The sequence below is a fragment of the Tasmannia lanceolata genome, unplaced genomic scaffold (genome assembly GCF_043159265.1).
Source record: "Tasmannia lanceolata isolate RefF3 unplaced genomic scaffold, GAP_Taslan_0.1 ptg000015l, whole genome shotgun sequence".
Taxonomy (NCBI): Eukaryota; Viridiplantae; Streptophyta; class Magnoliopsida; order Canellales; family Winteraceae; genus Tasmannia; species Tasmannia lanceolata.
The window spans coordinates 29848933-29964733 of NW_027518692.1; the positions used below are offsets into that span (position 1 = coordinate 29848933).

General features: G+C 38.6%; 8 protein-coding genes, 1 long non-coding RNA gene and 1 other non-coding gene across 13 annotated transcripts; 8 read left to right on the forward strand and 2 right to left on the reverse strand.

The window, feature by feature from the left end:
- Positions 1–13881: 13881 nt before the first annotated feature.
- Positions 13882–18999, forward strand: LOC143845985 (uncharacterized). The gene is made up of 3 exons (XR_013234612.1): positions 13882–14508; positions 17233–17480; positions 17817–18999. It is a non-coding gene; the product is annotated as an uncharacterized LOC143845985 (long non-coding RNA).
- Positions 19000–24413: 5414 nt separating this feature from the next.
- On the forward strand, positions 24414–31462 carry LOC143846250 (deSI-like protein At4g17486). The gene is made up of 4 exons (XM_077354681.1): positions 24414–24871; positions 28456–28743; positions 30725–30805; positions 31025–31462. The coding sequence occupies exons 1-4, from the start codon at positions 24715–24717 to the stop codon at positions 31156–31158; spliced, it is 660 nt and encodes a 219-aa protein (XP_077210796.1). The 5' UTR covers positions 24414–24714; the 3' UTR covers positions 31159–31462.
- Positions 29622–87785, forward strand: LOC143846248 (glucan endo-1,3-beta-glucosidase 13-like). Of its 4 annotated transcripts, none has more exons than XM_077354678.1 (5): positions 29622–29640; positions 78750–78873; positions 82583–83854; positions 86670–86700; positions 86971–87785. In XM_077354678.1, exons 2-5 carry the CDS (start codon positions 78807–78809, stop codon positions 87119–87121), a joined length of 1521 nt encoding a protein of 506 aa, XP_077210793.1. In that variant the 5' UTR covers positions 29622–29640; positions 78750–78806; the 3' UTR covers positions 87122–87785. The 4 variants fall into 4 exon arrangements, with proteins under 4 accessions (XP_077210793.1, XP_077210794.1, XP_077210792.1 ...); XM_077354679.1 differs by lacking the exon at positions 29622–29640 and adding an exon at positions 84059–84130 and having other exon boundaries at positions 78644–78873; positions 86971–87076; XM_077354677.1 differs by lacking the exon at positions 29622–29640 and having other exon boundaries at positions 78651–78873.
- LOC143845464 (bifunctional protein FolD 4, chloroplastic-like) lies at positions 34764–40508 on the forward strand. The gene is made up of 5 exons (XM_077353823.1): positions 34764–35167; positions 37641–37966; positions 38541–38777; positions 38953–39120; positions 40165–40508. Exons 1-5 carry the CDS (start codon positions 34999–35001, stop codon positions 40333–40335), a joined length of 1071 nt encoding a protein of 356 aa, XP_077209938.1. The 5' UTR covers positions 34764–34998; the 3' UTR covers positions 40336–40508.
- Positions 48102–55874, forward strand: LOC143847147 (WAT1-related protein At1g68170-like). The gene is made up of 7 exons (XM_077355858.1): positions 48102–48349; positions 48743–48805; positions 49791–49907; positions 49988–50225; positions 50541–50696; positions 52595–52746; positions 55422–55874. The coding sequence occupies exons 1-7, from the start codon at positions 48153–48155 to the stop codon at positions 55531–55533; spliced, it is 1035 nt and encodes a 344-aa protein (XP_077211973.1). The 5' UTR covers positions 48102–48152; the 3' UTR covers positions 55534–55874.
- On the forward strand, positions 57082–62439 carry LOC143846241 (HAD superfamily, subfamily IIIB acid phosphatase). Its single transcript, XM_077354671.1, has 3 exons — positions 57082–57615; positions 59469–59678; positions 62213–62439. The coding sequence occupies exons 1-3, from the start codon at positions 57212–57214 to the stop codon at positions 62388–62390; spliced, it is 792 nt and encodes a 263-aa protein (XP_077210786.1). The 5' UTR covers positions 57082–57211; the 3' UTR covers positions 62391–62439.
- On the reverse strand, positions 65776–67264 carry LOC143845845 (uncharacterized). The gene has a single exon (XM_077354251.1). It carries the CDS (start codon positions 67105–67107, stop codon positions 65911–65913), a length of 1197 nt encoding a protein of 398 aa, XP_077210366.1. The 5' UTR covers positions 67108–67264; the 3' UTR covers positions 65776–65910.
- On the reverse strand, positions 72490–72630 carry LOC143847667 (small nucleolar RNA snoR135). Its single transcript, XR_013235189.1, has one exon. It is a non-coding gene; the product is annotated as a small nucleolar RNA snoR135 (small nucleolar RNA).
- Positions 87786–94416: 6631 nt separating the features above from the next.
- Positions 94417–97766, forward strand: LOC143846251 (profilin). The gene is made up of 3 exons (XM_077354682.1): positions 94417–94653; positions 96156–96293; positions 97355–97766. Exons 1-3 carry the CDS (start codon positions 94531–94533, stop codon positions 97487–97489), a joined length of 396 nt encoding a protein of 131 aa, XP_077210797.1. The 5' UTR covers positions 94417–94530; the 3' UTR covers positions 97490–97766.
- An 8897-nt stretch (positions 97767–106663) lies between these two features.
- Positions 106664–112651, forward strand: LOC143846331 (profilin-1-like). Its single transcript, XM_077354758.1, has 3 exons — positions 106664–106984; positions 111227–111364; positions 112245–112651. The coding sequence occupies exons 1-3, from the start codon at positions 106862–106864 to the stop codon at positions 112377–112379; spliced, it is 396 nt and encodes a 131-aa protein (XP_077210873.1). The 5' UTR covers positions 106664–106861; the 3' UTR covers positions 112380–112651.
- Positions 112652–115801: the final 3150 nt, after the last annotated feature.

Below are 115801 nucleotides of genomic sequence, written 5' to 3' on the forward strand. Positions count from 1 at the left end.
CTGCACTGGTTGTGGCTTCACAACCGATAAACAGGGTGAATTTACCCTTGAAGGGGGTGGATTTATCAGCCCCCAAATTCCTATTCGCTACTTCTTTCTTGGATGGGCCCATATTGACTCTTGGCCTCCAAAATGACAGCCTGTAGAATATACATAAGCAAAAGGGTGGCATAATCAAATAAGGGAGTGTATTTAAGGTTCGGCATTCATCCACATTCGTGACAAGCACTGGATGTAAACATCCATGTATTCATAATACATGAACGTTTATCCATCCATAGAGTTTGTCAAAGCATTAAATTATGAGCGATGGTTTTTTCGCCCACCTGAGTATTATACGCCTCCCTCCTAACGTGAATTGTGGCAGAATTTAAGGCTTTTTGACGTCAAAAATCTTCATTAAAACTTCAAGTGACTAGGGGTGGCAATGGTTCGGTTCGACCCCCAAACCGAACCGAACCAAAAGTTTCGGTTCGGTTCCGCCAATTTTGCCACCCCTTACTCATAATCATTGGAAATATTCGGTTTCGGTTTGGTTTGATCCCCAAACCGTACCGAACCGAAATTTGAGTCGGTTTGGTTTCCGAATTTTCGGTTCGGTAATGATATTCTTTGTCTAAGAAGTAAGATTATATATGTCATTCTTTTAATCAACCAGTAGAAACCCCAAAAGAAAAGTAATGATATTCTTTGTAACTACATGGTTATGATGATAATGATCCACAACATTCAATCAAAAGACATAGGCCATGACTGTCACCTTACCCACAATGTATTATGTACACTTGTTTGAATCTGGAAAGAAGAAAACTTAAAGAACAACTCTATTTCTCTCATCCCCTCTGTTTCTCCAATATTAGCCCCCATTCCTCGCGGCGCAAGTGTACCCCGGCAAATGGGGCAGGTCATGTGTTGATATCTGATCCATCTATCTAAGCAAAACCCATGAAAGAGATGGTTGCATCTAAGCTCTCTAATCTCTTCTCCTTCTTCAATTTTGCACAGACAAATAGCACACTCAACAGATTCCACTGACGTCGGCATCAACTTGTTTTGGCCTGATCTTTGTTCTTCACCATTTCTCGAAAAGAAACGATTATCGGATTGTACTATTGATTGAGGGGATGCAACTAATCTGTAAATGATTACATAGAAAGACATTAAAAGGAAGAAATATAGAAGAGAAAGAGAAAAGAAGAGAGAGATTGGAGTTACTATCTCCATGTTCATTGTAGAAGCCAAAAGAAAGATGGACTTTGAGGAAGGAGTGCACAAGGCTTGAATACATATACTGTCCTAAGGACAGAGATAGAAATAACGTACCCAAAAATAATAAAATCTAATCAGTAGAGAGAGACTTCTCATCATCTTCCAATTGAATAAAATATTTTTTTTATATTAATTTTCACGTGTTCACGGATTTATGTTTCTTAAATCAACAACTGGTCTTTAATGAGAAGAGAAAAATAAATAAGCAGAGAGATTAGAGGTACTCTTCCTCTAATAGTTTAAGTTAATAGAGTGAACTTGCCTTATTTAATTTTCCATTTTTAATTGGCTGCTTAGAGCTTTTTGGGAATTATAATGGCCTTTTACGTCTGGTTAAACAATGTAAAAAATTATGTTATCACTAGCCTCTATATAGATATTATGTTATATTGAGATTTAACTATATGCAAATATGTAAAATCTCCTAAAGAGCATAAAACTTAGGACATGTTTGTTTTGGATTATTGGACTCAAATTTACGGTCAATTTTGAGCCCAATAATCAGTTTTGTCTCACAATTGTACTCAATTGCCCAATAATCAGTTTGGTCTCACAATTGTACTCAATATCCAAACCAAATAATAGGGGCCATAGCTATATAAAAGTAAAGATAAAATATTAACTATTTTATAATTTAAACCCTAGGGTTTTTTTTCAATATTACCTCCAAAAAACCCAATCATTTTTTGTCGGCTGCCAAACAAAAGAAAAGAAAAAGGAAAAGAAACAAAGAAAGGTGACTCTCAGTACTGAGCATGGGACATGTTCATAATCAAATCCATTGAACTAGTGGGTGAACACAAGTCTAGCCCATTGCAGCGGGTCTCAACCGAATAGGATATTATCCTACAACCTTAACTAAAGACGGCATCTTTAAGAGCCCACCAAAGAAACATGAACAGTTTATTATTTTCAGTATTACTCTTATAGACAAGATTCCTTTGTGATCTTGGACAAGGATCACGTAGGTCGCCTTATAGGGATACATCCAAATTAATGGTCTATATTGCACATGTATGCCATATGAAGCCAAAGGTTGATTATTAAGATAATCTCTCAACTTTGGTCCTTTCAGTAGTAAATTAACTCAAAAATTTAAGCTCTCGATTATTGTTGCCTCTATTTTAAATCATAAAAACTTTTCATAATGTAAAGGAATATTGTTCGCGCATAGCGCGTGTCCTTAACTTCCATTTTGTAAATCAACAACTGCTGTATTTTACACTTTTGTTTGGTATGTGCAACCTCGAGTCATTATTTAAAATGAAGTACACTCACAATTATTAGTATTTTATTGTAAAGAACACTTACAATTATCATTATTAGAATATAGATTTTAAGTAAAATTGTTTTTTTTTTTTTAAGGTACGCCATACCAAGTAGATCCAAATCAATTATAACACAACTCTTCCTCCTTGGGGGGATGGGCTTTTCCATGTCATTTTTTGACTTATTGTAGAAATTCCACATGTGTAATTCTATTTTTCCTGGAAAACAAGTGAACACCAGAATTCTATCTTGTCAAGGAAAAAAGAGGCTGTTTTTCAGGAATTTGCTTTCCCGGGAACGCAAGTGAACAGAGCCCAAGGGGCTCTTTATGATTGCAAACTTTTATTAGTCATGTTATTTGATATTTAGGATCATATGGCAGGCATGTGTTGAGAGATTGAGATTCTTTATGTATTGTCATACACCCTAGACTATGTGCCCAAGATAGTTGACGACAGAGGTCATACGAAGATTGTGAAAAGCCAACTGCAGAGTACCCATTACTATCTTGGATTAGTGTGTTAGATTTTACTATCTTGGATAAGTGTGTTTTTTGGTTGCATGGCAATACTCAGTTAAATTGCAAAACAATTGAGTTTTATGTCTCATGACTGGTTGTCCTGACAATATGTGCAATTTTACTATTGAAGAACCCTCATAAGTAGTTTTTTATAGGGCTGCAACTCGGGTCGGGCGGGTCGGGTTTTGGAGAACCCAACCCTACCCGAGAAATATCTCGGGTCGGGTCGGGTCGGGTTTTTTTTCGGAAAACCCACGATTTCCAAAGCCGGCCCTACCCATGATAAATCTCGGGTCGGTTCGGGTTTTTTCACATTGACGCAATTTTTAAGGAAAATTCTTGTTTGGCAAGGCAACTCAACTCATAAAAGCAGAAATTACACTTGAATCAAACAATGATGTAATTACACTCACATTACACTTGAATCAAACAATGTTGTAATTACAATCAAACAATGCTGAATCAAACACTTGAATCAACTCAACTCATAGAAGCAGAAATTACACTCACACGCAATAACAGTGGGTGCGTGGGTTTTCACTTTTAACTTTTAACTAACAATAGAAAAAAATGTACACACTGTAACTTATGTAACTCGGGTCGGGTCGGGTCGGGTCGGGTCGGGCCCCTTCAAACCCGGCTCGACCCGAGATTCATGCGGGCTTTTGAATGCTCAACCTGGCTCGACCTGAAACCCATGAAACCTGAACCCAACTCAGGCTATTTTCGGGTCGGGTCGATGCAGGTCGGGTAAAACCCGGCTTGAGTTGCAGCCCTAGTTTTTTATAAACTGATTTCTCAAAAATACAAAGCCAGCAAGCTTTGACATCGACCCCATGTCAGTTGCTAAGAAGTGGGTCCCCAATTTTAGCCAACTCAACAATAGTTGCTTCGGGTCCGATTCAAATTCACGAGAAGGAGGGAACTTCGGATTTCGAAAAAAGTCTGACTCAAGGAAGAAAAACAACCAAAAGTGGTTAACAAGACTGGGCTTGGAGGTTGGACCAACCTCTTTTCTCAACTTGAGACTAAAGATCCAGACATCAAACCTTGTGTTCCATGAACCAAAAACCATCCAAGAAGACGATGAATCCGCCGCACTGATTGAGGACGACGAAATGGAAAAATGGTGCCACTGCATAGTCGGTTATCTCATGGGTCAAAAACCCTACTTTCTTGCCTTGAGGGAACACTTGCAAAGGAGATGGAAGTTGCATGGTGAGATCCAAATGTTTGCTCTTGCCAATGGTTTTTATCTTTTCAAATTCCTATGAAGAAGACTGCCTCAAGTCCTTGAATCCACCACAAATTCTTTGGACCACTGGGAATCAAAGGTAAACAAAGCAGAGAAAAAGGACAAACAAAAAACAAAGCCGGTGAAAAAGGTAAAGAACGTGGACAATGTGCCAATTTCTAATAATTTCAGTGTACTGGAAACTCTCGAACAAGACACCCCATTGAATGGAGACCACAGTGGCACCCGATCAATTCCCACAAATCACCACGAAGTTATCACAGTTGGTGAAAACAAAGAAATGGAAGAAGTCCCTCAACCAGAAGTGGAAGAAAGAGATCTCGAAAATTCAAAGACACCTGCTCCAGCACAAAGTGAAAAGTGGCCAGAGGTAAGTAGAAAGAACAATCAAAATTTGCGGAAGAGCCAGAGAGCAAAGAACTTCAGTCAGGGGATGATAGACGCTCTTGGTTATTAGGAGTTTTCGAGATTGCTTTGTACTTTCCTTCCCCTATATACTGCTTTTAAGGATAGGTCTTGTCGTTATCTTATGATTTGTATCCCTATTCTTCTGATAGGGTTAGCGTTTGTATTTTGACTGTTTTATCTTTTTCATTCTAATAAACCGGTAGGGGTTCCCGCCAAACCCCAGCTTACCTACAAAAAAAAAAAACCTGATTTCTCACATTACAAGGAGGATTTACACCGTATGTAAGGTTTCTGCACTTTAGTGCATATATAGTGTATAGTAGTCGACTAATTAATTAATATGATTGATTAATTAATTGATGAAATATAAAATTTCTATTTTGTATGGAAGAGATAAGAGAGAAAGAGTTTCCTTTTTAAAGAGTTTGCTTGGAAACAAATTGCAAAAGAGAAAAGTGTTTTTTATTTCAAAATAAAAAGTTACTAAAATTTAGGAGAAAAAAAGCCGAATTCATTTTGGACGTCTCCTCCCATTATGTAAAGGGAAAGAGCAACAGAGAAAGAGTTAGCTGCTTTTTGCACTCTTTCCTCTTCCTCTCCCTCTTCCCTGAAGTCTCTCTCTCTCTCTCTCTCTCTCTCTCTCTCTCTCTCTCTCTCTCTCTCTCTCTCTCTTCCAATTTCCTCTTTGGCTTGGAGCCAAGGTTGAGAAGAAGAGTTCTTCTCCAAGAATCCTTCAGTGTTCATGCGATTGAGCAGAGCACTCCTACTTTCGAGATGTTCGAGTTCGAAAAACATCGAAACCGAACTAGGGAGTGGATAAAGCAAAGATTACTAGTCTAGTAGTCACATCAGTATTGTTTTCTATCTCTTGCACTTTTCAATTCAATCACCATCATCAATCTAGTAATCTAGGGATTCTGAGTTAAACAAGGAGGGAAATTTTTGTTCCATATGTTTCCATGACCTCTTCCGTTGCGCCAGGATCCCTTGTTCAACTAACATTGCTGGCCCTTTTCTGATGGCAAACCTGACCTTCATATGTGCTCCATTGATAAACTTGATCTACTTTAAATACACCTCAGAGAAATGAACTTTTCGCCCCTTTACAGATGGTAAACCTGGCATCCATATGTGCTGTAGAAATAAACCTAACCTTGACTAGATACACCTCTAACCAATGAACTACTCGCCCTTTTCCAGAGGGTAAAAATGATGCCCGTCCATGCCTGGCCTTCACCAAATGCACCTCAATGCAACAAATTTCTTGTCCCTTTTCGGGTGGTAAAATTGATATCCATCCATAGTCATGGTGATAAATTTGACCTTCACTAGATGCACCTCAGAGCAACGAACTGCTCACCCCTTTTCGGATGCTAAGCCTAACCTCCATACATGCTCTGATGATAAACCTTACCTTCACCAGATGCACCTCAGAGCAACTAACTACTCATCCCTTCCAGATGGTAAACCTAACCTCCATCCATGCTCTAGTGATAAACCTGACCTCCATCAGATACACTTCATAGCAACGAACTGCTCACCCCTTTGATGCTAAACCTAACCTCCATACATGCTCTTGTGATAAATCTGACCTTCATAAGAAAACACTTTAGAGCAACTAACTGCTCTTCCCTTTTCGAATGGTAAAGCTAATGTTCATCCATGCTATGATGATAAAACTGGCCTTGACCAGATATAATTCAGAGCAGTGAAATGCTCGCCCCCTGTCAATGATAGAAACTGATCTTCATCGACCCTTATTACATGAAAAGGTAGAAAATGGCTCCCCCATTGCACTGAGAGACAGGGAGTTGCTCCCCCCCATTGCACTGAATGATGGAAAGTCATTGCACCCTTCACACTTAATGATAGAAACTCATTCCACACTTCACTCTGGAGAGCAGAAAGTTATTCCAGTACTGGTACTGAACGATAGAAAGTTTCTCCACCCTCACACTGGATGTTAGAAAATTTATCCCAGCATCGACCTCTCCAGCTGGCGGAAGGAATGTTCTACATACTCCATCCATTCCCCAGCAAACTGATACAACATCTCCTTGGAGTTGTGCGTCCATCACCTTCCTTAAACGGTGAGAGCGAAGCCTCTGAGACCCGTTAATTCTTGATCCTTTAATTTAAAAAAAATTACCGCTGATGAGGGAGTTTTTTCCTGAGGGCTCGGCGAAGAGTTACCTTTGGCGAGAACTTTACATTCCTAGCGCCGATGGAGACTCTGATTGCACCCGGTCGCCAGCAAGAATTCGCCTTCTTATGGGCTTTGGCATTTAATACATTATATCCTTTTCCAAAGAGGGGCATCTGTTAAGACCTCATTTCCTGATCTCATTTTTCCCGTCCCGCAACTGGACGCAGTCGACCTGATGAACCAAACCGTGCTTCACTAACCAGCCAGAAACTTATCCTCTCAAACTTTAGAAGACTATTTGTTCAAAGGAAAGCATTTTCTAGGAAAAGAACAAGACCGAGCCTTGAAGAAAATAAACTTTTTTCCCAAAGCAACCCAACTTTTCAAAAAGGGCCAGAAAACTTCGACCAAAGCTCGAGTCCCATCACCCCATAACGACTCCACATTTCAAGTAGAGGAGCCCAAACTGATCGGACGCCTTGGGGATGAGAGCCGATCGCCCCACCAAGATAGCACTGCCCTGATAGGGGTTCAGATCAAATATCAATGGTATCTGATCAAAACTCCCTACATATACAATAGAGAAAAACTACTCTCTTTCTCTCCCTTTCCTTTCAGAATGACGAAAGAATGATGAAACTATGCTGTTACATTCATTTGGGAATAAGCCGAGGCATAGTAATAAAAAACATGTGATAAATGAAATCCCCTTTAGTGGACACTGGTCATCCAATCAGGCGAGGCCAGTGCCTAGCCCTTTCTAGTCCCACAAGCAAGCCACTTATTCATTGTGGTTGTGTGTACAGAGTCATAACAGAGACTTAGGCCTGTATTTTCCTACATGGCAACTCTAAAAGAGGGAAGAGACATGTCACCTCGTTCGATCAGATGAGAACTCATTCTCCCACAACAGTTTTTGCAAAGATATGGAGAAACGGGTTGGCTTTGTTGAACGGGATCTTTCCGATTCTTTTATCCTTTCTCATTCTCCGCGGGGCAGAAATGGGGGAATTTCTTCTGCAAATCGAACACACCCTTATTTTGCAAGCATCATTGGAAGCCATTAACCACAATGTTTTTGGAACTATTATAACCACAAATTTGCAAAGAACCATATTTAACTTTATAACCACTTTAGTGTAAGACTAATGCAAATAACTTGTAAAGGTATCCAAAGAAACCCTAAGCCTGATCTTATTTGAGTTTGATACCAAGCACAAACCCACTACATAAATCTTACAGATGGATGTAGAACACAGCTAGAAAAAATAATAATATAGAAATTCTAAAACCATGAGATCAAGAACTAAGCACCAATCCCCATCAAACCTTTGTTAAGGTTTTTCTCAAACCCTTCATGGCCGCCCTCTTCACCATAATCATCAACCATGGAAATTAGGGACTGAAAGTTTTTTCATGGAGTACAGTTACAGAGCTTACATCTGGAACATTTCCATCTGTCATAACAAGCACTTCCCAGATCAGAAGCCCCATAACCTATTAAACTCTTGCACACACAAGAACAACCACTGTTGAGAATCCCACTTTGAAGGGCTTTACAACAGAGCTGGTTCGCTATTCTTCCTCGACATGGATCTAGAGGACATGAAGATGTCGACTGAGCGGTAGCTTCTCTATTATGGATTGTAAGAAGCAGGAAAAAGCAAAAGAAACACCATGAAATGTTCATGTCTAACTGTGATGATTTCTCTTACTTAGGCCCCTCTAATTAAAGATGTTGAATGCCTCATTCTAAGAAGTTTCTTGTGTAGCTGTAAATATGTAATCAAATGGGTAGCAGTTAAGCATGAAATAGACATTTTTACAAAAAATTGTAGTGTGACCAACTTCAAACTTATAACCGTCAATTTGCTACAGGCCACAAATTGAACGGCCAGAATCGTCTGATCAGTGAAATTTTCATAACAAATATTTGGTGGGGGCCATCAAATATGGGTCTAGATTAATGAGTATGTTACATCAAATATGTTACATTTGGAAATTTCATTGTCCTCCTCGGGTTAGTATCTTTGGATTGGCTGTTTGTCGCGAGCGGATACAGACTATTAACTTCCTGAGAAACCGTGGTATGTGGCTTATTGACCATTGTCCCCTTTGTCTAGAGGATGGGGAATCTGTGAACCATCTTTTCACGCACTGCTCTTTTACCCGGTTGATATGGAGATGTATTTTCTTGAGGTTTGGGATCAGCTAGGTCTTCCCGAGATCTATGCAGATGTTGTTGCAGCATTGGGGTTTCGTGCCTTGGAAAAAGAAAGGTAAAATCTCCTGGGAAGTTTGCTTGCTAGCAACTTTGTGGGTTATATGGAAGGAGCAAAATTCTAGGGTCTTTGAGGGAAAGGCCAAATCGCTTCATTACCTTTACATGAGAATTATTGCCTTGGTTATATCGTGGACGAGATGTCATCCAATGTTTCAATTTGTCTCGGCTTTTGATCTTTGGGAACTTTGGAGGGAAGTGTATTTAGTAGAGAGAGGTCATCTAACATTGCCCAAAGATGGGAACCTTCTCCTCAAGGGATGTTAAAATTGAACTTCGATGGTGCCTGTTTGGGAATTCGGGCCCGTCCGGGGTGGTTGGCTTATGCCGCAATGAAAGTGGCGAAGTTCAATGGGGCTTTTCCGGTTTGATTGGAGTGTGTGATGCAACGGAGGCGGAAGTTAAGGATGTTTTCTATGGTATCAAAAAGTTTAGTGGAGGATGTGTAGATACTGTATTTGTTGAAGGAGATTCCTTAAATGTGATCTGTGGTTGAAGGGGGGAGTGGCTCCTCCTTGGAGATTCTTGGCATTCTTTGATGAAATTGAATAATTAATCTCGGGATCATCTATTGTGATAAACCATGTTAGGAGGACAACCAACGAGAAGGCGGATTTATTAGCTAGGAGAGGGGTGGGAAGTGATTCTCTACAATGGTTTGATCATCTCCCACCTTGATTCATCTCTGTATTTTATTATTTTTTATTTTCTTTTTGCCTTTTTGTACTCTTGAGATGTCATATTTCGGGCTTCCCTCTTTCTAAGTATAAAGATTACCTCTTCAAAAAAGATAGGATAGTCAAGGATTGACAGCATACAATATTGTCATTTTCTAAGCTATAAGATAATGTAAATATGCGAATTGACTTCCTGATTGTCTCGTGCTATGTCTAAGGGCCTCGGGTGAACAGAGTTGATGGCGGCCCCTTGTCTTTTTTATTTTTTAACCCGGAATTTATCCATGGGCACCTTAAATTTTATTAATAATAGAAGGAATGGCCGGACTTTTCTCTACAGTGAGAGTTGATAGGAAAATTCTGTCATAATGTTGGTGGACTTTTTTTAAATAGTTATTTCTAATAACATTTGGTTGAAATAGTCCAAACACAGGGTCTGTGAATCTTTATTATATTGAGTTCTAGAAAAAAGGACTAGAAGTTGATTTCTCCAAGGCCATGTTTGGGAACCATGAAAACTTTTTTTCAGGCAATATTAGTTTTTACTAGACCTGACAAGAAGTGACCCGGACCCGTGGGTCGACCAGGCCCACCCGTAATATCTGGGTCCGGGTCCCAATAAAGTGACCCCTTTCAATTTGACCCGTGGGTCCACCCGGCACGTCAAAACTGGTCCGGGCAGGGTGGACCCGCGGGTGCCCGCTAAAAAAGCCGAGTAGTTTTTGGGGGAGAGGAATAGAGGATATGTGATGAAAATACCTGAAACATGTGAGGGTATTTTCGTCAAATCATTAAAATCCTACTTCCCCAAGTTGAGTTGTCATTGTCATGGCAGTAACAATCCCTGAGTACCCAAACTACCCTTCTTTTAGTTGATAAGTGATTAAATTCTTTCATGATGAGTCGAGGACAATTTGGTCACTGCAAATTTTCCTCTACTTTTTGTAGAAAAAATGTCAGCGACCTTTGTGAGGGAAGTGATATATTCGCCACATGTCTGACGCTTTAAAAACGCGGTTTTGATGCGGAACTCAGCCGAACAAAATCCTTGTAGACTCGACTCGGACGCGGCTGACGCGGCCATATGAGCTGTAATTTTTTATAAAAAAATTCAAAAAAAAAAAGAGAGAAAAAGACACTTTATGTTTCAGTCTTTCAGACCCTTGCATGTCTAATCTACTTTTTACATTTCCTAAATTTTAAATTACTATATTTTTGACGTAAAGGTAGGAAAATGACACTGCTTTGTATTGGTTAGTGTACCTTAGGTTGTGAACTATCGAATGGAGGGCTTGGATCATCTAGCCAATTAAAAATGTAAGCCTTACATCATGGGGTGATCTAAGCCGTCCATTTGTTGAGCCACAAATTAAATACGTTGTGCCCAAAAATTCATTTCAGTAGGATGATCCAAGCCTTCTATTTGAAGTGGAATGGCATATTATGGAAAGCCAATTAAAGCTGTAAGGGTAACATTATAGGATGATCTAACCCATCCATTTGATGAGCAACATCATAATTACATTGTGCCCCAAATATCATTTTCATTGGATGATCCCAACCCTTTGATCTATTGAGGATTCCATAATATGCAATTTCCACTTCAGATCGTAGGGCTGGGATCATCCTATTGAAATTAATTTTTGGATAGAACCTCTTTATGTTGTGACCTATAATAGGCGGCTTGGATTATCCAGAGGCTTACATAGGATGATCTAAGTTGTCCATTTGATGGGCCCAATATTAAATACTATGGCCCAAAAGTGAAATTTGCACCACCTTTTTTTACTCGGGAAAGTCACCCCAGTGTGTCTATGACTATTCTTTTACCTAGAGGGGCTGTACCAAGTAAGAAAAAGGGCCTAAAGTATCATTTACACACATTTAATGATTTAGGGTTTCATTTTTGTTTGCATGACCTTTCTTCTTCTTCCTTTGCCAACACAAAAGGAAACCTTTCTTCTTCTTCCTTTGACCGCCGAACACTCCAAATACCAGTTTATAATGGCAACAAAAACAGTTGATTTTTCTACCCACCAAAAACCAGTTTATGAAGGCAATGGGAGGCAATGGGAAAAGGGTTTTGAAGGAGAAAGTAACGTAGATCGAGATATTCTGGGATGAACGGAAATGGGATACATTCAACACATATTTATAGGTAAGAAACTATGAATCATAAGATATTTTGTTGAAAAAATCAAGATCTTGTCCTTTTTTTTCTTGTCCTCTTGAAGTCTAAGAGTAGGGAATGTATTCTAGGAAGATCAACCAGTTGTAGGAGTCACGGATCGCCCAGATTTGCCTGCTGGTCGATCCCATTAGGAAAAAAAGTTTGATTCGTGTTTGACTCGGCCCGGACTCCATGAGTTTGGGACTTCAAAATGCGGCCAACACAAATCCGAGTCGACTCGGCCGAGTTCCGAGCCGAGTCAACGAGTTTTTAAACACTGCCCGCTTTATTATAACGAATGTTTGTTTTGTTTTTCAAAAACTTATGTGCCACGTGCCTAAGAGTCTTAGCATACGGCACGTGGCACAGAAGTTTTCGAAAAACAAAACAAACATTCGTTATAATAAAGCGGGTGACCCGCGGGTAGACCCGGTCCGTGCGGGTGGGGTCCGGGGTCACTAATGGTCCGGGTCCACCATTAGTGACCCGTAAATTTTGCGGGTCATTTTTACCCTGCCCATTTGACCCGGCCCGTACGGGTCGGGTCAAACCCTGCCCGGCCCACCCGTTTGCCACGTCTGGCTTTGATTGAGAGATGGTCGTAATTGGCTGAAAATAGGAAAAAATAACTATTTTGACTGACTTTTTCTTCACTTTTTATCCCCCACCTCTCACCCTCTTTTCACCCATGCCCTCTCAATTCTTTGCCTCTGCCAGTCAACTTGGCCCTCTCCTACCACTGGATAAGTTTAACATTTCATGAAAAACTTTTTCATGGCTGCCAAACATGGCCTCAATTTTCAGGCACCTAACAGAGAAGCAAGTTGTGAGAGACAGATCCATGGACTAGAAAAGGTCCAGATTGGGCCTATGAGTAGTGTTGCCGCTGAATGGTTGTCAAACACGCCCTTATTTTGCAAGTAATTAAAATACAAAGGCCTAATTCGAAGCCATTAACCAAAATGTTTAAAGAACTATTATGACCATTATTTGCAAAGAACTAAAGCTATCTTTAGAACCATTTGCATCAAGACTCTATGCAAATAACTTTTAATGGTATAGAAGGAAAGCCTGATGATCTCCTTATTTGAGTTTGATCATTTCATGCGGGAGATATCCATATAGTCTACCAGGCACAAACCCGATACATAAATGAACCCCATGGATTCAGAACACACCCAAATAAGAAAATAAGACAGAAATCATAAAACCATGTGATCAAGAGCTAGAGACCATTCCTCATCAATACCATTGTTAATTAAGGTTTCTCTCACACTTCTTGGCCATCCTCTTCACCATAATCATCAACCATTGAAAGGTCTTGACAGTTTTATCATGCAGTACAGTTACAAAGCTTACATCTGCTACAATTCCATCTGTCAAAACAACCACTTCCCAGACTAGGAGCACCAAAACGTATTAAACGCTTGCATACACAAGAACAGCCATCGTTGAGAATCCCACTTTGAAGGGCTTTACAACAGAGTTGGTTCGCTATTCTTCCTCGACATGGATCTAAAGGACATTGAGATGTAAGCTGTGCAGCAGCTTCTCTAGCTTGGATTGTAAGAAGCAGAAAAAAGCAAAAGAAACACAACGAAATGTTCATGTCTAAGTGTTGATGTCCCTCACTTAGGCCCCTGTAATTAAAGAAGTTGAATGCCCCATTCCAAGAAGCTTCTTGTATAGCTGTATTAATGAAACAGTCATTGACTCATACTAAGTCTAGGTTTGATCGGGTAAGTAGACTTGATGGCCGGTCTATTTTCTATAATGAGAGTTGGTAGGAAACGATGTCATGCGGGGTTGATTTTTCCACCTTTTTTTTTTCTAATAAGTAAAGCGGAATCCTCTAAGCGGTGGTTGTGCACTTCTGTGTGTATCTTTTCTCTTCCCTAATTAATCTCCATAAATATAGCAAAAAATCTATCCCTTATTGGCAGTTAAAAAACTCCATTTTTGATTTCCTACAAAAATTACGATTTAAAACTCCATAAATAAATCGTTTCCGTTTTCTTCTTTGACAGGAGAATTCAGATTATTAGTATTTCTAATTTAGTTCTGCACTTTTTCCCCTCATACTGATTTCTTCATTTTTGTTTGCTTTGAGTTGTTTGCAGATATGGCTGATTCTTATTCAAAAGTTAAAACATTGAGGTTTTCGATGTCATCAAGATATGTTTATCATAATGGACAAGACCCTGCTTCTGACTCTTTATTAACTGTTGTATTTTTTCCTTATAATTTTCTTATTTCTCATTTAAAATAATTTTTTGGGGTGGAATTTTTTTATCCTGAATTTAAGGTCCCTGCTGAAATGGCATAGACAGATAGCATTGGTGTATAAGGCCAAACGCGATCGGAAATGCCTACCACCAGATTCAATGCCAACACGGGAATCAGCAGCAAATCATAGGACCAAGAAAACTGATTCATAGATTGATAGGAGCGACAACAAACCTTGCTCCACCACTATTCAACGAAAGTCTAGAGCCAATAAGACTCCTTGCTAAGTAATAATCCTTGCTATCTCTTCTTCTTCTATTTTTATTTTTACAATTCTTCCATGTGTTATTTAGAGAGAAGTTTATTATTATGGTTGTTTTGCATTTGGGTTCAAATAAGAATAATGCTTCTATTGTAATTAGATAGTAATTAAAACCACCGATATCCTACATCAGTACGTGACATACAATAATTTCTTCATTTTTGCAGGTATTTCATTTTTCAATTTTTGTTTGAGAGAGAACAGTCGTCGCTATCTCTTCTTCATTCCTCTATACGAATTTTTTCATTGTGTTTTATTTTTTAAGAGAGAAAAGGTTATTATTAGAATAATGATATGGAAACTGATTTGGAGACCAAAAGTGAAAAACAAACAGCCTCTTCACACCTTAGCAATAACATTCCTTCTTTTTTGGCTCTGTTTCCTTAAAATGGCACTGTCATGCCATGTGGCATGTGGGGATTTGTTCGGTTCCATTCTCGGTTCCAATCTAGGCCTCTATAGCAGCACTCTTATTGTTATGATTTTTTTTTTAAAATGAAATTATTATGATTGTTTTTAATTTGGGAGTGATTGAATACGATTGATTTGAAAAATAAATTTTGGACTGACAAGATATTGTTTTCTGGAGTGAATGAGAGGTAATTCTTGATCAATTTTGTAAAGGCTAATTCCTATGTCATATAGACATAAACCTGTATTTGGTGTTTGCCATAGAAATGGAGTGACATATTGGTAATAATAATAACTATTTTGTTGAAATGCTTGCCATTTTCCCTCTCTTGCAGACAAAGGTTGGGTATTGGGAGAACCATTGGTGAAAATTAAGTCCTAGGATGAAAAAAAACAATGATTTTTTTTTTTTTTTGCCTTAAGGGGAATCTTTTCTGGCAATGTTGAAAGGGATAGTTCAAAGAGATTTCTATACAAAGATGATTGAAGGCAAGGACGATGAATGATTTCAATGGATTTGGAGAAATGGATCAGCGATATACCAAGTTCAACTTTGTTATGTCATTCAAGATTCTTTTATAAGTATCAAGATTTACCAGACATGATTCGATTTACCTAGAATGGTATTGATGCTATTTGTTGTTACTGTAGATTTAGAACTCAGGCTTCGACAACCATTTTCTTTCTAATTGCTCTTATTTTTACCCATTTTATAATTCTTCTAAATGGATACTTTTAGCACTCTAAGTAGGTATTTATACACTTTTAGCATTCTAAATAGATAATTAAAACTCACCATTGAGTCTACTTATATTTTTTTCCATTAAACCTTTGCCCTCGAGGATGTAGACAATTTTATTTTATTTTAATTTCCAGACAATTATTTTCAGTTCAGAAATTAGCTTCTGATTGGAAATTTGCAGGATTTTAATCTTTAAAGCATATGGTGTTGAATGCCAAATTATGTATTTATTCTATTTTGGGCATGATGCATATATCTCGATAGACACATAGATACATCGAAATATAGATTCACACCCGTTTTATCCATAAGGAAGAGTTGCAGCCTGAGATGGTTGTTGGTTGAATTATCTGAGACCCAACATCAAAAGAGGCAACTTCTCAGACCACAAAGAGGATTTGATGATCAGACTCCATAAACTATTAGGAAACAGGTTGCTTTAATTTTAACTTCAACCCGTCTATCTATTTTCTTTTTTTAATGGTCGAATGCTTCTTCATTTACATGTTTGCTCCTCCCAAGCTCTGAGATTTCGTGGCCTTCTTCAGGTATGTAGTTTTTCTTTGGAATATACATCTTTAGTTCTTTACCAATAAATTACAACCAATGATCATTTTTGCTTCTATCCAAAATTGAAGAGAATTTAGAAAACTGTGAAAAACAAACCTAAAGACTATACTGGAATTGAGAAAGGCTTTGTTGGCTAAAGTGGAGCAAAATGGGGGTGTCTACAGGAACATATGTAAAGTGAGAGAACCCTCCTTGAGCCTCTACTTGGTCATTTGCAAAGGATTGGATATAGGGATTCAATTGTATATCTTCTTCATCAAATTGTAACCCTTTGAGAAGGGATTTTTGGTTTTCTTCTTTTGTATTCGACATTGTAATTAGGCGATTGTTCGGGGAAGCAGAGCCCCCTCTTCGTGGTCAAGGATTGCCACCAAGGTTAAAACGATTGGGTTGTAACTGGGACCGGTCTTTGCCAAAGTTAAGAAGATCAACATCTTGAAACACATGTTGCTTTCTGTTGGCTGAAAACTTCATCGGAGTTGCGCAAAGTCCCACACAATTGTCCCTAGGGTGGCTAGCCACTGCACCCCTAGTGCCAAATTACACCCGCCCAATGATAGTAATCGCATGTCCGTTTGGAAGGTTTTGCCATGCATGACCCAATAAAATTGTTTGCATGTATTTGTGCTAACTAATTTCATCCCATGCGCCACAGAGACAAATAATGGATTAGTTTGTTGCACTTCACACCCAGCTCGTTTGGCCACATGGGTGCTTCCAGAATCGTTCAAGATGACCACAGGACGTCGTTTTATATATCCCTTGATTCGCATAGTTCGATAAGACGTAGGTCCAGCAAGAGCATGGACCGACATTTGTAATTCCTCGTCAGTTGATTCTTTGGTCTCTCCTTCCCCAATTAGCAAAAATGGTTGTTGTTTCTTGCATTGATAACGCATTGTATATCTCATCACATTTGTAACACAACCCTTTGAATCGCTGCTCATCCATTTTTGCTTGTGTCAGATGACGTATCGGTAGTAAGGAAAGGAAGAATTGGGTTTAACACTAGGATTACCTTGAACCGTCGACTTAGCAGCAATCCTTGATCGTCGACCCAAAGCTTCAATGCCCTCTTCTTGCAACTGTGCCAATCCAATGGCTTGGTGATCTTGCTAGGCTCAAACATTCGAACTCCAGCATTAATATCATCTCGGAGGCCACTTATGAAGCAACTTACAAAGAACCCTTAGGATATCCGTTGAGTCTTATTGGTGAGTTCCTCGAACTTATCTTAGTATTTCTTGACAAAGCTGGTTTGTCACTTTGTCGCAATTTGGTTTGCTCTCCTATAGACTCTTCATGTGCCGTTGGCCCAAATCGTACATACAAGGCTTGCAGAAACTACTCCCATCCCGCCATTCCCTTGGTTGTTTCTATCCATCGGAACCATTGTAGGGTTTTATCTTCCAAATGTATAGAAGCCAAAGACACCTCATTTTCTTCCATTTGATTAAAATTGGAAACAATTTTGCACCTGTAGACCCATCATTTAAGATCTTCCTAACGAAAGCGAGGGAATTAAATTTTGGCAAATTTGGTTTGCACAGATCCATGACTTCGTGAGGATGATTCCCGTGATGGCCGAGAAGACTCAACTTGATCACTGCCTTCGGGGGAAGAGAGCTTCGTGACCAACTGCTCCTATTTAAGATTTATGGCTGTCATCAACTGCCTAATCTCGGTTAGAGCCTCGGCTTGCTTATCAGAGCTATCGCGAATTGAAGGTGTTTCATTGACTCCTCCACACGCCTTGCCTCCTCCATGCGCCTTGCTTCTTATGCTTTATTCCCTTCCGACATCTCAACTTGATCCACAATCCGAGATCGCCGCTCTGATACCAAATTGTAATGACGACGAGGAAGAAGAAACAAAGAAACAAGCAAAAACTCCCACGTTCGGCGGAAACCTTCTTTGAATTGCTATTTCAGAAAAATAATACCATGCATTACAAATTGTTCATTGCTTTTTTATTCCCATATCTACCCCCTACTAAATAGCTAGTATTCCTATCTAATAAGCAAATCTCTTCCTAATAAGTCTCCTAATAATCAGCTACTAACATCTTATCTAACTCATGAGGATAACTACAAATAAATCCCAACCAAATAAGTAACAAAATCAAAGAGGAAACCTGGAGAGCACGACTTACTTCGCAAGTATATTACAAAGGCCTCATTGGAAGCCATTAACATGTTGTTTTTGGAACAATTATGACAATTATTTGCAAAGAACCATATTTAACTTCAGAACCAATTTGCATGTAATAAAAAAAAATGCTAATTAACTTTTTTCTGAGCTAATCCAATAAATAAACCCACCTCAACAATGTAGAACACATCTAGAAATTCTAAAACCAGAGATCAAGGACTAAAGAGCAATCCACATGAACACCATTTTTGAGGACTTTCTCACCGTTCTCGCCAAGCTCTAACCCTTAACCTTTGAGAAGCAAGCTCTAGACAGATTTTTTTTTCATGTACAATTATTACAGAGCTCACATCTTGAACACTTCCATCTATCATAACAAGTAGTTCCCAGACTTGGAGCACCATAAAGTATTAAACGCTTGCATACACAAGAACAACCACTGTTAAGAATCCCCCTGTGAAGAGCTCTACAGCAGAGCTGGTTCGGTATTCTTCCTCGACATGGATCTATAGGACATGAAGATTTCAGCTGAGCAATAGCTTCTCTAGAATGGATCGTGAGAAGCAGAAAAAAGCAAAAGAAACCCCATGAAGTGATCATGTCTAACTGGGTCGATTTGTCCCACTTCTGTTTTTTTTTCCCTTATTTAATGGCTTCATTTCTGCCACTTGGGCCCCTGTATTTAAAGATGCTGAATGCCCCATTCTAAGAAGCTTCATGTGTAGATGTAATGAAACATTCATTGACTCATGCTAACTCTAGCCGGTCTTTTCTCTACAGTGAGAGATGGTATGAAAACGCTGTAATACTGGGGTTGATTTTTCCACATAGTTTTTTCTGATAGTAGTCCAACACAGGGTCTGTGAATTTTCTTAGCCCCGTTTGTTTTGGATTTTAGAACCGACTTTGAGTCCAAAACTGATTATTGGACTCCAAATTAAACGTAAATTTGAGTACAATAATCAGTTTTGGACTCACAATCGGTTCTCAAGCTCGAAAGCAAAAGGGCCTAAACCCTAAAGTTATTGTATTTTGTGATTGTAGTAAGTTTTGTTTTATGGACTAGAAGTAGATTTCTATGAATCTTTTGACCCTTAACAACGAAGCAAGCCGTGTGAGAGTGATCCGTGGACTTGAAAAGATTGAAAGCCTATTTTGACTTTGACGTGAGGGGAAAGAAGAATATACGGGTGTGTCTCCCTCTTCTTTCGTTTGTCTTCCTATTTTTGTTTACATTTCGGGAATTTCGGTTTGGGTGCCATTTCGTTTCGGTCCCAACCGAAATCCGAAATTTCGGATCGAGAGTGGATGAACATATTTCCCCTACTAAATGTGTTGTTTGCATATAGAGATATGTTGGAGAATTTATATGGTGGCCGACCATGAAAATCACAATCTGCCCCTTGATTTTTTATGTAAGTAGGAAGTAAAAAAATGGGGTTTGACCGGATCAAAAAGAGATATGTTGGAGAATTTATATGGTGGCCGACCATGAAAATCACAAGGGGCAGAGTCTGCCCCTTGATTTTTTATGTAAGTAGGAAGTAAAAAAATGGGGTTTGACCGGATCAAAAATCGCATGGCCTATTTACGTTGGGTTAAATGAATTTTGGATCTTCCAAAAAAGTGAGCCAAGGCAACATTTTTAAAAAGATAAAATGTTACAAGGTGTCCACCTTCTTTAAAGATCGTTAAAGATCTAAAACATTCATTGTTATGCCCTACTCGTGTTCATAGAGGAGAGAGAGAGTAATGGTTGTGAGAGTAAGTATGGCAGGGTGGAGCCTAACTTGTTCAAAGATCTAAATAATTCAGTGAGAGAGATTGTACATACTAAGGTGAATTTATCAGCCCCCACTGCAAATTTTGACAAAACACCAGTTAATAACTTTTTTTTATGAATTTTGATTACCTAACAAAGTCTCTGATTCCACGATATATATCTCGATATGTGAGTCCTTTGTAAGAGACATATTCTCAGGAGACGTACCACGTTCATGGGATGGGCAACAAGTCCCCTTTTAGAGTCACCACCTAAAAAGGAACAAGTCCTAGACCCTGACATGACTCTGTTTGAGCTGCGTAGAGCTTCTGAGTAAGGGGCTTGGTTATGGAGCCGGAAGGGGTAAGGCATTGAATCCATCCCATCAACGATCGGTCTTTACTAGGAGGAAAAAAATGAGGTTCTGATGACTTTTAAAAGGAAAGAGGATGCTAAAAAGATTATTAGATAGGTTTTATTTTATTTACTATGGTGGAGAAAGAGAAGAAGAAGGTTATTTTGAGGAGGTGGTCTGCCCGGGCCTCATCTTGTAAGGATGGGTCTGGGCGGACCAGGGGCTTTCCCTTTTTGTAACCACAGTCGTGACTCGCCCACTATTCTGAGTCGCTCAGTTCCTGATTCGAGAGCCCTGACCCGTGAAATGGGGTGCTCATTTTCCTTTTTCTTCTTTCTCAACAATACCGAAAAGTTGAAATGACGTTGAATTTCAAAATTAACTTTGATACAAGAAGAAGGCTCTTGATATCACCCGACATTTCTGGATTCCAAGGTTTGGGAACCATTCTTATAGGCTCTGTTCACTTCTTTTCCCCGGAAAGGAAAGGAAAGAATTTCATTTTTCTTTCCATTCCAGGTGACATGGCAGAAGGGAAAGGAATGAAGAGGAAAATGCTTCGTTTTCCATGGAAAGCCTCTTTCCGATATATTTAATCGGAAAGCAAATCTCAAGAAACAGGAAAAAGTCAATTTCCACATCATTTTTAGCCTTTAAATAAGAAATTCCACATCTGATATTAGTTTTCCCAGGAAAAGAAGTGAACACAGAAATTCTGTCTTGTCAAGGTCTTGTCAGGGAAAAAAAAGGCTGTTTTCCAGGGGAAACAGCACCAGCGAAAAGAAGTGAACAGAGCCATAAAGACTCTAATACCCTATCAATGTTGAGAGTGGAGGCTCACATGGAGAACCTAGAGTTCCATGGGAACCTGGTCGGAAGTGATTAAATCTTAAAAGGACGAGGTGCCGTGGTGTATGTTATTTGCAGATGACATGGTATTAATTGACGAAACTAAAGCAGGAGTTAATGCTAAGTTAGAGTTATGGAGAACTACTTTGGAATCCAAAGGTTTTAGACTGAGCAGGACTAAGGCAGAGTATGTGGAGCGCAACTTTAGTAATGTAAGGAGACGGGACGGGGATGTACTAAATGTGACTGCACAAGAGGTACCTAAGAGGGATATCTTTCGCTATCTTGGTTCAATCCTACATAAGGAAGGAGAGATTGATGAGGATGTCAACCACAGAATAAGAGTAGGTTGGTTGAAGTGCAAGCATGCTTCAGGAGTTCTGTACGACCGTAAAATACCCACCAAGTTGAAGGGAAAGTTTTATAAGACAGCTGTGAAGCCAGCCATGCTGTACGACTCATAATCTTGGGCCACCAAGAAGCAGCATGTGCATAAGATGAGTGTAGCGGAGATGCGGATGGTTAGATATGTGCGGCCACACAATGTTAGATAGAATTTAAAATGAAGACATCCGCAAAAAGGTGGGGGTGGCACCAATTGATGAGAAGATGAGAGAACACCGCTTAAGATGGTTTGGGCATATCCAACGCAGGCTTTTTGATGCTCTAGTGAGAAGAAGCGACTCGTGCCAAGTTGATGGAGTAAAAAGAGGTAGGAGCAGACCGAGAACGACTTGAATCGAAACAGTGAGGAGAGACTTGATGGCAAGAAACATAATAGAGAACATAACCTTTGATAGGAGAGAATGGAAGAAAATGATCCATATAGACGAACCCAACTAGTGTCAAGATTATACTTAGTCAAGTAGATCCTTTCACCATCTTCATGTAAATTTTCTAAATGATTCATTAGCCAACCCCAACTAGTTTGGAACAAAGGCTTAAGGCTTACAACAATATACAACTCTCTCTCTCTCTCTCTCTCTCTCTCTCTCTCTCTCTCTCTCCAACATGAATGGTTGGTGGGCCCAGCAATTAATTTATTTTATCCTTAAGCAAGGTAGGCCCCACTCAATTTTTCCAAAATGAATTGTATGGCCCACAACCATAGGATGATCCAAACTGTCCATTTGATGGGCCACATCATAAATAGGTTGTGTCCCCAAAAATTATTTCCATAGGATGATCCTAGCCCTCCAATCTAAAGAGAAACTGCACATTATGGAAACCTCTATAGATCGGAGGGTTGCCATCATCCTATGGAAATGATGTTTTGGGGGCACAACCTATTTACGTTGGGGCCCATCAATGGACCGTTTGGATCATCTTATGGTGTGGACCGTATACTTCATTTTGAAAAATATGGGTGGGACCTAAAATTGGGCCTTAGCGTTACTAGGCCCCCCAATCAACTCTATCGGATGATCCAAACCCTTTGATCTGTAGATAAACTACACCATATAGAAATCTCTATAGAATAAAGAGTTAGGATCACCCGATTGGAGATGATTTTCATGGTACAACTTATTTACATTGGGACCTACCAATTGAATGGTTTATATATTTGAACAAGGTGGACCCACTTTATTTTTAAAAGAAAAATTGCACTTCCGTGCATATTCCAATATAGAGATCATTTCCAGGGAAAGGCCTTTATTATTTGGTCCATCAAAGTATTTTTCAAAATCGACTGTACGACCCACACCATAGGATGATCCAAACCATCCATTGGATGGACCACAATGTAAATAGGTTGTGCCCCAAAAAAGGTTAGGTCGAAGGGCTCAGATCATCATATGGAAATGCTATTTTAGGAGCGCAGCCTAAGATGTAGGCCCATCAAATGGACGGTTTGGATCATCCTATGGTGTGGCGATTTAAATAAATTAATTGTTGGGCCCACCAAGAGTAACGCTGGAGAGAGAGACCGGTTTGTATAGCTTTGTAGCTTCAAAACCGGTTCAGGGGGCCCTTGCGGATAGCATATATTACTGCCCTATGAGCACAACCGGTTCAGGGGACCGATTTTGCTAGAGATTTTATATGGTGTAAGCCCTTATTGTCCCATATTTTTCAAAAAGTACTGTCCCGAACACATCATAGAATGATCCAAACCGCCAATGTGTAGGTTGTTTCCCAAAAATCATTTCCACAGGATGATCCTACCCCTCAAATCTATTGATAATTCCCCCCTCTCACGATTTTTATGATACCATTCCCCAATTTATTACACTTCCCATAAAAGCTCTAACTACTTGCAAGCCATTTAAAGAAGAAAAGAAAAGGTGGGATTGGTTTGCCCGAAAGGGGGGCCAGAAATACAAACAAAATGACTAAATGAGGGTGAAATAAATAGAGGGGTGCAAGTTTGGCCCTGTCAGCCTTGACCCGCCCTGAACCCGAATAGGGTCAGGGCTGGATTTTCTAACCCTGGGGGCGGGTCAGGGTTCATTTTTTTTATTTTTTTTTACCCTGACTCAGGTGGGGCGGGTTTTGGGTTAATGCCTCGAGTATGACCCGGCCCGACCCTGAGTTTTCTATTATAGAATTGAACCATCTGTGCATGTTTCTTTTGCTAATGTTTTCTATTATCTTGGATTGATGTTTCTTTAGATTATTATTATTAATTGTCTATGTTGCCCGCATGTTGTTGAATTCATATTGTCTTATTTTGTTCCATTTTTCTGTTTATTGATCATTTTGTTCCATATGATAAGTGGTTGCTTTATTTTTGGCACTCTTAACAGGTATTTGCACTAGGGTCAATTAGGGCCGGCCCTGCCCAATCAGGGCCAATTAGGGCGGGCCAGGGCCAGCACAATACCCTGTAGGGCGGGTAATGGGTTGAGGTTTTCCGGCCCTGACTCAGGGTGAGGGCGGGTCAGGACGGGTCACGGCTGAGATTATGGGATCTAGGGTTGGGCTAGGGTCATGAAAAACCCGACCCTGTTGCAGCCCTAGACAATATGTTGTAAAATGCTGGGTAAAACCAGTAGAAGTATCATTTTACCATGTACTCTCGATCATCTTTCTCAACAAAAAAAAAACAAACAAACCCTACTGGTCCCACGCAGATATTGACGATCCTCATTTGTAGGCATTTATCTGATGTCTAAAATCCTCCCAATTCCTCCATGAACATGGTAGTGAAGGGTATTCGTACGGGATCTTTAAAAAGTAAATTAAAAATAAATAAATCTTTTTCATGGGTGGCGAACGCTAAAACCGTGTGCTGGTTTCCTACTTTCTGTCATTATATTTTGGCTCTAAAAATCTGAGATCCTGAGAATCCTCCGCTTTTCTTGGATTGATGGCTTGTTAGGGTTTTTGAATGGTGGGTTTTATGGGGAGCATGATATCGAGCCCTTCTTCCCAAGTGAACGATGGTAATTGTACTAGTCAAGTGTTCTTGAACGTGTATGACCTCACACCTCTGAACAATTACATGTACTTTTTTGGATTGGGGATCTTTCATTCGGGAATTGAAGGTGACATCTGTTTTTCTTCTCTTCTATTGTTCTGGATTTTTGTTTTATTAGTTATTCAGTAGTGTGTTCGGATTTGTTGATTTGTGTTAATTGAGTGATGGGTTTTTAGAAATTGTGTTTTTTGAGTGATGGGTTTTCAGAAAATCTTACTATTCTAATCAATTTTGGTTTTAGTGGCATGATCTTGAGGTTGGGGATTTTAGATGATGGGGAATTGGTCTTTTGCGTTTCTGTTTCGTACATTGTTCATCCGTGAATGTTAAAGTGAGTGTTATGTAGTTGAGGCAAAATTTTGTCGACTTATGTTGTTGGATGATGGTACAGTTTTTTGTGATTCAGTGGAATTTCTGTCTTTAATAGTATAATTGAAATGGGTTGTTTGAGATAAGGGTTTTTGGTTTATGTTTATCTTTTCATTTTTCGTCCTCTTTTTTTAAAGCTACTATCATCAATTCGATTATGGTAATTACCTTAATGAGGATTGATCTGATTTTGTTTCATTTTCTCTGGACTAGATATATACTAATGGCTTGGAATTTGTTGATTTATGTGGCTTGAGTGATATCTTTTTGTTATATTTTAGGTCACGTGTGAAATGGGATTGTTTGAGATGAAGAGGGGTATTGGGTTTGTGGTTGTCTGTTTGATTTTGCTATTGGCCTATTCTTAGATTATACCATTTGTTAGAAATGGAGATTAGGGTTAGAGAGAGGAAGAAGAAGAGGAATGGAAAGATGGAGTCTCCACTAGGGAGCTCCTCAGGTAAATGATGTATATATAGGCCCAAACTAGGGCAACGATGTACACTAACTACAATACCCGTAACTACTACAAGTAATGTCTAAACTACCCTAATACATGTTATTCAACACCATTAATCCGGGGATGATGATTAGCACCGTGTAGTTCAGTGATAAAAATTTGGGCGACTTTGTATTTTTTTAATGGAGGGTGATATTGATCTATGAATGTAAGGGTGGGATTTGTTGTTTCTTTTCTTTTTCACACTTTTATAACCATTGGGAAGATGTTTTGTGGTTTACTGTACAATATCGTGTTCAGAAGCTGATGGTAAATTTCACTTTGTATCCTTTATCCTCAAGAATTTTTTGCACAAAGGATTTGCATCTCAGATTACAATTGGTCTTAGAATAAATAGGTGTGTTGCATTTATGATTGTGCTATTGTTAGCCCTTTTTTTGTTGAAAACTGCTTTATTATTGACTCATTATCTGTTCCTAGCAAACTGTTTCTGTCTTTCCGGAAAAAAACTGTTCTATTGACCACAATGTAGAATATGAAAGAAAGAAGAATATTCTTTTGGTGTAACTCGTAAAACTAAAAGTTTGAATCTACAAGACTTAAGATATACAGAGTTCTAACCAATGATTTGTGGACACAGACACGGGTGTCGCGTGTCGACTCTGACACGGAGTGTCGGACATGGCAAACCCCCAAAATTTAGAAACGGGGACACGGCTACAATAGAAAGCGTATATAATCATAGTTTGTCGACATGGTTTTGTGTCGCGAGTTTCGACACGGATATGAGTTGTCTACCATGGCAAGATCTAAAAATCTAGAAATGGTGACACGTACATGCACATAAAATTATTGATTATTACACAAATATGTGTCCACACGCCCACATTAACTCTAACACTTCTAGCAATACATTTAAAAGTGTCCAAAAGAGTGTCGACACATGTGGACACGCGTGTTGTGTCGGACACGGTAGGACACGTGTGTCAGCAATAAATTCAAAGTGTCTGCTAAATCATAGGTTCTACCACATCTTGCATTCCATTAACGTATACAAAGTTCTATCATCATCTATTCCCACCAAGGAAGCAGGCTTCTTCCCTGGAAGCCTTCGATTCCCGCTCTGGCAACCTTGAGCAGGATTTTTCCCTGGGAGCCTTCGATTCCCGCTCTGGCAACCTTAATTCCCACACTCAAATTGAGTGTTCTCGTTACAAGTTACTGTTTGCTTATCGATCTTTTAGAGAAAACTGGATTAGGACTTGCAGAAGCAACAGCATACAACTGATGGTGGGTCCATGCAAATATAAGAGTGTGATTGGGAAAGATATCACATGAATTTATTTCAAATACCTCTTTAATAATCATATTTGCACAATCCTGATTTTTTCCACTGAATAGTTTCTCGTTTTCGGAGCAAAAGAACTTTGATTGGTTACAAAGCTGCTTTTGCTGTTATAATGTCTTTTTTTTTTTTTTTTGAAATGGCTTGCTGTTATAATGTCTATAACTTAGAATCAGGGGAAAACTAAGGATGGCAGTACTTCTCGTGGGCAGCAGGTAAGGGGATGAATGCGAATAATGGACCTGTAGAGGCAGGTCTTAATGGGTGGAGTTAGATGTGACTTTGGGCCACACCACGAGTATGGACGCCTTGAAGAGTTGCAATGATGTCGTCAGATATTGAAAGGAATTTATACTATTTATAAAGCGAAGTCCACCACCACGGGTATGGACCCTGAATGTAATTTCCATCAGAACAAAAAGAAAATTAAAAGGCCAAGATTCTATACATATAAGATGGTTCGTGAACCACCAGTTGGGGCCCGTAATCATTGAAGGCGGAATTTGTACTATTTATAAAGCGAAGCCCCCCACCACGGGTATGGACACTGAATGTAATTTCCATCCGAACGAAAAGAAAATTAAAAGGCCAAGATTCTATACATATAAGATGGTTCGTGAACGTCCAATTGGGGCCCGTAATCATTGAAGGCAACTCGTCAAATGCTTTGGCTTGGGCTCAAAATAAATCATCGGGAAATAAATCATTGGGCCCATGGGAGTTCACAATTGTCATCACAGAGATAAGAGATACATGTGAAAAGATACAACTTGAGTTCTTGCTTCTGAAACGGTTGGCAGATATTTTGGCAAAGGATGTGGAAATCATTGATTGGCTCATAGGCGAAGGGAGGAAATGGGTAGCCTCATGTATACATTATATTTGTAGGGGTTATCGAGTTGTATTACTACTTGTGGGATGCCTTGTCCCTCTCTCATATACTACAATCTCGCTTCATTGAATAAAATTGTTACTTTTCTCCCCCCCCCCACAAAAAAAAAAGATTCTTGTATACATATACGCAAAAATTGCTACTCAGTCTCAGCAGGCAGTTCAAATTAAAGTTTTCATGGGTGCATTACGTGTCCTTGATTGTTTCTCCTTCAAAAAAAAATAAAAATGTAGTGTAATCTGAATAGCACCAAGCTTAAATTTTGCATCCTATGGTTGGAATGATCTTTGACTTTTGAACCTGGCATTGAGCTTCTTATTCACAGGAAGATAACAGTCTAGCACTACTGTAGATATCTTTGCAGTAGTTCTATGTAGTCTTCTAAGGTCTTGCCTGGGTTGTTGAGTGCATGGTCTGGTTTTCATTTGTTGGACTTCCTTAACGCAGTCTCTATTAACTATATACAATTCAAACTTAGTTTTTTTTTTTTTTTGAGTGGCTTCAAGCTGAACTTTTTTTTAACGAGAATGTGAATTTTTTGTGTAATCTGATGGATACATACATTGTTGTCTGACTTTTAAACAGTCCATGGTTCGGAGTATGGATTTGGAGCACATGATTTCCCAACTAGTGGTATTTTTGAGGTGGAACCAAAGAGCTGCCCAGGTTTCATCTACAGATGTTCCATTTCATTGGGCAATATCAGCATCCCTTCCTCTGAATTTCGAGCATTTATGGAAAATATTGCTTCAGAATATCATGGAGACACCTATCACCTTATCTCCAAAAATTGCAACCACTTTACAGATGATGTTTGCTTGAGATTGACTGGGAGACGGATCCCTGGTTGGGTGAATCGTCTTGCAGGATTGGGTATGGGTTCTGCCTTGTGATTTTTGTTACCTTTCAGCATTACCTGTTTTATGTAATGTGTTTGCTATTTCACTATTCAACTTTCAAAACCTCCAGCAGCCAGATAAATGTGGATAAAGGATTTAAATTTTGGTTTCAGTGTCAGTTTTAGCCACCACTGAAATTGAAATATTTCGGTTTTGGTGGAAATTTTGTCCGAATTTATGTAAATTTCGGTGGAAATTTTTAAAATTTTGGTCAAAATCATGTAACTTTCGGCAAAATTTCATCGAAATCCTATAAAAAACTGATTCAATGTACTTTCGGTTTCGGTCCAAACCGAATCCGAAATATTTCGGCCGAAATTTAAAACTATGATGTGGACAAGTGTATTGATGGCAGACCCGGGCACAAAGTATCTGGCAAGGTGGCACTGGGAACTCGACAGCTAATTTGTCCATACAGTTGGATATGATGATGTTGAAATACATAATATTCTGTACGTATTAATTAATAAATGCATATGATAAAGAGAAATAGCTAAAAGAAAGAGAAATATTTTGAAACTACACTAGTTGTTTATACTGCCAGTAGACAAGAACAAGATTCAATGGGAGAACGAGACACAATGAAAGATATACCATTGCCAATTTTCATATAGGAAAACAGAGGATACAAAACTCAGACCAGCTTTACTCAGACCAGCTTTAGGAACGGAAATTTGTGATCCTCTTGGAGGATACTCTTTGAGAGGGAGGCTTTCTGCTGTTTTAGCCAAGCTGTTAGATAAGAATAGAGAATAGTTTAAGCTTTAGCCTGTATTCATTCTTTTTTGCCTATGAGTTCTTATATCTTGTCTCATTTTAGATTCAATTAAGAAATCTTGCCAAAAAAAAAAGACAAAAACAAAAACAAAACAAGAAAGAGGATAGGCTAGTGTATTATTTCCTAATACCCTTGTCATTGTGTCATTGAGTGGCTAACATGTTATTCATTTTCAAGGAATGCGATATATTGTTTGTTATTTCATGCATCAAACTATTTTACTTTCATAACCTCTTTGTTTTAACGTTGTTTTTATTGATGAACTAATTTTTAATCTTTTAAAAGTCCCTTAACCTAACCAGGGTCATTATTTATGAAAAGTTTACGTTTTCACTGTTTTCACCAAAAGCAGTCTTTCTTTTGCAGCTTGTCTACAAAAAAAAGTGCCTTGATTTCCTGGGATGCTTATCGTTTATGAAAAATTCTCTAGGAGCATTTTTTCGATTAATCAGGGATGTAAATTTTTGTTTTGCTCAATGAAATGACTAGATTGCCGTTTTAACTTAATCAGATAATCAATAGACCCATCAAAATCTGGTAGATGCTACCATCCTTTTGGCTATTGGCGTTGGTGGGTGAAGTTATGGCAGGTGCTTAGATTTCAGATAATGTTCTAGGCAATACCTTGTAAAATACAGGAGTGTTTTTTTGGGTGAGGAGGATTGCAAAGAAAATCGAAATACAAAAGGAGGTGATGTCCTATAAAAAGAAAGCAAATACACAATATGGAGGTTTATGTCTTCAAGTTTCTTAGAAAGTTAACCTTGTGTCTCAGAGTTTTTTTTTTTTTGAATGGTATAATATTTCATTCAAAAGCAAAAGGGAAGACCGAGATAGTACAAAGTACAAACATAGAGCAAAAGAAAGGAAAACAAAGATATCAAACAGAAAAGGAAATCAAGGAGGCAGGAAATAAAAAATACTTCAATCCCTGCCTCTACACTCCATCCCTAGCCAGACGATCAGCCATGGCCGATCTTTTGATGTGCATGAAGATGATTGAGGAGCCCACCATTTAGATTTCTACTTTTTTTCTCTTAGAAACTGTCACAAAGCTAGGCAATTCAATTTTATGTTGTCTTTTTAAAATGTTGGTTTTTTTTTTTTTTGCCTTTATAAATCTTGCTTTCATATTCAAATTGAAGTTTGACTGTGTAGCGTCTTATGTTAATTTCAGGTGCCATGTGCAGTTGTCTGCTTCCGGAATCTCTCCAAGTATCCTCAGTTAAACAGATGCCAGAGTACCACTTGTGTTCTGGTATGTGCGTGAATTTTCTATTAGACTTGCATCGACTTTGCGTCGTATGTTTCTATTGAGCAAGATCTCGAAATCTTTCTTCTCTCCACTGGTAGAAAACCACAAAAACTAGTTTTGAACGGAAGGAAGATGATCAAAAGTCAAAACCACCCTTTAATCCATAAATACTTTTTGAGCAAGTGAATGTATTTAGCATAGTTTCTTTGCTACTCTTTCCAGAGGACGGATCGGAGTCTCTTTCAACCACCACACCACGCGAGCCGACAGAAAGCGATGATACAGATCATGACAGGCATCTTCTCTCACCATCTTCAGGTGGGGAGATGGTTTTTATCAAAGAGGTTCAAAGGTGAACTAAGCAGGTCTTCTGAGACAAATAAACAATCATCTTTTTCACAATTTGTGATTTCTTTGTTGTGTTCATTGGAAGGCAGTCCCTTCGTATCTCCAAGCTTCAGACATTTTCTCTGTTGTATTCAATCGCATTTTGGTATTGTATGTTTGCCCTGTAATTCTTTCACAAAACTGTAGATCTTGTTAGCAATTCATCCCTGAGAAGATTTGTGTGGGGATCTTAGTTTGAACTTAAAATATTCATGTGCGATTTTTGTGAAGAACCGTGTTGGAATTTTAATAAGAAATCTCTCTTGCTGTGTCTCTTTTTTTACTACTCTACTGACAAAGAGGAAGATATTGGAAGCCATTTGTTTGGTTGCTTGTAGATGGCCGGGAGAAATGGAGAAAAATATGTCAAAGAGAATTAGACAAGAATGGAAGAGAATGGAAGATGGGGAGAATATTAGGAGGGAGATTTGCAAGTAGTGTTTGGTTGCGCGAGGAAATTAGCAGAAGATGTAGGGTGTCATTATCAAAATATAGGTGGAAGAGAGAGAAAAGTAAGAGAGAGAAAGAGAGAAAAAGAATGAGACAAGAATTTCTCCTAATTCCCCCAACAAATTTTTCCATTTTGGTGAAAAAAGGGGAGCAGATTATGGGGGGGAACATCTCCGCCACGAAGGCACCACCTAGGATAAAAACCAATAATGATGTCTAGAAGTTGTCTAGTTGTCAAAGGTGTAAATGACAACCAAACATGATTTGGGGAGATCTTTGGGAGATCTCATGCATTTGAAACTCCTACAATCCCCCCAAAACAAGCAACCAAACAGAGCAATGAGAAAGAAAATGGAAATATTGCGCCTGACATGGAATTGAATCCCTGTCTTTGCAGACTCTTGAACACTTGCTCTGCATCAAACTTGTGCTGGGGGATTTGTGGCTGTAGACAATAACAGCAAGCAACACGATGTTGTTGCTGTTGAGCAGAGTCGCAAATATTTGTGTTGGAAATTTCTGGGGAAGTGTATATCTTGGGAGATTTTAATTTTAACTTTTTTGGTCACTTTTGGGTTTATATCACGACAAATCTAGAAAAACAGAAAAAAAATACACTTAGATCCCCTGTGGTTTCTGACACATTCAACTTAAATACTTAACCCCTAATGTTTAAAATGTTACAAGTAGACCCCAGTGGTTTCAATTTGTGTAAGGTAGACCCCATAAGTTGACGGTTCACCCACAGATTGAAGGGATAGGATGATCCGATGGAGCTGATTTTTTGGGCACACCCTATCTATGTTAGGACCCATCAAATGAACGCTTTGGATCATCCCACCAATGTAAGCCCACTGTGTTTTTGGTAGTGTTTGGATTCAGGTATGGGCCCAGATTGTTTGGATGATCCAAAGCGTTCATTTGATGGGCCCTGACATAGATAGGGTGTGCCCAAAAAATCAGCTCCATCAGATCACCCTAACTCTTCAATCTGTGGACGAACCGTCAACCGGGAGGCCTACCTTATACAAATTGAAACCACAGGGGGTCTACTTGTAACTTTTTAAACATAAGATTTAGGGGTTAAGTTGAATGTGTCAGAAACCACACGGGGTCTAAGTGTATTTTTCCCTATTTAAAAATAGGGATTTGCTAGAGACCGTTGCGGAAAGGCATTTCGCAGGTGGCTGTTGCATGTGAGAGCAGCCACACAGCTCACTTTTTTAGCATATTTTGTCTTTTTCATTTAATTAATTCATATGAGGTGGCTGCTCTCTGCAATGGTCCCTAGGCTAGCAAATCCCTTAGAAATATATAATTTAAGAAAAATATATAAAATATCATGAAAATGATAGTATAGGATATCTATTAAATTTTCAGGATTATTTTGAGGTTTTCTTGTTTTTATCAAAATATCATGCTAAAATTGTGACATTTTGAAAGAAAAAATAGTCGGAAATATTTGTGACTATAGTTGAGCATAGTTGTCAGCTTTGTTTTGCCTGGTTCCATAGCAGGTGAGAACGTCGAAGAAGAGGTCATTTGTTTTGACTGGTTCCATGGCAATCAAATCTGTTGAATCCGTCATCAGCCCCAACGCGAGATTGATACACTGCTGCTGGGTGTCCCTGGTGATGAAAAGGGGCTCATTTATCATTTCCCGTAAGTTATTAATACTTAAATATTTGATCTATGCTTTGGGAGAACAACTATGCAGAAGAACATTATTACAGTTATTGGTGAATAGGCAACGATCAAAGTCCTACACAAGGGCACACAAGAGCCGTGTGTGAAATCAAGACGGTTGGCCTTGTAGAACATCACGAGGTGACCCGAATGTTATTCGTCCCATTCCGAACAAACATCTCATGCAAAATATAAGGCCTAATCAGCCAAACAGGAGTTTTTTTTCATGATAAATTAGTCTCTCCCAGTAGAAAGAGTGGGTAGGATTGGTCGGAGGAGAGATTTGAGAGGGCACGGATGAACAGAGGGTGAGAAATGGCTAAAAAAAAAAAAGTCATAAACATATTTTGAGTCGAGTTTTCTTTTTCCTGGCTTTAAGGCTTTTCTTACCCTCTCTAGTGTCTATCCCTCTCCCACCCTCCCTCACCGTGGACATCAAAAATTTGTGTCGACACTCACCATTTGGTAAGCTAATATTGTTAGGTACTTAACCAATACGCCAAAAGCTCCAAAGCTGATGGTTAGGCTAGGCACTTTAAACATGCACCATACTAGGCTGGGTCCCACCCAGTCCCATACCTAAGTAGGCCTCGATTCAGAACTATAACTTTCCACCACGCATCCCCATTCGTGGTCCTTACGACCCCACTCGATGATGGCTTTCACTTTGGCTTTTTTTTTTCCCTGGTAGCACCCTTCACTGGTTGCTTCTTCCGTGACTTGAACACGTGACGCGGCTTTGATACCAAAATGGTAGGAACTTGCAAGAATAGCAAAAAGTTTAGTTTTGTTTTGATCCACCAACCAAACGTGGGTTTCATGCGGAAATTCCACAAAAATCCCAAGAACCAAAAAAATTCCGGCAACCAAGGGAAAGGATTATCCTACTTGTTAAAAAACAGAAAAGATTTCTCTAGGAAACAATCTGCGTACTTTTATGATAACTATTTAAACACAGTCTACAATAACATATAATTCAAAAAATGCAAAAAACATTTACAAAACTAGAACACAACTATTCAAGCAATTATTTTGTAGGAAGTGGTGATAATACAGATAACCGCGTAGCACTTGTCAAGGATGGATCCTCAACAATTTTCAAGTAAAAAAAAAAAAAATTCACGGCAGGACTAACAAAATCAAACCGTTTATCTTTTGGAGAAACCTGAAATGATGCTTGATATATATGAAGGCTATTTATCTTACACTGCACATTCCACCCAGGTCAAGTAAGATTTTCTTACTCAACTCAACTCAACTCAACTCAACTAAGCCTTTGCTCGTTAAAGTTCGGATCCAAATCGGATCGTCTGGGCCCATCAACACCCCTAAAAGCAGTCCTCTTCCAAAATATGGGCCATGATTTTTTTGACGTCAAAAAGCGTTAAAGTCTGGGGCAATGATAAATTCGCACCCACTGTAGGATAAATTGGATAATTCGCACCCTGAAAGTGAAAAAATCTGCCACATAATTCACGTTAAGGGGGGCGCGCTAATTTTTGACCAAGTTCTTTAGACAGAGTGAGTGCAAATCAGCGCGCATGGTAAAGAGATTCGCTCATCAATTTTCCTTCCCTAAAAAAGCAACTGGCCTCTCCAAAACCCTAACCCCTCTTCCCTCATAAACCCTGATTCTAAAATATAATCTCCTTCATTCATTCATTCATTAATCCATGGCCTCGACTATCCTCTCCGATTGTTCTTCTTCCTCAGCAGCTCGTATTCTCCCATTCCATATGATACGAAGCACAAATGCCCTTCGTTTTCGCTGCTCCGTTTTTCTCCATCCGAAAACACCAAACCCTCGTCAAATCCATGGAAAATCCTTGGCCTTCACGCCAGGTTTGATCCCAAATCAAAACCCATTTTGCAGCTTAAGTGTTCGATCGTTTTACTTCTGGATAAGTTGAAAAAAATATATATGCATTTGTAGTTTGTATCTATTTGATTTCCTTTAAGTTTCTGCTACCCTTGTCGTTAGCTAAATACCATGATCTTTAGAAATTCCCCAATTTCACAAGACTATCTGATCTTTTGAACACCTTAAAAAAAATTATACTGTCTTGTTGTGGTTTAGTAATCTTAGTAGATAAGGCTCTGTTTGTTTCGGCGTAAAAATGAAATGGACGTAAAATTTGTTTTAAGTTCATTTTTACAGCATAAAACAAATTTTACGTCATCGAAAGAAATGGAGCCTAAGCAAAAATCTTATTCGGTCAACTGATGGAAATACACTACTTGCCTATGATATGGTTAGATGGGACCAAGCCTGATATGGGACAGGTTTAAAGGGCCTTAGCCTAACGTGTTTTAGGAAGTTTTGGCGTATTGGTTAGGTACCTAACATTTGGTTTCATAGCAGCCACTACGTCCCGTGTTTGAGTCACGGACGACCTGTGAAGAGTACTAAGATCTTTTAAACGGTCAACAAGATTTATAGTCTTTTAGAAGATCATTTAAAAGATTTATAGTTTTATTGTGGGTTAGTAATTCTAGTAGATAAGCGAAAATCTTGTTTCGTAAGCTTATGAAATTCGAGTTTCCGATGAAATTGGGGACAAGGTGATGTAAAAGAATGCACTGAGCATGGTTTCGAGGCTGATCGCCTGTTTTTGGTAAATAAGTAACTTTTCTTTAAAGTTTCTCTCGTTGAGAAAATGTTTAGATTAGCATTTATAATAGTGTCTGAAGAGTTTATTATGCTCGATAAATGAAATCAAAAGTTGCAACAACGGAGAAGCTGCTTTCTATCTGCTGATTTTCGTACATTTTTTCTGTTTTTCATAAGTCCTCTCCATAGAATTTTTTTTTGGTTGTTGTTTTGAATGATGATAGATTTATTAAGCAAGGAGACCGAGATGGTCGATACAGAAAGAGAAAAACAACAACATAAAAGAAAAGACACAGAATAAGGAAAACAATAAACTCAGACTCAAGGTGGCAAGAAATAAAAAAACTCAAGCGATTTCCAATACACCCCATCCCTGGCCAAACTATCTGCCATAACATTTGCAGATCTCCTGACATGAAAGTAGCCAATCGAGATGAAGCTCTCCAATCCTAAATCTCATCAAAGAAGCGATTGAATCATCATGGATGATGGTGAGAAACTCTAAGCCACCTGATGACATTCGGAGAATCTCCTTCTACCATTCAGAGAGTCCTCTCCATAATCAAGGAAGTTACTAGCGGTGCGATTGAAATTCGCTTCCCCGAGATGGTAGAGTAAAATCATAGTCTGGTGTTGTAATTTTTCTTGTGTATTAAAAAGAAATGGTGGTTCTCAATCAACCTCATTTTGAACTGTTTTATAAGCTCCTGTTTTTTCAGTCTAAGCTTTTATGTTAGAATTCTTGGGGGTGTTTTTGTATGGAGTGAATAATATACAATCCCTGCACAAGGTAATGTTTTTTTCTAGCCCTGGGCATTATACCCGATATGGTTTCTAATATTACCAAGTGAAGCTTTATCATAACCTGCTGCTAAATTCCATAAACTATCCAGTTAATGCAAATTTTTGGGCATGTACAATAAAAGTTGTCCCTGTTTCAACTTTATACTGACATGTTTTATTAATGCTATTTAATATAATGTTTATTCCAGGGTTGAGAAAAACCAGTTGCATCATAATATATTTGTAACCTTTGGTATCTATATCTTGGTTAAATTTACGTTCCTTATTTTTCCACTCTGAAATTCCATACACGTCTGGGGAAAATTCTGATTATTGCTTGGCCTGACTTTAACTGTTGCTTGGCCTGTGAAGGAATTGGAGTTTCTTTAATATTTTTTAATTCTAACACTAAAGTTTGCTAAACAAGTAATATATGATTGATGCTGCTTCATTAATGGTAATTGGGATGGTATGACATTTACTTGAACTTATGATTTGATACGACATTCTCAGCTCCCCCTCATACAAATTACACTGCAACTTTTTTAATTTTCATTAGTACTATTTTATAAATATAATCATTCTGAAACCATACGCACTATTGACCAACTCATTCTTTTTTATCCTTTGAGAGTTTTATGCCTTTTTTTAAAAAATGGTTTTGCATTCCTCCACAAAATCCATCCCCTTTGCACGTAATCCCAAAGGAGCAGTAGCAATGAGACGATCATTATAGTTTTTATGCTTATACACTTCAATTTTAATTAGTAATTGTAATTACTTTAATGATATCATCATTCTAAAATCATAGACACCATTGACCAACTCATTCTTTTTTATCCATTGATGTTTTATGCTTATATGTGGAGGACTTATTTTATTTCCTTGGCTGAATTATCTCCTGTTTATTTGTTTCTATAGTGGCAATGACTACTGAAACATCTGCGAAGGTGATTGATGGAAAGTCGATTGCCAAGCAAATCAGAGATGAGATCACCAGTGAAATATCGAGGATGAAGGATGAGATTGGCATAGTTCCAGGCCTTGCAGTCATTCTAGTTGGTACCAGGAAGGATTCTCAAACTTATGTACGCAACAAGAAAAAGGCATGTGAAGCTGTGGGAATCACATCTCATGAAGTTAATTTACAGGAAGACTGCACAGAAGAGGAAGTGATTAAATACATTTCAGGCTTCAACAATGATCCTTCTGTCCATGGCATTCTTGTCCAGCTTCCTCTACCTCGGGTATTTTAATCAATTTTCAAATTTCGTTTTCTTGCATAATAATATGGTTATAGGAAGAAATGTTTTGAAAATTTTAATTGGTTAAGTGGATATAATATTTTATTTCTATTTACGAAAATTACTAGTAGGATGGGTAAAACTCAAAACATGATATAATTGTAAAGTTGTGGTCGTAGTATGCAGATAATGATGATGATGATGATAAAATGGTTTGAATATCACGCTGACTTGTTCATAATGATGATGATGATGATGATGATGATGATGATAAATATAAATATAAATATAAATAATAATAAAAACTTGGAGTTGCCATTTTGATCATTTATTCATTTTAATGCCTATAGATATATATATATATATATATATATATATATATATATATATATATATATATGTTGGTTATGATACAATAATAGTATGTTTCTCTTGAATTGGTCAGCAGCTTTACCTCTAGGATAATTATAGTAATGGTAAAATATTAGTTGTTTTTCTTGAATTAAATATGTTTTATGTTGCTCTTGGATTTCGTTTTGTGACATTATTCTCTTGGTCTTCTCTGCTTTTATACCAGCATATGAATGAGCAAAATATATTGAATGCTGTTAACATTGAGAAAGATGTGGATGGGTTCCATCCATTGAATATTGGTCGCCTTGCCATGCAAGGTCGGGAGCCATTATTTGTTCCATGCACCCCAAAAGGATGCATAGAGTTGTTGCATCGATCTGGCATTGACATTAAGGGAAAGAGAGCAGTCGTAATTGGGCGTAGCAATATTGTTGGAATGCCTGCTGCTCTGTTATTGCAGGTAAAATTCCTTCCTTTCATTTATCTATCAACTTTTGTCTATTTTCACGGTTTTAATTTTTTTTTAATGTTTCCTGGCTTCTTCTTCTTCTTCTTCTTCTTTTTTTTGGACTACAGTGGCCTGTGTTTGTTTCATCATTCTTTTATTAGTGTTAAGACATTGATGGTGTTGGCAGAGGCAAAATGCAACCATTACCATTGTACACTCATCCACTAAGAACCCTGAGGAAATCATAAGACAAGCAGATATAGTTATCTCTGCCACTGGGGTTGCGAATTTGGTGAGAGGTAGCTGGATAAAGCCTGGTGCAGTTGTGATAGACGTTGGAATCAATCCAGTGGATGTAAGTAGTTTCTGCTCTTGGACTTTCTGAGTATCTTGTGTTGAGTGTTTGTTCATCGGTAAGCAGGCTTCGTGGCTTTAGTTATTTATGATGAGTGATGGCTAATATCATCAACTTTGGTGGGTTCGTAAAAGCATTAAATGGCTTATCTATGCAATATATGAAACATAACATGTATATGAAAATTTGACCTTAGGTGCATGCATTTCCTCATTGTTGCGCTGATCATTACCGAAATTGGGGGTCATTATCCTTTTTAAAAAAAATGCCATTTCCTCCTAATGGGAGTAAAGAGCAGGTAGGCATTTCTTTATATGTAGAAAGCTTTCCCCATTTCCTAGAATGCAATGTGTACACTTTTATAGCTTCATAAAGAAAATGGATAATGGTGCATTTGTGATGAATGGATGATATTTTAGTTATTTGATGAGAATATTTTTTTTATTGGGTAATTTCAGTGGTACCCTGTTCATTTTTCTTTTTCTGTTTTCCTTTTTATTTTAACAAATTCTGGGCTATTTATTTGCCTCTTTGTTTCCTGATAATTAACTGAGGGGCACACTGACTGAAAAAGAAGAGGGAGGGACTGAAAGTCCCATCTTAACTACAGGAGAAATTAAAACAACCTAAACCTGACATGTGTACTACCTTTCTAAAGATGAAGATGTTCCCAAAAAGAAAATATGGTGAAACTTCATAGGAGTTACTAAGGTTCTTAGCTCTTTAGGGTATTTATAGTTTTGATAAGGTGAAGATATAATTGTCCTTTACAGAGTATTTAAAGTTTCTAAATGATAAAAACCTTGGGTATTTTGTTCCATTTAAAGGATAACATTTCTACTTACCAGAAATCAACCTCTCATAAAGAAATTAATATTTTATTGCTATTTCTGAAAATTAAGATACATATTATGAATTCCGCTCTTCACAGCTTACTATAATACTCTCTAGAAATTGAAGGAGCACTTGCAACTGCAAAAGGCTTGTTCTTTACTTGTATTGAGATTTTCCATGTTCTGAGAAGGACTTGTATATGTGTGACAGGATCCTGAAAGTCCTCGAGGTTACCGGTTGGTTGGTGATGTCTGTTACGAAGAGGTGGCAAAGATAGCTTCAGCTGTTACTCCTGTCCCTGGTGGAGTTGGTCCAATGACCATTGCTATGCTTCTATCAAATACTCTAGAGTCTGCAAAGAGACTGCACAACTTCAAGTGAGGTTTTCAGTTTTGTTAATTTGAGGAACAGCTGAGCTAAATAAATTCAGGTGAGTTTCTGACTTTGTATTTCAGTTACACCCCTTGTTTTTGGGTCTTGTATCTCATTCTTAACTGTAACATTTTGTCATTTGCACAAGAAAAAGGAAAAGAAAAATGGCCTTTAGATGATAAGTTGTACACTTGTCCAGTCTTGTAGGTAATAATCAGTACATAGTGTTAGGAATTCTTCTACACAAGGTATTACTCCAACTATGCTTGGGGAGGACAGTCCTCCAACCCAAAAAACTTTAGATCTTAGGACATGAGATGTTCCCCTTGTATATGGCTATGAATAATCTAAAACCTGTAGAAGCTATAGATTTCGACCGATGAGCCTACTGGGGCAACCATAACTGTCATAAGACATGGGATTCTACAAAATGACAGAAGGGTGTGTGGTTACTATTTTTGTGTGTGGATGTCAATTCCCTACTATATGGAAATGATATTTGTACCCCATTTTGTGTGTTTTAATGAAAAGACGATCAAAAGGGGGTGGTGATATCGGAACAGGGGTGCACTTGTTGATGGATGCAATTGTTTTACTGAAAAGATCTATAGTGCCCTTTGTCAGATGCAAGTGTTGTTGAGCTACCTAAAGTCTCGGTTCTTGCTCTGTATGTTTATTGTGTTTTTTTGTTCTTGTTCGTTGCAATCTGGGTTTGGAATTTACCAACATGATCACATGCTCTCCTCACTTGGGGCCTTCTCAAATCTTTCTCCAACGAGCCCTCTCTACCCTTCTCTTAGCTTGAGTGAACAAATATTCCATGAATTTTTTTCATGATAGCCAAACATGCCCTTAACAGCAAAAAGTATATATTGTTGAATGTTAGGAATGCATGATTGTTCTGATTTTGGGACTATAGATGATCCGCAACAAATCGTAACAAATAAATAGTTACAATAAATCAGATATGGGACTCACTAGCATCACACCCAATTGAGACATTCCTCCGCTATTTGATTTTGTGTTTATAGTTTGCAAATATCTTTTAAGACGAGCATCAAATTTGCTTAGGAAAATGATTATGTATGGCATGGACCTGATGCCATGCGTACGAGGAGTCATTGAATATTGCTGGCCATAACAAGTTCGGTCTATTGCATTGATCTAATCCTCATTCGATTTCTAGACATTTGATCAAGAATGATGAAAAAGACATCCTAATTAAGTTGTTAATTTTTGCATGCCTTAATCTTGCAAGTGAGATCTTTGTTCGATATTAGACATAAACTGATTGCAGGATAATCTAACCTTCAATATTGCCTGTCATCAAGGAAAACTTGTATTGAATTAGTTTTATCTTTTATTTAGGGAAGTGATATTTACGCCCCTTTTGATCACCAGGGACACCCAGTGTCAGTGTATGAATGACAAAAAGGGGCCTAATGTACTTGATGTCACCCATTGCAACTTACACTGTCAATGGGTGTCCCTGGTGATCAAAAGGGGCGCAAATATCATTTCCCTTTATTTATTGACTTCGCTTTCTATCTTGGAATCATTTGTATCTGTTGTTTGTTACTTGTACCAAGAAGTATTAATTTTTCTAATGGAATGATATAGTAAGAGCGGCTTTTCAAGAGCCCAACGATATGGATGCCCCATTGGATCCACATCACCTACTATCAATTGGAACAGCCCTATCTCGTAGAAAATGACCAAAATAAGAAACAAGCCACAAGATGAACACCAAGATTTGGCCTAGACTACATCCACAGGCAAGAAAAACGATATTCCATTATGAGAAAAACAATATACAAGGCTTACAATGGATTAAACCGAAAACCCACAAACCCTTGCCCTTTCCTTGCTTCTCTCACCCAAGACCGTACACCAAGAGTAACCCGAGAGAAAACCCAAGAGAAAACGTAAGAGAAAACCCTGAGAAGAAACCCTGAGAGGAACCCATGAAACCTCCCCCCTCTTTCTCTCTCCCTTCCCTCTTTCTCTTCCTTTCTCTCCTTCTCTCATTGTCACGTCTCTCACATTTCCCGCACACCCAAGAGAAGAACCGACAAGATTTTTTCCAAAACCTAAAATTGGTATTTCCTATTTTGCCTCCCCACCGACTTTGGGAAATAAGGCAACTTTCCCAACAATGTGTTTAGTTTTTTAATGAGTGTGTGGTTGGAGTGAGGTGTACATGTGTGAGTGTGGTAGTGTGTAGTAGTATTGTATATGTGTGCGGTAATAAGAAGGTGATGAGAATGCATATGTAGGAGGAATATTGTAAGAGCTGGGGTATACATGTAATTGGTTGGTAAGTGGTTGGAGGAGATTGGTTAGCATGTAAAGGAAGGTGAGGTAAAGACATGTGCAAGGAGAGATTAGCCCAGTTGCAAGCAGGCAAGTGGCTCAAATGTTGGATGGAGCTATTAGAACCTCTCTTATATAAATAGGGGAGCGGTTCATATGCAAGGGAGTTTCTGGGTATTTCTAGATTTTGTTGATAGGAGATTGAGTCCTTGAAATCTTCTTTGTAGTAAGAGCTTCAATGTCCTTCCTTTTTTATCCTTGTTCATAGATTGCCAATTTTCTTTTGTGATTGCAATCAATAATTTTAATTTTTCAAACCTCTATTCATGAAGTTCTAGTTTCTCGTCAAATTCTTTTCGAGTCAAACTCGTTTCTATTATTAGTATCCTCCGCTATTTGTGTTGACCTATAGATGTAAGTCTTAACAACTGATTATGTACTCAGGTCTGAGGTCTTTTGAACGAGACGTAACTGAGCATACATATCATATGGATATAAAAATTCGCTCCACCTATGCTTGTCTCTCTCTCTCTCTGAGGTTTTAATGGCCTAGACAAAAATTGGACTTGGAGTTAGTGCCTGTCAATATCACTTTGCTATAGCTCTCTAGTCAAATGCGTTGCTAAATTTCCTAATGAAGTTCTTTACATAGAGTTCGATCGTGTTCTCGATCTTGATCTTTACCACGAGCATGGGAACACAAGCGATTGGATCAACCATGGAAAAGCCGGCAACGGATCATTGCATGCAATAAGGAGTGAAGAGATGGGAGAAATGGAAGAAAAAGCTATCACTAGCTTGTTAATCCAATTTCACAAGAAAGTAGATGAGATACGAGAGGAGCTTAGTCTCTCCTCAAAAGAGGATATCTCTTATTTTCAAATTATAAAAAACTAAGCCAAGTGACATGTTATGGAGCTTCATATAGGATTACCAATTACAAAAAATGTCCATCCATAATACCCCTAATGGAATATTGATTTTCTAAGCTACCCCTATTTATACAAAATTACATAAACGGACGTTAAAACTCAAAAAATCACATAACAACCACATCAAATGGGCACTAACTAATGAAGTAAAGGCTCCTAAACTGAAGAGCATGTACAAGCTGACATGTATAAGGGGATGCTCTACATCAGACTCCCCTTAAGAAAAATTCAGCCTCAAGTTTACATTTGCTCCAGTTGAGCATGTCCTCCTGGATCAAATATGAATATGATGCACTCTCATCATGATGAAAAGCCCATAAAAATCAACCCACTGTCTCAAATGTTGCAGATCATACCACTGCAAGAATGTTGGTGTGATGGAATGATAACATATGTCATCTTAAGAACTTGCGAAGGGTAGTAGAAGTGTGGTGATCCGCCCTCTAAATCAGTTGTATGCTCAGCATAAAAGTCATCCTTGGCTGTTGCAGAAACTATAGGCAGCACCATGCCATTAATCTCAACGTCTGCCATAACATCCTCTACGACTGTGGCAAAGGGTGTGTGGTCTGCAACATCATCATCTGTGTGTGTCTCATCTGCATCCATGCTCACTATACTCACTGGTACTGTTATAATCTCTTACTCTACAAGAATTGCTATTGGCTCATGGTCCTCGTTGGCCTCATCTTCAGGAACGTATGGCTCATTATTAGCATCATCGATATCGCCATTGCCAAGCTCATCAACATCAATGTTAGGCTGTAAACTAGTCTCACCAATCTCTTCTAAATAGTCATGTGGACTCTCATTGTCAGCCACAGCCTCTTCATCTCCTTGATCGCTAGCGGAGAAGGAGATGTATGTTTCTGTATCGAGAGTCTCTGCAACTACATGGTAGGGGAATCAAGATTAACCTTCTACTTATGGCGAGTCTCCTATTCTCTGCGGTGTTGAGCCAAGAACTTTTCCCATTGGCCCTCAAGGACTCTTTCCTCCTCACATCATCTCCCATACTTTACTAGGGTATAGATCCCCAATAAGCATTCACAGACCTCCTCTCATTGGAGGAATAGAGGTTTGCTCAAGTGACGACACTCCCTTCCATGAGTATCTCTACATGGACCTTGCACGTATCCTAACAGTCACTTGGGCATGCCGTAACATCTCATGATTGTTAAAACCGTAGTATCTGAAAAACGCATCAAGGGTATCAACCAAAATTATGCACTCGGCTTCAATAGCCTAAAATAGAAGGAACAAATGATGGATCTATCGATGCTATCTGGTGGTAGGATCAAGAGGGGTTAAAATTCAACTCAAAGCACTAATATCCAGCTATTAAGACTGTTGGCCTGGGTGCAACCAACTTCTCAAAGTGGTCAGTACCATGTCAATTGAAACTAACTGCTACTCTTGCTGACACATGCTACTCCCACTAGTCAATTTCTAACAGCCATAAACTAAAATGAATCAAAATTGGCAAACAATATAAAAAAAATGTAACCATAGATGCCAAACTTAATTTCCCATGAAATTTACTTTCTAATGGGATGCACGAGAGTTGCATGCTAATGAATTTTTTGGGTTTTCTCTGGCTGTATAATCAGTCATAATACTGAGCTTCTCAGCAGCCAATAAATTCAACTTTAGCTGGGGAACATTGAAACAGACTGGCTGAATTCAAAACACATTTTCTGAATGCAGGCTAACTGAAGCAATCTTCAATTCTAAAGCAAATCTGATGCAGCCAAGTGTCTCATGTTATAACTGTTGGGGTAATTAGGGTCAAATACACAGTGAATTTTTTTTTATCACATAAATATACTTTAAAATTTTCCCTTTATCCTTCCCAAGACCCTAGTTATTAGACTCCGTTGGTTGTAAAAATGGGGGATCAAGAACTTTTTACCTGATGATCGATGAAGAGAAATGTCTACTTGATCTATCCATTCTTGGTTTCTAATTTCTCCAAAAGAACCCAGAAGTTGAAGTAGTGGCTTCCTTTACAATACACAGACAACAAACTATGTTCAGAAATTTTCTTCTCTAGGATTTAAGCCTAAGGCAAGTTAGTAGCGATGGAATTCTAGACAGCGAGAGAGAGAGAGAGAGAGAGAGAGAGAGAGAGAGAGAGAGGAGAAAAATCATTTTGTTGTATGTATTTCCTCTCTCCCTTTCGGTGTGTGTGTGTGTGTGTGAGAGAGAGAGAAGGAGAGTTGGACGTCCAAGACTACTTGGATATTTTACTCCCCTAAATTTCCCCCTTTTTATTTTATTTTTAATTTGTTAACTCCAACTCAAAAATACCTCATTTATTCTTATGTCTCTTTCTCTCTCTATTTATTCTCAACCAATAGAAATCTAAATTTCCTATTTAACCTAAAATTAATTAATTAATTAACTTACATACACCACTACTATGGTACATGCACTTAAGTGCATTCACCATTACTAGTGTGTATATCCTTCACATTTACACATTAAGTAAATATGTCCATGTATTCATTATATCTAGGATCCGAATTCTCCATGAATTCTTACTGGTAGGTGACTTATGATTGGGATCGTTACAGGGATCCTACATCTCATCCCGCAAGACTCAAGAAGCCCGTTGCGATCAATCTCTATAGTCATGCTACAATCGTAATTAGGGAAGTGGCCCCTTGTCTATAGTCATGCTACAATCGTAATTAGGGAAGTGGCCCCTACCAAGGCGTTGCCTGAAGTCGAGTATCAGATTACCAAAATACTCGTAAATCACATCTCTATGTGTATATCCTTCCTCCATTCTTTATTTACTGGGCTGGGGTTCTACGGGGAGTGGACACTTATCACCTCCTAGGCCCGCCACGTGGTGTATCTTCCAATCATCAGGCTGGACCCACAAATGCATTTGCAAATTCCATTTAAAACATAAATACAAACACAAAATGATATCTATCTATCTATGTATTTATATAGAGATTTTATATGGTGTAAGGGCTTACAACAATACGGTTGGGGGTACCGCCCTTGATTTTTTATCCAACAGCAGCTCACATTTTTAACTTTTTGAGGAGCTGCTGTTGGATCAAATGTCAAGGGTGGTACTTCCACCGTACAAAGGCCTTATTCTTGTAAGCCCTTACACCATATAATTTCTCATTTATATATATATTGGATAACACTTTCATAAACCATTTATCAAATCGCCTGGCCAGGTTTAAGAGGTCTGTCGTGATCGAAACTATAAATGACTTCCCTCTTTTCAAGGTGGTGGATTCCTTGTTGGGTAGCCCCTGTTGATTTTGTGGGTTACCCCATAGTCTACCATGCCTGAATATGATCTCGAATCGAGAACCATTATAAGGCAAACCAAAAACTATAGAATGGGCCCAAAGGGATTGTCTGATTCCAAGGGTCGATTTCACTACAGTATCAAATCATTGGCGACGGTAGTTAGCAGCCGTCATTGTAAAATGCTCAATTCCCCTAAGGTAATTATGATCCCCGGCACTGTGGTCAGTAAACAATAGACCAGGGTACAATATAATCGACACCAAATTACTTTTATTGCTATGGCACGGATCTACCATCACGGATAAATTAATTACTGGAGGTAATATTTGGCTCCAATGTTGAAATGGTTAGTAGCTATGGGTATTTGCGAGCGCAATTCTCTTGTTTTTCTTATGGCGACGATTCTTTAATCGTTGTAATCAATGCTGGAAATTTTTAATGACGGTATTGAGAAACCATCACCATTAATTTTGATTAAAAAATATTATATATTTTTATGATGATACATCGATGGTTACGCTTTAACAGTGTCTACAAAAATTGAGAGATAATATTTTCACACCCCCCCCCCCCGGCACTACGCACACGCTTCCCTTATAACGTGATTTTGGTGATTTGACGCCAAAAAGCGTTAAAGTTGCCCACTTTTCACGTCAAATCACGTTATAAGGGGCGTGCGTGTAATGTAGGGGGAGTGAAAATATCATCGCCCATCACTAGCTTTAGTCAACAATTAACCGTCGCATATTCGTATTCATATTGGCGACAGTAAAATTCGATGTCGCCAATCTTATTTTTCAGCGATAGGTGACGGAAAAAAGCCCTCGTCATAGCCCATTTTCTTGTAGTGATTATGAGTAAATACGTGAAACCAACTAAATCAAATGTAGTTGTTGACGGCACCCTTTGCTTTGATGGGTAACAATTTCTTGTAGTGATTATGAGTAAATACGTGAACCCAACTTAATCAAATGTAGTTGATGACGGGACCCTTTGGTTTGATGAGTAACAAACAGAGGTGGAAATGCGGTTATGCTTTTTAGCCTAAGACAAACAAAAAAGAGGGTGGAAATATCATTTCTCAGCTACCAACAGTTGATAGCGTGCCATTCATTCACTGCCCCTCCACTAAGCACTTCCCAGTTATAGCTCATTAGATGAATTTTCTCCTCATCTTTTTTCTTTACAAGTGATTTATATACTCACTCAAGTGACTTGTTCTTTCTAGCTGTATCTGAGAAACTCAGGGGCTTCTTCTTCTTCTTCCTAAGAGATCACACATCGCGTTACCTTGTTAGAATGGTTGGCTATCTTTGTGGAATTTTACATGGATCCATCCCAGTGGCCGCAATGGTTGCCGTGCAGGCTACCTTTGCTGGAGTTAATATTTTGTATAAACTAGCCGTAAATGACGGTATGAACTTAGAGATCTTGATTGTGTATAGGAATATCTTCGGAGCCGCTTTCTTGATTCCCCTTGCATTCTTTGTAGAAAGGTATTGTTATTTTTGTATGAGAGTTTTAAGCCATAGTTTTGAAATTCCCTGTCATCATTGACTCGGTGACTCGAGTCACCGGGTCGACTCATTTTTACCTTAGCCGCATTCTTGTCCTGATCCGTCCGTGTTTTGACATACAAATTATGACTGCATCAACCAAGTGCTTGACCGCATTGGACCAAGTTGACTAGGATTTACTTTGGCATCATTTTGGCCGTATCCCTATTTTGAAACACAGGTTTTAAGTATTATAATTTACAAGCCTTGAAAGTATTAATCGTGTAATTTGGGGACTATTCTCCCTTCTTTTGGACGATTCCTCTTTTTCACCATACCCACCGTAATAGAGGCCATTTTCTGGGTTTTCATTTCTTATTCTTTTCCTTACAGGAACAGTCGCTCCCCAATGTCATGGACCATATTTTTTCTGGCATTTCTTTGTGGGTTATTCGGGTAAGTACTGATAATAAAAGGTTTGAATGTTCTTAGACCTTTGCATCAAAATTCGGACAAACTAAGTTGTCTATTTTATTTTTGGAAAAATTGGCAACGGAGGACATCAAAATACAAGAATTGCCAACAGGGGACACACTTTTGAGAAATTGTTAGAGAGGGACGAAATGGGGTTATCAAGTCTCTAAGAGGGGGTTATCAACCCTCTAAATATGGTTATCAAACTCTCAAGAGTATATGTACCCCGTTGGCAATTCTCGTATTTTGATGTCCCCAGTGGCAATTTTTCCTTTATTTTTTTCCATTTGGACTTGAGATAAGTAACTTTTGATCAGATAGTTTTCTCATGTGAGGATCACATTATCTAAGGACACAGGGCCCTGCATGAGCAATGTACTTGGTGGGTCTCAATGTGATTACGTCCAATCAAATTAGCCGTTTCTTCAATATCCTAGCTGCAAACTGAAAAATTATTTTCACCCTCGTTCCCCTTTTGTTTCTCATTCACCTAAAAAAATGTCATTTCCAAGAAATGGAAGTGTATCACAAACCATCAATTTTTAGCAGCCTTTGTCTCATTCATTTAATTCATCTGAGTTGGATGTTCTCTCATGCAAAAGTGAGACAAAATGCCTTTCCGTGAAATTCCCTAGCAAATCCCCACATTAAAAATAAAATAACCAAACCAGTAAAAATACTTTAACAGGGTGTGGACCTATCATTTCTTTCATCTTTTTTTTTTTTTTTGGCAAACAAAAAAGTTTCCCATGTTGCAATTAAGGGATTGGATAGCGACCATCCCAGAAGGCATTTTGCTCCTGGGATGTTGCACTTGAGAGCACCCACCTCAGATGAATTAAATGAATGAGACGAAATCTGAGCCCGTATGGCTGCTTTCACTTGCAACAGCCCAAGCGTGAATCGCCTTCTGCAATGGTCCCTAGGAAATCCCTACAATTAATCGTCTTTCTTTTTGCTTTTACAGGGCCGCATTGTCTCAGAATCTATGCATTCGGAGCTTGTCTTTGACGTCGGCTACCTTCGTCAGCGCCATGACCAACCTTACTCCTGCCATAACTTTCATCATGGCTGCATTCTTTGGGTTAGTTTTTGAATTTTTCAAAAGAATGCCACGATTTTGAACTCGAAAGAAGAAAAATATTTTCTAGGGTATGATCTCAGGTTGGAGAAATTCAGCTTTGGTACCTTATCCGGTCAAGCAAAGATACTTGGGACCATAATAGGCATCAGTGGTGCGATGATCCTCACATTCTACAAGGGCGTTGAGATCCACTTGTGGTCAACTTGTATTAACTTGTCGGACAACCAGCACCAGCACCAGGGTGGTCAACAACGCGTCATTGGTTCGTTACTAGCTATTGGTACCTGTCTCTGTAATTCAATTTGGTTGATTCTACAGGTGACATAGCTAATCTCTCTTGTAAAACAACCAATTACTCCCATATAGCTATAGCTGTCAGAGTTGGTGTTATTTATTCATTTATACTTCAGCACTCCCCTGCTATGCATATGGCACATGTTGCCCACTTTTGGGTTGGCTCTTCACTTGGATTTTAATATCAAGAAGTTTTGGATTTTGAACCGCAAACCTACTGGCAATAGGTCTGATATCATGTGAAACAACCAATTATTGCAAAAGCTTAAGTTGTTGAGCCGTTGTTATTTAATCATTTATACTTCAACACTTTTTGATATTTGGTTTTATCATTTGCAGACAAAGCTGAGCGCCAAATACCCCCCTTACTCAAGTACGGCATTAATGTGCTTCATGGGATTTATTCAATCGATGATTTATGCTCTTTTCATGGAGAGGGAATCGACTAAATGGAAGCTGGGTTGGAATATTAGGCTACTCACTTGTGTCTATTCCGTAAGTCCTCTCCTCCCCATTGCTTCATTTTATGTACAGTGCCCGACGTGCACACCATTACACGAAAAAGAATGTACCAAGGCCCATATTATTGACTTGACTGCCCCACCTTCCTGATCCCTTATCTCCAGTGCAACCTCAACCACTACACATGCAACTTGTGTTGGAGAAAATTGGTATAGTGGTTGAGAAGAAGATAGGAAGATGCTTCAAGGCGTGTAAACGCTTTCCTTAAGACAATATTCGCCCCCACAAGTAGTATGCAAAGGGGACCACGAACTCGCCTTCAAGATACAATGAAGCCTGGTTCCAAGCCGATTGCTTGACTATGTTCTGCACTGAACGGAATCTAGCCTGAATCACCCTTGAATTTTGCAAGTATTTGAAACCCAAGTATTATGTTTCTTTAGAAAAACAGAATACTTGAAAAGACTTCTAAAACAGTAAAGACAGACTTTGTAGGGGATTAAAAGATAGTGTAAGAGAGTGAGATTGCTTCTGGAGACGGTTCGGATCGCACCCGCTCATGCACTATCCGTTGGAGCCCGTAGGCCCACTGGGCCAACCGTTGGGCCCGAACTCAGGCCTAACCCGACCAAACCATTCGGTCTATCCACATGACCGATCCAACTAGATCTGGATCCAATGGTTCAGAAAAATGAAAGGCTCCAATTGCTACGATGCAGCGCGTGCAAAGTGCGCCAATAAAGCGTCACTATGTGCCCCATAGCCCATTGCCCACGCTGCGCGCGTATGCGAACGGTGCGCACCATCCCGCGGTTCCACCAATGGCTAAGAACCATTCGGTCTATCCACATGACCAATCTAACTAGATCTGGATCCAATGGCTCAAAAAAAATGAAAGGCTCTAATCGCTATGATTGGCGTGCAAAGTGCGTGAATAAATCGCCACTATGCACCCTATAGCCCATTGCCCAACACACCGTCCCGCGGTTCCACCTATGGCTAAGACCCATTGTGCATCATAACAATGAAGAGAAAAGAGTAAACCTTTATAAGCCCAACTCTTTCTTTCTTCTCATTCGATACGGGACTATCTTTGCTTCACTACTTTTGCACTCTTCTCTCTCTTGCAAAAAGTAACTTTTTCCAAAAGAAAAGTTGTTCCTTTCGAAAACAAGTTATAGAAAACTTTTTCCAAATATCAATTTTGACCGAAAACAATGATTTTGAAAATCAAAATCTAACAACTTGTTCTTCATGTTTTATTCTATCTAGGTGGAGCATGTGAAAGAAAATTCAATATTTGCCAACACCATTCATGTTGTTAATGTGCACCAGGTTACCACAAACTTGACTCCCATATACAATGAAGCCCAATCTTTCGGCAGTTATCTATTGACTTCACGCACTTACGAGAAATAATATAGCTTCTGTCCTGCAAAAATAGAAATTAGAATGACAAAGAAAACTAATGCAAAATGAACAAAGTAAAAAAGCCCCGACAAGTGAGATCCTTCCTTAGTAGAGGCCAATATATTATCCAACATGGATGGTTGTTGGAATGTCTAGGCCGACATTTGTGCCTAACCCCTTCCAGCTCCGTAATCAAGTCACTTATTCAGTCTGGTTGCATAGCGTCAAGCATAGTCATGACCGGGGCTTATGATTTTTATTTCCCTATGCAAAGACACTAAAAAGGAATGTGTCACCTCATTCATATGGGGATCGGTGCACCTATTGCATCTTCCTACGGTTGCACCCGTTCATAGAGGCAGTGTGCCGTTCATAGAGGCAGTGCACACTGTTGGATCAAATATCAAGGGTGGTACTTCGGTGGTACCTCTTACAAGAGCATGCCCGAATCAGAAACCATATAATTTCTCCAGAATTTTGATCATTTAAGCAGCTAGGTTAATTCCTTTTTTTTCTCGTAGGGAGCATTGGCTTCGGGTTTGATGGTGACTGTCATGGCGTGGTGTATACAACTGAGGGGCCCATTGTTCGTCTCCATTTTTAATCCGTTGATGTTGGTGATTGTGACCCTGGTAGGGTCCCTTATCCTCAACGAGGAGCTGCATCTTGGAAGGTCCGTACTTAAAGTCATTTATATTTCCTTTAATTCCCAGAATACCTTACATTATAGGCATATTTAAGAAGGGTGTTATGGTCATTTTACTAAGTTTAATTGTTTTATGAGATTTGCTAGCATCCATCGCAGAAGGCAATTCGCTGATGGGCTGTTGCATGTGAGAGCAGCCACCTCATGAATCCTTCTGGAGGCTATCAAATCCCTTGTTTTATGAAGCCCTATAACATGTCTAGCCCTTTGCCCTCTATTTAGTTAAAATAAAGGAAAGTGATATATTTGCCCCCTTTTTTACTTGGGACAGCCACCTCTAGTGTATTTGTGACTACTCTTTTATACTAGAAGGGCTGTTCCAAGTAGAAAAAATGTTTAATTTACCAGACTTTCTTCCCTCTTAACACAGATTGAACAAGCGCCTAGGTTTTTAGGGGTTAGCGAGGGGGGGGAATAAATTAAGAAAAAAAGTTTGAAATCCTTCCAAATAATTATTATTTTTGAGTTATTGGCCTTAAATACTTTTTTTTTTCCTCTAGGGGATTTGCTAGCGACTTTCACAGAAAGGCAATTCGCTGCTGGCTGTTGCATGTAGAGCAGCCACATATGCTCACTTTTTCACCAAATTTCGTCTTATTCATTTGATTCAACTGATGTGGCTGGTCTCACATATATGCAACGGCTAGCGGCAAAAGTCGCTAGCAAATCCCTTTCTCCATATATTAAATACTTTGCATATGTAGTAGAGTACCTTAATAAATGAAAACACTTCCCAAATGGGATTTCGTCTGGAAACGGAAGAGAAACTGAACCATAATTTCAACATTCCCACAAGGGAATTTGCATTGGGAAATGATATCAAAACTGCAATGTTTTGATAAGATGCGCCAAGCATCTTATCTTCTAGCATTTTTAAGGGTTGTTTTTACTGTTCGCAAAAAGCTCTTATGAGTCCATTAAATACTAAACCACAAGATACTGCACTCATCTTATCAAAACAATGGACTGCTGAAATTAAGGGTGTCAATTTTGGCTTGGGCTCGTAAGCTCGCTCGAGCTTGGCTCGAATCCTTAACGAGCTGAGCCGAGCCGGCTGGCCAGGCTCGTTAAGCTTAACGAGCCAAGCCCGAGCTAGGCTAGGCTAGGCTCAGCTTGGCTCGTTAAGGATTTAATATATTTAAATATATATATTATATATTAATATATACACTAAAATGGTTGTCCAGGTAGTGAAAGGGGGAGGCAAAATATGTCACTTCTTTTTTAGAACCTCATTTGTTACTTGGACCACCCCTGTGGTGTAAAAAGAGTGGTCAAATTACACTAGATAGGGCTGTATATATATATATATAAGCTGAGCTCGGTAAGGCTCTCGAACCTGGCTGAGCCTGACCGAGCCGAGCTCGAGCCTGGTTCGAGCCCGAGCCGAGCTTTTAAGCTTAACGAGCCGAGCCGGCTCGGTTCGGCTCGTTTACCCCTAGCTAAAATCATTTCCCATTTGCATTTCATAGGGATTTGTGCTCTCGTCCTCTTTCACATGTGTCACATTAGGATATTTAGTCATTATTTTACAAACGAAACCCCGTTTTGCTAGCAGCCCTCTTCAATAATAATAATAATAATAAAAAGACTACTTAGGTGTCAATGGACCCAGACAGTGTAATGGATCCTTTCGCTCCGAACCGACAATATTTGGACAGAACAACTGGCCATTGGATTGATATCCTAAGGTTCGAAATTATTTTTTATGGTGAGCAAGATTTAATCACAAAATCCGATGGAACACCCTACATCCTATGGAGTTATGTTGCTGTAGAAAAATATCCTAAATATTTTCATTCATTTATGTCATCGATCTACTAGCTATGTTTTATTACATTTTGAAAGCCTACTCAAAACTAGGGCTGCAACTCGGGTCGGGCGGGTCGGGTTTTGGAGAACCCAACCCTACCCGAGAAATATCTCGGGTCGGGTCGGGTCGAGTTTTTTTCCGGAAAACCCACGATTCCCAAACCCGGCCCTACCCATGATAAATCTCGGGTCGGTTCGGGTCGGGTCGGGTTTTTTCACATTGACGCAATTTTTTAAGGAAAATTCTTGTTTGGCAAGGCAACTCAACTCATAGAAGCAGAAATTACACTCACATTACACTTGAATCAAACAATGATGTAATTACACTCACATTACACTTGAATCAAACAATGCTGTAATCAAACAATGTTGTAATTACAATCAAACAATGCTGAATCAAACACTTGAATCAACTCAACTCATAGAAGCAAAAATTACACTCACATAAAATAACAGTGGGTGCGTGGGTTTTCACATTTAACTTTTAACTAACAATAGAAAAAAATGTACATACTATAACTTATGTAACTCGGGTCGGGTCGGGTCGGGCCCTTCAAACCCGGCTCGACCCAAGATTCATGCGGGCTTTTGAATGCTCAACCCGGCTCGACCCGAAACCCATGAAACCTGAACCCAACCCAGGCTATTTTCGGGTCGGGTCGATGCGGGTCGGGTAAAACCCGGCTCGAGTTGCAGCCCTACTCAAAACTGAGAAACAATATCATTTCTAGGCTCTCTCCAGTACAGATGCCAAAGTACCCTTTAAATTTCACTTGATATAAACAGTCACTCCTGTTTTTTTATATATAGTGACACATTTCCTTTATCAGTGTGTTGGGGGCAGCTGTGATAACCATTGGATTATACATGGTATTGTGGGGCAAAGGCCAGGAGGAAAGGAATAAGGATGCTGACGGTGACCAAGAGTTATGTGACTGCTGATTGAAGTTTTCTTACAAGTTGTCTCTTTAGAAAGGATAACCGCAATCCTTCGTTTCAGTAATGGCAGTTACTATTCAGAGGATGATGTCAATAGCTAATCAGAAAAGTGGTTTATAAAAGTGTAGAGTATCATTGTGAGAACAGGTGTTGGGTCCATCACAATACATACATGCTAATGTCATGTCAGTTAAGGGCATGCACAGTGCTTACGTTTTATTCCAAAATCACCTTTTTGTACTCACACAGATTATATAAAAATTGTATGTTGCATGAGAAGTGCAAATGATAACTTTCATTTTGTTAAACACTTTTAACTAGATGTGTAAACCGTTGATCCATAGATCTATATGAAATAAAGGAATGAAGATGAATAGGTATTGGGTAATTGCTGTCATAATCTTAAACGAACAGGGCCTTAGTAGTGAGCATGAATCACTAAGATTTTTTGTAAGTAATGTTCAGGCAATCGTCAATTATTTTGTTTGGATAAGCTAGTGGGTCACATCCTATATAGGTTTAGGTTTCAGATCATAAGAATGGTAGAAAGTGAGATCCTACATATTAGGTCGGGAAATAGAATCACAATTTTATTTATTTTATTTATTTTTTTTACGGAGAATGAGACGGGACCAGAAAAATGAGTATACGCAAGGGGGTTTTTGTGGTAAACATATTCCATGCCAATAATCAAGTTCATTACCATTCTTTTTCTATCTTGCCCGGTACTCTGGCATTGGCATTCAAGTAGGGCAGAGGAACAAGCCTCCTCCCTCAAGTCGGAGATTGTAGCTCTCAGTATTAGAAAAATGAGCTTGGTCATCCATGTTCCCTATATACCTTCTCATTATTCCAATGATTTCCCGTTGTACCTGTTCTCTGCAACCATCGGTTCAGATCTATCTCCGGCCCTTTCTAATTGGGGCATTGCCCCACAGAGACCAATTACTAACCAGCTGATCCAAAGTTTCTACAAATCTCTAGTAAAAAATTGCCAAAAAACAATTTTTGGAATGAATCAACCGACGTGATTCCATTTCGCCGGAGATTGAGAAGCATTGAAGAACCGAATCTACATGGTTGCAGTGCGTGAGGTCGAAAAAATACACTGGGCCCACTTTAAAGGATAATCCCAACCGTTCATTTGCTGGGCCACGTTGTAAATAGTTTGTACCTCGCAAATCATCCCCACTAGGAATATCCTAACCTTTCGATCTATACTGACTCCACATCATAGAAATCTATAGATCGGAGGGTCAAGATCATCCAACGGAGTTGCTCTACGGGGTACAGCCTACTTACATCATGGCCAAACAAATGAACGCTTGGGATCATCCTTCGATGTGGGCTCCACTGTACTATTGGAAAAATACTGGACTTCACGCTTGGCCACCATGTAAAATCTCATGTCCTTCACGTCATCACGTGTTTCTTAGAAGGGGTCCTATCTCCTGCTCCACCAATTACTTCGGAAAGGAAGGATATACTCGCCATTAAAAGAAAGTCACGATTATAAATCGTCTTTAACCCCTTTCCAAACCCGGAATTTTCTAAGCCGCTAAAATCTCCTCATAAAAGTTCTCTTTTCCTTCTCATCCCATATCATTTGGAGGAAGAGAAGAAAGGACAGGAAAGAAAGGGAAAAAGAAAAACCGGAAAAGTTCGGAAAGAACTTTCCGGCATGAATCCGTTCAAATTCCTCCTCCTCTTCTCTTCCCTCCTCTCTCTCGCAATTTCCCAATCCATCCTCCAAATCCTGCCGGAAAACCTAAATTCCGGCCACATCGCGCTCTCCTCCGACCGGAATTTCCGATCGGACGAAGACCTATTCTGCGAGAGCTGGAAATTTTCTGTCGAGGCTAATGACGCAGGGATCTGGACTCAGATCCCGGAGAGATGCATTGGATATGTTCAGGATTATGTGACTGGAGATCGGTACGCGTCGGATTCTGATTTCGTGGCCGGATATTCGTACGAATTCGGCCGGTCGGTCAATATTTCCGGCGACGGGAAGGACGCTTGGATTTTCGACATTGACGAGACTTTGCTCTCCAATTTGCCCTACTACGCCGCTCACGAATTCGGGTATCACATTTTTATGTATCTGTTTTTATAGGTTTTTTTCCCTTGGCTATTGATATTTGCACTGCCATCTTTTGATAATTACACTAACTCAACTTGTCTTTTAGTATTTAACAATTTGTGAAAGGTTATCATTATTCTTATCTAATTTCTAAAAAGCTGTCGGAATGAAATTAAGAGAGAAAAGACAAGGGGAGTTAAAGCAATTATAAAAAAGGTAGTGCCAATATAAAGCCTTCTTCGGCTCCTAGAGATATTTCAGATATTTCCTCAAATCAAAAGAGGCGGCGGAAGTGGGGGGCAATATGTTAGGGGTACAATCCGTTGGACACGTGGTACATGTCCCAATTACGTAACCGAACTTGTCTCTTACATAACAAGGGCAAGAAGCTCGCTTCATCTCCGCGATTACCAACCCCGAGTAAAATGGAAAGGGCCCTAGGAGAAAGTCCAAACCTAGCACGACAATTATCCTAGAAGTTCGGTGGCTTATGATAGAAGCCGGTTCTCATGAGGAAATCCGGTGCCTATCAAGATAAACATGGAAACCGATTCCATAGGGAAGTCAACCCATAAAAAAAAAGACTCCCACAAAGGTTAGTGTCATAAACTGCCTTGGATTCCTCCCCTATAAAAAAGACCTCCAAGCTCAAAGGTATGCATCTTCTACAACTCGAAAGCATAATTATTCTGCTTTCCTATTGCTTAGATTTCCTGCTTGTGTGCCGATTTCTGACTTGAGCGTTAGAGTAGTCTCTCGGAGTCCAAACTCCAGGACCCCTAACACGTGTTCTTTGAGTGTAGGATGAGCACGGATCAAGCCTCTACCAAGCACTTCTAATTGGAGCAGATTTTGGCACCAACAATACCTTATAAGTGAAATTTCTTTTTTAATAATTGCACAAACTCTGCTTGTCCTTCTTTTTAATTGACTTGTCAAAGCTTTTTCAGAAGTGTAATTACCTTTGACAGCTCTTTATGTAATAAATGACGAGATGCATTGGTGCAATTATTAAAACATTTTTTTGGTATGTACGCTAGGAATGAACCTCTAGTTCTAGGTTGAAGAACAATGCCTTGACCATTGAGCTAGAGGCTCAGTCCCTCAATTATTAAAACATGGTTGTGCTGATATCATTTCCCTCCTTTTATAGCTATTATATATTTTATACGTCTAAATTTCTCTATAAATATTAAGTACATATGATTTTTTTTTACAAATATAGTGTCTCCAAGTGGTGAGTGAGGGGTAGGGCAGTGGGAGAAGGAGAGAGATATTTGAGAGGGCATGAGGGTTAGAAGTGACTAAGAATTAGGAAAATGTCGTATTTTGAGTATAGTTTTTTATTTTCAGTTTTTTAGCCATTTCTCACCCTCATCTCAATCGTGCACTCTCAAATCTCTCTCCTTCTCCACGGGACTACCTCTCTCACCACATGGAGACACTAATTTATCATGAAAGAAAGAAAAAAAAATCTTGGATGCCAAACAAGGCCTTAGATGTAAATTTCTTGATGAATGTTAGATTGACAGGCTCCCTTGCAAAAAGAAAAAGGGACAAAGGGCGCCCCCATTGGTAAATACACATTTACCATGGCATGTAAATACGATCATAACTGCCATTAATGTGTATTGACCAATAGGGGCGCACTTTGCCCCCTCAAATTGCTTTATAGCTATTAAATACCTTATATTTTATGCTCTTGCTCCACGTGCATCACCTAAGGTGCGTTCTACTTGTCATTTCTAATTGAAAAAATTGAAATGCCTCAAATCATGGTTGACAAAAACATATGTCAAATCATTTCCTCGTTTTCGATCTAGGTGTTTATGTTTTTTCTTGTGGAATTTGACAGATGGGAGGAATTCAATGAAACATCATACGATGAATGGGTGAATTTGGCGAGGGCCCCAGCATTACCGGCCAGTCTGAAGCTTTATAAGGAGTTGCAAAGTCTAGGGTTTCAGCTGATTCTCTTGACCGGAAGGACTGAGTCTCAGAGAAACGTTACCCAACAAAATCTCTTATTTGCTGGTTACTCCTCCTGGGAAAGGCTCATCTTAAGGTATAACATTTGCTTTTACTCTTTACCATACTTACCAAAGATACTTCCACCCTCTTTTGTTCTTTTCCTAAAAATTAAGTGGCCGTTTGGATAGGCAGATTTTAGAATCCAGGATTTTAGTTTGAAAACAATGTAAAAGATGGTTCATGATCAAGCTGCTGCATGCTGTCCTGCCAGCGTTTCTTGGATTTTAAGTAAGAAAATCAGGTTTTAGAAACCACTCCCTCATCATGAGATTTCTAAAACCTAGTTTTCTTACTAAAAATCCAAGAAACGCTGCCAGGACAGCATACAACAGCCAGATCATGAGCCCTCTTTTACACTGTTTTCAAACTAAAAACCTGGATTCTAAAATCCGCTTATCCAAACGGCCCCTAAGTTTTCTCAAGAAAAAAGACAAGTCAATAAAAATTTGAATACGTCAATCATTGACCCACATGATTTCTCATTCTAGTTTGATTTTTTCTTTCTTTGGTAAGTTGAGATTGAAACTTGTGAACCCAAGGTTGAGATACAAAGCCTCAACAGATTGAGATATAGGCCCAACTCCTGTTTGAGTCGTGAGTTTGGAACAATGAAAAATATTATTTCCCCCCCTCTGACGGATAAATCCAACCCCCGACCACCACCACCACATCAACCCCATTCTCACATAAACTTTTTTTTTGAGAGGGCGGGGGGGGGGATCCGTTTAGGGGGCATTTCCCTTTATTATTTGAGAACTTCTTTTTAGCTTACTAGTGTACGTGGACAGCCGCTCATGTAATAGTGATGGGGTTGTGCGTGATCACAAATCCGACTCATAAACCCTTGCCCCGCCATCATCCGATCATCAAGTGTTGAGGAAATCCGCCAAGCAAAATCAATCTAATTGTGCACAAATAAATAAAAAAGTAAAAAGATAAACATAAGCCATAGGATGAACATCAAGATTTACGTGGTTCGGCCAAGATGCCTACGTCCTTTTCCGAAAACAGAATCTTCTACTATATGAGAAAACAACATACAAGAATTACAATGAGACTAACTTGCAAATCCTCAAACCCGCAAATTGCAACCCTTTTCTTACCCTCTCAACCAAGACCATGCACGAGAGTAACTCGAGAAGAAACGCGAGAGAAACCCCCCCCCCCCTTTTGTCTCTTCTCTTTGCAGTTGCCACAAAAACAGCCTCCCTCCAAAAGAAAAATGCCTCTCTTCCCTATTTATATCTTAGTTTTTACAAATCCTAGAAAAACTTGTTTCTAATTTAGCTTTTCTATGAGAAGCAAGACAACTTTACCAACAGTCTCCACCTTGACTTGCTTCTCAGCAACTTGAAGATTTTTTGTTGATGTGGTCATCGGTCTGCTATTATCGCAAATCACATTTGGCCTTTCAAAGTACCAGGTACAAGCCATCGCATCACTGTCGATCAACATGGCCAATGCACATGTGTATATGCCAATCTGTTGATTCACCCAGTCAACCATGGAGATGGATCTCGATCCAGCCTCCCCAATGCAATACCACCATCTGCTCACTATTGTTTGCAACTTGAAAACCCGTCTCTGTACCAACTGCGAAAGAGACCTTACGCGTGCACATGCCACTCTGTTCCCAACCAGCCATCGAGATCTTAGGAACACTAGTCATTGTGTCCCATAACCAGACAATAAAAACCAATACACTAGGTACCCATCATCTTCTCGGTCTTCCCATCCTTTCCCTTTAACGCCTTAGCCAGGCCCTGCTGAATAAGGACGTCCATCACCCTCATCTGCCAAGGGTGAAACTGCCATTTCTGTTGAACTTGTTGATGTTGAACTAAGTAGAACTATATTTTCTGCCATATCATATCACCCTAAATGCAAAGCTCCACCTCGAGCGAGAATTTTCTTGGTCAATCTTTCTACCTTCTAAGATCGCTCTAACCGCGATCCAACCACAACACCCATGATTGCTTCACCCACCCACAACGATTGCTCCAACCACAATAATGATACCACTTGTTGAGAAAATCCGCCGAGCAAAGCCGTTCCAATCATGCACAAATAAATGGATGAGTAAAAAAGATAAACGCAAGATACAAGATGAACAATAATATTTTATATGGTTCAGCCAAGATGCCTACGTCAACGGACGAGAACTCGATCTTCCACTGTGAGAAAACAATATACAAGGATTACAATGGGACTAACTTGCAAATCTGCAAACACGCAAACTGCAAACCTTACCCTGTCCCCTCAACCAAGATCATACATGAGAGTAACCCAAGAAGAAACACGAGAGGAAACTCACTCTCTCCCCCTCTCCCTCTCTCTTCTCTCTTTGCAGTTTCCACACAAAGAGTCTCTCGCCTAGAGAAAAGTGTCTCCCTTTACCTATTTATGTCTTAGGTTTTACAAAACATAGAAGGACTTGTTCTAATTTAGCTTCTTACTGAACTGAGGGAAACAATGCAACATTCCCAATATCAAGTATGGCGAAATCTCTCTCTCTCTCTCTCTCTCTCTCTCTCTCTCTAACAACATTAGTTGTGTGACTTGAAACAGGGGGGGCGATGATGTGGGCAAAATAGCTGTGATATACAAATCTGAAAAGAGAAAGGAGTTGGAAGAGGAAGGGTTTAGGATCCATGGGAGCTCTGGAGATCAATGGAGTGACTTACTGGGTTCGCCAATGGCCAAACGGTCCTTCAAACTCCCAAATCCCATGTATTACATTGAATGAGATTCAAACACTAATTACCAAATTAATCTACCATGCCATTTTTTCTCAATTGAAGTGCTACTTGATGTTTTATATGTAGTTCCTCTTGTACTAATTTCAACTCACTTGAGAAGTCTGAACGAACCAATGATCAAACACTACTGCTTAAAAAGCTAAAACATAACAAACTTCTTCCAAACAAGCTTTAGAAAATGACTGATATATTGTTTTACCCAGTTGCACAGATAGAGATCAAAGAAATAGAGAAATAGAAGAGAGTGAATATTGTTTTTCAGGTTCTGGTGGTTTGGCTGGCCATCCCCTTCGCACAAAGCCAAGCATTCATGTGAAGGGTAGCCAAGAACATCAGGAATATGACTATTTTGTGTGGTTCACCCTGTTACCTCTTTCCCTTCCTAAATTATTACTCTTTTCTTTCTTCTTGAATGAACTGTTTTTTTTTTCATTTGAACAAAAAATCAATGGACGTGTGAAACTTAGATAGACTTTGGTCATAGAGGCAGCAAACTTCAATTTCAGTCCATCCGGTCGAAGTAACTAAGAACTCCGAATTGAAGTGATGATATTACTGAATCATCATAACTGCTTCAATATCTCGTTTTTAGTTCCTATCCATGGAGTCTTTGTAAAGTCATACTATTCTAGTTCTTCCATTTTTTTGTTCCGAACCATTCCTTCAATTCTTCGCTCTTTCTCTTCTATATCCTTAACTTCATCTGTTTATTCATTCAATCCACAACCAAAGATGAAACAGGGGGACTTCCGTTGGAATCCATCTAACTTCAGTGGGATGGGATGGGAAATAATATATAAGGATAGTCCATATATAACTCGTGAATATCTAATATCTAATATCACATACCTTTGGGAACTAGGGTTTTTGTGAGAGAGAGCGTTTCATGAGTTCCATTGGGAGATAGGGTTTGTGTGTGTTTGAGAGAGAGAGAGAGAGAGAGTCAAATATCCACAAGGTTGACCCCAATCACCAGAAATAGTCAAATCTCCACAAGGTTGACCCCAATCACCAGAAATATAGTTAGTGAGGAGACCAATCACAAGAAAATTTACTTGGCAACAAGCTCACCATCAGAAATAGCATGCATCTCCTCTCATTTATGCAGTGTTTGTTTTGAATTTTCTGAACCGATTGTGAGTCGAAAACTGATTATCGGTTTAGTTTCAGTCCAATTATCGGTTTAATTTCAGTCCAATAAACAGTTATAATTTCAGTCCGGCAATCAGTTCTCAAAATCCAAAACAAACAAAACCTCAAATTTACGTTTAATTTTGAGTCCAATAATCAATTTCGGTTCACAATCCGGTCTCGAATTCCAAAACAAACAGGGCCTTTGTGTTTTTTTTTCCCTTTGTACATCCTATTATCAAGCGTATTCATAAGCAGAATTGCTAATATACTAGTGCCAAACCATTTTATGAAAGGCAACTCCCCAAATGAAGTATTTATATGGTATAAGAACGTCACCAATCTCCTTTCGCTCGATCATGTCCTCTTTCTTGTGTTATTCAATGCGGTGTTTCTGAGACACGTGCCATCGTGGCCCACCTCCATCTCTCCACAGCAAGCACTTTCCAATGGCCATTTTAACAATTAAATTTTAAGAATGCATTCTTACATAGAACCTTCCACTAAGAAGTCATTTCTCAACCCAATGGATTACTGACCTCAGGCCTCATAATTTTTGCCAATTTCGCAAAGCCATCTATGCCTTGAAACAGGCCGTACGAGTCTTGTTCACTTGTTTTACCTACAGCCTTTATGAGTATTGGTTTTTTTTTTTTTTTGATGGGTTATGAGTATTGGTTCTGATGTAACAAATCCAACACCTCTTTGTTTGTTCAAAGGCCATTTTTTTGATGGGTTATGAGCATTGGTTCTGATGTAACAAATCCAATTATTTTCTTTTTATCTTTCTGACTCATTCGAGGTGAAGGATCTTCGTGACCTTAGCTACTTGTGATGAAATTTGTTCGCAAACTCAATTTTACTATTCTTATGCTAGAAACAGCATACAGTTGAGCTCCAAGAATGGTCGACCATTCATTGGGTACTCTTGCTTGCACTGAGACCAGAATATCAGATTTTGTTAGGCCCCGTTCATTTTAGATTGTGACAACCGATTGTGAATCCCAATCCGATTATTACTCAAAATTACGTTTAATTTTCAGTCCAATAATAGGTTTGGGGCTAACAGTTGGTTGTCACAATCTACAATGAACAGGGCAGATTCACTTTGAGATGCCACCTTGTATCATGGTATTATTAGGGCTCTCCAATATTTGGTAATGTCTCACCCCAATATCGCTTACCCAATTAATCATGTTTATCAAACTATCCAACTCTCTATAAGCACTCATCTTGAAGCAGTTAAATGTACTTTCTACGACCTGAAACTACTATCCTTTATCGCATTGTCTACTTCGATGCTAATTGGGTCACGTTCCCGAATGGTAGACGGTCCACTACCATGCTACTGTGGTATGTGGCTACAGTCTCTTCTGTGACTTGGGCTTCTTTCTTCAGACTGTGCTACTGTAGTATGTGGCAACATTAGTGCCACATAACTTGTCGCTAATTCAATCACACTAAACATATTGAAGTTGACTGTGATTTTGCTTGTACATGTGCTTGGTGAAGTGCTCTCAAAGTTTAGACTTCTACGGAATAACTATTTTAAGTCTCCACAGATGTCTTCCAACAAAACTGTTCACATGGCTACACAACAAGCTTACCATCGTCTCTTACAGTGTGTTATAGAGGGTATTAGAGCTATACTCAGCAAAGATTCAGTCTCCTCGAGATTGACTTCAAATTACCAGAAATATACCTAGAAAAGAGTCCCATCACTAGAGAACTACTTGGGCCTTGTTCATTTTAGATTTTGACATCCGAATGTTAGTCCATTAATCGGTTTGGGACTCGCAATCAGTTTTCAAAATCTAAAATGAACTGGCCTTAGTGTCAAGCCCACGATTAGAAACTCATAGACGCATGTATCCTATGAGTTTTTCGGACACTACGATGCCTGCTAGCTTCCAAGTTCCTGTGCTTTGTTTGTAGCCTGTGAAAAAGGCAAGCACTCCCCAAAGCGTAAGCTGTTTTAGAGTTGGTGTTATTTAATCATTTATACTTCAACACTCCCCTCACTACCATGTTTTGATAATTGCACAAACTCATCTTGTCTATTATTATTTAAAAAGCTGTCAATGGTTATTACAGTTCCCAATAAGCGCTCATAAGCCAATTAAAAAGGAAAAGACAAGATGAGTTTGTGCAATTATCAAAACAAGGTAGTGCCAATATCAGTAGCCTTCATTTATTAGCGAGCAACTATGTTTATATCCATGTTAAGTACTGCAAGTTGGATCACCCAAGGCAGAGAAATAATGGAATCTATGAAAAACCATGAAAACAAAATAAAGAAAGAAAACTGTGAGAGCAGAAATTTATAAATAATGGCCATTAAATGACATACCAAGCCTGTTATACAGTGGTGCAGTCTCATGGAGGAAGGATTGGGGGGCCCACAATATAAGGGTTTGAATTATCTGATTTTTGGTACATAGAGCTGCAAATCATAGGCCTTGTGGAAGGAATTCTCAGACAATTCAACCCTCCTGGTATTCCAGAGCAGTCAGGTGGAGGCCTTTGCATATTCCTCCCTGGAATACAATTCCCTGAGAAATCAAAACCCACGTTCCTGAAAAACAACGTAGTGCATTCCTGGCTGAACCCAGAGAAAAAATTGTAAGAAACAGTAAGAATTTCAAGGTTTCTCAGAGAACAAACACTATCAGGAAGAAACCCAGATAGCTGGTTATGGCCAAGGTTGAGAACTTCAATACCAGACAAACAAGACAGTGAATCTGGCAAATGGCCACTCAATAAATTAAAGCTTAGGTCCAAAACCTCTATGTCTGAAAAAAACCCAATTCCTTCCGGAATGCAACCTGTTAGTTGGTTATTGAGAAACAAAACCTCTTTGATTTGAGAAACCATGCTAAAACTAAATGGAATGGTCCCACTAAAATTGTTGTTGGCAAAAGTGATTACTGAGGCAGGAGAGTTTCCTAGATTTTGAGGTAATTGCCCTTCAAATTGGTTGTTGTTTAAAAAGATTGCATCAAGATTTTTGTTGAATAGATCTTCAGGAATGGGTCCTGAAAACTGGTTGAATCTTATGTCAAGGTAAATAAGGTTGGGTAAGAGAATAGTGACTGAAGGGAAAGGGCCAGAGAATTGGTTGTTACTAAGGTCAAGCTCTGAAAGGTTAATAAGGTCCCTAAAGCTATCTGGGATTGTACCTGAAAATTTGTTGCTATTGAGGTGGAAAATTGTGATGTCTGAAAGGAGAGAGAGCTCTTTGACTAGAGAACCTTTTAGGGAGAAATGGTTTAGGTCAATGCCTACAACAAGAGTGTTTGTGGACATGTCATTGGGTTCTGTACAAAAGACTCCTTTGTAAGAACAGACATCAGAGCCAACCCAAGTGTCTAAAATTTTAAATGGGTCATCTGTTATAGCAGATTTCCATGCTTGGAGGGCAGTGAAAGCTTTGGAGAGCCTGTTATTTGAAAACCCAGATGGGGTTTGGCTGCTTATTCCTCCACCAATCCACATCCCATGAACACCATTAAAATCAGCCTTTGCTGAAAGGATATGAAGGAGAAGAAGAGGTAAAACCCAGCTCTTCTCCATCTCTGTTCGTCTCTGGTGAAGAAGAGAAAAGGGCCTCTGAAGGATAATGTTTTTAAGCTAGTGTAAATGTTCTGGAATTGTAAAGAGCTGGGTTGATGGGTTTTCAATGTTGAGAGCTAGGTTGTATTATATTGGGGTTTTGTGCCACTTGTCATGTGGTGAATGGAAGTGTTCTTCGGAGGGTTTTACTGAAATAAGTTACGGTTAGTGAGTTGAGAACTTGCATGGAAAAGGAGATGGCTGGGGGATAGTCGTTTGGAATTTTGGTTAATACAAAACGGCTTTTTGCAAAAGAAGTCTTCTACTTTGCTTTATTTAGAAAAAGAGTTGTAGTTTGACAATCTGCAAATAGAGTTATGAGAGGGAATTTTGCAAATCAGGTCATTCCATCAATTTATGACTCGGTTTTAAATTTACATGTCCATGGTTAAGTACAACCTCTAGCAACAAGAAAAATTCAATAACTTGTTGCTTAAGCTCATTAAACACCATGTAAGGGACAGCTGTTACAAAGCTCTATATGATCAGATTAATCTGTTTTTTAATGCTAATTTTGATAATTTCGAAAGGGATGACACAATGAAATGGACTTACTTAAAGAGGGTGTCAATGGGCCGAACTCCATCATTCGTTCAGCGGCCGAAAAATGAATAGCCTGAATCTGAAATTATTAAAGGTAAATTTTGAATCTGAATAGTATGTGGATCTGGCCCGTTTACATCACTAGGTAAGTTTTAGATCCCATTAGTATGTGGATCCAGCCCGATTACAACCATGGGAGGGCCCACCATATGAACAGTTTGAACCCTACTTACATCATGTGGGGGGATCCAATGATGCATCACATGTGATTCTGTTATAAATGCTTCAAATAGAATCGTCTTCTTTAGGAAATGAACTTTTATGTATGATTATAATGCAAAGAAGATCTGAGCTGTGAGGTTGAAGAATGTCTAGAGCATTCCCTCTGGCAAGCAATATGGGTCACTATCTTGGCGTGCAACTCCTAGTCTTGACTGAGTGGGAAGCTCTTTAAGTGGCCTCTTTCTGTTGTTCCACTCAACTTCTGTCTACTTTTCTCTGTTGATCTTTCGTTATATTATGGTTGGGAGGGTACATGTGGTGTGATACACTGGTGGTAGGGTGTGTGAATTCCAACAATATGAAAAATACAAGCCCATATTTGGCAACCATAAAAGTTTTTTCCATGATATATTTATTTATCTTTAGATTACTTAATGCGAAAATTAACTGCTTTGAAAAGTAGTAAAAATGCAAGTAAAATTTTGCCGCTAACAATTTGTTGAAACTACTGTGGTGTTCCAAAAGCACAACACCAGAACATGTAATTAAGCAACCATTTTATTTAATTAACCTAGACAGCCCATTTCATGTACATCGAAGTTAGCAGCATTGCACTCAGCAGAACTGTAGTTCTAGGGCCATTTAGTAAAGACTTTTTTTTCGCTTTTTCCCACATCAAATTCAGAGGGCAAGCCTTGGCGCAACGGTAAGGTTGCTCCCTTGTGACTTGGTGGTCATGGGTTCGAGTCACGAAAACAGCCTCTCTATAAAGCAAGGGTAACGTTGCATCCCCAGACCCCGCAATGGCGGGAGCCTCGTGCACTAGGCCGCCCCTTTTAAAAAAAAAATTCAGTTTTTGAGTTCATCATTTTCATCTGAATCATAGCCTTGCTCTCTTCCCAAGCTAGGGCATTTCTTGAGGATTGCCTTAAGGGCAGCTGCTTGGGGTAGTTTGTTTGACATTCTGAGAGCCATTGGAGTGATTCTACAAGTGTGAGAAGTGGAGAGATGGAAGAGAGTGGTGGTGAAGGGGAAGGAAGGTTGAGATAGGTATTTGTAGAGAGACTGGGAACAAAGTCGTGGGGGATAGGGTGTGGGGGCGGCAAAGGAGACCACGGGTGTTTTGGAGTGTAAGGAAGGACATGTTGGGAGCTGACGCCATTGGCCTTAAATCTCTCTGCTTCCCTTCCATAGGCAACATGCGCCCTCTTTCTCTCATTGGAGTTTTCATGCTTTAATCTATCTGCTACCTTCTCTGCTCTGTTTTTTATACAGACAACCATGTCAATTGTATGATGCTTCCATGTTATGCAAATCTAAATATTGATTCATCAAAGTTCCATGATATTATTACTAGTTTATTCAACAAATTTCCCAATTTCTATTAAACCATAATTGGACTTCATGTTGACGTTTTTTCTTTTATGCTTGTGTCTGTTTACTGGCACATATCAGATATTGGGACTCTACATTAACTCTCCCTATCAGTGATTACATCTTGATGATACTATTGGTTACCTGGTTGGGCCCTTTAAAAACAAATGCATAGAGAAGGATCTTTGTGTTTCTGTAGTATCATACATACACACCCAAAGTGAAAACTGGAATGTGCTTTTTGGTACTTCTAACTGCTTTAGGTTTCCTAGCTTGAGTTGAACAGAGCACCAGAAAAAAGGCAAGGAATTGAGGTGCAAAAAAGTTCTAGTCCAAAATCCTTGTGTGATTAGAATAGTCATATGACAACTTTAAGCATGTGAATTAATGTCGAAAGAGGATACAACATATGATCTATACCATTCAAACAAATACAACAGATGGTTATCAATGCATAAGTATCAGTGAAATCATGAAACATGGAGTTTGTGTTTGAGTCAAGCAATGATTGCTTGAAGCATTACACCCTAGGTATCTAGTTTGGAATACCTAGTTTGTTGCCTCCGGCCCCTATATATTGAGATACACTAGGATTATTGATTGGTTAATGGACTCTAGCCCATGTAGGCCCACTACACCTAGCCCATGTAGGCCCACTACACCAGTCCATTATCTTATTGGGCTTATATTAGAACATAGGGTTATATTATATACCCAAAAGTTTGTATGGAGCTAAAGAAGTAGTAAGGAGTTTCTACTAAATTGTTTGGAAGTTTTAAGTTTCTATTTGTTTTTTCAGCCTTTCTCCTTTTATTGTACATAACAGTTGACTTGGTATTTAGCCGTTTTCTTAGAGAAATCATGGTGACAACATTCAAATCAGGCATTTTGTATTTCTCATTGCTAATCCTCTTTTGTGAGATTGGTTTGAGCATCCATGAGAATCCCTTTAGGAACATTTCGGTTAGCCTTTTTTTTTTAATGGCAACATTTGGGTTAGCTTTATTGTGTTCTTTTTATAGTTTGATCCATGAGAATATTATTTGCCTGAGACTAACTTTTATTTTGTTGTCCCAATATAAGAGACAAAATACTGAGATTCTGAAGACTTGTTGCTATGATCTCATTCCATTTTCTTGCAATTTCACATTACAACTTCGAAATGTTTATGTGCAGTTTGGTGAAGAATATCATTTCCCTTAATTAAATAGAAGAGAGACATTAAGACTATTAGAGGTAGACAACCTTTTCTTTTTTCGCTTACTTTTTTGTTTTTTTTTGCTAATATAGAGGTAGACAACTGCTTCTGTTTCCTTTTTATTTTTATTTTTTTGCTTGTATATGGGTTCTTAGAGGTACACATCTGTTTTTATATTAATGGGTTCATTTTTGCTTGTATATTTTTCTAATGGTCATGCTTGCTTCCATGTAGATTCAAATATTTGTTTTGGGAGCGTGCCCAATAGCTACTTGTTGTATGAGGAACTTCTCCAATAGTTGAGTATCTAGCAATTTCAATCATAAGTATTGAAGTTGAGTAAATTTCACTTTTATCTTATTGTATCTTAAAATTTACATCTTCGATCCCTTCTACCACTAACGCTATTTCTTTTGTTTTCTTTCCCCTCTTTTCCGCAGAAACTAGCCTTATTTTCCGAAGAAAACCCAAAAAAGTGTGTTTCGTTTCGTTAGTTTCAAGTGATGTGGAATTGGAAAAAGAAATACATGGAAATCTAGTTTCCGCGACTTCTTCCCCTCTCGTTTCCGAGGTCAGATATCGGAAACCCCATTTTTCTCCAACTTTTCCTCGACTCCAACCCTCTCACATATCCCTCTCTCTCTCCTCTCTCTCGACAAAGCGAGGCCTCCTTAGACAGCTCCCGGATCTCTAGCTCTCCGGCAACATCTTCGGTACTCTCTCTCTCTCTCTCTCTCTCTCTCTCTCTCTCTCTCTCTCTATACGGTTTATGCTATTTAGGTAAAGTTCTCTCTCTCTCCCTCTCTCTATACGGTTTATGCTATTTGGGTAGGGTTTGATAGATTTTTTGGGTAGGGTTTCAAGCTTTCGATTTTGTTTGGATTATATCTCGGATTTGAGGTTTGGGATGGGTTTCAGAATAGGGTTTTTGATTTAATGGGGTTTCAGATTTATGGTAGGGTTAGGGTTTCAGATTTTGGATGCTAGGGTTTATGCTACAATCAGTTTATAGTAGTGCTAATTGGTTATTTGCAGGGTTATGATAAAATCAGTTTGTTATTTGTATTTGTGAAAATTGTTAGAAGGGTTATTTGTAGGGTTAAAATCAGTTGGATATTTGTAGGATTTTTTGTAGGTTTACATGATTCGTTATTTGTAGGGTTTACGTAACTGATTTATTATTCGTTACGTAACTGGTATGGTTTGTTTCGGATATGTTAGTGCTGCAATTTTTTTGGTTATGCCATTCTCTTGTTGCATTATCATCTTTCTCAATCAAAGCCCCCTTCAGTCCTTGTTCATGGGCATCATTCTGCATATTAATTTGTTACAGTTTCTGTTTAACAGGTTTCTATTGAATTTCTGTGCAACGAAACGCATAATTTTTTAGTTTCTTGTCAGGTTTATGTGCAACGAAACGCTCATCTAACAAGTTAAGTTTTTTTTTCGTTCTCTTTCTTTTCTGCCACATCTGCCACGTCAGTTTCCTTCCCTTGCCTTTCATTTCCTTTCCCGGCGAGAGAACAGAGCTTCATGACATTAAATTAGGTTCACTATACTTGCCATGTGAGCAAGAAGTGGATCTTTAGCTGAAATGGTAGAGTACTCGGGAATAGGAACCTGACCCCAATATTTAGCGAGATGATGGTGTTTAGAATCTACAAAGATCCATTCACTTTGTAATGTATTTTATTCAAATGATTTTATATATCTTACCCTTTGATCTATTCGGTGTTAATTGGATGGGAAAGAGAACTTGGAGGGTCGAACATGAATGAAAGTTCCTAAAGAGCCCTGAATTCAAAGAGCCCCTAAGGTGAAGATTTCATTTTTCTTTTCAATCGGAACATATCAGCTCATATTAGCAAAACAAAGCAACTGATTTTGAAACCCCAAACAAATAGAATTACCTTTTGCATCGATCATCTCTAATCTATGTCAATACATACAACGACTGATAAAGGAAAATAGAAAAACAAAGAAGAAATGAGAAATCATGATATAATAAATATAGGGAAAATGATTGTCGAGATTTCAAGGATGAAACCCAACTGCCCACCTTCCCCAAATCCATGTTGCAGGAAACACGTTCGGCAACAAATGCATAGGAAACAGCACAAAGGCCGAATATACATAGTCCCTGCAAAAAAAATGAGGATTTTTTTTAATGATAAATTAGGGTCTCACCTGTTAAGGCAGGCCAGTGGGATATGGAGAGTGATTTGTCACTCCTTGTCCCACCCGCCCTACCCCTCTGAAGACTCTAATTTATCACTAAAAAAAGGTCCCTTGAAAAAAAATCCTATGAGGTGGCTAGGATCGCTAGGGTTTCTTGAGAAATTATAAGCTTGAAGGAAGCACAACTGCACAAGGAGGACGATACTTGATACGCTACATATATATATATATATAGAGAAGTGGGATTAGGGTTTTGTGGGCTTGCAAACAGCCAAACAAGGACCGAAATTACCAAAACATACCTTGTTAATTTTTAACGTTAGGGGATTTGCTAGCAACTTTCGCAGAAAGTCATTTCGCCATTGGCTGTGGTGAGGGAGCAGCCACACAGGCTCACCTTTCAGCAGCTTTTGTCTTAATTCCTTTTATTCATTGAGGTGGCTGCTTTTAGGGGTGCAAGTTTGGCCCTGTCAGCCCTGACCCGCCCTGAGCCCGAACAGGGTCAGGGCTGGATTTTCCAACCCTGAGGGCGTGTCAGGGTTCATTTTTTTAGACCCTGACTCAGGTCGGGTCGGGTTCTGGGTTAATGCCTCAGGTACCCTGACCCGGCCCGATCCTAAGTTTTTTATTATAGAATTGAACCATCTGTGCATGTTTCTTTTGCTAATGTTTTCTATTATCTTGGATTGATGTTTCTTTAGATTATTATTATTAATTGTCTTTGTTGCCCGTCATGTTGTTGAATTCATATTGTCTTATTCTGTTCCCTTTCTCTGTTTATTGATCATTTTGTTCTATATGATAAGTGGTTGCTTTATTTTTGGCACTCTTAACAGGTATTTGCACTAGGGTCAATTAGGGCTGGCTCTGCCCAATCAGGGCCAATCAGGGCGGGCCAGGGCCAGCATTGAGCCCTGTAGGGCGAGCAATGGGTTGAGGTTTTTCAGCCCTGACGGGCGGGTCAGGGCTGAGATAATGGGATCCAGGGTTGGGCTAGGGTTTTGAAAAACCCAACCCTGTGCAGCCCTAGCTGCTTTCTCATGCAACGGTCAGCCCTAAAATGTCTTTCTAAGAAGAATATTGATATGAAGGTGTGCAGCTTGAGTCAAGTTCAATCCGAAATAATCACTGGTCGGGTTGTGTTTGAGTTGCTTCAGGTTGAGGTGTAGGGTTGACCCTTACCCGCTTCAAAACCTGACTTTTAAAAAAAGAAAAGAAAAAAAGACTAGGGGCCATTTGGATATGCGGATTTTAGAATCCAAGTTTTTAGTTTGAAAATATTGTAAACGAGGGTTCATGAGCAAGCTGCTTTATGCTGTCCTAACAGCGTTTCTTGGATTGATATCACCATAACCGGGTTAACCAAACTCAACCCGACCCAAATTGGGAAATCGGTTCAGGTTTGGGTTGAGAAATTAATTTTTCCGGTTGGGTCAGATTAGCCTTCATCAGGTTGAGAGGCAGGACGGGTCGGGTTCAGGTTGGCATTTTGGAGTTTCCGGTTGGGTTCGGCTTGGCTTCAACCTGAACCAACATGACCTGAGTTGCACCTCTAGATATGGTAACCGAGCAGGGGACTAAGTGCAGAACCAAATAAATATCCTATTCCCATTTCCCGCATTATAAATCTTGCTCCTTGATTTTTGGTTTTTTATCCCTTGAAATGGCAAAACTACCCTCAAATTCCATGCGTGGCATGTAGGGATTTGTCTCCATAGTCCTTAGTAGCACTCTTCCAAGAAAGTCGACAGCAAATACCTAACTTTAGTTTGAACTAATACTTGCACTAGCCGTGTACAGTCCGACGTGGCGAACTTTCCTTTTAAGTCCGTTGCTAGATCGAGTTAATGAATGAGATTAAAGTCTGTGATTACCTAGTAATTTTCCTAGTGAAAGGGCCAATGAGGTCAGTAGGGTTTGTAGTTTGTTGAAGAATTGTGGTCTAGATTGAAGATGATTTGATGCTAATTAGTCCTATAAGACTGATGCATGTGAATACCACTCAAAGAAACTACAAAAGCCCTTAGTCAACTATCTTATTTTCATGAAATCATCACCATACTCTCACAAACCGAGAGCCACATACATGATGAAAAGAATGCCATCCATTTAATCGTGAACCATCTGTTCGTTTATAAATGAGGGTTGTCAATTGGCTTGAGTGTGTTATGTCTGAATAAAAGCCTAAGTACCAAACATTCTAATTGGATTGATGTTATTTGGAGCTCATTAGGCATGACAACAGTAGTTTAAAGTTTCAATCTTTGATGATAGGAATGTTATCCCAATCGAGCACCAGTGACAATATCTAGTTCTGTTTGGTTCTAATTTTAGGGACAGATCAGTACTTTTATTAGCTGCCATTTGTGTTGTTCAGAAGCACTTGTTGAAGGCCATAACTAGTTGACTGAAACTTGTTCCTGTTCACATCTTCAGCCACCTGGTTATTAATTGGGGGCTAAAGTCTGAATTTCGAATAGGAATGGCTGAGTAAATGAATGGCAAGAGATTTCCCTCAAAATGACTTTGTACCTCCCACTCCCAGTAAGTAGTTTTCTTTGGTCAAATTGAGGAGCTAGTAATAAAGCCCTTGTTTTCATCATTCTCCCAAGTAGATGGACAGTTGGTAATTCAACAGTATGAGAATTTTACTCATTTCGAGGAGTTCAAACAACGGACCTGAGAGGAGTTCTTGTGAAAGAATTCTCATATAATAAGACTTTCATAAAGTCAAAATCTCTAAAAATGATCCAATGGCAATAACAAAGTCAGGGGATGTCTCCAACTCCATCTCATGCACAGAAAGATTAACGTTCAGATCACTTTGTAGAATTGGTACTCTAAGCACAAATTACAAATTCTGAAGCAAAATCAACCTGTACTCATAGCCTCCAAGCCACTCATAGTCATCCATTTTTATGTTTACTAACTAACTCCAAGCTTTAAACAAGCATAATTCATGTGCATGGCGGAGTACCTTTTTTTTTTATGGGTAGAGTACCTTATCATTTGGTAACAAGCCTTAAATTCTTCATGAGAAATTGAAAACATGTACATCATGAGAAATTGATGTCTTCAAATTAGATCCAAATAATCCAGTTGATCTGAAGGTCTTGAACTTCCTTGAACTTCCTTGCATCTTATAAAGCACACAAGCTACACTAGGTTATTGAATTTGCATATCATAACCCATAGAAGTTGTGGTTTTCACTACTTTTTCATGAATTGTAAGTATTATGTCCATCTCTAATGTAAGGAAGAAGATTGCATCTATATGTTCATCTGCTACTTCAATGGCGTTAGCTCATTACTATCAGACCCGTATATTGAAAAAGCCTTATCATGAAGAAAGAGAGAAAAGTTAAACTAATGTAGGAGGAGATTAAGAAGATTCCATACACGGACGACAACATTTGCTTGAAGGTAATTGACTTCTTATGTGAGAATGAGAACAAAGTCATATTCTTAGTGCTTGACAGGCATGTCAGGCATCAATAGTTTCAGCTTCATCTTCCTAACTGAAGAATTTGGTCTTGTATGGATATGTTTTTATTTACTTTTAGACATGTTTTATTTTTGCATCATAGTTTGAACATGTCTAATAGAGACATATTTTGAGTTGTTTTACATAAAATTGGACAATCTTTATTTTGTACAAACACAATTTTTATTTTATGAAAATTATGTTCCTCTAACATTGAACATGATTAATATGATATTGAAGTGGAAAATTTTATCATTGACTATTGTGCAGATGTTCTTAATGAAATTATCTCGGTAAAACTCCTATCTTGCTTATTAATGATAGAGAATTTAAAATTCCATCAACATCAAGTTAATGGACGAGAACCATGTAGAATTTAAAATTACAAAAATTGAAGTATGCGAACCAAACCATAGAATTTAAAATTCTATGAACAAAAAATATAGGAAAAACTTTCTTGGAAAAAAAAGAATATTACCTACATCCAAACATGCCCTTATGCCATTTCTCATCACAATGCCAACATAGCCTCTTCGTTATTTGGTCCTTGAGTTTCTCTTCCGTCAACCACTTCACATGTATGTTACAGGCCGTGGATTCGCTGAGACCTTCTCGAAGCAGATCAAGGGCTCTAGTAGAGCCTTCGTACTCACGTCAGTCTTCATTGGGTCTTTCCTCCTGCAATCATGTATAAGAGATCATTGTTGTCATCGTGCGGGCATGATACATCTTGACTTCTTGTCTAATGTCTTAAAGGAGTCATACTGCAAACACCCCAACCAAATTGTGGCTATAACCAACCTCGAGCTCAATTGGAGAGTTGTTCGAAGCGGCCTTGATACTTCTAGATTATTGTGTTTTTGGTCATATTTTTGCTAGTTTGCCATGGACATCTTTATACACAGATGGGCGAAAACGAACCAAAACAAACCAATAAACCCTCAATGAACTGCTTCCAAATGGGAACTCCATGGCAGGTTGCTTCAAATCAATCATTCCATTAGGTAGCATCACCCTCAAGGTTGATGGAAGCAATTGCAATCATGATGGAATCAGGAAATATCGTTTTGCTCGGGACATCCATCCAATCAGATCATTACCATCCCATTATGAAAACTCTATTTTCGTGCGAAGAAAATTTTGATCACGATCAAAGTACGTTTCACCTCCTCGATTATCCTGTCCGCTGGTACGAAGATCGTAGGAAATGTGTAGCGCCTTGTTCAAACCGATCCCTCTGAACAATGGTAGATTTAGACACAAGATCAAGTCTATCTCGAGCAGCCATCGTCTTGGAAGGATTGAGATTTTGAGAGAGAAATTCTCTTAACATCTTTAGCGTATTTTCTTCGAGGATTTGGTTTCTTGATTTAAGTTGTGATTCAATCTTCGCAAGCCTCGTATCTAACCCCACTCGCAAGGTTTGTTCTTCTGGGGACAGCCCATTCTTGTTTCCTGTAGCTATGGAATAAGCCTTTAAATCCTTGATACCAAGTTTGTTCTTTTGAGGCGCGTAAGATACATCCACCAAGTAAGTGCTCTGATACTAACTTGATAGAACACTATCTATGAAAACATGAAATAGAGAAGAAGATAATAAAGAGGAAAATAATGAGTTAATTCGAGGGAAAGCAGGCCTCCAATGTGCCGGAGCACTCTCTATGATTATTATCTTGGTGAATAGCTGTATGACATCTACATTATATATAAATTGGGGAATGTAAATTATGAAACATAAATAAGGAAAGACACTCAAAATAGGGAAAACATTACATAATATAAAATTCAACTCTAGTCTCTAGCTGCCAAAGTATTTTTATTGGACGACACAATTTTAAAAGAATGTGGTACGTTCATGTCATGCATTGTTGACTATTCTTGTCTATATTAAATTAGCACCATAGAACATGCAATGGATCTTAAGCGCGAAAATGGAAAGACAAAACAAATTATCAGCACATAACTCTATGTATATGATTGAGGCAACAGATTGTTTGATATTAAGCAAAACCTAAGACAAAAAAGAAGGAGAATCAAACAAAATCTGCAGATAAGACAAGACAATATAAGCAAGAAATTCGAGAAGAAGAAAAGTAGGGAAGTGAAATCAACTTACACAACTAATTCTTTCCGTAGGATTCATTCAGTTGCCTTACTTGACTCGAAAAGGAAATGGAAGTGACGTGGCAAATGAAAAGGTAAAACAAAGGAAAACATGTAATACAAGAATTTTGTAGGGCAAATGTCGGGATCCCTTGCGTGTATTCCTTGCATTGAATAAAAAGTTATGGTAGAAATTTACTTCGAACGGTTCACTGCAGAAAAGCGAAAATTCAAAATTCTCTCATTCTTTAGATTTTTTTATTACCGTTGGCATGTTTTAATGTCTGCTGTGTTGGCCTGCGACAGACATGCGAGGTTACGGAATCGAGAAGCCTTACTACACTATATTTCATAATCCTTTTCAAGTCCGGTTCACAGTCGTAATAGAAAAAATATCCGTACGTTTTTTTCTTCTGTACCTCCTCCGAGGATAAAAGAGAGATAAAAACGGATAAATGTTAAGAGCGACATCGAAACGCGGAAAAAAACAAAAACAAAAAAAAAAAAAACTCAGGAGATTTCTGTGAGAAGCGACTAAAGGCGAGATTTTGATCTTAAATGGAGAGATTAGGATTAGGGTTTCTCTCTGCAATTTCTCTGCTACTACTTCTCCCCTTCTTAGCAGGTCTGTTGATTCACCAACTCTTTTTTTTTTTGAGTTCATTTTGCTTTTGTTTCTTTTGTAAGGAAATGCATGTTCTCTGTTTTTTGCTTTTCTGTTGTTTGGAGCTTATTTGGATTTCTATTTCCTCTGTTTACTGCTTATGAGCTCTGTTTTTTGTTCCTTTTGTCTTGTTTTACTTTAGCGTGTAGAAACTGTATTTTTTGCCATTTTCTTCGATTTTTTTTTCTTTTTTGGGTTTCTTAATCTTTTCCTTTTTGTTCTTTTTTGCTGTTAGAAGTGTTTCTTCAACTCACAAATGTGTTTTTTTTTTTGCCATTTCCATCACTTTGAAGCTTCTCCAAGCTTTCTTTTCTCACTTGTTATTTTTTTGCTGTTTTATGCTCTCTTTTTTTTTCTCTCTCTTTTTCATCACCTCTAAAATCTGTATCTCTTTTGCCATTTCTTTGTATTTTTGCTTCTGGAGGTTTCTTCTTTCAAGAAAAAAAATACGATTTTTTTTGTTTTTTGTTTTTGTTCCTTCAATTTCTTTTTCTGCCCTTTTTCCTCGTCTAAAATGTCTTCTCCTCCATTTTCCCCATTTTCGAGATTCTTAAAATATGCATTTCTGGAAAAATAATTCCATTTTTCTTTTGTGAATTTTTTTACAGCTATCTGGGCTTTTTTTTTCCCATTCTGTTGTTTATTTTTAACTGAGCTTTTGCCTCGTCATTGTTAAGTTATTTTTATTTTTTAAGAAGGGAAATGATATTCCTAGACCTGGCAAACGGTCGGGTTGGGTTGGGTTGGGTTGGGTTACCCACGGGTCATGCGGGTGCGGGTCAAATGGGTTGGGTCAAAATGACCCACATACCCTTCGGGTCGGGAAATTATAGCAACAAAAAGAGAAGAAGAGTCTTTAGAAAAAATGCCTGGACTACCCCCATTGCAAACGAACCCTTGTCCCTTTCATACTAGGTTGCATTTCCTCTTAATATAGACCGGCTTCTTTTATACTAGATTGCATTTCCTCTTAATCTAGACCGTCCATTTTTCTTTTTCTTTGATCTCACGGTTCGTATGGATTGCTTCTGAATGAAGGAACACAAAATGCCTAGAGTACCCTCCAAAAGAGAGGAATTCCCTTTTTTATCTGAAAGCTGTCCTTTGTTGAGAGTTAGGAAATATGGTTGGTATCTACTCGAACCGAAAAAAAAAGAAGAAAAAACGAGATGCGGGTACCCGCGGGTTCACCCGACCCAACCCATGGTTTGGCAGGTCGCATGTCAATTTTGATGGGTCACTCAAATGCCAACCCAAATTTGCTCGTGGGTTGAGTCGATTTTGCCAGGTCCAGATATCCCCCCACTTTCCCCCTTCTCGATTGATAAAATCCCCACCTTCCCATTATTCGTTAAGTTTTAAAGGCAAAGAAAAACATTAGAGGGGGTGAATTTATCCTCAAGCAGTGAACCATTCTCATAGAAACTGTTAAGCTCGGGGGTGGGCGGGCGGGGCCACGTCAAATGAATAAATGAATGAGGACAAAATCTGTTTGAAAAGTGATTGTGGCTGCTCTCACATGCAACAGACCATCCGCAAAATGCCTTCCATGATGGACCCTAGCAAATCCCTATATAATATATCTATACTATATATAATGGGAAAACGTGGGTGGCCCTAGGATAATTTAAAACGTTATAAATATAGACACCCTCTTAGATATTAAGTACTTTATTTCTATCTTATTTTCTCTGCCATTTCTATCCGTTTCCGAGGTTCACCAATCATCATCATACCTCCATTACATTCTAAATCCATCAAAAGCTCATAAAGCCAAGGTAATCAAAGTAGCTGATCATCCTAGCCCAGACCTTTGAAACTCGAAAGGTATCTTATACATGGTACATCTCATGATGACTTAGAGAATAACAAGATCCATGTTCTCCACCAAAGGCAATTAATTAGTTCCAAAGACAAGAAGTCACTCAAGTGATTTGCCAAAGGCCACCCACTACATCCAACACATCAAAGCAAAGAGTCATTCAAGGTGATGTGCCAAAAGCTATTCAAAGAAGCAAAGAATCCTCTCGAGTAGATATTCTCCACCAAAGGCAATTTTACTAAGTTCAAAACATCAAGGCAAAGATTCATTCAATGTGATGTGCCAAAAACTATTTACTACATTCAAATTATCAAAGCAAAGAAGCCATCAATAGATATTCTTCACCAAAGCCATTTCACGAAGTCCAAAACATCATCTCCAAAGAGACCATCCCAACCATAAATTTGTTCCCTTTCATACCAGCCACACATTATGGCATCTAAAGTTCTTGTAAATATGAAGCGCTCCTCATACATCAAGGAGGAGAACAACCATAGAGTTCTTCCAAGCTTTTCCCCTTAGCCTTAATTCTCAAGCCTTCCCTCTTAAGTCTTAGCCTCAATCTTTCACCCTTAAGCACCCCTTCACTCTTAAGCACCCTTAAGCCTGAATGTTACTTAGCCCTTAAGCTTTCATCCTTACCTTCCATGTAACTTTCCCCTTAAGCTTTCACCATTTAGCCTTCCATGTTTCTGTAGCCCCCTTCACTCTTAAGCACCCTTAAGCCTGAATGTTACTTAGCCCTTAAGCTTTCATCCTTACCTTCCATGTAACTTTCCCCTTAAGCTTTCACCATTTAGCCTTCCATGTTTCTGTAGCCCCCTTTTCTTTTATGTAACCCCTATCTTTTATATAATTTGTTTTGTGTGGTCCATTGCCAAGCTTTACTTAAGGCATACTCTCTGCAAGTGTTTAATTTGTTTACTGTTATGTAATCTCTCCTCATACTCTTATGTAATCTCCCTTCTATCTTAATCTTTCTTAGTTTCTTATCTCCTGCTGTAACCTCTCTTATATCTTGTTTGTAAGTAGTAATGCTCCTTCCATCTCTCTCTCTCTCTCTCTCTCTCTCTCTCTCTCTCTCTCTCTCTCTCATGTTAGCTTGTTAGTTAATCTTTTTATTTTATTTTCTTTTGTTGTCAAGCCTCTACTCTTAAGTCATTGGCTAATCACCAACTTCCAGTTGCTACTAAACCTATGATCCACACCAATGGGCTATTGATATCCGCAGGACCATGTTTTGATAATGGGGTGAAATCACCTTATTTTACACTTTTTACCTTGCTGCTGTGCGTTTATCTCTCTGGCAAGGCTTTTTCTGGATAGATTGACCCTGCAGTAATAACTTTATAAGGAACATCCTCGACATTTCTTGTGCCTCGAGTCACACTCATCAAATAAATCAAATTAACATGATTTGCATTACATGGCTGAAATAAAAGGAAAAATGGAAAAACTCTGCATTGCCAGATTCTCCTTAGTATTGTGTTTTAAAAGTTGTTTTGCATTGGGTTTAGTGTTTCTCTTCATAACAAAATCATATTCCTGGATTTTTTTTTGTAGTTAAATTCCATCATATCATGCTCTTTTCAGCACTTCTCATTGTATTCATTTGCTGCTTATCTTCTAAATTACTACTGGTTTTTTTTCTCACAAAAAAAAAAAAAAAAACTATTACTTATTTTTGGTTTTATTTCGTTGCCGATAATAAAAGTAATAATTTTGGTTATTTGTGGTTTTATTTTCTTTTATATCTTTCTGTGTGTGGTAGAGATACGTTGTTGTGCAATCAATTTGAATCACTCAACAATTTTGACCATAACCTGAGTTATGAACTCTATCTGACAGAGCTCTGCAGAGGAAGCACAATTGGAATCTGCTATGGACGAAATGCCGATGACCTTCCACCCCCCGATAAAGTCGCTCAACTGGTTCAACTCCATTCCATCAAATACCTAAGAATTTATGACTCCAATATCCAGGTTCTACAGGCCTTTGCCAACACTGGTATAGAACTCATGATAGGGGTTCCTAACTCAGACTTATTGCCCTTCTCCCAATACCAATCAAATGTAGATTCATGGATGAAAAACAACATCTTACCCTACTACCCCGCGACAAAAATTACATACATAACTGTTGGTGCAGAAGTCACTGAAAGCTCGCCAAGTGTCACAGCCCTTGTTGTCCCTGCCATGCGCAATGTCCACACTGCCCTAAAAAAAGTTGGGCTGCATAAGAAGATTAAAGTCTCTAGTACCCATTCACTTGGAGTCTTGTCTCGATCATTTCCACCATCTGCCGGCGCTTTTAATAGCAGCTATGCTTCCTTCTTAAAGCCCATGTTGGAATTTCTCTTGGAAAATCAATCTCCATTCTTGGCCAATATTTATCCTTACTATGCTTATAGAAACTCCCCTAATGTTTCTTTAGATTATTCTCTATTCTCATCCTCGTCATTGGAGGTTATTGATCCAAACACTGGTTTGATTTACACAAATATGTTTGATGCTCAGATGGATGCTCTTTATTTTGCATTGATGGCTTTAAATTTCAGAACCATTAAAATCATGGTTACTGAGACAGGGTGGCCTACCAAAGGCTCGGCAAAGGAGACGGCAGCAAATCCTGATAATGCTTTGACTTATAACACTAATCTAATCCGCCATGTCCTTAACAATATGGGAACTCCAGCAATGCCTGGAGAAGAGATTGATGTGTATATCTTTTCATTGTTCAACGAGAATAGAAAGCCTGGGTTGGAATCTGAGAGGAATTGGGGTTTGTTTTATCCTGACCAAACTAGTGTTTATAATCTGGATTTTAGTGGGAGAGGGGTTGTAGACATGACTCCACCGGCGAATATCACAAGTTCAAATGGAACATGGTGCATTGCTTCACCTACAGCTTCAGAATTGGACTTGCAGAATGCCTTAGATTGGGCATGTGGGCCCGGAAATGTGGATTGTTCCGCTATTCAGCCTAGCCAGGCTTGTTATCAGCCAGATACTTTGCAATCTCACGCTTCGTTTGCATTCAATAATTATTTCCAACAAAATGGGGCTTCTGTTATTGCTTGCAGCTTTGGAGGTGCAGGCATAAGAACCATGAAGAACCCAAGTAAGCTCATGCCATTTTTCTTTAGTATTGATCCGTATGTTTTGTCTTGCTATATATAAATTAATCTTTATCCATGATATTTAAGAAGTTTCCATTAATATCCACAACAACAGTTTTTCCTTGAATGACTGAAGCACTTATTTTGAAGTTTGAATGACTGAAGCACGTAGGCACTTCTGCTAATTAACTTACTGGAATGTCCAGAACCCAAAGATGTTCCTTCTCCAAAAGGGCCAAAATGCTTGGGGAGGATTGCTGCTTTCTGCTGATCTGCTTGTAAGGAAAATGCTGTTGTGATGGTAGACATTCACAGATAGACTACTCTGAATGTTTTGTAAGCTCGACTTGGACTTTTCGAACTGACCCGAACTCTGTTCACAGTTTCGATAAGCATGACTTGAAGTTTGAATGATTTGAGGCACTTCCGTAAATAACACAAGTGACTTGCTTGAATATCCACAAAAAAAAAATGGCCCTTTCCAATATTACCAAAATATGCGGTGGATCCCTATATTTTATTGATCCTGCACATGGTGACGATACTCTTGTTATAGACATTCACTTCACATGTGGATATCTAATATTTCAACTTTGATAGTTTGGCTAAGCTCAATGTGGATATCTAAAGCTAACCCAATTTCTATTGATTTACATTACTGACATTCATTGTGACTTTGGAGCACATAGCACACCTATTATCTATCTGAATTATCTTGTCTGTGTTTTATCTGCCATTACTGTATACCCTGATTTCAAGTTCTGAGTAGTTTAGCTTTTGGCCATGATCCTTCTCTTATTACATGGATTGACTTGAAGTTTGAATGACTGGAGCATTTTCTGTAAATAACAGAAATGATTTATTGAATGTCCGCATAACAGAATAGTGCCTTCTCCAAAATAACCAAAATAATTGGTGGATCACTACATTCTGTTGATGTACATGTGGTAACAATACTCTTGTCATGCTAGATATTTGCATTAAGTTGTATAGTTGCAACAAAAAACAAATATTGGCATATAGTGTTTCTTTTTTGACAGTTAGGATAAGCTCGACTTGGACTTCTAAAACTGGCCCAAACTGTTGGTATATGTTACTGCATATCTAGTGCACATGATACACCTACTGTCCAGATTATCTTGATTCTATTTCATCTGCCATTCTTACTGGTAACAACTATTTAGATAGTTATACCCTGATTCCCATGGTCAGAGTATTAGTTTAATTTTTGGCCATACCCGTCTCTTATTATGTGGATTGACAGTTTTTTCAAGAGTTACTTCATATATTGTGATAGAAATTCCCTTGCTAGTCTATTTGCCTGCCATATTTCCAAGGAGCATGTGAATGTGCTTGTGGGTTTTGCATTCCTTTGTTAATTTTACGGTCTTGTGCTAGAATTTCTCTTTATCTCAATAGTGAAATACTGGTCTTTTGTTCAAGGGTCAACTAGTTGCTCTTTATTTTAGGTTTGTGGGGTGAACCAACACTCTCTGCAAATTTCCCACGATGCATGTGTTGGCAACTGTTTATCATTGCTTCCCTCTCTTTAGTCATTACTTTGTGCTGGCAACTGGCTTTCACAGATGCCCACAACTGAATGCACCCGTTCCCTCAAAACGAAAGCCAAATGTTCCGTAGCCTAGATTTTATAACTTTTATTTGGTAGAATATGACTATCAAGATAAGTACCCACAACTGAATGGCCACAACTGAATGCCCCACTTCTCTCAAAACAAAAGTCAAAGTGTTTTGTAGCTCAGATTTTTAACTTTTAATTGGTAAACTATTTTTTTTTAAAATGACAAATATATTCATACTAGCAAAATTACAATGGGGACCAGTAGTCTCACTAGATTTTCATAGTATGAGTTGCCCAGGAGTGATCTCCTTGGCTCAAAAGAAAACCTATTACCCCTTACATTACCCAATAGCCTTTAATTGAGACAAAACCAGTAAAAATTGCCTAATTTGCGGTGTCGAGACCCTTCCTTTCTGCACCAAGCTATGGGCAGATTTTACACACCACTCAGACCTAAAACTCGATCTTTCTCAAAACTCTTAGAAGATTATCTACTCCTAGCATCCTCCACCCCTTCTAGAAGAACCTTTAGAAGCCTCCCCAAAGTCCTTTATTTCTTGAGGTCCCGCTCCCATCTCTACAAATCGGGAGGAAGGCAAGGCAATCATCAAAACAGACTTGTCATCACCATCTAGATAGTTATTCAGTTTGTACTTTTAGACAAGTAGCCTAAGCCGAACACTTTTCCAACTCCTCCATGATGTGCTGGATTTGGAAATCCGGCAAATCAAGAAAGAGGTCTTCCGGAATCCGATCCAAGAATCTAGGATTTTTTTTGCTCGCGATCCTTTCTTCCACCAGCCGGATACCCACCGCCTTAGTAGCTTCCAAGATTTGCCTCCTCACAACCCTTTCTTCAAACGCGAGTAACTTAAAGAAAGGGTGTTTGTGCAACGGTAAATGAGTATATCTGAACGGAGTAAACCCACAGAGGCTATACCAAGTGAACGGCCTGTTTTAATTGGTAAACTATATAAATATCAACATTGAGTGTCATGGTCTGTTATTTGAATCAATTGATTGGTACTAGTTAAGGTCCAATTTCCTTAAATTTAGCTTCCTGCCAAGAGGAGAAAATGGGAATTACAACAAATAACTGAATCGTTAAGCTTAGGTGGACATGTTTTTCTGTAACTTGACCTTTTATATTTTTAACCAGTGTGTGTATTTTATCTTATCTATTTGAGATTCTTTTCTAATTGATTTGCAACTTATGACTCCAATTGCGTATGCAGGCTATGATACCTGCCTGTACCTGACATCCGGGTATGTTCTTGATCCAAGTAGTATTTGCATCTGCTTAGTTTATCATCTATGAGATATTACCATTTCCATGCAATATACTATATACTGAGACTCGGTGTCTAATCCATCTTCAGTCCAATCAATGGGCCATCTCTTACCTGAGCAGGCAACTGATTACTGATTGACCTATAGAGATGGTTTATACACTGTGCATCAATACATTGTTTTGATGCATTCTGTTGCTTGCTACGTATTTAATTCTTTGATAAATATTTCCTTTTATCTGCACAGGAATAGTACCGGCACCAATAGTACTAGCTTGCCCGAAGCATCATCCACTGTAGAGTATGGTATCTCTATATGGATGTTAGGGAGCCTTCTTATGCTTATGCTTTCGCTTTCGACTCTAAATCCCAGCAATTGCCTAGCAAGCCCTGTTTGAAGCTCGTCAAGGAGTCATTGCCCAGAAGGATGAGGGGGGGTGGTTAAATAAACGTCGTGCTATGATGTTTATTCTGTATTTATGGAGATCGGTTCCTATTTTTGTACGCGTATAGAGTTTAGAGGAGATCAACCAATTTGATGGTAGAATTTTGTCATTCCTCCCTGATCTTGGCATAAATGTGCACATGCAATCCTAGAAACTCCAACCAACATCATATAATTTCTCTAGGGACAAGACCTATTGTACACAGTGCCGTTTTTTGTTGTATTTATTGCATATAAGGGTAGTTATTGTTAATTCTTTTTTCACAAGCAAGCCTTCTGCTCACTCCCTTTGTTTTTGAATCATAGATAATTTTACCAAGAGGGGAAAACCTGTGACCGAGATGGTCAGGACAAGGAGGGAAAGAGCAAAGAGACGAAACAGAATACACCAAACAAACATAGACCTTCATGGAGGGAGAAAATAAAAAATTGCCAAAGGTTCCTTCTGGGCTAACCTATCTGCATCACTGTTAGCTCTTTTTCTCTCTGTCTCAAATAGTTTTGTAGAGGAAACATATTGATACAGGGAAGATGGAATCCATGCAAAAATTCTGCCAGGTATGTGCGGATGTTATGCACAGTTTATTTGATATCCTAAATGTGTTTTGATTTGCTTAGTGAGATCATTATTATTTGATACCTTATGTGTGGGTCAATAGCATTTGGTAAACTTACTGGTCTATCTATGGGGGGAGTGTACATATAAGACCTTGCTTTCTCTCAGTAATGCAAACAAGAAAACAGCAGGCCTTGAACTAGCACACTAATAATATAATCGTGAAAAGCTTAAGAAAAGCTTGAAGGAAAAGGGAGTTGAGGCCGTGTCTTGCCTCATGTTTCTGGTTGGAGGTGGAGGTATAGAACTCGAATTTTGGGCTCTTAGTGTTTCTTCTAATGTTCCTTGTTCTCTATTCTCTGAGAGAGTTCATTTATCTCATTCTAGACTTTGTTCCCCTTATCTTCATGCAAATTAGCATCCCATTTTTTAGATTCAAGGGTTTGAGACTCACAAGTTGAAGTTTGAGTTAAGGTTAAATTGGTGCTTAGAAATAGGTCTAGACTCTAGAGGCATCAGGAGTTGTCATTTAAAAGTTGAATGGTTGAGATTAATTTTTATAAAAAATATGTTTGGATCTTCTGAACAACGGCCATACTTATGTTCAGCACCTAGATTTGCCAATTGAATACAAAAATTATCGATAGGAAGCCATACTTCACATTCGGTAGCAATGCTGATTTGCCAAAAGTTTTGTAATCTTTGCAATTGTTGATGTGTCATATTTGCCTCCAAATAAAATCAAAGCCAAAAATCACAACAAAGTGGTTTTTGTTTGGACTTCTTTAGAATGATGCTCTCTCTCTCTCTCTCTCTCTCTCTCTCTCTCGGTATGGTACTCTCTACTAGTATTCTATGAAGTTGACAGCCGAACGCTACTTACCACGATTCTACGAGGTGAATTCAGGTAAATCCAACGATTGAAACCACTACTCTACTCTATGGGGTAAATACCTATAACCAAACAATACCTTTTACAGAGGTTTTACTTGGGTATTGGGTGCTACTTCATCAACATTTGCTCCGTATGGTTGCCATTAAATGAATGAAATCCCTGAAGACTACTGGGGATGTCTCCTTGTTTGGTGATGTGGAATTTCAGCAAACAGACAACAAAATCCAAGTTTTTTGCTTGGATTTTCTTGGGATTGATGCTTTTTGTCTCTGTCTCTCTTCTCTTTTTCCATGTTGGTAAGACACCCTACTGCTACTCTCTATGGTTGAATCCCATAACACTACTTACCACTATTCTACGAGACTCCAAGGCTTGTCTCCTCCCTCTTGACTACTTGTACCACTGTAGCTGCCATCAAACAGAGCCAAAAGGGAATTTATATCATTTAAAAAAATTTAAAATGATTTTTTTTTTCAAATGCAGGTCGACTCAAATGATTTAAATTCAAATCCCTATGGTAATTTTAGAAATTTATAAAAAAGAAAAAGAAAAAAGAGATGAGTTTCGAAAATGGTTGATACTTTTAGCCTTAACTACATTCAAGAGATGCTTCAACTTTCAACACACTAACAAGGACACTGACTGATATGTGGCTACGTAGGAACACAATTAAGTGTTTATAAGCATGTTAGAGAGAGAGAGAGAGAGAGAGAGGCTGGTTTTATCATCTCCCTGTATCTATCTGTTCTATCTTTGAAAAAACTTGGGTGACATCTGAGGTTATTTAAAACCTTATAAATGTAAAGTCCTTTTTAACTATTAAATAACTTATAAATGTAAATTTCTTAATAGCTATTAAATATGACAGAACTAAATTCCTCTATTATTATATTGAATTTCTTTATAGCTATTAAATACCTCAAACACACAAATTTTTTTGCAGGATTTGCTAGGCAATTTTGCGGAAAGCCATTTTGCGGCTGGCTTTTGCATGATAGAACAGCCACCTATGCTAAATGGCTTTCCCTGAAATTGCCTAGGCAGATCCCTTTCGTTTTGCTTTGGCTCTATTTTTAGTTTTACTAGCTGTCTAATATCCAATTCTAATCAAAACCAACTAAGTCTAGGTCGCTATCCATTCAAATCTTTATTGGTCAAATCCTAATGGGAGAATTCCTCATATCCTGTTTGTTTTTATGGGAGAATTCCTCATATCCTAATCCTACTTTCGGTGACGACCATCAAAGGGGTGAACTGTCCATTCAGACATAAAGTCATGAAGGGCATTTTATATAAAATACCATAAATATCCTTCATGTTTTCATGAGACCTTAGATCATATAGCATGTGTCCTCTTATTTATTTTATGTTATGATATAACATATGTAGTAAAATTATCCCAATATCCCTCGTTTACCTGTACGTACGAAAGCATAAAGGGTATTTTTATATTTTACCACTATCCAATCAAACCCATGACACTCACAAACCCACAACTTGTGTCTATATCCCACCAGCCCGCACACTCCGATAGAGCCACAACTTATGTTTATGTCCCTTTGGATCCTCGAGTAGTCCAGGTCCGTTGAAAGTTTTAGGGGATGTTTGGATATGCGGATTTTATAATCTGAGATTTCTTCAAAGTTGTAGCCAAGAGACCAGAGAAGAAGCTGACCAACCGTCGTTTTTAACTTCTCGCCCTTCTTTCCGACAGCAAGAGAGTAGCAGATCCTCTCATATTTCAAGGTTTTAGAAATCTCAGGATGTAGGAGAAGTTTTTAAAACCTGAATTTCTCACTTAAATCCAAAAAACATTGTCAGGGCAATGTACAGCTGCTTGATCATGAACCCTCTTTTACACTGTTTTCAAACTAAAAACCTGAATTCTAAAATCCGCGTATCCTCTTTTACACCGTTTGGATACGCGGATTTTAGAATCCTGGATTTCTTTAAAATTGTAGTTGGGAGACGAGAGAAGAAAGAGAGAAGATGGGGACCAGCCGTCGTTTTTTACTTCTAGCCCATCTTTCCGTCAACAAGAAAGTAGCAGATCATCCCCAATTTCCAGGTTTTAGAAATCTCAGGATGCGGGAGAGATTTCTAAAAACCTGAATTTCTCATTTAAAATCCAAAAAACGTTGTCAGGACAGCATACATCAACTTGATCATGAACCCTCTTTTACACTGTTTTCAACCTAAAAACCTGAATTCTAAAATCCGCGTATCCAAAAGGCCCCTTAATGTTCATCATGTAAAACAATAGTTTGTATTTTCGTAGGAATATTGTCACACATTGCATGTAAGTGTCATATGAGGGGGAACTACCAAGAAACATTCAAAATATATGTTTATCAGAGTGACAAGTGCCATTGCTAAGACAAGGAGTGCAGGTATCATTTTCCTTGTTATATGATTTATTCATATAAGAAGTGATATATGGGCCCCTTTTCTTTACTTAGGCCAGTTGCCTCTAGTGTATCTTTGACTGCACAGGGGCTGATCTACTTTATGGGAGAGGGTTTCAATGGGCCTGATTGGCCTGATTGCCACGCACACTGCAGGTAGCTTTCCCATGTAAAAAACAGGGTGGCATTTATCATTTTCCTTATTCAAAGGTTTAGATATTGAGAAAATTAATGGGAAATGATAAATGCGCTCCTTTTCATCACCAGGGACATCCAACTGCAGTGTACGTGGAAATTAAATCCGTTGAATCATTCGAACGCAAAGTACATCAGCACATCAGCCCCTCTGCAGTCATTGAGACACTGGCTGGGTGTCCTGGTTATGAAAAGGGGCGCATTTATCTTTTCCCAAATTAATTCATTACTCTACTTGGTTGCACAAAAGCTAGGATTTTGCATTTATCTTTTCCCAAATTAATTCATTACTCTACTTGGTTGCACAAAAGCTAGGATTTTGCATATATCTTTTCCCAAATTAATTCATTACTCTACTTGGTTGCACAAAAGCTAGGATTTTGCTGGGTTTTTGGGTTCCAACTCATGTTGCCTATTTAGTTTTAAAATCCAAGAAGACTCATTGGGATGTCTTCGCTTGTCTTTGTCCACGTAACGTACTTGTCTCATCCTACCGAAACCAAGCAGAAAACCAAAAAATAGTACTTTGCTCGAATTTCTTGGAAATGATGTATCTTCTCTCTCATCTCTTTTCTTTCTCTATATTGGTAAAGAAACCCCTACCACCACTCTTACGAGGTTGAGAACCAAACACTACTTAATTACCACTCTTTTACGAACTAAGTTCCAAGTAGCTACAAGGCTTATACCCCTCCCTATTGACTACTTACACCACTGCTCTACGAGGTAACTATTAGAAAAGCCTTGGGGCAAGTGGAGAAGATTTTCATTGCACCATACGTTGTAGTTTCCTTATATGCCCAACTGGAATATCCATGCAGTTAAAACGACTGAGTCACTTGAAAGCGATGGCCCCGATCAGGCTACTAATAAATAATGAATAAAGAAAGGGCGATGATATTTTCACTCTCTGCATTAGGCGCACGCTCCCCTTATAGCGTGATTTGACGTAAAAAGTGGGCAACTGTAACGCTTTTTGATGTCAAATAATGTATTTGTCCTTTTCTTTTAATATATCTGGTGGGGGTCTTGCCTAACCCCAACTTAATCATCAAAGAAAAAAATCATGTTATAAGGGGAGCATGGAGGTAACGCAGGGGAAGTGAAAATATCATCTCCCTAAAGAAATAAAGAATTTGTATATGGTGCCCGACCGTCTCGAGTACCTTGCTAGCATTACTACCCTTGATATTTGATCCAACGGCATACCACTTTTTCAGAGTCTGCAAGAGACTTCAAGGTCTCGGAAATAAATTAAATAAATAATGTAAATAAAAAAGAGTAGTGTGATATTTTCTTCAGCTTTTGTTATCTTTTTGGTCAAAAGGTGCCTAACATTTTTGAAATTTGGGCTTTGGAGGACAGAGAGGGGTATTTAAAATCAGTTTATGTGTGATTAAGTTATGAAAAAATGCCCCTGGTTTTGAGGAGATTAACCTAAATACGCTTATATTTTTCAGAAACCACGGTCGTCCAACGTGGTAGCTATAAAAAAAACGCCCCTTGTAAGGGACAGGTGAAGTCAACAAGTACTGCGGGAAATTATGAAGTGTGCCAACCTTATCTGACTAAATTACCACTCAAGGGGAGCTAAAATAAGAAAAATTCCACCGACATTACGTAAGGCCTTGATTGTTTTGGATTTTGAGAATTAATTTTGAGTTCAAAACTAACTGTTGAACACGAATTTATACATATTTAGGCCCGTGATGAGCTCCATTAAAAAACACAAATGAAACACCAAAATATAAGCTTTTATATATCAAAATTACTTACAAGAGACTTGGTGTTATTTTCCCCTTTTCGTTAGAATCTCTACACTTCTTCTCCCTTGAAGCTTACAATCTTTAAGCGAGTGACTTCTTACTTATAGACACCAAATGCTCCTAAAATAGATAATTACATTAAACACTTAAACACTTTGCTGTACTCCCCGTGAGTCTTTCATAATCTAGCAGCCTAAACATTGAGGACCCTAGAAAACATATAAGGACTTCCATTTTCAATACATGATCACTATCGTAGAACACCACAATCTTTTTACAAAGCAATAAACATTGATTTTAATTTACAATTTCCAACAACCAGACGTGAAGGAAAGAAGTGAGTTGGTCACTATAAGAGCCCAATGGTACAAGACGTGAAGGAGAACTCACGATAAGAGCACCCATGACATTTTTTTTTTCCAATAAGTTTCTCTCCGACATCTCTCCTTTGTTTTTATTTGAGAAAGCATGGAGCACGAAGTTGGTTATTGATAGGGATTGAGTTAATTGGTCAAGGTTTTGTTATCCCACCGGTTCGAGGTTCAATATTGCTTATCTACCAAAAAAAGTTGGTTATTGATATAAAGCTCCCTGATATCCGAAGGGAACCGAAAGCAATTTGACGTCGCTCATTGATATAGGCCTAATTTTGAGTTAAATAATCAGTTTAGGACTCAAAATCAAGTTTCAAAATTCAAAATCAACGGGGTCTTGGATGTGATTCTTAGGAGAAATTATGTAGGCACTACTATCCTTTAGGAGGGAAAGACCAAGGAAAAACAAACTCTTAGGGCATGTTTGGCTACGCTGGTTTTTTTCCCTTGAGCCTACTCAACGGTTAGGGATACTGGGAGAGGGATAGATACGAGAGGGAGGGACTGAGTGAGGAGAGGGCAAGAGAAGCCTAAAAGACCAAAGGGATGAAAAACTCCACTCAAATTATGATCGACTTTTTCCTGATTTTTTAGCCACTTCTCATTCTCAACTCAATCGTGCCCCCTCCTCCCACCCGCCCTACCCCTCTCACCATTCGGAGACACTATCATGAAAAGTGATTCCTGGCTGCCTGCATAAATTCTGGAGGTCACAAGAAATTAATCTTTGAGCAAGAAAAAAAAAAAGGCGGCCCAATGCATGAGGCTCTCGCCATTGCAAGATCTGGAAAGGGCTAGATGTACGCAACCTTACCCTTGCTCTGCAGGGAGGCTGTTTCTGTGACTCGAACCTGTGACCACCAAGTCACAATGGAGCAGCCTTACCGCTGCGCCAAGGATCGCGCTCTAAATTAATCTTTGAGCACCTTTCTCAAAAGGGCTTTTTTTGTAATTGAACATAAAGTGAGGGAGTGATTCGTAATTCAGTTCTAGAGCATACACGAGGGGCATTTCATGAAATGGGGGTTGGAGCGAGAATCTGTTTAACATATACCCTCCTCTGTATTTATCCTCGTTTCCTGTTTTTCACATCTTCGGAGCTTCAACGCTATACTCTCTTTCGCCCCATTGAAAAAATCCTCTCCCGCAAGAAACACAGAGAAAGGAGAAAATGTCGTGGCAAACGTACGTCGACGATCATCTGATGTGCGACATCGACGGCCAGCATCTCTCGGCCGCTGCGATTATGGGACTCGACGGTAGTGTCTGGGCTCAAAGCGCTTCCTTCCCTCAGGTCCGTTTACTTTTCGATTTTACTTCTTAAATGGGTTTTCTTTGATTGGTTCGATTGATTATATAGAAGGATCTGATGAGATTCTTTTTTGGGTTTGTTTTGTTTTGTTTTGATTGTATATGTGTTTTTTACATGTTTTCTGATGGGATATTATTTCTGAATTGGGTTTGTGGGTTTTCTTGTTGAATCTGTTAAGGATTTGGTGATTGATTAGATCTATTGTGTAATGATTGAACACCCATTTAATTTGGTTTGGTTTCATTTGATTTGTGATGCTTTGTTCTCTATGTGATTGGTTTGTGCTTTTTAAATCTGGGCATTTGATATGGGTTTGTTGTTTCAGTATCATTTCCAGAAAATTTCGGATCTAAGTCCTGTTTATTTTGGGGACTTAGATTTGAATGTTCGGATTTGACATTTTCTTCTTTATGATTCATTTGTGTATTTTTAAGAGGATTTTCTGAGAATGCGTTGTTTTAATGGATTCCTATCTTAGGCCTAGAGACTTATGCAGCAAATGATTTGTATGGATATTGGGATTTAATATGTATCACTTTTTTGTCAATATTATGTTGGACCTTATGAGTTTGTCTGAGTTTTTATTTTTTTATCATCATCACATCATCTTCTTTTCTTCTTCTTTTTTTTTTTTTTTTTTTTGAATAAATCATCACATCATCATCATCATTATTAATCTTTCGCGGTGAAGCTACATCTTATGTATTTCAGCTGGGTCATGACACAAACCAAGACCAATTTGCATCAAAGCAGTGGTCAGTTTCTAAATTAGCAACTAGATTGGAAGGCATGAAATTATTGTACATTTGGATTAGCCATATTATGTTATCTCTGTAGTTGGGTCTGCGAGAATATTGTTGGCCTACGCCTAACTTATATTTTGTTGTGCCGATGTCGAGACAAAATGCTGAGATTTTGAAGACTCATTGCCTTGATCTGATTACATTCTCTCACAGTCTTATGTTACAACTTCTCAATATTTCTAAGTTTACACGCTGTTTGCAATTTGGGCTTATTACTTAAATAGAACAAAGGGGTTTCTGTCGTTTGTTGAAATTTCATGAGATTGTATAAATTATGCGTAATCTACTATCTTTCTCTTTATTCAGTTTGCGAGTAACATATTTGGTGATGTGAAATAAGATTTCAAATTTATACTGTTTGGATGATTCTGACTTTTTTGGGTCACCAATGTTTGGTACTTATGTCATTCTAGCCACAGAAATGTCTCCAAGTAGATCAAAGAGCACGTGATGTAGCTCCATTGGTCTTTCTTATGACCATAATCAAAATATTTCATATCACCGCAACTTGCTATTTTTCTTTTGAAATTGTTATTCTTACAAATCAGTTGAACATGTATTCGTCAGTTCATATTTATCTATCTATGAATTTGTGTTTTTATGTACCTTTGTAGATGCATGCAAAATTCTCTCTTTTGTGCATGGATTTCATGTCTTCACTGTTTTTATATCAATGTGTAGTTTAAACCTGAGGAGATAAATGCCATTGTTAATGACTTTAATGAGCCTGGATCGCTTGCACCAACTGGATTATACCTGGGATCCACAAAGTATATGGTGATTCAAGGCGAATCAGGGGCTGTCATTCGAGGGAAGAAGGTGATGACCCCATATCCTATCCATTAATTCCATAGTTTTACTCTCTGATTTTTGCTCTTTGCCAAAATCTAATGAACCTGCAGTCATTTTAATTTGTAACATTTATCGAGCAATAATTGCTTGGATATTCAAGCGTGAACTTAGATAATAATAACTTCACACTCTAAAATTGGCATTCCAAAATTTGAATTGCTCAAGAAAAATTCACTATGTAATTGTCCAATGATTTCCTGCATTAAGGTATGTAAGTTATGCGAAAATTGATTACACATTGAATCAATTCAATCTCCATTGGTAGAAAATATAGTGCACATCTTCTGGAAAAAATTATTTGATCCAACTAGTCTAGAACAACATTAAATTCTTCTGCAGGACATTGCTTATAAGTTCTCTTTCAAGTATTACATCCAGCCCATGGGGTCAGACTTGCAGTAGCTTTGGTCCAAGTAGAGCAGAATAATAGATTTTCTTCTGATGAAAGAATTGCACATAATAATTGTAAAAGATCGGAAGGATACATTTATTCTTCCAATTTATATGTTATGAGCTATTCTTAAAATCTGTTTCCATTTTTTATTTCTCTATATTTACATTTCAAAAAGCCCACTTTCTCAGCTTAAAAGAGCCTTCTCTTTCCTTTAAATAACTATGATTTTTGTTTTGTTTTTGGTGTTCTTTGCATTACTGATAAAACATTATGGCCATATTTGGCCACAGTGAAAAAATATTCCACGGAATATTTGTGGGGCCCATTGTGTGAGATGGGCTGGAGATGGAGGGAGTGAGGGGAGCTTGAAAAGCTCCTAAAAACTAGGAAAACAAAAAAACCAATTCTAAATTAGTAATTTTTTTCACAAGTTTTTAGGGATTTTTTATGTTGTCTCCACTCGTGCCAAACTCAATTCTCGATCTCTCCTTCCTTAGCTACCCCTCTCACACATTTGGGCCTACGAATATTCCATGAAATAATTTTTCATGGTTTCCAAACATAGTCTGTGAGTTATGATTTCTCTTATTTGGTTATATCTTGGTTTGTTGTTTGACTCGTCACTTGTTTCCAGGGCTCTGGTGGTGTTACAATCAAGAAAACTAGTCAGGCCATGGTCATTGGCATCTATGAAGAGCCATTGACTCCTGGTCAGTGCAACATGATTGTTGAGAGGCTTGGTGATTATCTCATTGATCAGGGCCTTTAGATTTGGTTTGTGTTTTTGGGGTTGTTTTTAATCTTTTTAGTTGGGTTGTAATTGTTGACACAAGTTTGCATTAGAATGGTTGCAGCTAATAATGTATTTCTGGACATAGGGGACTGTGTGAGGACAAGGTATTTGTTGGTTACTTGTAAGGTTGTATGATCCCTTTCCAATTAATTGTTGTCATCTATGTATTTTCTTCTATGGAAGGGATTATGACTTGAATAATGCAAATCTGTAAGGAGTTTTGGGTTTTTAATTGATTGTAGATTGCCCTTCTCATGTTGTTCTTTTCTTACTGAGTACTATTGTTGTTGAAATCCTTAGATTTACTATCCCAGCCCTTTGATTTCGATTTGAATCCTGCAGAAAATTATTCATTGTTCATCTTGAAAGGGATTTACTGTCCGAACTCTTTTCTTACTAAGTGAAATGTCATTGAAGCTAACATAATTCCAGCCCCTAAATATTTTTGATGCTCTGTATAATTCAATACTCTTCTTCTTCTGTCTTAATGCATTTCTTATAATTTAATTATTTTCCTAGCAAATAAAATATATTCAAATTGACAATTCGATTTTATGAATTGTTTTGTGGTTAATTTTAATTTTCATCGACGTTGCTGTATAGTTTTCCCCTAATTATAATTTTATGATTTTTTATGGTTTAAGTTAATTTTCTTATGAATTTTTTATGGTTTATGTTAATTTTCATCGACTATGTATATTTCTCGTAATTATTTGGGATTTGAGTAACTAGTTGTGATTATATTATTTCTAATTGTAAAACCCACTTTCAAATTTGAGCCCTCTTTGAGCAATACATGCCTTTACTGTGAACTAATAACAAAAACCTAGAAAAGCTTGTACGCTTTTTTATTTTTGTTTTTTTGACATGAAGGAAATTTTATTCATTCCGGAAAGAGAAAAGCCCGCGGCCGAGATGGTCAGAGCGAAACAACATCATCAAACAAAACAACAAAGTGAAGGGGAGTAACAAACTAAAGTGATTAAGGAGGGAGCTCAGAGCGACTGAGATGATCTGATCCTCTGCTTGCCAATCTCCAGACGTGTTGGAAGTGAATCGGGAAACTCTGTACCCAATCCTGAATCTCATCGATCGACGAGGCGAATCTCCAAGGGTGGGATCGGCTCCTGCCCATCCACTTAATAACATTGCGGGAGTCCCCCTCTACCAATGAGTCTGTCCAAGACACTGCTATCAGTAAGTTGAATTTCTCTGCAGCAACGCTCTTGTAGAGTCCTCGAACCAAATAGCGCCTCAGAAACCCCATTTGACAGGCCCAACCTCGTCTCTGAGAAGGCGCCTACTAGAGCCAACCCAGGATTGCAGTCGCTCGAACTGAAGTTTAGTTCCACCCAGCCAGGCTCAGGAGCGGACCAACTAGGGGAAACAGACTCTTCCCTCTTCTCACTCGAGCAGACCTTCCAACATCGGTTAACGTCCGTGCTAGAGAAGAATTTAAAGCTGGGAAGGATTCTCGCTCAAGAAATGATGAGCGAAATGATTTTTTAGTATGAGAATTGGGGGCCTTTTACCGTGTTCTTGAATAAGCGAGCATTTCTCTCCTTCCAAAGAACCCATATATGGAGCCACGTTCGACAATCTCCAAAGGATCCTCTTTTAGTAGTTTTCCCTAAAACCAGGGGAAACAGATTAGATTATGTCACGGTCTCTTTCTTCTCTTGTCCCCCATCCTGGATTTTGGGGAGCCCCCAGATTCTAAAATCTGCGTATACAAACGGCTGCAAATGGTTTGAAAAAAAACGAGAAATCAATATGCCGCTTAAGATTGAGACAGATTTTATGGGTAAGTTGAGGTTTGGCAGGAGACGCCTACTAGTGGATTATCGAGAAAAAAAATATTACATTTTGGAGTATTGGGAGATGATCAGTCCATTGCTGGTGAGCGGGTGCATTGAGTGGACTGAATGCCAACCCCCAAATAAACAACAGATTGAGTGGATTGGATGCCAACCCCCAAATAAACAGCACGCAGACGGGTTAGGTAACAGATGCAATTCGAATAGGGCTACAACTGTAGTTCGAAGGACAGGGATACATGGCCGATCTGTCACCATTTCGTTCTGGGCTTGGTGCCATTTTTGTGTAGAGAATGCCATCTTACGGCATGGGTTAGTCAGTTATTCTCGCAGTTCAGACTCATCATGAGCCTTTGCCCACTCTGACACTGAGTCACAACTCTTCTTGTTGAAACCTAAACCGGGGCCGCCCCTATGAATGTCACATAGATTCCTAGATGAGAAGTTGTTAAGAAATTCAACTTCTTTATTCTAGAGTTTACTCGAATTAAGCATATTTTTCTCCATCTTCATTCAGTTTGCCATGTTCCAAATAATGAACAAATAGGTTGTATTTTGAGAAGCTGTCGTCCAAAATAATTTTTTTATGTTATAAGAATAATAGGATATGCCGCCAACTATATTACTAGTTCAATCTCTCTCTCTCTCTCTCTCTCTCTCTCTCTCTCTCTCTCTCTCTCTCTATATATATATATATATATATATATATATATATATCTAAATGATTGATTAGTGCTTAAGCTTAGTAGCTTACTATAGGGGTGTAAACGAGACGAGCCTCTCTCTCTCTCTCTCGGATCGGCTCGTTAAGCTCAAAAGCTCGGCTCGGGCTCGAACCAGGCCAGGCTCGCGAGCCTTATCGAGCTCGAATTATATTAATTTTACACCCCTCATCTTCCCTGGACAGCCCTATCTAGTGTTTTTTTACTACTCTTTTTACACTAGGGGGGTGGTCCAAGTAACAAATGGGGTTCCAAAAAAGAAGTGACATATTTTGCCTCCCCCTTTCACTCCCTAGACAACCCTTTTAGTGTATATATTAATATATAATATATATATTTAAATATATTAAATTCTTAACGAGCCGAGCCGAGCCTGGCCTAACTCGGGCTCGGCTCGTTAAGCTTAACAAGCCGGCTCTGCTCGTTAAGGATTCGAGCCGAGCTCGAGTGAGCTTCCGAGCCCGAGCCAAAATTGACACCCTTAGCTTACTAGCATTCTTGGCCCATGCTATGCATAGGTGTTAAATAGAGGGCCCAGCCCCATCAAAACATGAGGTGTATAATAGTGGACCCACCACATCAATATATTAGGTGTAAATGGGGCGTCTTGCCCTGTTCATGAGTTTGGTGCCGATGGTAGACCCCACCCATCAAAAAATGAGGTGTAAAATAGTAAGCCTTGGGTGGAGATCATGAGACCCACTACATCAAAACATGAAGTGAAATGGTGGGCCCCACATGATGCATGGTTTGAGAAGAGTTGACGGATGTAACCCATCAAAACATGGTGTAAAATGGTGGGGCCCACGCCAATCCATGGCAGAGTTGATGGCCCCACCCATCAAAAGTAACTTTATCTTAAGTTAAAGGTGAATTTGGAAAAGCAAAAAAATGTTATTTAAGGTAGATGATGGTGATATTGGTAATTAATTTTTTTAGGGAAATGATAAATTCGCCCCCTTCTTTTACATGGGACAGCCAGCTGCAGTGTATGTGGCAATCAGGCCGGTTGAATCCTTCCCACGTGAAGTACATCAGCCCCGCAACAGTCATTGATACACTAGTGCTGGCTGTCCTGGGTAAAAAAAGGGGCGGTATATCAATTCCCTTTTGAAGTTTTTATCTAGGGGTTTTTAGTAGTTTACACTAAAATTAATTAAAAAATCATTTATAGCGGACGTGATCATCTCTCCAAGTTGCCATGTCCCCTCCTAATGATTTCATTCACGGAGTTCCCATCTTAAGTTGGGTTTCCTAATTATGGTTACTAGGGGTGTAAATGGATATTCGAAAATTCGATTACCGTCCGCATCCGAATCCGTTTAAAGCGAATATTATCCGGATCCGTTTCAAGCGGATATTATCCGAATCCGTTTATGAGATATCCGGCTCTTAGCGGATGCGAATCTGGTAAATGGTATATCCGATCCGTTTAACATCCGAATCCGAGAAGTAAATTTTATTTATTTATTATTAATAATATCATTAATATTTATTTTTAGTAATGACACACTATCTTTTGTTTCTAAAAGAAGAGTAAATTTTCTTTTTAGAAAAAAACAAAAACAAAAAGTGTTTTAGGTAGGAAAGGAAGTAATCTCTCATTTTAAGGGCATTCTTGGAGTTTGACATGGCTTCTTTATGAAGCAACAAATGTGGCCTGTAGGATGAAAAAAACAAATGGATGCTGGTGATTGAAAGAAGATGGCATAGTTTCTAGAGAATTATAGAGCAAAAAGGTGGGTGCGGGTAAACCCGCGGGTAACCCGGAAAATTTTGTAAATTTAACAGAAACTAAGGTGCTGTACTTTTTCTCAAAGTCTGTGTGCTTATGAACTGATGTCTAGCCATATCCGCTTCAAATGCAATCCCACCCATACTGACAAGAAAGATAACATTTTCCCTTTTGAAGAAAATCCTTCCCTTCATTAATAAGTCCATTTGTTGGGTCTATCAGATCTACACCATCCATTGGTTGGCCATACAGTCACATCTGGTAACAAGAAATATGGATTTTATATGGTGTAAGCATATAGTCCAGTATTAATCAAAATGTACTGTACGGTCCATCCAAACCGTCCATTTGATGGGCCACAATGGAAATAGGGTTGTGCCCAACTTATCATTTCCATAGAATAATCTTAGGTCCCAACCCTCTGATCTAGAGGATTCTATAATATGTATGGGAATGATTGTTTAGGCACAATCTATTTGTGGATTATTGGATTATTGGATTGTAATAATTATTCTAAGTAAGTGTTTCTTTCAGTAATTGTCATAACCTTAAATATTTTATTGGTAATGTTTCATTTAAAACTTTATACTTTACTATTTTACTTTTTTGTGTGTAATGATTACGTTTTTACATTTTTGCTAGCACGAATTGCCAATCGGCGCATCTTTGCACCACCATTGCTACTTTCCAAGAGGAGAAGCTTGGTAGCAAATTATTATAAAATAAAAAAAAATGAAAATCTTATCAACACTACTGTCATACGGGCGCACTCTCACTTTATTAAAATTATGGTATGGCCCACACTACTGTTATTAAAATTATGTTATCTTCAACAGACAACACTACTGTTTTGCAAATTTAGTCCCACATCGGGAGAGAGGTGAAAACTTGTGTGGAGCTGTGGGTATAAATATGGGCCGGGGTTTAATGATAAAATCGTCTTAAACTAATGAGTAAGTAAAACAAAGCAAACGGTGGTAGCTGTTTGTTGCCCTTATAAAAAATTTTTGCGGATTTAAATTCGGATATCCGTTTATGGATTTCAATCCGGATAAACGGATACATTCAAATTCGGATGTCTGCTTATGATTTCGGATATGTTCGAATTTGGATATCTGTTTATGAATTTGGATTTGAATCCAGATAAACGGGATATGTTCGAATTCGGATATCTGTTTATTAATTTGGATTTGAATCCGTATTTGAATAATATCTGTCGGATGCGAATTCGGTAACAAATTTTAATTATCCGTCGAATTCGGATGCGAATTCGGATACTGAATTTTGTAAACGAATTCGAATTCGGATATAGCACTATCCGATTCGAATTCGATCCGTTTACACCTCTAATGGTTACCCATAGTCCAATGGAAAAAATATATATGTTGATATCAGGGAAATGATATCTGAGCTCCCTTGTTTTAATAATGATACTATTAATAATTTATATATGTCGGGCATCATATAAATTCTCCTATTCTGTTGATCTTATTTGGCCATTTTCTTAAAGTTCACAACAACCAATGAAGAGGGAGAGAGTTTTGGCAAGAGAGAAAAGTACTGAATGTGGGCTGATGTTTGGAGTAATTACGGATTGCGTGCACCTTTTAAAACAAGAACAAAAAACGGGCTAATCTTTAAAATCGGGTTGGAAAAAGACCCTGATACCCTTCTGACATCGACAGAAACGCCATTCAACTTCCTTTTTCATTACTGCCTATTAAATTGGCTCGCTTCATGAGGCTTTTTTTGGTTCGTTTGAATGCGTATTTGAACCGAAAGAACATTGGGTTCGTTTCTATCTTGGCCGTCGGAAATAACTAGAGACGGATGGATGCTTGACAAATAATGAAAAACTTTTTGGAAGGCTGACAACCCAAAGTCAATCATTATCTTTTCTCACTTCTCTTTTGGCTTAGAACAGTAACGTCATTGAATACGTCTCTTTTGGCTTTGGGTTCGTTTCTATCTTTTCACTTCTCTTTTGGTCCTCACTTCTGTTTTAGTTTATAACAGTAACGTTATTGAATACGCCTCTTTTGGCTTAGAACGGCGACGTTATTGAATATTCTATTATTTATCACGTCTCTTTTGGCTGAGAACGCTACCGGATTTAGGAGAACGCCACCGGGATATTAAGGGGTACGCCGACGGAAATAAGGTGTACGCCGGTGGAAATAAAGGGTTACACCGGCGGAAGACGTAAATAATGGGGTTAGCCAGCGTAAATAATGAGGACCAAAAGAGAAGGGAAAAGATTCTAAGCCAAAAGAGAAATAATGGGTACGCCGGCGTAAATAATGGGGTACGCCTCAAGGTGGCAAACGGGTCGTGCCGGCCCACGGCCTGGCAAGGCACGCCACGCCACGGATAGCTACAATGACGCGTGCCGTACTGGCACGGCATGAAGCCGCCGGCCGTGTCGGGCTTGGTTGGGGAGCCCGGCGCGCCGGCACGGCACGACCCACGAGCCCGGTTCCCCCTTTATAAAATGTATATATTTAAAAAAAAAACCCGAAAATACCCCCCAAAAGTTGTTTCAAACGGCTAATTTGGGGGGTATTTTCATCCAAAACATATATTTTCAAAAAAAAAAAAAAAAAAACACCGGCTGGCAGGCCGCGGGTTGCGGGCAGTGCCGTGCCTAGCCTCGAGGATTTCAGCCCAGCACGGCACGGCCCATGAACCCTTCTGTACACCGTGCCATGCTCGGCCCGCAGGCCTATCCAGGCCTCATTTGGTCGGGCCGTGCCGGCCCGACCCGGCACGTTTGCCACCTTGAGGTACGCCGATGGAAATAATGGAGACTAACAGAGAAAGGAAAAGATTCTAAGCCAAAAGATAAATAATGGGTACACCGGCTGAAATAATGGGTACACCAGCGGAAAGCATGAATAATGGGGTAAGCCGGCGTAAATAATGAGGACCAAAAGAGAAGGAAAAAGATTCTAAGCCAAAAGAGAAATAAAGGGTATGCCGGCGTAAATAATGGGGTACGCCGGCGTAAATAATGGGGACCAACAGAGAAGGAAAAAGATACTAAGCCAAAAGAGATGTATTCAATAACGTTACCGTTCTAAGCCAAAACAGAAGTGAGAAAAGATAACGTTGCTCACTATAGTATTCAATAACGTTAGCATTAAAAAAAGTTTAAGTTTTACAACACGTGTCAAGCATTCATCCATCTCTAGTTATTTCCGACGGCCAAGATAGAAACGAACTAAAGTTCTTTCGGTTCAAATACCCATTCAAATGAACCAAAAGAATCCTCGTGAAGCATGCCAATTTAATAGGCAGTAATGAAAAAGGAGGACTCTATCGATGTCAGAAGGGTTTCAGGGTCTTTCGACCACCTGATTTTGAAGATTAGCCCGTGTTTTGTTCTTGTTTTAAAAGGTGCCCGTAATCCATAATTTCCCCAAACATCAGCCCACATTTCGTACTTTTCTCTTGGCAAGAAGTCCCTATAAAATATTTTCTAATTAGTCACCAAAAATCAACTATTATCCATAAAATTATATTTTTGAAGATTAATTTATAAAACATCCCTAAAACTAACCACCATCATTTGCATTTTAAAAATTCTAATACCTCACTTTAAGTCTTAAACCCATTTTAGTAAAAAGTCTTAAACCCCGTCTTAAACCACAATCTTCTTACATATATACCACATGATCTATAAGGGCATACATTTAGGCCATGTTCCTTTAAGGTTATGACAACTGAATGTGAGTGCCAAACCGCTAAAAATTATGTTTAAATTTGAGTCCAGTATGAATCCAATAATCGGTTTGGCACTCACAATCGGTTTATCATAATCTTAAACGAACAGGGCCTTAATGAAAATATAAGAACGCTTGAAAATCTAAACACCGTTCTACGGAATAGTCTGTAAAATAATAAAAAATTATATTAATCTTGGATGATTTACATTAAGCACAAGGAGTGTTTTTATAGAACACTCAAATGATAAACATAGCAAGAGAATAAGATAATTATGGAAAGACACTATCCTAATCTAATTCACTTGCCTAATCTAAGCCAACCAACTAATATAGCCTAATCAAATCAAATCTTCTAATCTCAGAATATTTGATCTTGATTTGATTTCATTCTCTAATATAGTCAGACCTTCCAAGCTAGTTCTTTTTTCTTACATTGCAATGTGTCATTTTGAATTGAGTCAAAATAGTCATTTCCTTTAGCTCAAATGTGATTACTTGCTTTGGGGTTTAAAGTATTCTTTATTTATATATATATATATATATATATATATATATATATATATAGAGAGAGAGAGAGAGAGAGAGAGAGAGAGAGAGAGAGGAAAGTGTCTCTAGTCTCTCCCCTAGATAAGCTTATCTACTCCTCCCTTTAAAAAAACACAGTGGGCCCACGCTGTTTGGATGATCCAAAGCATTCATTTGATAGGTCCTAACATAGATAGGGTGTGCCAAAAAAATCAGCACCAGAGGGTCATCCTAGAACTTCATTTTATTGGGCACACCGTGTCCATTCTGAGTACCACAAGGCACCACAAAACGAAGTTCTAGGATGACCCCTTGGTGCTGATTTTTTGGGCACACCCTATCTGATGGGCCAACACGTAAATAGATTGTGCCCCAAAAATCATTACTAGGATGATTCTAACCCTCCGATCTAAAGAGGGAATCGCATTATGGAAACTTCTACAGATCGGACGGTTAGATCATCCTATTGAAATGATTTTTGGAGCACAGCCTATTTAAATTGTGGCCCATCAAATGGACGGTATGGATCATCCTATGGTGTGGGCTGTACCGTCCATTTTAAAAAACAGGAGGGATGAATTCATTATAGAAAAGGGCGGTTTTTTTATGGAAGGAAATTGGATATAGTACGCGGTTTGAGCGAGAATCCTGTAACACATTCCATATTTCCATCAATCTCTATATTTATCCCTTTTCTCCTCCATCTTCATATATTCCTTCTCTCTTTTCACATCTTCGGAGCTTTTAAGAATAGTAGTCTCTTTTGCAGTTTTGTCCCCCATTGAAAAAATCCTCTCTTGGAAGAAAAACAGGGTCAGGAGAAAATGTCTTGGCAAACGTACGTCGACGATCATCTGATGTGTAACATCGACGGTCAGCATCTCTCGGCTGCCTCTATTATGGGACTCGATGGTAATGTTTGGGCTCAAAGCTCTTCCTTCCCTAAGGTCCGTTTTTTTTTTGGGCTTGATTTTACTTCTTAAATATTGGGTTTTCTTTGATGGGTTCAATGGACTATATAGAAGGTTCTGATGAGAATGTTTTTGGGTTTTTGTTTGTTTGTTTCGATTGCATCGATGGTACTTTTTAGATGTTTTCTGGTGGAAGATTCTGAATTAGGTTTCTGATTTATTAGATATATTATGTGATGATTGGATACTCATTTCATTTGAGTTTTATTGCTGTACTGGGATTTGAGATGCTTTGATCTATATGTTTGATGTATGTGGGTTTTTGTTTTCATTTTATGGTAATGTTTTTGAAGTGATTTAATCCGTCCATTGATGTGGATTTGTTGTTTCGATCTAAATTTCAAGAAATTTTCGGGTCTAGGTCTTGTTTAATTTGGGACTTAGGTTTGAATGTTCAGATTTGATGATTTATTTATATATACTTTTAAATGGATTTTTGTGAGAATGACACTCCAAGAGATCCCAATATGCACTCATCAAGCTAGCCCATTATGTAACTCAGGTGCCACTTATGCACTGAGTGTTGAGCTACATCCACATCATATATTGGATCATTGAGAACCTATTGTTTTCCTCGTCTCTAGGGTTAGTTCGAAGAATTTGGATGGTCAAAGATTGTTTGTTCCCCCTTTCTTGTCTCTAGGGATAGAGTTGGTGTTTTGTGCTCTTAATTATAACATTTTTTTTTATCAATACACTGTTAGGGCTCTTGCCTAACCCCGTCTTACGTATTAAATAAAACCAAAAAACGAAGACAATTCCTTATATTAGGACTAATATATTCCCATCTTAGGCCTAGAGACTTATGCAAAAAATGGTGTGTGGATATTGGGACTTATTATGTATCACTTTTTGTCATTATTATGTTGTGCCTAATGAGATTGTTTGGGTTTTTTATTTGTTATCATCTATGTTGCATCGGTATGGGTACCAGTGTCAGAATCTGACACGAGTACCGAATGTCAGATTCGGCAAACCTCAAAAAAGAAAGATTCATGGATTTTCTAAAATGTTTTAATCAATTCTGAATTTTTAATTATAATAAATAATATATTAAAATTTTTAGCATATTTATAATGTTTTATTTTCATATAAAAATCATACTATTATGATGGATAAAACTTAAAACATGGTAGCTATAGCCAGGAACAAAACAAATAAAAGAGGCCTAGAAGTGTCTATGAATCCTAAAGTAAATAATCTGAGACGTTTCTGACATGAATTCTTTGCCCATTCAGAAGTATCCATATCAGTGTTTAAAAATGCGGATGTGCCGCGGAACATGGCCGAAGAAAATCCTAGTCGACTCGACACGACACGGTCGAGTACTCGGTTGATGCGGCTGAGTACTTGGTTGACGCGGTCATAATTCAGGAGACTGAAAGGAGTTTTTATTGACTCTATAGGCCAAAATGCGGATTGCGGATGTGGCGCAATGCGGAATGCAATCAAGGTAAAAGGGAGTCGACGCGGATGCTGGGAGTTTTAAAACTATGATCCATGTAACATAAGTTATCATTATTGCATCGTTATCATTATTATTATTCCCGGTTGGTGCAGGTGCTTTTAACATTTTCAAAAAAATTATTGCATCATTATCATCATCATCGTCATTGCTGTCATTATTAACTTTTTCATGGTAAGCTATTGTGATGTGACCCCAAGGAGGAGAAGTAGAAGAAAGAGGGAAAAATAGAAGAAGAAGAGGAAGAGAAGAAAAATAGAGAAAGAGAAGGAGAAAAGTAGAGGAGAAAAGGGGGAAGAAAGGATAAAGAGGGATGGAAGAAGAGGAAGAGAAAGGGAAGTAGACAAATAGGGGAGAAATATGTATTCTCAGTAATTTCATCAAAGGTTCTACACAAGATGAGAGGGAAATGCCTTTTATGGGCTACCTATACATTGTAAAAGATGAGTATACCGTTGGCTAAGGTAAAATGACTAAAATGGACAATTAAACTACAAAATGACCAAACTATCCCTACCAGTGGAAAACACCACTAAAGACAAAAGAAAGGAGAAAAAAATATAAGTGTGCCACTCTATGGAAAAACAAGCTACCCTATGAGAAATGAAAGCCTGCCGACGTAAAAAATCGAGGGGATGCATCAAACTCCCCTCCTTGAAAGAACTCGTCCTCGAGTTCCCCATCACCTCGCTACTGTGGTCGTCCGCCTGGGTCAAATATGTAAATGACCCACTCTCGCACTATGAGTAGAAGGTTGTGAAAGTCACCTCCGATATAGGCCTTCACAAGCCGGTCCATCCCGGTAAAGTGCGATGGAATGGAAAAGTGGCAACCTGGCTGAGACCAATCATAGGCTGTAAATGGTCACTCGTGGTAACTGAATAAAAGATTGTAAGCCACGGGCTGATGGAGAGGGGAATGGGTTAGGGTTTTAAGGGTTAGGGCTTCAGAACGAAAAGGCAAAGGGAATGATGAGGACGGAAGGGGTTACTAGGGTTAGAGTTTGGGAAGAGGTGTGATGCAGCAGAACCAACGGCGTGTGGAGGGCGCGATTTGAGAATGCAAAGGGGGTAGGGTTTGGGGTTAGGGGTTTAAGGTTTTTTTAGGATTTCGTTAGGGTTTTGGGATTAGGGTTGTGGTTTGGGTTAGACGAAGGAGGAGGAAAGGGGTTTGGGTTTAGGGTTTGGGAAGATGGTGGAGTCTGTGATAGGGAGAAAGATAGAGAGACATGGAGAAAGATAGAGAGACAGGGAGAGAAAAAATAGAGCTGGGATCTTTGCTCTAATACCAAACTGATGCGACCTAGGGAGGAGAAGTAGAAGAAATGAGGAAAAGAGAAGAAGAAGAGGAAGAGAAGGAGAAGAGTAGAGGAGAAAGAGGGGAAGAAAGGAGAAAGATGGAAGGAAGAAGAAGAGAAATAGGGGCAAAATCTGTATTCTCAATTAAATCATCAAAGGTTCTACACAAAATGAGACGGAAATACCTTTTATAGGCTGCCCATTCAATGTAAAAGACGAATATACCCCTGGCTGAGCTAAAATGACTAAAGAGAACAATTAAACCACAAAATGACCAAAGAAGGTTTTAAATGAATACATGCGATGATTATGAGTCTTCTTTTTTCTTTTTTTGAATGGTAACGAAATATATATTAGATAAAAGGGCATAGCCTGGGTCCGAGGTAGGGGTGTTCATTATTCGGTTATAACCGAATAACCGAACCGAACCGAATTGGTTTGGGCGGTTCGGTTTCGGTTTCGGTTATTTTTTTTTTGGAAATTTGGTTTCGGTTTCGCTTATCTCAAAAAAAAAATCGGTTAACCGAATAACCGAAATTATGATAAAAACCATTATTTTTTCAAAAAAAAGTGCTATATGGGCACTCCGTAGGATGATCAAAACCATCCATTTGATTGATCACAACTTAATTAGGTTGTGCTCAAAAAATCATTTCGATAGGATGATCCTAGCCCTCCGATCCAAACCAAAATTTTGCTTTTTTTTCCTCTTTTCCACTATTCGGTTATAACCGAATAACCGAATTTTTAATCGGTTCGGTTTTTAGAAATTTCGGTTCGGTTTCGGTTATTGAAATTTGATAACCGAAATTAATTCGGTTATCAAATTTCGGTCTATTCGGTTCGGTTATAACCGAACAAACACCCCTAGTCCGAGGTGGTCAAATACAGAAAAGAAATTCTAAAGAAAAGAAAGTCTAGTACAATTAAGGGGGAGATAATGAAAAATCCCAACGGCTGATCTCTCTACTCCGGTTTAGCCAACCGGTGTGCCTTGCTGTTTGCAGAGCACAACTTGTGTTGTAAAATGATGTAATGACCCTCTACACGGTCCAGAATTTCCTCAATCGCATACGCTAACCTCCAGTGGAAAATGGCTCTTTGCTGCATCCATGAGATAAGATTTTTTCTTTTCTTTTTGTTTTTTTGGAAATGGAATCCATTGGATAACATTGAGAGTCTACTTCCACAATCAATGAATCTTGGTCCGCTTCCTCAACCAGGCAGATCCCAGTTAACAACACCTTAACTTCTGCTTCATTGGAGTCCTTCATTCCTAAAGGATCTGAAGAGGGTAGCTTGGCAATGCCATGTGTTTTTTGTTCGATACTAATGTCATTCTATCTGAGGAAATGTCTCCAAGTTATCTATGTATTTATGCATGTATGTACATTTGTAAATGCTCTCCTTCTGTCCTTGCATTTCATGATTTATTGTTTTTGTGTCAATGTGTAGTTTAAGCCTGAGGAGATAAATGCCATTGTTAACGACTTTAATGATCCTGGATCGCTTGCTCCAACTGGCTTATACCTGGGATCCACAAAGTATTTTATGATCCAAGGCGAGGCAGGGGCTGTCATTCGAGGGAAGAAGGTGATGACCTATTCATTAATTCCATGATTTTACTCTCTGATTGTTGTTAATTGTCAAAATCTTATGAACTTGCAATCATTGTAAGTTTGTAACCTATACCAAGCTATTGGTACTTGGACAATGAAGTGTGGACTCAGTTAATAACTTCAATCTAAAATTGGCGTTTAAAGTTTTGATTGTTCAAGAAAACTTTTTTTTTTTTGGAAACATATAATTGGTCTATTGGTATGCTTCATTGGGATATGTGAGATATGCGAAGATTGATGATGTATTGAATCAATTCAATCTCCACTGTAAGAAAATATACTCTATTATCTTTCGGGAAGAACTATTTTGTCATATCAGTCAAGAACAACATTAACTATTTTTTGGGTAGGACATGCATGTAAGTTCTCTTTCTAGCATTACATGCAGCATATGAGGTGCATTTGCTTACAATTATCATTTAAATAAGTAACAGAGTTGCATTTTCTTTAGTGCAAGTAAACAGAAAAATATATTTCCTGGTGATGAAAGAACTGCACATACTAGTTGTTAAAGATTGGAAGGATACAATTATTCTTCAAATTTATATGTGATAAACTATTCCCATATTCTGTTTTCCATTTTTTTCTGCCTCTGAGTTTACAGTTAAAAAACCCACTTTTCAAGGATACATTTATTCTTCATATTTATATGTTATGAACTATTCCTAGTCTCTCTCTCTCTCTCTCTCTCTCATAAAAAAACCTACTCTTCAAGCTTAACAGGACCTTCTCATACCCTTAAATAACTATGAAGTTTTCAGTTTCTTTTGTGTTTCTAGAAAAACAAATGTCAGTTATTATTCCTCTTCGTGGGTTATACCATGGTTGTCGTTTGACTCACCAATTGTTTACAGGGCTCTGGTGGCATTACAATTAAGAAAACCAATCAGGCTTTGGTCATTGGCATCTATGAAGAGCCACTGACTCCTGGTCAGTGCAACATGATTGTTGAGAGGCTTGGTGATTATCTCATTGATCAGGGCCTTTAGATTTGCTATGAGTTTTTGTGGTTGTTTCTATTTTCTTTTGTTGGTTGTCATCATCAACATGAGCTTGCGTCGACTTGGCATTAGAATGGTTGCAGTTAATAATATATTTTAGGTCAGAGGGGACTCTGTGTGAGGACAGGGTATTTGATTGTTACTTGTAACGTGGTATGATCCCTTTCCAACTAATTATTTTTATTAATGTACTCTCACGGTAGTAGTGATTATGAATTTTAAGTGAATAATAGGTATTTGTGAGGAGTTTTGGATTCTTAGTTGATTGCCCTTCTCATGTAATTCTTTTCTTACAATGCACCTTTGTTGCCCAAATCCTTAGATTTTCTTTACAAAGGCTTCAATTCGAATCTAATACGCAAAATTATTCATTGTTCAAATTGAATTCGATTTGACAAAATCAGTATTAATCATATGTTAATAAAAAATGGAATGGTTTTGAAGCCAGTTTTATCGTTTGTACAGAAGGTAAGTAAAATGGTAGTGAAGCCAAAATTGACATCTTTCTAACTATTTTTTTATGCTTTGTAATTCGGTACTACTGTCTACTGTACACACAGAAATGCCATTGGTGTCAAATTATAAGAAATGCATTAAAACAAAGAAGAGCAAGAAGAACATAAGAAATGGTCAAATCAACTCAAATTTCAATCATTATATTTAGGGGCCGTTTGGATACGAGGATTTTAAGATCCGGGATTTCTTCAAAATTGTAGTTAAGAGACAAGAGAAGCGGACCAGCCGTCGTTTTTGACTCGTATTTTACTTCTCGCCCTTCTTTCTGACAGCAAGAGAGTAGCAGATCCTCCCATTTTTCCAGATTTTAGAAATCTCGGGTGCAGGAGAGATTTCAAAAACCTGGTTTTCTTACTTAAAATCCAAGAAATGCTGCCAGGACAGCGGCAGCAGCTTGATCATGAACCCTCTTTTAAACTGTTTTCAAACTAAAACTCTGGATTCTAAAATCTGCGTATCCAAATGGCCCTTAGTCTACTGTAAAAATGAATATTGTAGTACTTTCTAAAATTCATGTTTCCCTTTCCCTGATAATATACCAACCCAAGATGTCATGCTTCAACTTGGGTTCCATTTGACAGAAAACAGTATAAATCATATGACAGAAAACAGTATAAATCCAATTTTTGTTTCATCCGTGTTGTCAACTTACTCAACTACTCGACGAGGTCAATACCTGGAACTAAGTATAGCCAATATACCCAAGATTGTATCCGTGTGTTAACCTAAAAATGGAGAAATTATATGATGAAAGGCCGTATAAACACATCAAGGTGGTACGACAGAGGTATCATCACGCTTAGGGGTGCAAGTTTGGCCCTGTCAGCCCTGGCCCGTCCTGAGCCCGAACAGGGTATGGGCTGGGTTTTCCAACCCTGAAGGCGGGTCAGGGTTCATTTTTTAGGCCCTGACTCAGGGTCGGGTCGGGTTCAGGGTTGATACCTCGGGTCAGCCCGACCCGGCCCGACCCTAAGTTTTCTATTATAGAATTGAACCATCCGTGCATGTTTCTTTTGCTAATGTTTTTTATTATCTTGGATTAATGTTTCTTTAGATTATTATTATTAATTGTCTCTGTTGCCCGTCATGTTGTTGAATTTATATTGTCTTATTTTGTTCACTTTCTCTGTTTATTGATCATTTTGTTCTATATGATATGTGGCTGCTTTATTTTTGGAACTCTTAACATGTATTTGCACTAGGGTCAATCAGGGTCAGCCCGGCCCAATCAGGGAGGGCTAGGGCCACGCTGAGCCCTGTAGGACGGGCAATGGGTTGAGGTTTTTCGGCCCTGACTCAGGATCAGGGCGGGTCAGGTCGAGATAATGAGATCCACGGTTGGGCTAGGGTTTTGAAAAACCCAACTCAACCCAACCCTGTTATAGCCCTAATCACACTTGATATTTGATCCAACAGCAGCTGATCCATCTGCGACTGTTGGATCAAATATCAAGGATGGGATGATGTGTACGTGTTTATACGGCCATTCTTCATATAATTTATCCCTAAAAAGTACAGTGGTCCCATATGAATGGATGATCTAAACCACTCATTTGTTGGTGTCTGTGGTAGACAGGCATAGGATGATTCGAACCCTTCCATTTGTGGATAATAAAAATGGACAACACGGTGTACGAAATTTCACAAATCCACGGGTTAGGATCATCCTATGGGACCATTTTAGGGCACGACCAAAATAAGGCTGGGCCTACTCAGTGCACTTGACTGTAGGTTATATAGTCATGCCCACCACCTATAATATAAAACAGGGTCCATCCAAAAGGCATTTCGCGGATGGTCTGTTGCATGTGACAGCAGCCAAACAGGCTGCCTTTTCAGCAGATTTTGTCCTCATTCCTGAGGTGGCTTCTGTCACATGCAACAGACCATCTGTGAAATGCCTTTTGCGATGGACGCTAGCAAATCCCATCATAATACTATCGCTTTGTAATTGTTTAAGGCCCAGCTTGTTTAAGATTATGGCAATCAATTGTGAGTGCCAAACCGATTGTTGGACTCAAAATTAACGCAATTTTAAGTCAAATAATCAGTTTGGCATGCACAATCTCTTGCCATAATCATAAACAAACAGGCCCTAAGCCTTTGCTCAGTTCATGGGAAAACGACTTTATATTTCATCAAAGTCTGTTGACCGCGTTTTTAGTTGTGGTACGAGCATCAACGTATATTCTATCTATGAACATAAGTGACAATCATCCCATTTCAACAATATGAAGAGCAGCCAAAAAAGCACCTCAAAGTGTGAACGATTTAGAAAGCAAATGCATTGGGTGGCACTAGATAAAACATACAGCTGTGCCTTGAAGGACTAGACCCAATTGAACAATATGAAGAGTACCCTTTGAGTTACTTCTTTGCGAAGAGCAACTCAGAGTGTGAACAATTTATAAAGCAAAGGCATTGGGTGGTGGCTGTTTAAAAATGCAGCTGTGTATTGAAGGAGTACCTTAAAGGGTCTACTATTTAGAAAGCAAAGGGAGCTATATAGTGAAGGACTCGGCCCACAAATACTATGGTGCATCACTGCAAAAAAAATAATTGACAATCATTCCATTTCAATGATATGAGATGCTTTTTTTTCCCCCGCCCATTGATATTTTTCTGGACTGTGGACAAGAAATAGACTGTAAAATTGCATCAGTAATCCAAAATTGAGAGAAATGATTTCCTGTAGATCTCCCTCAATCACTAATCTGAAATTTTTTTATATCTAAGTAACAAACAAATTTCCATCGCAGTCTTGAATTGTATAGAGCATGCCAACTTAATCATCCATATAAAAAAGACAGAGAAAGGAAAACCAATTTCAGAATTAAACCCCATACTTTTAGCATGAATCAAATGAAGGGTAGTAGGATAATAGCTTGTGTTCG

Bases quoted from the DNA above. Each gene is read 5' to 3' on its own strand.
- LOC143846250 (XM_077354681.1), top strand. From the start codon at position 24,715: ATGGTGGGTTTTATGGGGAGCATGATATCGAGCCCTTCTTCCCAAGTG. The intron at 28,744-30,724 runs GTATGGGTTCTG...TGTTAATTTCAG, and splicing joins GAATCGTCTTGCAGGATTGG to GTGCCATGTGCAGTTGTCTG. The intron at 30,806-31,024 runs GTATGTGCGTGA...TACTCTTTCCAG, and splicing joins AGAGTACCACTTGTGTTCTG to AGGACGGATCGGAGTCTCTT.
- LOC143845464 (XM_077353823.1), top strand. From the start codon at position 34,999: ATGGCCTCGACTATCCTCTCCGATTGTTCTTCTTCCTCAGCAGCTCGT. The intron at 37,967-38,540 runs GTATTTTAATCA...CTTTTATACCAG, and splicing joins TCCAGCTTCCTCTACCTCGG to CATATGAATGAGCAAAATAT. The intron at 38,778-38,952 runs GTAAAATTCCTT...TGGTGTTGGCAG, and splicing joins CTGCTGCTCTGTTATTGCAG to AGGCAAAATGCAACCATTAC.
- LOC143847147 (XM_077355858.1), top strand. From the start codon at position 48,153: ATGGTTGGCTATCTTTGTGGAATTTTACATGGATCCATCCCAGTGGCC. The intron at 48,806-49,790 runs GTAAGTACTGAT...TTGCTTTTACAG, and splicing joins TTTCTTTGTGGGTTATTCGG to GGCCGCATTGTCTCAGAATC. The intron at 50,697-52,594 runs GTAAGTCCTCTC...TTTTTCTCGTAG, and splicing joins TACTCACTTGTGTCTATTCC to GGAGCATTGGCTTCGGGTTT.
- LOC143846241 (XM_077354671.1), top strand. From the start codon at position 57,212: ATGAATCCGTTCAAATTCCTCCTCCTCTTCTCTTCCCTCCTCTCTCTC. The intron at 57,616-59,468 runs GTATCACATTTT...GGAATTTGACAG, and splicing joins TACGCCGCTCACGAATTCGG to ATGGGAGGAATTCAATGAAA. The intron at 59,679-62,212 runs GTATAACATTTG...GACTTGAAACAG, and splicing joins TGGGAAAGGCTCATCTTAAG to GGGGGGCGATGATGTGGGCA.
- LOC143845845 (XM_077354251.1), bottom strand. From the start codon at position 67,107: ATGGAGAAGAGCTGGGTTTTACCTCTTCTTCTCCTTCATATCCTTTCA.
- LOC143846248 (XM_077354678.1), top strand. From the start codon at position 78,807: ATGGAGAGATTAGGATTAGGGTTTCTCTCTGCAATTTCTCTGCTACTA. The intron at 78,874-82,582 runs GTCTGTTGATTC...TCTATCTGACAG, and splicing joins ACTTCTCCCCTTCTTAGCAG to AGCTCTGCAGAGGAAGCACA. The intron at 83,855-86,669 runs GTAAGCTCATGC...TTGCGTATGCAG, and splicing joins AAGAACCATGAAGAACCCAA to GCTATGATACCTGCCTGTAC.
- LOC143846251 (XM_077354682.1), top strand. From the start codon at position 94,531: ATGTCGTGGCAAACGTACGTCGACGATCATCTGATGTGCGACATCGAC. The intron at 94,654-96,155 runs GTCCGTTTACTT...ATCAATGTGTAG, and splicing joins AAAGCGCTTCCTTCCCTCAG to TTTAAACCTGAGGAGATAAA. The intron at 96,294-97,354 runs GTGATGACCCCA...ACTTGTTTCCAG, and splicing joins CTGTCATTCGAGGGAAGAAG to GGCTCTGGTGGTGTTACAAT.
- LOC143846331 (XM_077354758.1), top strand. From the start codon at position 106,862: ATGTCTTGGCAAACGTACGTCGACGATCATCTGATGTGTAACATCGAC. The intron at 106,985-111,226 runs GTCCGTTTTTTT...GTCAATGTGTAG, and splicing joins AAAGCTCTTCCTTCCCTAAG to TTTAAGCCTGAGGAGATAAA. The intron at 111,365-112,244 runs GTGATGACCTAT...AATTGTTTACAG, and splicing joins CTGTCATTCGAGGGAAGAAG to GGCTCTGGTGGCATTACAAT.